The sequence below is a fragment of the Hesperophylax consimilis genome, chromosome 8 (assembly GCF_061612785.1).
Source record: "Hesperophylax consimilis isolate HC1 chromosome 8, BYU_Hcon_1.0, whole genome shotgun sequence".
Taxonomy (NCBI): domain Eukaryota; kingdom Metazoa; phylum Arthropoda; class Insecta; order Trichoptera; family Limnephilidae; genus Hesperophylax; species Hesperophylax consimilis.
The window spans coordinates 13,127,428-13,271,606 of record NC_142843.1 but is presented as its reverse complement, the minus strand read 5'-3'; the positions used below and the strand labels follow the sequence as shown (position 1 = coordinate 13,271,606).

Sequence of the window (144,179 nt, the reverse complement as noted above, 5' to 3'; positions counted from 1 at the left end):
TAGAAGCTCGTCCTACTCGGTATACACGGTGACCTGTTAAGATGGATTAAATCTTAAATTAGTAACCGTAATCAGGTAATCTTTATCAACGGTGTCTTCTCAAAATCTATCGAGGTAAAATCTGGTTTCTCCCAAGGGTCCCATCTAGATCCGCTAATGTTCAACATTTATATAAATGACATTGGATCATGTTTTCAAAATTCCAAATATGAATTTTATGCCGATGACATGAAAATATTCAAAGTTATTTGTTCTCTTTCTGACTGAGAAGCGTTACAAAGTGACCTAGATAAGCTTTGCAAAGTTAACTGTCAGATATCAACGTTTCTAAATGTGACTCTATGACATTCACTAGAAATAAACACGTAATTAAGTACTCCTATATACTCAACAATGAACCTGTCATCTCTAAAACGGAATGTAAAGACCTCGGCGTTTACTTTGATAGCAAACTTATATTTCATAAGGACATTGACTCAATCATTAATACGTCGTATAAAATGCTTGTTTTCGTGCTACGTGTAAGTAAAGTATTCAGTAAACCGCGTACAATCGCAATGTTATGTTCGCATTAGTCAGAAGTACACTGGAATTTGCATCGCCAATTTGGAATCCACAGTATAAACATTACATAGATAGTATAGAACGTATCCAAAACAAATTCATAAAATATATTAATTACAAATTCAACAATAACTTTGAATGTATTTTTGAAACTTTGCAGCAAAGACGAGTAGTAACTGACTCAAAATTTATACATAGAATTTTAAACAATAAAATCGACTGTACCGAACTTCTGTCCCTTATTAATTTTAACAACCTTTGAGACGTATAAGACACACAGTGCTATTCCACACGCTAAATTATAAAACAAATGCAGCATCAGCTAACATTGACATTTCTTGGAATCACTGCCCAAATTCAAACGTGGCATCATGTCAATAACATAAACTGTTCAATGCGCATACAGACACAAACACACACACACACAAACACTCACACATACATTACACACATACCCACATACTACACACATCACGTGGTAACACACCATAGACATTACAAGGAAACATATCATAGGTACCCAATATGAAGTATCTAATTCCTGTATATTGTTTCATCACTGTAAATCATGTACTGTTTGTTTCTATAATATAAAATTAAATTAAATAAAAATTAAATAGATTTCCACAATTAACATTTGAACATTAATTTTAAGTACTCAAAACATAAAACAGATGGAATAAGAATATTTAAAAAAAAAAACTTTTACGTTACTGAAAAAATTAAAAATTGTTTTATTGGAGTGCATTCGGGTGCAAGTAATGTCGCTATATATGAATTTAAAAATAAGGTTTTCTTGCATTTCACACAAAACTCAGTTGGAATCTACTACTCGGATAAACAGAGTAAATGTCTATTTTATTCATTTTTTTAATTATCAAGACACATATAACGTTCTCTTATAAAATTAACTATTTAATTTACTTTTTAAATTTTAGTAACAAAATTGTCCTTAAATAGTAGGTAATAGTAGCTGTTTTAATAATATCCACAACAAAATTTCAATCCACTGCACTGCAAAAAGAAATATATATACTCGTATATTGTGGTTTGAAGCACTAAGCGGATCTAAAAGACAGTCGGAAATTGGAATCTCTCATTACCTTAACTAAAGTGAATTGCTGTTCCTCCTGAGTGACTAATTCTATAATACTTAGAATCTTTCTATCCAACTATCCCTTGAGGTGTTTCAATAATAGATTTGTTAATATTGTGTATGACTTTTTTCGGGCTGGCTTGTTCCACATCGTCTTATGTGCGATGTATATAAGATCTTTCGGAACCCGCCGACCAATCATAGAGCATTTATATCTCTTACAGTTTTAATTATTTTTAAATGACGATATAATTCTACATATATGTTTAATGAAACTTTTATATTCAGATTAAGCATTTGTTGATCTAAATTAATGTATGCCATATATTTTAAGCTTTTATATTTTTCACACAAGTTGCTTGTCGGTAAAATATTCAATTTTAATCTCCCACACTGGTTATAACGTATTTATAATACGCAAAAATACCTTATGGTAGCTTTTCTCATTTTTTAGAAACCTTTTAAAATTCCATATTAGTAAAATACAGCTCTAAGTGGTTTTTATCTGTCGTAAGGGAAGTTTTCCAAGGTAAATAATATATTTCGTGGGAAAGTTTAAGTACGATGTATTTAACATATGGTGTGTTTTTTTATTGGGTCTATCTTTGATACAAAAGTAAATAAATGAAAATTCTGCTAAATGATTATCTTCATATTTTTAATTATAAACTAATGCTTACAAAACAAGGTTTTTATATTTATAGCACAAAGGATGAAAAATTATTTTTAAGCAATAATTATTAGCCTGAAACATCTATAAAATTGAAAAAATTTTCCGAGAAAAAATACATGCCGCCGACGGGAATTGAACCCGCAGCGAATTGGCGAAGCGCAAATTGGTATCGTACCTGACATAATAGAATATCTTAATGTTCAATATTTTGAATTATTGGGATAACTTATTAAGTAAAACCTCAAGTTGTAGATTTAAATGTTAAGAAACTAAAGATAATATTAATAACTAAATGAAAAATGTTAAACGAAAAACCAAAAAATGATTCGGCCTCATCTAGGACCTCCGAGATGCGTTTTCCGATTTTTCGGTTGAGAGTTGCTTCAATGATTAAGGCCCCGTAGTATGCGTTCAAATATAGTTTGAAAGGGAGATATATAAATACGAATGTTAGAGAGAGCGCGCTAATATTAAAAGAAACGATAATAATTAAGCGAAAATGCTGAAAATATTTCATAAAATACGACTCGTTTGTAATAAAGCAAAATTCTATTGACAAATGCTTTAGTTGCATATAAAGTGATTATATGTTATTATATATTATTGATTATATATTATTATATTATATGCTGTGATTTTTTTCATGTCTACTACATATTGATTAACAGAACAAAACGTGGTTTTGATAATTTTCGGGGCTGACTATGCGATTTTTTTCTATCGAGGGAATTTCATATAATTAATGTTTTGGCATAACAAATGTATCTATAATTAACAAAATAACATTTATTTTTTATAGACTTTAAAAACTTGAAGAGTTAACAAGATACTTGTTATAAATCTGTAGAAATCGGGTATGCGGAGGTTTAAATATTTTCATAAATGTTATATCTTTGCTTACTAGCAGATTTCTGTGTGTTGGGAACTCTTGATAAAGTAAAAAGTTCTTTACAATAATTACGTTTATTTACGTTACAATAAATTAAGTCTGGATTTATCTACACTGTTCATTACCCGAGGGTAGGTAATTCTCTGTTTCTAGAAGCTTGATGTCTGACAAGGATACCCCACAGGCAATTGCTACACTCTAGCGACATCTGTCGGACTCTGGAGTAAGCTTTCTGACTAGTGCCATCTATCGCTTGAATACCCAACTTATTACCATACATCACAATAAATCATTTACGTAATAATTCTAATCGACGTCAAACTGGCTGTTAAATACAGAATACACCGACATTCAACACATATCATTAAACACAGAATTTAGGTCTGGATAAAAATAAAAGGTAGGTACAGATTTTTTTCACAACTTAATAACATCAGATTAGACATCATACAATAACATTTATATTAAAGATAATTATAATCTGTTTTTTTCTTACAATATTCTAACTCAGTGTAGAACAAATTATTTTTTTCCGAGGTCTGGATATTTTTACACTAATCCTTTGCGATCCAACAACTTAAATATTTTCGAACGACGTAAAATTTTCATTCCTCTTTTGAAATTCCTAAATCTTTTTGTTTACATATTTTTTAGTTGCTCGTTGAAACTATTTACTATCAGACTAGTGAGATGCGCGCGTTGGAGTGATCGTTTTTTTTATTTATTTAATGAATCATTTCGTAACACTATCTCTAAAAAATTACATCCTCGACACTATTTATCCATTTACATTTTGAAAATGTTTATTTATCATAGTGTCAGGCTCCATTTCTATTTAATAGCGTCAGAATACATACAAGTGGTGTAATTCCGTTTTCACTTTTAAAAAGAATTTTAAATTATTGTGCTAGCCGAGATTTGCCAACATGTCCTTTTAAATTAATGGCATAATATGTTTTATATGAATATTTTTTCAACCTTGTTCTTTTAAAATGTAATTCTTTTTTTTCTTCTCTCTGCTCCTTTTTAAATTAATATTTTATTATGTTTTTTTACACTCAAATTATCAACATATGGTCACCCTACATGTTTACTACATTATAGTGTTATAAATTAGCTGGAATTAGCTTATTATGTACCATGTAGGTACTCCATTTGTGAAAACAATATTGTTCTCTCAATTTATAATATTTGTGTTATTTTTATTATTTTTTAAAATTATATTTCTATTTAATTTAATCTATTTAATAATTATATTTCTAACGTAAAAAAGTTACAACGTAAAGAAACAATAAACTAAGACACCAAACAAATCAGCACTGTTTTTATTTGACCACATAATATTCAGACAACCATAATAATAATCGTTCTAATGAAATCCATTCTATGAAAATTATCCCAAGTATCTGGAAAGCTTTTGGCGTATTAGAGATATCTGTTATCCGGTGTAGGGATTAAATTACACAGGTGTGGATTTCATCCGCCGATATTGCCACAACCAGAATTTCAAACGGACGTAATTATACATGGACGAAATTAAAGATATAAAGAAATATATATTTTTATTTTTTATATTATTTTTTATTTAGGAAGCAAACAGTCGTACAGTAAAAAATTATAACAATAAACATTCATATGTTCTAGACCAATGAAGTTCCATTGAGTTAATATATATACGCATATTTTCTTTTAATTAACTCTCTAGTAGAGTAGATATTTTTTGGTATTTTGAAATCCATATTACCCAACAGTATATTACTACGTAGATACCTACTGAGTTTCACAGTTTATACGTAGATTCGTTCCCCACCGCGGGAAACTCTACAAATATTTGTTCATAGATGTATTAAAATCTCTTTGGCAAGTTTGATGTGACCTATTTTCACGAACAAGCTTCCCGGGAAGGCTATACCTATCGAGCTGTAAGAATACTTCAAAGGTTTCAGCCGTATTTTCATAAATTTGTATATTTCCGGGAATTAATATCAGCTTTGAGCCGACGTACTTGCAACATTTTTTTCTAGGTAGAAATCTCTTTTCCATGGCGGTTTAATTCTAATTTCATCAGAATTTAGACAGTATCATTACAATATGTGAATGATTTATATCGAATACGTGAATACGTCTATGATGTATGACTTATTGATTTCAATCGATAAAAGAGGAATGATTAAGACTAGAAGAATAAATCAAAGGGTTTACTTGATATAAGAACAAATAAACATAAGTACTTTGGTAACACATAATAATGAGCCACAATCAATGGAACAAAAATACTAATTTCCTTACTAATAGACGTCGCAATAACTTTGAAACAGTTACCTAAGAGTTAAATTCTGAAACAAAATTATAAACACTAACTAGCTATTTTTCAGTAAAATACAGTTGTTTTTAAGATTAAAATTTATTATTTTGTCTAAAATGTCAAGCGTTGTAAGAAATAATTATTTAAAAGGAAATAATTTGGAAAAATCATTTCCGGGAAAAATACACAACATGGCGCGCGCGAATGGATGTTGGCTTATGAAAATATTACGCCCAAAATGTTTGCAAAAAATATTTCATATTTTTTTTATTTTTTATTTTTTTATTTATTAACCAATATACATATAATACATAATTAAACAATATATATAATATTAGTGGTAACAATACCTCCCTAATTGAGAAATTCTCATGTTTAGGGAGGGAGCACTATCAAATTGACAGTACTATACATACTTATCAGTTGTTACAATTTGGATGCATGAAGAATTACTTTTTTATATATAATAAAAATATAAGTAGCAAAATCATTAATATTGCTATCATTAATACCCAGCATTGAGCTAGACAAATCAGACGTTTATAAAATATTTTAAAAGGAGAAGGAAATTACAGTAAAGACAACTATTTACGTCGGGGAGATGGTAAAAGATGGATTAATTTTCCATTTTTTGTCAATCAAAGTTTCAAAATTTCATGTTTGTGTTTTGACAGTTTCGGCCATGTATTTCCAGCGATAAATCAATAAGGACATCCCACACGATGAAAAAAACATCAAAGTGCATAGATAACTAGAAATATTTGATGTTTAACAGTAGTAAAATATTTTTTTTGTTAATTAAAGATAATACGATTTACATAATGTTGCAGTAGAAACTTCGTTACCATGTTGTAGTTGTTGAGGAAAAATACATTTTCAAAACAAAGCGTATTTTTCTTAAATCAATAGGATGGGAAAAACAGACACACATATATAATTCGAGTGTAGAATTGTATGTACGAGTATAAGATTCTCACGAGATATTCATCACGTTCGATTTTGTCACATGTCATTTATCTTTCATATTTGCTCTGAATTTTAAATCCGACGTCTTTCAATTTCACCCCGGTTATTTGAATATTTTAATATATTATGCAATGTTTCTCGTTCGGTGGTGCTGTAAGAAATAATTTACAATAATATGTTAAAACTGATAACATAAAACTCATTTTTGAAATAATAACCATCAGAAATCATATTATCATTCTCCTTTCTGAAAATAAATTTTCAATAATCTCTAGTGATAATAATCACATGGGTACTTTAATGAGAGAAAAAACGCTTTTCACCAATTGACTGTGGAGACTTTATGATCATGAAAGTAGATAAATTGTATATAATTTATTCCCGAACCGTCAAAGAGGCTGCATACATCAAATAAAAAGTATTTTCTAAAGCATTATTTAGCACAAGCCGTTATCAATAACAACCCTTACGTAGATGGCGATAAGGTTTAAATTCCCGCTTAACACCATCCGCCTGTTTTGATTTATGCAAGAAAAAAACACGGCCAAAAAGTGCCTTTTATTTTATTTTGTGGATGTTCAGGCATAAATATTTAATTTTTTTTCGATCATTTTATAAATAACTTAATTTTGAACATTATACAATACAATTATAACCTGAAAATGGATTCGTAAGTAGGAGATTTTTAACTTTACAGCAGTTTTTATAGGCCTTTACATTATTTTTTTCTGGGCTTATAAAAAGACTTATCTAAAAAATACTCGATTATTTCAAAGGCCAAGATGTATTCTATTAATATTTTTCAGATGCTTTAATAAGTATTTAATTAAAGCATCTGAAAAATTTCTAGGCGACCAAATTTTCAAACCAAAAACACATGATTTTGCATTACTACGTATGGCATCGCCTTAATCTTCACACAGTTCCTTTGTACAAAAGGGAATCAATTTTTCAAAAATCATCGATTTTTGTATGGGTGAAACTGGTGTTCCAACCACAGTTGACAAGTTAAAAACAAAATTTAAGTACATTTTTTCGAATGTCAACCCACGCATCAACTTTGGCCAACAATAAAATAATATCCAAATTGCTTTTTATAAGCTTTTCGGTACTATTAATATAATACAAGAGAGTTTATAAACGAATTATTGGTTTTGACGTTACGTTGCAGTGAAATATATTTTTGGTTCACCTGACTCTATTAGGAACATGAAAAGAAATCAGTTGCAGGCAGAGATGTCAATAAGGGAATCAACGATTTTGAAAAGAAAATTGAAAATATCAGATACCAATCTGCAAGAGAGCTTTATTAATTTTAGATTTTTCATTAAACAGTACAGTTTATATTTTTAATTGGAATATTAAGTTTGTGATAATTATATCTAAAAATATGTTAATCTAATGTACTCAATTTTTCTGCAGTGTATGTGCATTCATCATAAATTTCATATATATATACAGGGTGTCCGGAAACTCGTAGTACAAGCGGGAAACTGGTGAATCTACATCACATTTGGAGTCGATTTTGTAGTATATTTTTTTTTGATTTGAGCTTTCGTTATCGAGTAAATCGAGTTAGAAGTTGATTTTTTTTTTTTTTTTTTTTAATCAAATTCTTATAAATTATTACTGAATATCAAAGTACCCAACTAATTAAAACTATTTGAAAGTAAAACAAATGAAGAAACTCGGATTTGAAGCATTATTTTGAAATCACCCTTCATTTAACCCGGTGTAATCATAAAATATTTCTGCTCTGCAGGGTTAAAACATCTGTTGTTCAACCCTAAACACCAGAAAAAACTTTAACCCTAAAATAGCCGAAAAATATTTTTTTTTTGTTTTTTTTTTTTTTTTGTGAAAATGCTCAAAAAAAAAATTTTATGTTTTTTTGGGTTCCCCATGTGGTGTAGATTCTCCAGTTTCCCGCTTGTACTACGAGTTTCCGGACACCGTGTATAAACATAAATGTTTATTTTTTTGTCTGCAATAAATGTTCTTATTAGTGTCAGAAGTGTTTAGAGAGTGGTTTGAATAGAAAAAGAAATCGGGGACATTATCTCTGCATTAGAATGAGATACGGAGAAGGATTAAATTCGATATAATGTATTTTTTTAATACTAACACCATCTTTCCCCGTTGCGAATGGTATAGAAAGTCGGTGACGCCCGAGGAAGACATGAATCAAAAAAATTATCTTTAGTTAAATGAGGCGTTAGTAATGAACGAAGAATATGTGTAAAGAGAATACAAATATGACATGGAACTAATGGTTGAAAAGGCGGGAACGCCCAAAGAAGACATGGCAAGATCAATTGAATCAAATTCTTATGTGTGGTAAAATATATCGTTTGCGATGACGAAGAAAGGGGTGTAAGGAGAATGTGTGTTGTGGAAGTGAATGTCAGGAAAAGTTGAGGACGCGCGAGGAATACATGCTAAGACAGGCATTTATTTATTATAATATTCATTACATTTTATGCAAGTAAACTTTTGACTGTCCAACTAGGAAGGTTTCCCATTTTAAGACAGTCAAATTAACAGGTTTCAAATAGTTTAATAATGCTTTCAGAGTGTGAAACAGCGTGTAAAAATAATTACACCGCAGAAGTGGCTTATAAATAAACTGTTTATTTTTGTAAAATTAATAATATTATTATTGAATATATATAAAAGAAATACCAAAAATTAAAATGGAGTTCTTCAAATCTTAAATAAGACATGGTACTTTCAAGTGAAACAAATATTTTTTAGAATACAATAATGCTATTTCTACATTCAAAATGCCCCCAGTTTTCAGGTACCTTAAAATTCACAACCTCAAAACTTTACTCCGAACCATTTATAACCCCGAGCAACGCTGGGTTCACGTCAGCTACTTTCATATATAACCAAAGAGGCCTCAAACAAACTACTTGAATAAAATTTCATTTCTCATCAAATCGAATTACTCCCTGCCCCTCCTCAAACCTCCCTCCCCCCACTCAACCCAACTACTCTATCTACAAGCATCTTATTCCCGCTCTTTTACATAAATCTATGTACATTCAAGCGCTTAAAATAAATTTATTTCTAATGATTTTTTATCAAATCATTTTATTATTTTATTGGTAGATGAGAAATCACATAATACAGGAAAGTAAACTATTTGATTACAAGCTGTGTTTGAAGTTTGATGTGTACTTAGCTCATGAAAATGTGTATGAACAGATCAAAGGAAAAAATTCTTGGAAAATGGCGTCATCAAAAATAACGGAACCGTTGAATTATAGTTAATAATGTGAAATAAAAATATAAAGCCGTGTCACTTGTAATCCTGAATCACTAAAAATATATTTTTTAAAGTGGTTTTACATTATACATTACAACCTTATGATAATTAACAAAAATACCCATAGAATAAAGAAGAACACGAGAAATTCTATGTGGGCGTGTTTCGCTGGGAATTCTCCGCTTAAATTTCATGTGCAAAACTGTGGTTCAACATTATTATTAAATTTAATTTTGGCGTTTTGTCAGTTTTTAAAATGAAATACAAAATTTAAAGATCCACGGCACATAACGTACCGGTTGAAAGTTAAAATATATAAAAAAAAATTAAAAATTGATGGAGTCCAGTCGTGAACAATAATCAATACCTACGTATCGAAATTTGTTTTACAAAAATGAGTGAGTTTAATGGTACGTATAAATTTTCGAACCGTAACGCGAATCGAGTCACGAATTACGGGAAAGGAACGAAGCAACTGTAAGCGGCGTTTCGCGCCATTTGCGGTTTCTTAGTTTCTTTCCCATGAGTTGAGGTTCAGTTCGGCTCGCGTGTGTATACGTAGCATAACATTGAGTAGGTGGGCGTCTACTAATTTTCAATCGTAAAGTGATTAAAAGTTCTCTCTAAAGGTCGTATTAAATGGGACGGAAAACAATCTAGGAAAACTCTAACTCTTTTCTAAGAAAATGCGTCGGAAAAATTATCTCTTTGGTTGTAAAATATTTGCAATCAACAAATCTGGTTAGCAAAATTGACCGCTAGAGGCGCTAATATAACATGTTGAAGTTAACATTATTTTTAATGACGGCAAATTAAATTTATTTAGTTCTTAGTGGCGGTGTTTTGCGCTTTCTAATTTGTATTTTGATCAGTATTGATAAAAAGTATTTTAAATATCCCAAAAAGTAGATCCTGTGTGTACAGTTTACGGATGTAATCATTACAAACAGGGGCGGCCCTATGCAGACGCAATTGGAGTAGTCCGCTCCAGGCGCCGAATTGCCAAGGCGTCAGGCACTGATAATACCAAACACATAGTCCTAACACTATTTTTCATTAAAAAGGCCCTAAAAAAAATACAAATAATCCGAATATTATTGATTACAGTGATCACCTATCTAAGCGTTCACTGGTTTTGACAAGGGGCGCCAAAATTTTAGCCGTTCGGCTCACGGCCTGCCCTGATTTCCTCGTAGGATGCCTAAAACGTTGACAGGTTATATAATATGCGCTCGGTAAATCCTTATTTATTTTATATATTATACATTGATGTTTGATACCACTGAATAAAATATGTAGTTTTATTTATTAAATATACCGAAAAAAAATTATACTAGTATTTTATTACCACTCTAAGCCACCAAAGACAATACAATATTTCACATAAAATCCATTCAATTGTTTGAAAGAAAACCAAGGCGCACAAATCACACCGCTAGAAGGCGCCAGGATAGCTAAGTGCCATGAGAATATATGAGAAAATAAAATGTTTGGAGGTAATATTAAAGGGTATTTGGTATTAATCACAATAAATACCTACCTGGAAGTCCTAGAACCTAGAACCCCGACTGAAATCTTAAAACCAAAGCAATTTATTTTCATTGTGCGTACGTGTTTGACATTTTAAAAGTGGAACAGTTGTACCTATGTGTTGTGTGTTGCGTGCTGTTAAAAATATATCTTTTTTTTAATTCAGAAGATATCTACATATAATATTATTTGAATTTTTTTTTAATTCTGTAGATTCCATTTTTCTCATTTTCATCTTGGCAAATTTTCACAACTTGCTTTTTTAAAATTTTAAAAATACAATTTTTAATTTGACTGATTATGCAGAGATTGTAACCAATTTGCTGGCCCGCATAAATTGGGCATAAGTCTTAAAAATATTCCTTTTAATATGGCGCAAAGAACTTAACTTAATACTCAAATTCGTCTGAACGAAATGTAAACATAATCCAGAGATTTCAAAACCTTAAAAAAAACGGCAAGCAAAATAAATACTCTTGTAAAAAGGTCTTATTTAATTACACCGTTATCAAAACAATCATTATGGCGGAAGAATGATTTTTTTATTGGTGCCTTAGTCATTGAAGATATATTTTTTCAGTGTATTTGGGGTTGGTTTTTCACCCCACGGGTAGGAGTGGTACATCACCCCATTTTTTTATATTATCATTTCAATTTATTCTTACTTACCATCAGATAGAAAATTTTATTTCTCCCTCTCCCTGCTCTCCCTGTAACTCCCACTCCCCACCCCTTCTCACCACAGAGTCTTTACTCAGGGTTTACCAGAGGAACCTTTTAGGAGATTTTGTCTTATCTGCTTTATATTCACATAAAATGTTTATTCAATATTATTATAATTCTGAAGCATGAAAATTCCTGTTTTAATATTTTAAAGATTTCGTAAAAATATATATGAATGATCACCACTAAGATTAACGGGTGAATGAACGTTATTATGGATTCACATATTTCTTCCACTCTACTTTGTGTAAACATAACATAACAGTCCCAACTATCCGCAGAGAGTGGAACTATATCACCAAATAATTGGGGTAAGTTGTGAAGCTGAAGGGCCTGGAGAAGGGGAGGAGATGTGCAAGAGGAAGTTGGGTAGTACCTGGCTAATCAGATCTAGTCACTAAACACGCCTAAAGCCACTAAATTATGTTTTTTTACCTGAGCGATACTAAGAGCATCTGCCACTCAGGAACGTGTGGAAAACATGCTGAACATTATTTTTAATTAATTAAACTTGAAATTGAACATTTTTGTTAAATTTTATTTATTTGCGCACTCGGGGATTCGATTCCGCGACCACTGGATTCATAATCGAAAATCTTTACCACTCGTATGAGCAAAAAAGACAAAAAAATTTCTTCAAAGAAAACTTTAGTTTTTTTTAGGTTTTTATCAATTAGAATGATCATAGAAATTAAAAATTATTCAATCTTTCACGTGAAAGCTTGTACCGCCGTTAATTTTTACATTATATATACATTTCGATACAGTAAGACTCTGAAAGAAAATTAAATACTCAATTTTCTTTCAAGACTTATTACTAGAACACTCAGAGAGATACCAATTTGAATTTAAAACTTTTTCGAATTATTCATAAGAGCGTTTACTTTACGGGAGTGAAGGAGATTTTCATGGTTGTCTCCCTTCCGCCTCTGGCGCTGTCTCTTTCTGTTCCATTCTTAAGGCTGATTTACACGAAAGTTCTTCTTCATTCCTATGACATGAAATGATTCAAATCATCGTTATATTAGAAACATGTTTATAAGCGGTAATATTTTATTTTCAATCCGTTCTCTGTATTTTATTCAGCTGTCTCATAAAGACGTATCAACATTGTATTATGCTGGTAGGTAGGTACATTTATTATAAATTTCAATTTACACTAAGTATCCAAAAACAAACATTTTACGTACAATGTTAAATAAATACTTTTTTTTTTAATTTTTCAACGTTCAATTGAAAAATATCTTTATATCAGGGTTATGGTAATTTGAAAAAAAGTTATAAGTTTTATACTTTTATATATTTTAATTGTTATTTAATAGTAGAATTTTTTTCCGAGCGACATTATGGTACTTAAACTTACGGCGCACAGTTTACACCCGCGCTGTATAAGCGGGTACCCTACAAAGTATCCGACCATCCATGTTATTTAACAATATAACTAATAAAGCTTAAAAGATGCTTGGCTTCCGTTGCAGAACTTTAGTTGATTTTAAGTCCTTAGGATGTATGATGACGCTCTATATTTCATTACTTAGAAGTTTAATATAATTCATATATTTGTTCCCCTTTGTATAAAGTTCACTCAACAATATAGAACGAGTTCAGCACAAATCTTAAGGAAATAAATTTTAAGCTCAAAACTCTAATTATACAGGGTGTATCGGCACGTACCCGACAAACTTTAACCAGCTTTTCCTTAGCACATTTGAAGTAAAAAATGTTATAGGCACTTTGCTGTCCGGTAACATTTTTTTTCAACTAAAAACAAAATATGATAAAAAAATCTACACTCCGTCACTGTCATTGGCATTGTTTCTCGTGTTCAATAGCTGTTATTAGCAAGTGTGTCAAAAAGCGTGTTCGCTCTTTCATACACACTAAAATATATAATTTAAATATATATTTTTATAATAGCTAAAAATGAGACGAATGGTGACATGCCATTTCGTTGTGATCGTAAAAGCGCGCTAATGTAGGTACGTACGTATATTATTCAACGAAACTCGAATAAAATATTGCCAGGTGGGTTTTCAAACTTTGACAAAGGATAAAACAGTGGTGACATGTGGTGAAAAGATGAATAGTAAATTTATAATTTAAAAAAAATGTTACCGGACAGCAAAGTGCCGATAACATTTTTTACTCCAAATGTGCTAAGGAATAGCTGGTTAAAGTTTGTCGGGTACGTGCCGATACACCCTGTATACATTAATTATGTCCGTTTGATGAGTCAATTGCATATAATAACGCTGTCTGACAGGAGTATTATGTCAGACCTAGTCGTCAACTTAATTGATAGCCCTGCCATCATATCCACTATTGATTCCATGTACTGACTAGGAACACAAGACAAAATGTAACATTCTTCTGCAATACACACACAACCAACGGTCAGATACACTCACTAATCAAAAGCACGATCTGGGCAACAAGTTTGGTGGTACACTTGATATATTTACTTCATTTATAGAATTAAGCGGAATCAACCTACAAATTATATTGTCGTTGGTAATGTAGTTTTAGTTATTTGTCTTATACGTAGTATTGTTTCAATTTAATTTTATTTTATGTAACTGTTACATGTTTTACTAATATTATATCATATTTGGTTTATCAATTTAATGTTATTTCATGATTTAAGAACTTGTGTATAATTTTCTATAGCTCACTAGGTAAATTCTGATCTTATAATCCATGTAAAAGCCCAGCTGGGCGTAAAACCAAATAAAAATAAAATAAAAGAATATTTTATAAGGTGTTGTAAAATAATGTGAACCTATAATAGTAATTATCGTAATTAATGCATATTTAAGTTTTTTTTATTTAAGCACTGTATCGAGTGAAAATGTGTACAACGCAATTTATTTATTAATTGTTTCTTTATATTGTATCTTTTTTACGTTAGAATTTTTAATCTCACTAGCTTAAAAATAAAAAATAGCACAAAGATTATATATTAAGAGAACAATATTGTAACATTAACTTTTCTACGAATTAGGTAACTAAATGGTAACTATTAATCTAATTCCAGCCAAACATGTAGGGTGACCACGATTTATATTGATATTTAATTGCAAGAAAAAATATAATAAACTATGATTTTAAAAAGAAGAAAAGAAAGAAAGAAAGAAAAATACTCTAAAAAAGGAAAACGATGAAAAAATATACACACACAAAATATTATGCTACAATTTAAAAGGACAAAGATGAAAGAATACGTTGGAAATCTTCGGATAGCACAAATAATTTAACATTCTTTTTAAATGTAAGCAAGGAATTTGACGACATAATTTGATCTGGAAGGCTATTAAATAGAAGTGGTACAAATAATGTCTTTGCCCAAATAAGGATTTAGGGTGAATTAAGTTCAGACCAGAGCCAATTCTTGTTGTACGAATTAGATGCGTTCTTTTTGCAGAACTAATATTGTTAAAAAAAATCTGCACAGCGTTTTTGTGATAAATATTTGTTTTTAATTCATGATATTACATTCTTTATAAAGTAACTGTGTAGGACAGGGGTCACCAAAAGGCGGACCACAGTCCGTATCCGGACCGCCGACCTATTTTGTGCGGGCCTTGTGTTCAGGTCCGCTCAAAATAGATTCACAGATTTTAAGAAAATTGAGAATGTCGTCGAAATTCTCCGTAACATTTACTCAGTGTATCCCGGTGATAAATGGAGCAATGAAGCTGCAAATATTTTCGGGAGTAATAAAGCTGCTCTCCTGATGGAAATGATCGATTTCCAAGAAAGTGCACTTTTAAAACAACAAAAACAAAGTTTCTTGTCAAGAGTTTTGGATAAAATTTGTTTATGGTAATAAATACCCAGAATTAAAAGAAATAGCCTTGAAACTTCTCACTTTGTTTGAGTCAACCATAGACATATGAATATTAGTAGACCTGCCCTAAGTGATTAAAAGCGTACTATCCCCACTTCCCATACCGGTTCCATTGGAGCCGGCTGTGCTCGCGTATGGCCTCAAGTGAAATTTGAAAACGTGACGTCATCATTCTTGTGCGAACTATGGTCGAGGCATCATCGGTTCATTTTACGAAATAACACGGCAAAATGTTGACTTGTACTATGAAAACTTGTAAAAATAGATTTTAAAAAGAGAATAAACCCAATTGTCGTATTACATTCCATATAAAAGCATTATTTTACTTTATTTTAAGCATATTCACATCGTATAATATAGATCAGTTTTAGAAACATATACTATCACATCGAGAAACGTCTGGACGCGAAACACAAAGCTGGTTGGTTGCTGGGAAGTAAATTATGAATATTTATAAAAGTGTCTTAACTAAATACTTAAACGAAATATTCGACTCTGAAAATATAACCGAATTTTTTTGCCGAATTTGGACTTCGCAAATTTGTTCATAACGTGGCGAGTAATTTGCGCTCCCATGTAAAAATGTCTATTCATTCAAGAGCAGATTTTACTTTTAAGAAGTAAATGGTGATATTATAATGCGAGATGCCTATTTACTGTCAGATTGATTTATTGACGAATCACAGTCAGCCTTACTCCCTTCGTTCTTCAACAGTTGATTTTACCCCTCGCCATTATCTTCTCGTCTATTAATTCCTATGTCTGTGGAGTCAACGTATTCCAAAATGAACTTCATTAAAAATTAATTCCGGAGCAGACTTACCGATGAACATCTCCAAGATTTAATGACAATAGCCTGCACAAACTTCAGACGGATAGTCCAAAGCAAAAAATGTCATTTTTCTCAATAAACTTATTTTTACTCATAACATTTGTTTATTATTTAATTAAATAATGTTCCGGAACCCATTTGTTTTATTCGTTCATTGATATTGTATCTACACATATTTAAATAGTGCACTTTATTATTTCAATTGCTAAGCGGGGGGGGAGTTGTTAGGCTTTTTCCTTTTCGGATCGCGACGGTCATGTATTTCTAAAAAACGGACCCCTAATTAAAGTAATTGGTGACCCCTGGTTTGGGATATCTAAATTTTTCTTGTACACAACTTCGAGAATCAGTTTTGTAAAACGTTAATTACCGTAGCAGCATTATATTATTATTAGCTAATGGAGTAATGAAACAAATGACACTATAAATTACAAAATAGAGCTGCAAGAATTATATTGAAAACATGTTGAAGCAGTTAAATATCTTGTCATTTTAACAAATTATTACTTTACTTTTACCAGAAAAAATAAACTTTGTAGAAATAAGAAGAAAGAACATTTTTATCTTAAATTAAGAAAATATGAGTTTTATTTATAGTAAAAAATAATTGTACATTTAAGAATTGTATTAGGACATATGTAACTATGTTCCCGTTTAAAAAAAACAACAACAAGACTTGTCCATTTTAGAGATGACCGATGAGGCCCAACTGCTCTCTACTAATCGGTAAGGCTGGCCCTGCTTAGGTGTAATTGGAGTAGTCCACCCTGGGCGCTGACTTGCCAAGTTTATATACATTTAAAAAAACTTGTAAAACTTAGATCTTAATATATTATATGATAGTATTTATCAACACTGTTTGTTATTACCTAATTTGTAACAATTAAGTCTAAAAATATATTTACAAAAAAAGTTTTAAAAAAATAAATTTAAAAAAATAAGGGGAGATCTGTAGAGTAAATTATATTTAGTTTACATCTCCCGAAATGAGAGTAATGTTTACCATTCCCTACATTCACGTGCGACTGGTATCATTATAAACCGGCGTGAAGCCAACGCGAGGTTACAAGTTACCCTACAGAGTCAAGGCGCTGGTATACCTAACAACTGGCACAGCGATCTTGCGATTTTTACTAACGCCAGACGCCGTTTGGATCAGGGCCGACCCAGCTAACCGGAGCCATTGAGACTAAGGCTTTCCCAATGGGGTATATTGTGAGGCTGAAAGGTATGGGGAGGGGAAGGAGATTGAAAATTGGAAGATGGGGAGTACCTGGCCATTCAGATCTGGTCTCTATTGGTTACTTCTGGTCCTTTTCGTACAGAATTTCGCTGTTTTTCAACAGGGCGATACTGAGAGAATATACTTCTCTAAGGAATGTGCAGCAAACATACTTAAATAATATTATAAATGAATTTAGTAAGGTATTATTAATTGAGAGCGGTGTGATTCGTCCTTTATATCCGCCCCCCTTCCAGCCAGTTTCGTTACTCCCTCCGCCCAAAGCCACCCGTTTCATTTCATTTTCATCCCATTTTAGTTTGCTTTTATCTTTTAAAGTAGACTTTTATCATTTCCTCTTTTTTATTTATCTTTCTTGTCATTTATTTGGGGTTTTATCTGCCGACTTTTCTTGGCAATTTCTCCATACTACGCCATCCGTCTCACTCGCTCCACTCCCCGTCTCATCAAACGGAATAAACTGATTCGGAATCATATTTCGTTAACGATGTTAGGGGTTTTATTGTTTTCTTTCCGGAAAGAAAAAAAATACTCATAATGTTGTGAACACTAGCAAAATATATTTTAGGTGTGGTGTCCGGAAACTAGAAGTGGTAATAGAGGAATACAGATCACATTCGGAGTCGATTTTGTGGTATAACCTTTTTTTATTTGAGCTTTCGTTTTCGAGTAAATCGATTTCGAAATTGAATTTTTTTTAATGCAAAATTTGAAAAAAAAAAATCGTTTGTTGCAGAGTAAATTTTATTCGATTTTTTTTTATTTTTTTTTTATTTATTTATTAAATTTAATATAGTTACATTTTATACAATATCAGATATGGGTAGTCCCACAAAGCTGTGACAATCAGCTTGTCTGTAGGTTCTACCATTTAATGTTATAACATAATACACATTAGCTTAAGTTTAAATATAAATACCAAATATAATGTTTAGGATAGATAAACGTTTTGTTCATTTATTAACCACTTTTTTGTCAGTTTAGGGCAAGGTTCCTCATTATTTTTCAAGTTAAAGTTTTCGTTAAATTTGTTATAAATCACAGGTATCAAATAGTCAAGTGTTCTGCTACCATACTTATTTGATATTAGTGGAATTTTTAGGCCTTTTTTTTCAGTAAATCTTGTTTTGTGACTATGCACCAATGGCTTTTTGTACGTATTTTCTCCCGCATTATCCATAATTATAATAAACCAGAGAAGCCCTTTAATTGGGAGTAGGCCCTCAGAGCCATACAGTAATTTTAAGTTGTTTCTTTGTTTGTAAATGCTAGGTTTAACAATTTTTTTAATTATAGCAGTTTGTAGATTTTGAATGTATTTAATATTAATATTACTCGAGTGTCCCCAAGTTCGAATTCCATATCTAAGTATTGATTCGACCATAGAATGATATATAAGTTTGAGAGTACATCGAGGCAATACAAATATTAATTTATAAAAATTACTCGCCAAACATCGGAGCTGGTTACAAATTTTGATCACACTTTTGTCCCATTTAAAGTTATTGTCTACGATTATGCCAAGGTAAGTATATTCGTTTGCAAAATCAATTTTTTCACAGCAGCAAATATTATCCATTTTTTTATGTATACAATCAAAATTATGTGCAGTTATTTTAGGTAAGTTCCACATTTTCAAGCTCGGTGATCTTATATACATGCATTTAGTTTTTTTGACATTAATAATTAATCCTACATCATGAGATCATTTAAGTAGCTCGTTAAAGTCAATTTGTAATTCTTGAATAGCTATTTCAGGGTTTTCATTAGAGACAACTAGTGCAGTATCATCAGCAAAAATAAATCTACGGGCTATTTTAAAAAGTTTAGACATGGCAATTACATATATAATGTATAATTTTGGTCCTAAAATTGACCCTTGTGGCACCCCTGATTTAATAAATCTAAAATTACTCATTACATTCAAAATCTTTACATACATTTTTCTATTTGTTAAATAGTTTTTGAAAAATGATAGGAGTTTACCACGGATTCCTATGATTTCGAGTACCTTGATTAATTGTGTATGGCTGAGTGTATCGAAAGCTTTTGAGAAATCAATAAATAATACTAGTACATGTTTTTTTGAGTTAAGCTCTGAATTTATATAATTGGAAAATTTTTCGAGCAGTTTATCACAGCTTTTTTGTTTTTGGAAGCCATACTGACATTCATCAATAATGCCCAAATTATTTAAATATTTATCCAAATTTATAGATATATATTTTTCTAATATTTTTTCTAATGCGGGTAATAAGGAAATAGGCCTATAATTATTTATTACGGTGTGATCTCCATTTTTAAAAATGGGCCTTATGATGCTGCATTTTAGTTCAGCTGGAATGTGACTTGTGTCAATAATTCTGTTAATTAGGTGAGTAATTATAGGACTAAATAATTTAACATGTTTTTTTAGATCATACATGCGAATTAGATCGACGCCCGGTGTCTTTGAAATTTTCATTCTTCCGATAATGCATTCAGTTTGTTCTGTATTAGCTCTTGGTAGGTACATTGAATGTTGCAAATGTTCTTGCTTCAACTCAGACGCTCGAACATTGCATTCGTGCAATAACTGATTTACACCTTCGTCAAAGAATTTTGCAAAGTTTTCTGCCACCACATCCGCAGTTTGGGAATTTAAGAAATATTTAGATATTACTTCATCACAATCGGATTTATTTTTCCTACCCAATACTTGATTTACTTCATTCCATGTTTTTTTTAATGTTCTTGAAACAATGTTTAAATTTGTTATTATAGTATATTTTTTTTGTGTTTAATATTTTTTTATTTAGTTTATTTCTGTATTTCTTGAATTCGATTTCATATATTTTATTGTTAGGCGTGTTTTTCCATTTCCTCCATAATGTGTCACGTAGTTGTATATTTTCAATGAGATTATAATTTATCCAGCCCTTTTGGTTATTACGCTGTTTATTTGTATTTGATTTTGTTTCAGTACTTTTTTCGTAAATATATTTGAATTTCGATTTAATTTCTTCATAAATTAAGTAAGGTTCCGTTATGTTTAGTATTTCATTCCAATCAGTGATTTCAATAAGTAGGTCGACTTTTTTTTCCGATATTACAGTATATTTTGTATGGTGCGATTTATTTGTGGTACCTGCCTCATAGGTAGAGAAACGCATCGTTGTTGCAATAAGGTAGTGATCCGCTATTATAGTTTCACATACACATGAGCTGATTTCATTTGTCTCTCTCTCTCTTACATAGATATGGTCTAGACATGTAGCCGTTACATAGTTAGTCAGTATGGCTTCACGGGTCACGTCATTAATACATTTTAAAAATCCAAATTTAGCCATAATGTTTTCATATTGCATTACAATTGGTTCCTGATAATTTAATAAGTTTATGTTCGTATCCCCAAGTACCATAACGGATTCTTTAATTTCAATATTTCCCAATATTACATCTAGCTCTTCGAGAAATATTTTTTTATTTGAATTAGGTGGTCTGTATATTGCCAATATATGTAGACGTTTATGTTTTTTGACCGAAATAGTTCCGTAGACACATTCAAATTTAGTTGGCATTATGTTAATTTGTTCAAACGTTAGGTGATCTTTCACATATAAAATAATCCCGCCTCCCGATTTGTTTTTTCGACAAAAGTAATGAGAAGTAAAACCCAATATTTTGTATAGATGTATATTATTTTCATTAATCGACGTTTCACAAAGCGTGATTATATCAATATTAGTTAGAGAGCTAGAGATAACGACAAGAAACGTATCCCAATATTTTGATAAGGATCGAATGTTTAAGTTGATTGCAGTTAAATTATTATTTCCCGAAACATGTTTTTTGATAATCCAGTTCTCAAAACATTGTGTGCGTTCATAAGCGATTTCAGAGGTGTCAAAATCTACGTTCAAATCACCTATATTGAATAATATTTTAATAGGCGGCAATAGTATATAAACAAGTGTGAAGATTTATCAAGGCAAATAAATTGTATAAATATTTTTACGGAAGTAAACATTACCAATATATTCCTAGTTAGATTTTTGCTTTGTTCAGAAAGTTTTTGGTTAAATAATTGACAACAATAAATATTTTTTCTACATGTATGAGTATACCTAGGATAAACTAACATCAATATACATTTCAATACTCCCGTGTTAACACTATAGATACCGGACAATAAATTAGAATATAATATATTTAAAGAAGAAAAAAATATCAAAGATATGAGATACTCATATTTCGGAAGTAAAAGATATACATTATTGTGCTTATCAGAAGAAGATGTTAAGTATTTAAATAAAGTTTTGGTTAGAAGCATTGATTTTTTAGAATAATAATACATATAAACATACCTAATCATAGTCTATGCGACTTTGCGCGATATGCATCATCTTTTTAAAGTAAGTGCAGTTTGTGTTGTTTGCTTTATGATTAGTGTTAAGGGTCATCTTAAAAGTATTGTTTTGGTAAATACAGTTGCTACATGTTTCTTCCGAGTTTTTGTTTGGGCATTCCTTCCATTCGTGATCCTTAGCACAATGTAAGCAGGTCGCGCTTTTGTCTTTGCTCAAACATTTCAGTGCAGTGTGTCCAAATTTCAAGCAGTGGTAGCACTGCGTCAGGGGGTTTGCATCTTCCACTCGTACTCTGCTGAATCCTATATTGATTTTTTCCTTTTCAATGAGGTAGGACCTCAGTGCTCCGCTGGTTTCTAGTATATAGTTCGTGAGTCCATTTTGTACTTTAGGTTTAAACATTTTTATTAGTTTTACAGTGTTTTTTGTATCATTTTCCATTATATCTTTGATACCTTCATTTTGGGTTTTTAAAGCCTCGATTATATCTTCTTCTGTGAGATCTGCCTGTAGATTTGTTATGAAAATTTTTGGGTTTTTCTTTTTTAGTTCTTCCGCAACCATATTTTTTTTGAGCGTTTTGTTAATTTCATCCGTCAATTTTTCTGCGTGGACTTTAGTAGGGCAAGATATTATCAGTTTATTTTGGGCGGCTTTACGAACTCCATTTACTGCAATGCCTAAATTTGCTATTTTTATTTTTTTGACAATTTGTTCTTTTATTGCGTCTGATGTCATATTTGAATTTTCACTTTTAATAATCAATGAATATTTCGATTCCGGGATTTCTTTTAGTCGACTTGCATAGGTTTTTTTTCCATATAACTTGAATTTTCAATTTTTTTTTCTAATTTTTCTATAAGTTTGGTTTGCAGAGAAACAATCTCGTTTTGAAATGAAGTTTTTTCGTGCATCCATTTTTCTTCTAGAAGTTTGATGTTTGTTTCCAGATTAGTTTTGGCCTTGGAGTCCTGTTTGGTAGAAATATTTGAGATTTCTAGTTTAATATGTTCAATTATTTGTAGCACATCCATAATGGGTTAGGTTTAGTGACCGCAGTCACCTCACTCGCGGCAAAATACTAGTAACGGTGTAACAATACTCTAATATTGTAAAGACGAAAGTATTTACGTATACGTCCACACACCGCCGCTGTGGCGAGTGTAATGAAAATGCGAGTGTAATGTAATGATTAATCTGTATTATATCACAATTTACTAATTTAATAATATATAGTATATAGCAGCTATATTTTAATGTGAGAAAAACCATTTAAAATAACCTTAAAAGTAATACTTCGTAACATTGATGGCGTCAGTGGTCGAGGGGTAAAGCTCTCGATTAGCAATCTGGAGGTAGCGTGTTCAAATCCCCGCGTGCGCAATAAATTTCATTAGATTAATTTGAATTATTTCACAATTTACTTTAAGATACTCTCAGTATCGCCCCGGTGTAAGACCACCATTCAGAATTGAAATGTTGCTTAACCGTGTTTGGTGACCAGATCTGAATAGCCAGGTACTCCCACACCTTCCTCTGCCTATCTCCTTCCCCTCCCCAGTTCCCAACACCTTCAGCCTCACAACGTACACCCCCAATCGGAGATACCATAGTCTCATTGGCTCTAGACGGTAGCAGTTAGTACTCTTGTGAGGCATTCACATTAGTTGGTGGGGAAGAATATAAGGAAGGGGAAGGTGGGAAAATACCTGGCTATTCAGCAATTGTAAACATACAAACTAAGTTTATTTTAACTATGTTTGATTGTTGAACTAATTGTTTGCTGGGGTATCTTAAAAAGAAAAGCTATGACTGCTTTGAAAATATTTATTGCGAAGAACGGAATTTTTTCATCGTTTTAAAATTAAGTTTGATGTCCGACAGTTGAGTTCTTGCGCGCCGATTACTCGTGCTACGGGTATCGAATGGATAAGCGCCCGTCGGTTGCCTGGTTTCTGCAACAAGCTCCTAACCCTTAGGAACAACTGCTTTAGTGTAGTTTCTTAGTTTTTTCGTTTCTTATTTTCGTAGTTTCACCAATTTCTCGCTTGTGACACTAGTTTCCGGACACCGTGTATGTGTATTATTATTGTGACACCTACAGTTTGTTAATAAACTGTGGAAATTTAATAAAGCGGGTCTAACTCTATTTTAATAACCTTGACAATACCGAGCAACACTGACTTTGTTACATTATTACCTTGACAATTATGAGCAACACTAACTTTGTTACATTATTACCTTGACAATACCGAGCAACACTGACTTTGTTACATTATTACCTTGCCAATTATGAGCAACACTAACTTTGTTACATTATTACTCTGACGATACCGAGCAACACTGACTGTGTTACATTATTATCTTGACAATACTGAGCAATACTGACTTTGTTACATTATTACCTTGACTATACCGAGTAACACTGACTTTGTTACATTATTACCTTGACAATACTGCGCAACACTGAAGTTACATTATTACCCTGACGATACCGAGCAACACTGACTGTGTTACATTATTACCTTGACAATACCGAGCAACACTGACTTTGTTACATTATGTAGTAGATGCATGCGTAATTCAGAATCGAGACATTGCTTGATTTGTCTTTAGCCGTGTTTGATGACCAAATCTGAAAACCCGGGTACTTCCCAACCCTGCTCTTACCCATCTCCTTCACTTTCCCACACCTTTCCGCCTGGGAACATACCTAACTTTATTGGAGTTGCCGTAGTCCTACTGATTCCGGACTGTTGGGAGCAGTTGGGACTGTTATGCGATATTCAGATAAATAAAAACATTATTTAAAATGTGAATTTGAAAATGGAAGTAAGAGTAGAGATGCGAAGTTCCCGGCTGTTCAGGTATTATAGTCACTAAATCCAGAAAGGGCTATTATTTCTAACGACTTAATAACATGTGTGATCAAGCAAATCGAGAAAATTAAGAAACCATTTGTCGATAAGACTTGCCGCTCTTTATAAAAATTCGGCTAATAAAATTGCTTCATAATCGGTTTTGTGTTGAATAATTTAATAAGTATTATTTTTAATACACCTTTTGAGTTGAATAATGTCCCTTTGCGGTGAATAAATTTAAATTAAGATTAAAGAATAGCCATTTGAATTATTAAAGTTGACGGCGAACGCTTTTTTTCCATAATCACTAAACACAATAAAAAAATATGACAAGATCTATCTTGTCAATGATTTCTTGAGATTTTAGGTAAGATGTTGACAACACAGGATGTCCGGAGATAAAGTGCGCTAACTTCGGGGAGATGATTCTATATGATAGATAGTATAAGTAAAAAAGAAGAAAAAAAATTGAGTTAAAGTTTTGAGGTAGTTTTTAAGGTTAAAAAGTTGAAATTTTTGTATGGGAAAATAAATATTCGTCAGTAAAAAAATATTTTTAAGGGAAAATAAATAGTGGAATTTCGTAAAAAACTTTTCCTGAAGTTAGCGCACTTTACCCCCGGACGCGTATTTCCCTTTGTTCAACACGGGTTTGGAAAGAAAATTAGCGTAAGAAACCCGTGCGTGTTTCAAGGCAGTATTGTCTCCCATTAAAACAAAACCTCATATCTAGGAGGAAATACGCCCCCCGGATTTCCTGCATAATATATTATGTTAAATTAATATCAGTGTATGTAATATTATAATACTATAAGATATTCAAAATATAAATGTTTGTAGATATGTTTTTTTTTGTGTCTTATAATAATAATATTGACAATATCAGAAAAGGATTCTTGGAATTCCAAGCCAGATTTATTAAATTTATTACAATATTTATGGTAATAAATTTAAGTTTCAGCCTCAATTACTTACAAAAATAAGATTTGCGTAATTTTGTTACATCAATGCCATCTAGAGCGTTTTCTACGCACTAAAATGATTTGGGTTGGTAATCATTTTTAAATCTTCAAAAGAACTCTACATGAAGCTTCGCTTTGTTGCAAATAGATGGCGCTATAATTTCGACACTTTCCTAAATGATCCCTCAGAGTAACAAAGTTTTATCTGACACTGTAATGTTATGCGATAATATGCTTCAATGAGAAGACTTAAAAGTTTATTATCGCACAGCATTTTCTAAGGGGTCGAAGTGACAGTTTCCTGTAGTCGCTTTGCTTGTCGTCTTCTGTCTTCTATCGTCTATGGTTATTTTCATTTTGTGATTTTGCGTTGTTGGACTGTCAAACGAGCGAAAATACCTTTAAAATTCAGTTTATTTTGATAATCGACTAAGGTAATAAACTTATAATCTCTTATTATCGCAATCCCTTTCAACCTACGAATATTAGTATGAATTTATTTTTTCATTTATCGTGCTTGTGGTAACTAATGTCAAATTCACATAAAATATTTACAATGCTTTATCAAGCAAACAACTGCTAATATTTATAAGATTCTGTTGAAATTAATATCGTATTGCCAGCATTTATAAACTGAATCCTTGTTGATCTCCAATTATCTGTTTAATTATGTTAATTAGTTTTTATTTTTTCCCCTTATAGGTCAGCAATGGCAGGTTCTGCATTGCGTCGCCTCATGGCGGAATACAAACAACTGACCCTGAATCCTCCAGAAGGCATCCTCGCCGGTCCAACAAACGAAGAGAACTTCTTTGAATGGGAGGCGTTGATTACCGGACCTGAAGACACCTGCTTTGAAGGAGGAGTGTTTCCGGCAAAACTCGTTTTACCTCCAGATTATCCTCTAAGCCCTCCCAAGATGCAGTTCCTCTGTGAAATGTTCCACCCAAACATTTACTCTGATGGGAGAGTTTGTATATCCATTCTTCACGCACCAGGAGATGACCCAATGGGCTATGAAAGCAGTGAAGAGAGATGGTCTCCTGTACAGAGTATAGAAAAAATCCTTCTGTCAGTTGTGAGTATGCTTGCTGAACCAAATGATGAAAGCAGTGCCAATGTGGATGCAGCTAAGATGTGGAGAGAAGACCGGGAACAGTTCAATAGAAGAGCCCAGAATACTGTGAGGAAAACATTGGGGTTGCCGTTGGAATAAAATTCAAGTTACTCGTTCTTTTATTTTCGGCCACTTTTGGTTCGACCATTCCAAGGTGATACTATTTCAAATAACTATTAGATCTATATGTTAGTTTTTCTAATGGTGAAATGATAATATAATGTTTATTTTTTATTTTTGGAATAACTTAATGATATAACCTCGAATTGTAATATTTTAATCATTGAAAACAATGTTAGTGAAAACACTCAGGACTGGTTGTTTCGGAGAATTTGAACAATTCATCAAATTTCAACGTTCATTTACGGGTTCTGTAAAAGTCCTATTCGAAGTCTGTTATTATATCTTTATAGGCTAGTTGCTTGACAGAACTGAAATAAAAACAGAACTTAAAGATATCTTTCACAGAACTTGGAAATTAACTTTGAAATTTGAAGAATTGTTCAAGTTCTCCGAAACAACCCGTCCTTAGATGTAACTGAATCTGTTATGTTTCAAATTTTTGTATGAGAGTCACTGATAGTGTCTTCAATGATGAAAATACTATTAGATATGATTTGAGGTTTTCACGGCCAAAAGAAATAAAGTGATTTATTTTTGGATGCTGCAGCGTTGCGCTACCTCCTTTTTTAGCCAACGTTTCAGACAGCATTACAGTGGCCATCTTCATGGACATACTATTAGTTTTCTGTGTCTTACTTTGAATGTTATATCTAGATATAGATTGCGCTTGCAGGACCAAGACCGGCTATGTGAGTTTTGCCAAATTTTACAGGAGAAGCAAAAAAAACTTACCAGTTTTTTATTCAAATGTGTCAACAAACAAACAACGTCTGAATGAGTATTGTACAATAACAGTTAAACTAATGCACATAGCTGAGATGGGGCAAGATTGCTTGATTTTTGAAGTAAATTTTTGTTTAAAAAAATGTTTTGGTGAAATCTGGCATGTAGACATTTTTGAAAGCGAAACAACGGTACATTAAATAGATAACATACCAGAAATACTGTCACCGTATAGATTTGAATGGAAACCAACGTCACCACTGACTTAGTACCTTTTGGTTCTATACCAGCACCCACTCTGTATTGCTAACCCTTGCAAATGAAAATTTCATAATAATATTTTTTATTTTACTATAATATGATGTTGAAATACTAATTTGAAATCTAAGCAAAGAAGGTCACACGTTTGGATCGTGAAACACGTCCATATTCCATTTCTTATGTTCTTTATTCTATGATAATATACCATTGAAGTTTTAGGCAATGCTTGTAGTATTCTTACCTGATGTGTTGAACAGTACGGAAGGAACGAAGCAACTGCAAGCGACGTTTCGCGGCATTTGCTGTTGCTTCGTTCCTTGGTCAGAAATTCATTACACAGCGTTAAATCTTTTTTTTTACCTATGACTGCATCATTTGTTATAGATATTCATGTAGTATATTCCTAACAAATTGATATTCTAGTTTTGCACATTCATAAATTGTAAATATTGTACAATTTATCACATAACCGTGAAAGTTTTCTACTGTAAAGTATCAGATTTGTGTATAGTAGATACTTTGTAAAGACTAGTGTTGAAATAAGTAGTTTTTTGCTGATATTTTGGTTTTATTTCTAAACAGTACCTTGCCGTTAATGTGATGCTGGATAAGAATTTTTAGTAGGATCAAGAATCGTAAGACATTTTTGAGTTAATTACATAAAGTCGCCATACTAGAAAGGAAAAACTAGATGTGTAAAATTTAAATATTACAATGTATTGGGTTATTCGGTTCAGCATCAAATATACCGCCAGACATACTGGTTGAGTGTATTAATATTGTTCTAGAACTAATTTAGACTTGATTCCATCTTCTATTCGTACACAGAATGGGGCCTTATGTGAATACATAATATTATGTTCTCTGCCTTCAATTTCTCAATATTACACATTTTAAGTAAGGCATGTTAACCCATTGTGTGCGGACGTCACATCAGTTGGGTTGCGAGCGAACGTGCACCGTACGTAGATGTCACAACAGCTGTCTTGCAAACAGATAACAATGAAAAAGGGACGCGTACAGGGGCACCTAGCTTCGAAATGTCACGCGTTAAATGACGCACTTGATATTAAAATTTTCTAATATCACTTGATAGTACAATATACTACATCTTATATTGATTGACCGTTGAACGCTATCCAATCATAATAATACCTTTATTAGACTAAATTTACATAGTGAAATAAATATTAATTTAATTATGGTAAGCTACAATGTGACTCGTCACTTTTTGTGCTTTGCAATAAGATTCATTGCTGTTGTAATCTGATCCAGATTATCATTGCTGTCGTGAATGTGACCCATCTGCGGCTATCTGCGGATTTTGCGTATGCGATCCATCTGCGACTATCTGCGGATTTTGCATATGTGATCCATCTGCGGAATTTGCATATGTGATCCATCTGCAGATATCTGCGGATTTTACATATATGATCCTTCTGCGGATATCTGCAGATTTTGCATATGTGATCCATCTGCGGATTTTGCATATGTGATCCATCTGCGGCTGTCTGCGGATTTTGCATATGTGATCTATCTGTGGATTTTGCATACGTGATCTATAAAGTTTCACTAAACCACATACACTATATCAATTGTTTTCAGTTTGTATAAGAATATAATATTGCAGTTTCAGAAATGATTCCATGGTACCGTTATCTTTATCCGAAATTCATGATTTATGTGCCCTATAAAATATATTTTTACCATAGATCAAATACATAATTCGATTTGTTGTTAGTAATTACAATTACAACTACATTATACTATCATTAATTTCTTGTTGTTATTTGGTATTGTTAAATTAAATTATTCAATCTTTTATGTGTCTGCATTATTTCTGCGATAAATCCTTCCACGTATTCAATTTTATTTCTATGAGGAGACCGATGTGGAATTTATAATACTAATTATGAAAAAGACAATTAACACACTTTGATCGGGTTATTTTTTCGCCGGCTGACCGCTGAAAACGGGCGAAAATAAAGGTCCCGCGCGAATTTGTTTAATTTGTTTTAAATCGCTATATCTTCGTAAATAATGGAAATATTTCAATAAAATTTTCTACATACTAACTCAGCATACCCAAGCTATATAATTTGTAGCTGAAAACCAAGTATTATTTCTAATGCAACATAATAAATCGAAAACAAAGTCATTGTTGAGTCATTAGTGTTCAATTTTTTAAGTATAAACTAGGTTTCAATTTTATAAAATTACAAATCATTATATTTCCACCAAGCCCAAATCATTATAAAAACAAAAACAATTGCCACTTCTCAAGTATCGTCAGAGTAACACATTATTACTCATTGAAATACCACGTGTGCAATTGCCTCTCGCACGATACAGCGGACCAAAACCATCGGAACGTGCTAATAATATTGGTTATTTTTTCAAATGAAATTTAAAATAATCACTTAGCGTAGAATGCTTCTCGTATTGCTCACATAATATTGTTTATTTTTTTCACCATACACTATTAGGTTTAAGTTTTTAATCACCTTTATATAATCAGTTACAGTTTACGTCTAAAAATTGTTCATCTAATATTTCCTTGTTCTTCCTCCATATCACTTTCTTCAGAATCACTGAACTGTAATGGCATCACTGACATTCTTTTCCTACAAGGAATTTCTTCACTTCCACTAGATTCTTCTCTTTCACTATGGAATTCAGGCAAATAATTACTAGAACAGGCAGATAAATTATCTGCGACGATTTCGTTATCACTTTCGTAATTTTCAGAATCCATTTTGAAAGGTTTGAAAAAGCAAATATAAATATTATCTCCTCGGAACACAACCGTAGGACAATTTGCTTTTTAAAAACTGGCACGCACTTATAAATATTTATTATGGTCCGCCTAACTGTGTTTGCCGATACCTGCTGTTTTTAAATGCTCGACACTCTCCTCTCGCTCGCACCTAGAAGTTGAGTGGGTGCGGAACAGAGATAGAAAGATTTGTTTCGGGTTTCATGGTCATAAAAACCCTGGTTCCAGGAATTGAATTATTAGAATAACAGAATATGTTATCTAAATTACTTATTTCGTTGATCTTCAAACGCAATACCTATCAAGTGTCAGGTGTTCATTAATAATGGCCATTTTAGTTGAAATATCGATGTACACAAAAGACTCCAAGATAAATTCAAAAAAAAGACTTGCATTGCAATTTGATAATTATGTACACATAGTTGGGACCTTTATAAAGAGATTGGTATATAATGTTCATATAAAAACATCAGATAATTTCTTCTTTTCTGCCATTGAAATGAGGCGGGCGCAGAAGGTAGAACTACCCTTCCCAACGTTAAGCATCAATCGACCGAACGGGTAGAACTACTCTTCCCGATTAAAGTGTGTTAAAAGAATTTTCTGTTAATTGTTATAATATAGGTAGGTTCCTACTCTATCACTTGTCTGAATAATTATTCTGCATACAAAGCAGTTCTAATTTTGAAAATGACCCTTAAATTCAAAGCAAATTTGAGATAATTTCACATTTCAAGCATCGACAGCTGAAATTAGTAAGTTTGATGCTTTCGCACAAGAGTTTCAAATGCCTAGATTCAGTGAAAGCGTGGAAAGTTGTGAGGCTGGAGGTAGCGGGGAGGGAAAGGTGAGAATGGTAACAGGATGGTTGGGAAGTCCTGGCTTAATATGTAAACTTATTATGTATAATAAGTTTAAATTATAAATAATAATTATATTTTCATTAAACATGAAATTCTTTCTTATAATTTGAAAAAACATTATGCACAATTAATTGTTGCGCACATGGGTTAAAAATCTTCAATGCATGCGAGTTGTAACTGTTTTTTCTGTTACATGCACCGTTAATAAGAAAGAGGCTATCAATGGTACATCCCTTTAATGTTGAAACTTGCTCAGATCAAGTCTGATCAAATCATATCTTGGACTCAGTAACTGTATAACATATTACATTTTCCATAGTTTTATTTGGTTCTATAGAAATCCACGATTCGTAAGATCTGGGGGTTAGTGTGTCAGTGAGGGACGGACATATGATTCCATCACTCTCACTGCGATGCGAGGCGTTGGATCGAGAGAGTTCAGCTGGAGAAGTTAAAGGATCTCCCTCGGGAAGGCACATTCGCCGCAGAGGCCAGGACACACCTCACCCCATGAACCCAGGCACCCCGGCTAAGTCACCAATAGCAGAGGTGTAGGTTATCCAATAAATGGTTCCTGGGACTGCGGTACTCGTCCCAAATAGTATGCGTATTTGGCAAATGCGGGCAAAGTCCTCTCAATCATTGGTTTTATAATATAACTAGTTTTCTTTGAGGTTTGTATTGCAAAGTAGGGAACAATGAATACAGTGTCAAGCGTTACCACTGGACTATGACGGCCGGCATAGTCCAGTGGTAACGCATTGGACTGCCATTCCGAAGGTCGCGGGTTCGAACCCGGCGTGCGCAAATAAATTTTATTTGATTAAGTTGTGTTATTTTACAATTAATTAATTAAAATATTATATAGTATATTTGCGGCACGTTCCAGAGTGGAAGATACTACCAGTATCGCCCTGGTGTAAGACCACCATTCAGAATTGAAACGTTGCTCCAAATGGCTTTAGCCGTGTTTAGAGACTAGATCTGAATAGCCAGGTACTTCCCCACCTTCCTCTTTCCCTTCCCCACTTACCTTCAGCATCACAACATCCCCCAATTGGGGATGCCATAGTCTCACTGGCTCCAGACGGGAGCAGTTGGGACTCTTGTGAGGTATTCACTATAAAAATAAAGTATTTTTTGTTATAGTCGTTTCAATGATCCATAGCAAATTATTGAAATACTGTTTCAAGCTGTATATAATTGTGTACTCCTAAAATCTCTACGCAGAAGAAGCGATGCAAACTTCACAAAGTCAATCAAGAATGTTTACTTTTTCAGACAAACATCTCTGCGATATAGCCGGTGAAATTGTGCTGTCTTGGAATCAGGTGAATTGGTACCTACGTAATCATTTACAAACTTCACGAAGAAAATTGAGAATGTTTTCTTTTTCAGACAAACAACTCTGTTTTATAGCCGTTGAAATTGTGCTGTGTTCAAGTCAGGTGGATTGGTACCCACTAACAAGTTGTTGAATTATTTGTTGATTATAACCGTTACATAAACAGTTATATTTTGGTGAATAATAAATAAAATGACAGGTTTTATTTTATTGTTTTCCATAAAAAGATGTTTATTTATCAGATGTATAAAAAAAGGACACTTCATGTGATATCCTATGTATTTTATTATTTATTTTTACTAAAAGATATATATTTATTTATAATATGTAATAACTCGTTTACATGGCGTCTTGCCTTCCACTGGCTAACAGTTAACTGACTGGCATATATGTGAAAAATTGACATATTGTGTATTACTAAGTATTAAGTTTCATTAATGATTGAATCACAATTTGTGCATTTATGTATAATATCTTAATACAGATCTAGAATGTATAAAATTTACGAAAATGCAAAATGGTTTGTGAATTTAGATAATTTCAAATTCTTCTCTACTTATTTGATATATTTGTAATAATTTGAATACAAAAGTGACCAATGTTTTACTGTATGTATATTTATGTAGTTTCTTTAATATAATATAAATACTACAAGATCTAACTAGAATTATTTTACTTATAGTAAAACTAGATTCTTACAACTATTCATTAAATATTGTTCTCGGTTTGGTCGCACAACCCGGGTTATTGATTTCAAATGTTTGATGACTTTAAAAACCTTTATTTTGAATCGTCCAAATGTTCAAGAAGCAGAAATCAAGAATAATTTTTTTTAATGATTTAAATATTGAAATTCAGAATTATTTATAGAAACACGATAAAAACAATAATTATATGTGCAAATTTTTTTGTGAGGATTTCTGCGAATCGAACAATTCGGACTTATTTGGTTGTACGACCGTCAAGTTGCTTACAATATGTTTAAAATAAAAAATTGGCAAATTCACATAACATGCGTCTGAATAAACTAAAATAGAAAATTATAAAATTTTGTATATTTAATATTACAATTAAAATTAAAAGTAATGACTCTCAGTCAAAGAGAATAACCTTTTTGATCAGCATTTCGAGACACACGCAGCGGTGGAGTGTCCTGACATGCTATCAATACTGTCGACTATGTCCCAAAGGGTACATTGGTGTTTCATACGTCATGTCGTGTCATAGGAGTGTTCCACTCACATAGTGAAGCCACAACAAGTGTAGTACAACTGTGATATTTCTCATCAACTCAGAGTCTGGCAGTACATCACTAAATCAAAACTAATGTGCAGCTTTGTTTGGTGCAAACATAAGGATGTAGTTACGAGTAGAATGCATCCACATACACACACACACACACACACGCTCACACTCACACACACACTAGGACATCCTAGACTCGGGTTCATTGTCCATTCCTTCCCCCATCCTAATCCTCGGGAGAGGACTTTGTATCAGTTCTTGTATACTTCTTATGGACAGTCACTCATATCTAGATTATAATTTAGGTAAATTAATGGATAAAAACAATTTATAAAAAGGACTAAGGAGCACAATTGACCTGGTCGTTATAGACAAGAACTATCGGCGATATACACGAAGCGGTAAGCCAAGTAAGTAAGGAAAAGTCTCCGATTCTACACGTCTAGTTGATATAAAAACAAAGTCTCCTTGCTTCCCTCCACTTAAAATTACAATACATAAAAAAACTGAATTTTTCAATGTTTGGCACCCATGTATCAAAGAAATAAAATAAACACTAATGCAAACTGCAGTTGGCAGTTCTGGGTTGAGTTATGAACTGACTGTTCCTTTTGAGCAATAGTTCCATTGTAAAGCAATTTATCGCAAATTAAAATAAATGCCAACACAACCCATTTTTTTCTTTAAAGCACAAATTTATATATCATCTGAAAAATAAATTGTTTTCGTTCCTATATACATATGTATAGATTAAAGTTAAGATGTGAAATGAACAAATGCTGGAAGAAACGAATTGGCTGTGGTTCCGTTCACAGCATTTGTTTATTGCACACGGTTCTTGTTTCTCGCTGAATTTATTCAAAATCAGACTAAAATTGTGCTCTCGTTCTGATGTCTGGCTGTTTCTTCATCGCACCTTCCAACACTTTAACAAAACACTACAATTATTCTTCTTTAATTTCGTATCTTTTTTCTCCTTTTCACATCATTATTATAACATTGTCATTTTTTTGTCTTTTACACACACTCAAGATCACAGTTGGGCTGTGGGCTGATCGGATTTCTCCATATCAGCTCACCTTCTCCTCGATGTGGCGGCCACTGCGATCATTTGTCTCAACATGGGCTCCGGCGTACACACCTTGGGGTCGCATTTCATCTGACCATCGCTTCCGCATCTGAAACAATTTACACCATTAGAATCAATCACGTGGGTAAAGACATTCTAAAATTATATTGTAGGTACATATTATATTCAAACCGGATCTAGAAATTCTTTTTAGATATGAGAGATACTTACATGCAATGTAAGCATGGTCCAGATGTTTGTTTGATGGTTTCTCCGACCTGGTACGATTGTCCCTTAATCTGGCAACCTCTTCGTTGAGCTGCTCCCTTGTATGCATGGGATAGGAAGTGAGGTGGCAAAGTTGTTGTGGTGGTGGTTGTGGTTGTAGTTACATTCATAACTGTAGCCATCGACACGGGACATTCGTATCTTGGACAACAGAATCCTTGGATTGGCTCCTCGTGGCAGTGCTGAATTGGTGGTGGACAACTCTGTTGCAAGCAAATGATATCACTTCTGAAGCAGAAGCAGAAATCGCATGGGTCGTCTCTTGGTATTTGTTGGGCAGATACGTAAACCTTTCCTCCATATCTGCAGGTACCAGGTCCGAATGCTTGGTCTTCTCCTTCATAATCTGGTTCCTCGTTTCCGGAAGATCCGTAAGAAGGAGGGAAGTTAGGTAACTGTGGCACTTGGTGATCTTCATCTTCGTCAGGGTTAGGAATTGAAGAAATTTCAGCTTGGTCGAGTCCAGGGTCAACTGCAGTATCGGGATATTTACTAGATGACTGATATGATATTTCGGTTGTAACTTCTGCTGCAATTGGCATTTTGGAGGTTATGTAATCGTGGACTGTAACTGTGGACATGAAAGGATATTCTGAAGATTTATTAAAAGGTGTTGATTCATCTGAAGCGGTAGTCGCTTCTGTGTCAGGTTGCTTTTCAGATATCTGTGGTGTATGTTCGTCCTTCTCATCTTCTACGGATTCTTCTGATGGCTTCCGAGTCTCATCACTCTCTGAGCTTGTAGTTGCTTCCACTTCTTCTTTGTCAGTTTGTTCTGTTGGCTTTTTGACTTCATCACTGTCAGAAATGATTGTTGTATGGTCTTGATCGAAAGCTGGTTTATCTGTTGGCTTCTTTCCTTCATCACTCTCCACGCCGACTGAAGTATGGACTGAATTTTCTGGATGTTCTGTGGACCTGTTTGATTCATCAATTTCTGACCTGACTGTAGTGTGTGCCTCTTCTTCAACATGTGGCTTCTTGACATCATGTTTGTCTGTTTTGATTGTGGTATGGGCGTAATCTACTCCAGGTTTTTCTGTTGATTTGTTTTCGTCATCAGAACTAACCGTTGCGTACTTATCATCTTCGAAATATTCTGTTGGCTTTGTGTCTTCTATAACCGAGCTGACAGTTGTTTGATCTGCATCTTTGTCGGTTTGTTCTTTTACTTCATCTCTCTCTGAAGTGATTGTAGAATGATCTGCATCATGCTCTGGTTGATCTGTTGGCCTCTTTCCTTCATCACTCTCCACGTCAACTGTTGAATGAACTGATTCTTCAGGATGTTCTGTGGATCTGTTTGATTCATCAATTACTGACCTGACTGTTGTATATGCCTCTTCTTCGACATATTCTGTAGGCTTCTTGACATCATATTTGTCCGCACTGATTGTGGTATGAGCGTCATCTGCTCCGGGTTTTTCTGTTGATTTGTTGTCGTCATTGGAACTAACTGTTGTGTGTTTATCATCTTCGGAATGTTCTGTTGGCCTCTTCATTTCATCTCTTTCTGAGCTGACAGTTGTTTGAACTACATCTTTGTCGGTTTTTTCTGTTGGCTGTTTGACTTCATCACTATCTGAGGTGATTGTTGTGTGATCTACATTATCCTCTGGTTTATCAGTCTCTAATGTTACTGTTGTCTGTTCTGAATCTTCATGATGTACTGTTGGCGTATCTTGATCGTATTTGTCTGAGTCTACTGTGGTAGGAATATCATCCTTTGATTTTTCTGTTGAGCTCTTTGTTGCATCTCCCTCTGAAGGAACTATTATGTGCGCTTCATCACCAGGGTGTTCCGTTGTCCCCTTGACCTCATACTGGTCGGCGCTAACTGTGGTACGATATTCGTAATCCTCTGGTTTTTCTGTTGGTTTCCTTGCTTCATCATCCTCAGAACTGACTGTGGTGTGTTTTTCTTCTTCGAATTGTTCTGTTGGTCTCTTTGATTCACCACTCTCTGAGCTTACAGTTGTTGGCACCACTTCCTTGTCGGTTTGTTCTTCTGGCTTCTTAGTTTCATCACTTTCTAAACTAACTGTTGTATGTTTATCTTCTGTGGAATGTTCTGTTGGCGTCTTTATTTCATCACTCTCTGAGCTGAGAGTTGTTTGTATTACATCCTTGTCGGTTTGTTCTGTTGGCTTCTTGTTTTCATCACTTTCTGAACTGACTGTTGTGTGATCTTCTTCGTATGCTGGTTTATCAGTTGGTCCATTTGTTTCATCACCACCTGGGATAACTGTTGTACGCAGATTACCTTCTTCAAGTTGTTCGGATGGTGTCTTGACTTTGTTTTTTTCTGTTGCCTGATATACTTCTTGGTCAAGTTGTTCGGTTGTCTTCTCCACTTCATCACTATCGAATACGATGGTTGTGTGTGCAATATCTTCCTCGGGTTTTCCGGTTGGTTTCTCACTTTCATCTCTCTCTGGACTAGTAACGGTGTGAGCTTCCTCAGGTTGATGAACTGGAATTTTCGCTGTCGTGACATGCTCCCCACTAATAGTTGTTATTTGTTCTTCCGTTGGTTTCCTTATATCAACATTTTCACCAACAGAAGTAGTAGTCTCGGGTTGTTCGCCATCTCCACTGACTGCTGGGTAAATACCTTCGTCAGATGGTCCCTGTACTTTAATTTGGTCTACACTTGTGGTAGTGTGATCCATGTCTTCCTCTCCAAAGTCAATTGTTTGATCAATATCTTGTCCCTTAGTGAAATCGGTTTCATGAGGAACTTTTTCAAGTTTGGTAACCTCTTCATCGACAGGAATACGTGTTGTCGGATGTTGTTCTAGCGTCTGCTCTCCCTTTTCTTTTTCGGGTACCTCCGTAGATTTTGGTATATCTGCACTCACGGTTGTGATTTCTGTATCTTCTTCGGACTGTTTCTCAATATCTGCTTTATGTGTCACTGCTTCCTCATCTTCTGCCATGGGAACTGTTGTATATTTCTCAGTCCCGCTCTCATGTAATTTGGTGATCTGCGAAATTTTATCTTTTTCAGTTGATTCTGTCGGCTCTGCCTCCTCATCCTTTTCAGATTTTTGAGTTTGATGTTCAATTTCAGCTTGTGTTACAGATTCTGTAACCTTTTCAGCGTCGTGCTCACCATGGGATGTTGTATGAGCAGTTTCTCCTTCTTTGCTTGGTTCAGCTGTCTTCTGATCTTCTTCATACTTAGATGGTATAGTAGTTTTATCCCGGACTTCGATTGGCAACACAGTTGTGGGTGTAAATTCAATGTCAGCGTCTAATTTTGTGATGTGCTTGTCCTCTGATATAGGGATTAATGTAGTTTGGCCAATATCTTCAGTGTTAATTGTTGGCTCGGTTGCTTTATTTGAATCATCGACTGAGGTGGTTTCAGCATGCTTCATGTCTTCAATTGGGATTACTGGTTTCTTTACATCATCATCATGTGAACTCAAAGTTGTGTGCATTGTTTCAGTTTCAATTTCTTGTTTTATGGGGGTGCTGTTATCATCATCCGTATAGACTGCCGTTGTGTGAACAACATCACTATCTTCAATATAAATAGTTGGTTTGGGTGTTTCAGATTGTGTCAACTCTTGTTCAATTTCTTGTTCTATAGGGGTATTGTTGTCATAATCCGTATAGAGTGCCGTTGTGTGGACAACATCACTATCTTCAATATAAATAGTTGGTTTGGCTGTTTCAGATGCTGTAAAATCAATTGCAGATGTTGTATGTGTATCTTTGAGTTCAGTTTTAACAATTCCTCCATCTTCAGTCTGATCAACTCGTGCTGTTACATCTTCTTCGTGAGCTGTTTCAAAGGCAGGAGTTTTGTTTTCTTGAGCATGTGTAGTAGGCTTGGTGATTTCACTTTCTGTAACTGTTGTTCGTATTGAGTAGTCTTCCTCGGATTTGTCGGTTGATATCTCGTCAGAAATATCTTTGTCTTTATTTAATCCGATTGCTACTGTTGTATGTGAAATTTCGTCAGTTATAGGATTTTCAATTTTATCTACAAGGGGTTTATCTGTTGTTTTTTCATCTTCTTGTGTACTTACTGTTGTTGGAATAAGTTTTTCATAATTAACTTGATCAATATCCAATTTATCTTCTTTGTTTTCATCAAAGAGTGTAGAATGTTCGACTCCTGCCTCTGTAGCAAAATCATTATCAACATCAGCATCGGTCAAAGGTTTAACATCTTTAACCTTTATTTTGTCTGTTACTGGTCTAACTGTTGTTTGTTCTTTGTCCGAACTATGTTCAGTAGTTTCTTTTTCCTCAGTTTTATCGATTGATGTTGTGGCATCAATACTTTCAGGATATCCTGTAGTATTTTGATCTTCGAAGGCTGTTGTAACATGCACATCAGGTCTTCCTGTGAGCGCTGGCTCAGATGATTGTTCTGATACTTGAGTAGAATCATCTCCCTTTGTGATTTGATTATCTTTCTCGTCTACTTCATGGTGATCAACAAGCTTATGTGAATCAGTAACATGTTCAGAATCAGTTACAGCGAAGTCGTGTTCACCGACTGATTGTGTCACCGATGGTGTGGTAAAGGTTTTGGTGTCTGATACAATGGTTGTCTTTGTCGTTTGGTTCTTAGTGTGATCCAGTTCTTCAATATGTTGGTCATCTTCACTTGAAACATCGGCATCCACGGGTTTTTTGGTTTTTTCAATTTCATTTGCCTGTGTTATATGCTCTTCAAAGATTTCTGTTGTCACAGTAATTGAAGATTCATTTTCGTCAACGCCGACTGCTTTCACGGTTGTTGAATCCGTCTTAACAGTATGAGATTGTGGGGACAATGTTTCTTGTTGTTCCATTGCATATACTGTAGTTTGATGGATTTCAGTTGAGCTCTCAGTTGTCGACTTGTCAACTGTTTTATCTGTACTCTTCTCTTCTACAGTTGGTCTTAGTGTAATTTTATCGTCACCCAAATCACCAGCTTCTGTTGTTTCCCGTGTTGGAACTTCAGTGCCCTGGGGCTCTTTTTCAGATGAAAGGTCTGGTTTACTTGTAATTCCATGACCGTCGAGTTTTTGCTCTTCATCAATTTGTGAGTCTTCCAATGACGGTTTTGTTCCTGTTTCCAACTCAGAATTCGTTGAACAACTTTCCCCAGTGCATTTTTCTTCACCAATTGGCAATTCGGCTTCATCACAGCTATCTCCAGTGCATTTTTCTTCTCCAAATGGCAAGTTGGCTTCCTTACAATTATCTCCGGAGCATTTTTCTTCTCCAATTGGCAGCCTGGTTTCCTCACAGTTATCTCCAGCGCATTTGTTATCTCCGCTAGGCAATTTGGCTTGTTCGCAGTTTTCTCCGGAGCATTTTTCTTCGCTAGTTGGTATCTTGGATGTTATCGGTGACTCAGTTGAGCCACTTGGTTTTTCCAAACAAGATGGTGAGCTGCAGCCATCGCGATATGTTGTAGATTGTTCTGGCTCTACTGTTTGAGAATCTTTATCTTCATGTGTAGTTGTATCAAGTACATCTTCACCATCATTAGTTTTAACTGGAACGTTGATGGGTTTATCAGCGCATCCCGTTCCACTGCATTGATCTGGTGTTACGGTAGTTTCTTTGTGTGCTTCACTATCGTGGTGGTCAGGTATCTCTTCCTTTCCTGTACACAATCCGTTTTCACAGTCTACTTTAGCTTCTGTTGAAGATTCTTCTGACGGTTTTGAAGATGATGGCGCTGTTGTTTGTGTTTCTCCTACATGGATTTCAGTTGTCGAATCGATCTTATCGTGTTTTGTGCCATAGTCACATCCATTAGGACCACATACTGGTTTATCCAGATCATCATCAATAGCATTTTGTTCGTCATCTTCGCAACCGTTTTCTCCGCAGTCAGATTCTTTGGGTTTTTCTGAAGATTTAGTTTTATCCAGGCAGTCACCAGATTGACAGTCTCCCGATACTGGAGCAACTGTAGTTATATCAATAGGAAGACGTGTGTATTGTGCTTCAACTTGACACCCAGCATGTCCGCAGTCACCTACAACAGAGGAGTCTGGTTTTTTGGGTGAGATTTCTTCTACAGAGTCTGTTGGAAGAACTGAAACACCAATTCTATTAACATCGTCAGATGAGACAGTTGTGTAATCAATTACAGGGACGTATGTTATTTGCTCTGTTGATACTTTTGTAGTAGATTCTTGGGATTTATTATCGTCTTCATCACTAACATCAGTTGGTGTTAAAGTTGTTTCAACACGATCAAAGATTTTTTGTGTGTGATCGGGTGCGTACGTCGCAGCGGTTTTTTCTGTGTGATCATCTTCAAATATCTTATTTTCATCAATCGAGGGTGATAATGTTTCACTTTTTACGATATTTGGTGTTGAACTAATTTCATTGTCCTCGGATTTGTGGCTGTCATCTACATAGGTGTCAGGTTTCTTAGTAGTTTCTGCATTCAATGATTGTTCAGTTTTGTCGTAAGTATCTAGTTCAGTTGTTTGCACTTTTTCTTCCGAATCCGTATCAATATCACCTTTGTTATTTTCACTATGCCCCAATTGATGTGTATCAGGTATTTTCTCCTTCTCAGATGTAGTTGTTGTTAATTCTGTATCTGTTTGAGTCTGTTCGGAATGATCCTGTTCATGATCAGCTATTTTAAGTGTTTCTGTAGATGATTCTTTTTCAATTGCTGCTGTGGTTACAGAAATGTATTCGGGAGTAGCTGTCGCGATTTCAACCCTGACATTATCTTCTGTGCTTTCTTTAAGAGCATCATCTGTTGATTCATCTTGGTTATCAGACACTTGGGAAGGAATCACAACAGTTGTCTTTTGAATGTCGTATTCGTTAGTACTTTTCTCCGTTTGTTGATATTCTGTTTCTTTTTCGGGTTCAGAAACTAACGTTGTTTGATCCTGCACACTTGGTCTTTCAGTTTCTAAATCACTGGAAACTGGTCTCAATGTTTGTGAATCAACATCCTGTTGCTTGGTATCAGTGATAGTATGAAGAGTAGTATATTCCCCGGAAGTGACATGGATTTTAGTTGTTTCATCATATCTTTCTGTGAATATTTCACTAGGAATTTTGCACCCTGCAGTTCCGCAGTCAGGTACATAAATAGAAGGAATAATTGTTTTTTCCTCTACTGGCAACCGAGTTGTTCCCTTTTCATTACCACTTGTAAAGTCTTTAGTTGGTTTGTAAGTAACAGCAATTTGTTCAGTCACACCATCCTCATGAATCTTATCTTCTTCTTCGGGACTTTCTGTGATATGTTTAATTGATTGGTCTACTGACGTTGTTGAGTGTTCAGACATTTGGTTATCTGACTCGATCGTAACAGATTCATGCTCGCATGTATACATTGGGCAGCATGTATCTTTTCCGTGATAAACTGGTTGGCAGTTAACCATATTTGAAGGAGGCGGAGAACACACAACATGTTCGCATTTAATAATGCTGTTCACGCACTGGCAAGCTGTCTGACATTTATTTGCTGTGGGTATCAAAGCCTTGTTTTTATAAGATTTGCCGTCAACTAAACAGTCTCCTTCGCCTGGAATTCGGGGCTCATCAATAGGTTGCTTATGGTGATCCTCGCCGATTTCGTTTTCTTGTATATCTATAACTGTAGTTGGTGTTTCTGTTGTGATTTGTTCAGGGACCTTCGCAGAGTCAGATTCTTGAGAAGATACCGTTGTGGTTCCATGTTTTATTTCATCTTCCGAAACGCTGTGTTCCTCTGAATGACTTTCTTCTGCTTTTACGGAAGATAACCGTAAAGTGGTAACTTCAATTTTTTCTACAGAAGCTTCAGTTGTCACTTCAACTGGTAAAGATGTTTTCTCATCTGGTGAATATGTGTGATCGTCGTGGGGTATAATAGTTACTTCTTTGTCATCATCCTTGTTTTCATCAATATCCTCGGGATTTGTTACATGCGGAATTTCAGAGTAAGAATCATATTCGTCTGATGAAATTGTTGTAATATCATGCTCAACAAAATGTATTTTATCTTCAGTATCAATCTTTTCTGTATGATCCAGTTCATGTTCAACTGGTAATTTAGTTGTTGCACTTGTTTCTTCGTTGATGGAGTGTAATGGCTTTTGAGTGATCTCGGGTTGAATAGTTTGTGAATCGGTTACATCCTTTACTCTGGGTGTTGTCACATGTAAGTCCTTGATGTCTGATTCTCGTTCTGGTAGGAGTGTGGTTTTTTGTTGGAAATCATGGTCTTCTATTTTCTGTTGTTCACTATCCGAAAAATCTGTGCTATCTAGGGTGGTATGTTCATAACCTTCTTCAGGTGCCAAATAACCTTTCTCGGGCGCTTTTTGGCTTATTTCGGTAATAGTATCTCTGTCATCTGGTTTAGCGATACTTGTTTTTTCAACTTCGGGCTTCTTTATCTCCTTTTCTAATTCTGGTTCAGAAATTTCAGGTAATCTTGTTTCCTGGTCTAATTCATGACTTTCAGTTGTCTTGTCAATCGAATCATATTTGCCGGTTATGTCTTCTGCAGCGGCGTGGCCATCGTCAGTTAAAGGTGTTACATGTTCTTCTCCTGATGATTCGACATCTTTCTCGGATTCTTTACTATCAGTATCATGTAAATTAGTTGTACTTTCAAAAACTTCTTCATCTGGTTCTTTCTCGGATGTCGGTTTATCAGTTTTGAATTTCGAAACCGAATGTGTAGTCGTAAATTCTTGATCGGATTCAGATGAAATCTTGACAGGAATATTTGTTTTGTGTTCAACACCTGTTGTTATGGATGCCGTCGTTACGTCAAGGTCTGAGTGTAATGCGATATCAGCTTCCTTATCTCCGTCGGTGGTTGTGATCTCGTCATCAATAAGATGATCTGTAGATATCTCCTGACTGGCATCTTGTTCCGATGAATCATTTTCAGCGGAATGCTCATCAATAACACTTGGAATATGCGTCACCTTTTCAACAGACTGTGTAGTTATTTCTGTTTCATTTTGTGCCTTTGCTATTTCTGGAGTGGGTTTTTTAGTTTCATATTCCACATCTTTGTCGCCAATGTGAACTTCAGAATCGAGACTTTCAACAGTTGTAGATTCACCGGATCCAACTTCATCAACCAAATTACCATCTCCACTGCTCTCCTCATCAATATGCTCATCAAATACGGGTGTAACATGTTTTTCCAAATCATCAGTTTTATCTTTTACAATTTCGGAAACAGGCAAAGAGGCACTAGTCTTGTCGGCATCTTCTTCACTTGTATATCTTGTATTCAAATTATCAGATAAAGTAGATCCACTGATTTCAGAAGCTTCTGTGTGTGCAAATACATCATTAAAGTCGTCGGTTGGTTCACTTGATGTTTTGTACGGATGATCAAAGTAATCGGGATGTTTCGTAGTTTCAATATCTGTTTCATTTGTTATGGATTGACCTGATATTAAAGAAGATGTTGTTATCTCTATTTCACTCAAATCAGATACTGTGTGATCTTCTTTTTTAACTGATGGTATTTTTTCTTTCCCTTGTCCTGCAATTCCCTGCTGGGTAATTTCTTCCTCTTCATCGGTTTTGTCTTCAGTTTCTGTCGGAGGAGTGTGAGAATCAGCATCTGTTTTATCCTTGATAAGTGACGTTGTCATAAGATGCCCATCTGTAGCAGAATCAGGTTCAACATAATCGTGCTCTGTAGTCGGCTTTCCTGTAAATTCATCCACTTTTTCAGGAACAGCATTATCCGTTTTCTGGTCATAACTAATATGGTCTGATCCATAACCCTCTGTTGACGGTACCAATAGTATATCTTTCAGGGAAGTTTGGTTATCCTGTTGTTTTTCGGTAGAATCGATTTCTCCTATTGAACTTTCAGTTATCTTATCTGTGTGTTCGGAAATCTCATTTCCGGAAACATTTTCTTCCGGTTCTTCGTTTTCCCCCTTGTTGTCCTTGTTGTCTCTAAATACAACCGTGGTTTTAGAAATATCTTCATTTGCAACTAAACTCAGAGTGGTTTGGGTCAAAATTCTTTCGGTGACAGTTGTCTCTTCTTCGGTAGATTGGATTGGGACATTATCTGGTTTAAGTACATCCAAATTTTGTTCAATCTTAATAACCTGTGTTGTGGAGTCATTTTCACCATCAGGAACGACAGTAGTTATACCTCCAAATGGCGCGCTTTCTTCTGTTTCTGGTACATGTTTAATACCCTGTGTTGTCGCATATTTAACACTTTCCGGCAGAATAGTAGTAACATCCAAGTCTGATTTAGTCACCTCTATTTCAAACTCATGTTTGATACTCTCTGTTGCGTCATCTCTGTTAACATAGAAAGGTTTAGATGTGGCATCCGATTCTGATTTAGATGCTTCTACTTCGGGTATGTGTGTGAAACCCTCTGTAGTTGCAGGTTTGTCAGTTTCGGTATCTACAGTAGTTGCATCTGAATCTGGTTTATACGTTTCTGTTTCTGGTATATGCTTGAAGTCTTCAGTTGTTGCAGATTTTTCAGTTTCGGAATCTACACTAGTTGCATTTGAAACTGGTTTAGATGTTTCTGTTTCGTGTACATGTTTAAATCCCTCGGTTGTTATATCTTTGTCAGATTCGGAAATTACGGTAGTAGCATAAAACTCTGGTTCAAACGTTTCTAATTCTGGTTTATGTTTGATAACCTGCGTTGTGGCATCATGGTCAGCATACGGATGCAAAGTAGTTACATCTTGTTCGGGCTTTGTTGCCTTTATTTCATGTTCATGTTTAAAACCCTCTGTTGTTAGATCCTTATCAGTTTCTGAAAGTAAGGTGGTAGCATCAAGCTCTGATTTAGATGTTTCTAATTCTGGTTCTTGTTTGATACCCTGTGTTATGGCATACGGATACAAAGTGGTCACATCTTGTTCAGGCTTGGTTACCTTTAATTCGTGTTCATGTTTGAAACCCTCTGTTGTGGCATCTTTGTCAATATCGGAAAGAATAGTAGTAGCATCAAACTCTGGTCCTGATGTTTCTAATTCTGGTTTGTGCTTGATACCCTGCGTTGTGGCATCTTGATCTACATAAGGATGTACAGTTGTGACAACTTGTTCTGGTTTAGATATATCTAATTCCTCTTGATGTTTGGAACCCTCTGTCGTGGCATCTTTGTCAGTTTCGGAAAGTATAGTAGTTGGATCAAATTCTGGTTTAGATGTTTCTAATTCTGGTTTGTGTTTGATACCTTGAGTTGTGGAATCTTGATCTTCATAAGGATGTACAGTTGTGGCAACTTGTTCTGGTTTAGATAAATCTAATTCCTCTTGCTGTTTGAAACCCTCTGTAGTGGCATCTTTGTCAGTTTCGGAAAGTATAGTAGTTGGATCAAATTCTGGTTTAGATGTTTCTAATTCTGGTTTGTGTTTGATACCTTGAGTTGTGGAATCTTGATCTTCATAAGGATGTACAGTTGTGGCAACTTGTTCTGGTTTAGATAAATCTAATTCCTCTTGCTGTTTGAAACCCTCTGTAGTGGAATCTTTTTCAGTATCGGAAAGTAGAGTGGAAACATCGAAACCTGGTTTAATTGTTTCTAATTCGTGTTTTATACCCTGGGTTACTGTTTCCTGATCCTCATATGGATATTCAGTTATGGCCTCTTGTTCTGGGTTAGATGTATCTATTTCCTGTTCAAGCTTGAAACCCTCTGTCGTGGTATCTTTTTTAGATTCGGAAAGAATAGTAGTAAAATCAATTTCAGGTTTAGTGTCCTCTATTTCTGGAGTTGCGTCAGCTTTGTCAGGGTGCTCAGTAGTTGCATCTAATTCTGGTACGTGTTTGAAACCCTCGGTTGTGGCCGCTTTGTTAGTTTCGAAATCTGCAATAGTTTTATCTGCTTCTTTTTCTATTTCTGGAACATGCTTCAAACCCTCTGTTGTTGCTTCTTTGTCAGATTCGGAAATAATAGTAGTGGCATCATACTCTGGTTTGGATGTTTTGACTTCAGATGTATGTTCGATAACCTGTGTGGTGGCATCTTTGTCAACATGCGGATTTGTAGTTACATGTTTTTCAGATTTAGTTGCACTTAATTCTTGTTCGTGGATGAAACCTTCTGTTGTGGCGACTTTGTCAATATCGAAATCTGCAATAGTTGTCTCCAAATCTGTTTCTAATTCCGGTGCGTGCTTCAAACTCTCCGTTGTTGCATCTTTTTCAGATTCCGAAAACACGATAGTAGCATCCAAATCTGGTTTAGGTGTTTCTATTTCCGGTTTTTGTTTGACGCCCTCGCTTGTTGCGTGTTTGTCGCTATCTGAATTTGCATGACTAGCGTCTACCGCTGGTTTAGAGGTCTCTAGGTCTTGTTCAATAATTTTAATATCTTCAGTTGTGCTATCTCTTTCGCTTTCGGAAAGCACAGTAGTCGGAGCTTCTTCTCCTTCGCAAACAAAGTTATCTGGACAGCATTGTCCTTCTTTTGGTGCGATTGCAGTACAATTTTTGCCTTCGTTTTCCATTGGAGTTCCACACTCTTGAACAGCGCATACAATGTCTCCCTTCATGCAATAGCAATGCTCACAAGCTTTATCGGTAGCAATCATGGCTCCATCAGCAAATACTTCATCGTGATGTGTGCATTCCATGGTGTATCCGGGGGTAAGCGTGGTGGTCAAGATGAATCCCGGCGTTGGTCTGACTGTTGTCGTTGTCATGTCGTCAATCATCAATGGTCCATCTTCTTCTGGGTGATCTGAAATAGAACACATAACATGAAATAGGCAATGCAATTAAACATTATTGTAATCTTACTAGAATTTATTGATCTGTATTAAAATCTTAATAATGTGTAATTTGTAAAAGTAGTGTACTATATAGGACTTACCACACGAGTACCTCACAGGACAGCATACTCCTCTCTGGTAAACGGGTGTGCATCCTTCTACGTGCAAGGTACACTCTTGCATGACGCAGGCAGTCATATTCCTGATGCAGTAGCAGAGTTCGCAAGGCTTATTTGGCTTGGATGGGACTTGGGCGCCATCTGTGTAGAAACGGCCGTCGATCGAGCATCCGTAGGTATCATGGTGACCAACTTCAGTCGAAGCCACTGTGCCAACAGTTGTTGAATCCACGAGATCAACTGGAACTGCGAAAAAGGAAAATTTATTAACAAAGGAAAATTTTGAAAAAGGGTTTAGTACCAGGATATCGATTTTCCGATCCAGGCAGATCGCAATCGCTGTCGAATACATACATTGGTCGACGATCTTATTCTTGAGTCTCGACGAATTTTCATACTTAAGTGGGATCAACGAGTTGGTGGAACCACTCGTTATTCGAATGGAATGACTTCGTCGAGAATCAAGGCCCTGGTCTTTTAAATTTAGTAGCGCAAAGCGAAAAAAAGTTAATTAAAAATAATGGGCATTGGTCATTTTTAGTGGTGATCTTACCATCTGGACAGGTAATGATGGGGCAACACTGGTCTCCCCTCTTCTCCACGGTACAGTCCTGGCCGATGGGTTTCGTGAATGGACACACCCTTAGGTAGCACATGAGCATTCTATTGTGGCAGGTACAGTTAAGGCAAGGTTCGTTCGTCATTATTCTATCTCCCTCTCCGTAATGCTGGAAGTTGTAGTAACATCCTGCTTCTGGAAGATAAAAATATAAAAACGTTATTAGTAACAGAAAGCTTTCTATAAGTTGAAAAATGTGGTTTTTCAAATTTTTATATACCGCAAATATTTTCATCGCAACATCTTCCTCTTACGCATGTAACGGATAGAGAAGTAACAACTGGGCTCTCAGCGTGTTATGTCATTATGTCGATTGTTATTGTAAGAAAATTGAACAGGGATACAAGAGGACTATATAAATTCGTTAAAGAAACGAGATGACAAAAGGATAAAGAAAAATTCTATATTCACTAAATCTCATCTTTATTATCAACTCTTCACAACAGCCTGGACGAGATACGATCTTTGTATGGAAGACAACTTCTGGGACCTTCTTCTGCGCGCTGAAGTGTATCGCGACTCCATTGTTCCATCCGTGTGATTACACCAAGTTCACGGGCGCCTTTTCGTGTTTACCAATGGCTAGTATCTTAGCAGTGTGATCTTATTATTGATTGCCGCGTTTCAGGAAGACAGTAAGTGCAACAATGATGTAATTGAGCAGGAAAACAAATGGTCTCTTTATCTGATTTTGTTATTTTTCACTTTGCAGAATCTTTAACCACCATAAATTTTCCTCAGATTTCATAAATATGATTTATTATTATTCTTTTTCTAGCCCTCCTTTGTTGTGTCCAGGTTTACCACTATGCGGCTCTCATCCAATCTAAGCCTGGTCCCCTCCTCTCATCTGTCGGCGACCTCTGCTACACTTTTCCGTATTATATTTCATCCGAATTTTATAAACTGTTCGAAGGTACGAGTAGCTCATAAATTTACTAACATTGTTCCCGTTTCTAAAACTCTATAAAATAGCAACTACGTTGATTCAAATTTGTTAAGTATTCCTAACTAAAGTAGACACTACTGGAAGTCCAATGAAAAAACTAACTTTAATTAAGTAAAAATCTTCAATCACAGCGAGAATTATGTAAATTCCAAAAAAAGCTAAAATAGAACTAGAACAAATCAGTTTTGGAGCAGATTTCTTGTGATTTTTTATACCGACAAGAATGACAAGTTATGAAGTGATATCAACGATAGCAAATTGTTCTAATTGAAGGTTGTTATTTTCCCGGAAACATCAGTATATCCCGACAGCAAATATTTCATAATGAAATCTGAATGAATACGAATATAGATTGACAATTAATACCCGAGAGATACGTTATAATCTTTTGAAATTCTATTATTTTAAGACAACACCCTAAAATAAAGTCAGAATCTTAACGACGTAAGTGAAGCAGCCGTGTACAAAAATATGCGACGCGCGGCTCTGGTATATTGGACAGACCTGCGGTTCAATTTGCCCTATCATATCTCTAAAATAAGGTGGGAATCTTAACCGACATAAGTAATGAAGTCATGAAAACACAATATTCGGCGAGTGGCCCGGCGTAATGGACGAACCTAAAATCGACTTTTCCCTAACAGATCTAGAAAATCAATCTTTCCGTGGGGGATTCCTCGGGAAGTTACTAGTTCATCGTCTAGAAAATTGAAATCTGGTGCTCAGCGCTAATTTTATAGTTAAAATATTCAAACCTTTTTACATAAAATATTTTAATACCTACATATAAAACTTCAATATAAATAACTTACATCTGTTGGGATCCCTCTAGAAACGTTTGAGATTTTAGTAATACGTTCATCAGAAATAATTAAAATGTGAGCGTCGAGCAAACCCCCGTTATTAGTCTTATTTAACAACTCTCCAGTTACACAATTTTTATATACCTACCGAAAACTTTTGTTTCATTCCGTATCCACTAGTGCTAAAAGGTCAGCGCCATTGTTTGTTATATTATTTCGCTAAAATTAACTTTATAGGTCGTAATAAAATACCATCACGTTATAAGTTCCATTTTCAATCCATTAGTGCGGGTTTTTTCCGCTAGGCTGCATCTTTTCTGCATTTGCATACCGAGCGATATAACAATGAAACAATGAACTGCCTATAATATTCATACACGTAATCAACTAAATTATTACTTCATTTCAAGTATGATTTTGAAAACAGTTATGGCTAGATGCGCTATAAGTATTGCTCTCCGTGGGAAACGTTTCATTTATATGTAAGCACGTTAAAATTAATGTTATCACTAAATAATATATAGAGCGAAGATCCGTTGATTTTGATGAATTACGTCGCGTTGGCGTACCGCGATGCTTCGCTCTCCAATTACTGGTAAACGTAATCTGCAACAAATTATGATTCAATCGAGGATTTATTATGAGTCGCAAAAAATGTAAAATGCAGTTGAACTACCTTAACAAAAATACACCTTATATGAATTTTCATATTCTAATTGTAATTTGTAGTATAATTGAATACAAAGAAATAATTAACCAATAATTATTATAAGCAGTAATTATTCGCCTGAAATAACACAATACAAATTGAAAAATTTTCCAGAGAAATAATAAATGCCGCACACGGAATTGGAACCCGCAGCCTTCTAATTGCCGGTCAGTTGCTCTAACCATTAAGCTACGTCGGCTTATTCCAAACCCGCTTAAGAAGAAGCTACAAGCCAAAAATGTGTATATTCTTGGTATACCTTATATTGTAGGTAATAGGCATTACAATCGCTTGACAAACGGAGTCTAGAAACGTTCGATTTCAAGCTAAAAACTGGTTTTTATTTATTTTGTAAATAATTTTATAAGAAAGCAAAAAAGTTAATCAAGTGAAACTTTCACAGATAATCTTAGCTATAATATTGTATTTTTTAAAGTTGTTTCCTTTATGCGTTCATACATTTCTATTGAAAATTTTGTTTTTTAGTAGTTTGAATTTATATTTTTTATTGAGTAATTTATTATTTTTTTCTATTCTACTCAAGCGAAGCGATAGGAAAACCTTCAATTTATCTAAAGCATATTTTTTGGTATTCATAATATACACCAATTTGTTGTAAAGATTAATCAAAATAGTGATTTGGCATTAAGCATCGCCTTAATAATTTAATATGTACTACTATTTTTCATTCAACAATTATTGCTTATTACATTTTTCCACGTTGCAACCAACCAACTTTATTTTTGTAGGAAGTGTTAGTGTTTGTTGTTAGTGTTGAATCTCCCACTAAATTGTTACAGAAGCTGACGGGCAATCAAAATGCTGCGGGTTTAATTCCCGTAGTCGGCATTTAAACTTTCTCGGGAGTTTTTTTTTTAAATTTGTGTGGGTATTTCAGGCGAATAATTATTGCTTACAATAATTTGTCATCCTTTATGCTATGCATAAAAACCTTGTCTTATAAACATTAGTTTATCATTAAAAATAACATTTTTTTAACCAATACAAATCTTTCAAAATTCCGGTGCCTATCAAACATAAACAAACTTAACTAAAAAGTAGGTATGAACGCGCAATATACAATTTTATGCCCATTTTTATTGAGTTCTTTATCTTATTAAGTACCTCAATCATTAAGTCATTTCATCAACATTGTCTTGTTCGGCAGCGTCGTGGCGTTTAATGTATTTTAATTGACTTACGGAAGTGAATCTTCAGGCATTCACAGCAGGTAAATAAGGTGAACAGATCTTAGACTGATGACGTAACAATCCGATGAATAAAATCGTGACGCGGGAAGGTCGCGAGGAGTCATCAAATGTCGGACAAAAAATCATCAAGGTCAATGGTAATATTGTATTATTATATTATTGAACACATTGTCGAAACACTTGCTCGAGGTATTTTGTTGTTGTTTAAACTGTTTTGTAGTGATGTTAGAGAATCGATAATTCGGTTTAATTGAACGAATCTGTGAAATACTCAATCTATTTTTTTTATTTTATCGAATAAATAATTGATACACTTTCACGAGGACTCTATGTATATTTTTTTAATTTTAGACATTTCGTAATGATGTTCGATTTTATCTGTGAAATACTCGAGTGAAAAACGATCTATGAGGTATATCACCATCATCTCGATAAGCTGTCAAAATAACCATCCATTATAATAAATAAATACTGGCAATAGGTAAAAAAACTAGACTAACTTATTCGATACAAAGCCACTATTCATAGGTTCCAGCTCCGAATAATAAATCCGGAAAACCTTAAATCGAAAATATACGTTATCCTATAAATAGTGCTTTTGACAACTATCAAGAGGATTATGAAACAATTTTTAATATCGATACGACTATAATACCTTTTGTTATTTTTTATGTTGCCTTGCTCCATTGCTTTCTTTCTATCCCCCTAATTATATTATTAATTTCCAATTATTGTAGGCCTCCTTATTTTTTTTAAATCAACCCTGCATCAGTACTGCGGTATTTCTGGTTATATTTTCCTTTCATTTTACAATCACCCCTTAATTAAGCGAGTGCATGTTTATATTTTTATAATTTCTTGTGTTTGTATGACTTGTTGCATAGCTTTTATCAAATGTAATTTTATTCTTATTTTTTATGTTTGAAAGTATTTGTCAAATTAAAATTATACTACCAACCATGTAAAAGCCCTCTGGGCGTTAAATAAATAAATAAATAAATAAAATATGGTTTAACCAATTACCTCTAAATGGAAGATTATAAAAAAATTACGTTAAATTCAAAAACACTATTAAAAATATAATTCAGTAGAATTTCTTCATTTATTACACTTTTAAAATAATATCACAGTTCTCTTAGATAATATTAGATATACTTTTTTCTGCTTTCTTCTTTTTTTATCTCCTCCTTTTTTCTATTATTTTTTCACGCGTTTGCTAAAATAAAGGTGTTGTACGAAACTGTTTCCGATATTTATAAAAACAAAACAAAAAATTGTAAGATGTATAAATTGTTATTGTACATACCAATAAAGGAATAAAAAATCTAACGAAGAACAGTTTTTTTACTGAAATCAGTTAATGAATAAATTAATCATGGAGATTCGTTCAAATGACTAAATTGATTCGAGTTATCGATTTATTAAAAAAAACATCGAACTTCACACCACGAATAGTTTAGTTGTTTTGTTTGTTGTCTTTTTACTATAATTATTATTTCCTTAGTTTGTTGATTGAACTCACCCTAAGTTCACCGAGAACTTAATGATGTATTTTATTAGGAAATTATGTTGTTTAACAATTTATCTTTATTATTTATTAGTTGTTTTTCAGATAAATAACTATCGATTAACAGCTGGAACTATAGAAAAGTTATATCTTCTATGTCTACTCTCAATTGTAATTTAGTTTTTGATGTACTATACCACAAATAAGGCTAGTTAATTGAATTAAAATAGCTGATTTCGAGAAACTTACCTTCGTCATAAGACTCGATCTCAGTCGAATCACTCAAAGGAGCTGAAACAAAAAAGAAAATAATCATTAGTAAGGCACAAATAATTCACATAATAAACAATTCATATTTTATTTTTTTGGTAAAAAAAATGTCTTTTGACACAAATTATAGGAACTTACTTAAAGATTACGACAATGAGCAAATGGTTCTTTAAACCAGTGATTACAATAACCGGAGGCAACTGTTTTCCAATGTTAAATGGTTTCAAGTTGAGATGTTTAATAAAAAACTGACAATTATTTTGTAAAAACTTGGGTTTGAATTATGTCATTTTATAAGTGTAACAATAATTTATTACTGTCACACAATTATTATTGTAATAATGGTACATAACTGTGGGAAGACCAGAAAGGTGTAATCACCAATACCGTATTGTACTAAAAATAAAATAAATCGCTCCGTTAGTGAATCATTATTTAATTCCCAGCACATTACGTTCCGCTATATATATGATACAGTGACAATACTGACAATACTAATTTGTTTGTTTCGTGCTAAAGTATGTTTTTATTATTTGCTGAGTTATTCGCATTGTCGTTGGCTGCAGTGTAAGTAAGCCATGTTTACACGATGTTCTGGTTTGCAGATTGCAGAAGCCAATTATATATTGTACAGGTTGACCGCTCTCAATTCACACGAAATAACGCAAATTATAAATAGCACAGACTTTGAAACAACATGGTAACAAAATACCTACACACTCAATTAGAACTATTTTTTGTTTGTTTTTTTTTTACTAGCAAACAAAATCATAAAGCGTTTTAACCTTCGAGTGTAATGAATAAATATATTTTAATACTTGTGTTTAAATTTTGAACACTTCGCACCATTTCGTTATGTTTTGAGCTTCCGCGAATTATCAACAGATGTCGCGCTTCGCCCTTTCCGAAGCAAGGTTTCATTGACTGCGGAAAAGTCGTAAACTTATAGTAATTCATTCAATGTTGAAATGCATTAATTCTTATTCAAGTATGGTGATCTGTCTGAATAAATTAAAGGTTTTTTTTTATAATGAGTTCTTACGCTAAAAGAATATTTTCAGAGTCGCTCAGTATTACTCAAAACGACGTATAAAAAAAATGCACACTTGTCCGTTTTGCCGATGACTCATTGCCATTTATAGACTGGTTTTACTATCAGTAAAAAGTCGACTATAAATAATAATTTTGTTTTTTCATTGTCCGCTTAATTAATGATCTTTGTATTAAATAGAGATTAATGATTTTTAAACCGTCGAAAAACAGGAAATTTTCGTTGTTGTTTATGTATCAAAATTTTGCTGTAAATAAATTTTAAAGAACCGATAGCAAAAATTATATTTTGTTAATTTATAAAACTAAATCGGTGCCAAATTTAGATAGCCAATAAATTCTCCACTGAAAGAATTACTGCCTACATTTATTATGTATTTAAATTATTAATGTATTCATAAAGTTGCTTTTTATATGTTAACATAGAACACCATTGATTCATGATGTTTATATTGATAAACTTTAATTCATTATACTTGATTATTTAAAAAAAAGTGTTACTAGAGAGTTTACAACTATACTTTGAGAATTTAGTATAGTTTGTATAAATCTATTGAGAATATTTCAATCAGTTTTGTAAATTATAAATATAAAGATATCGAATTAAATACATTATTTAGTTGGAATGAAGTATTCATATGTTTCAAAAGATATGTGACTTTGTGAAACAATTTTTCAGCTAAGTAAATGTCAAAAAGGACTTAAATAAATTCTTGACAAATATTATGATTTCATTCTGAGTTTGAATGTAACATTATTTTTTTTTAAATAATGCCAAGATTTTTCGAATCCTCTCAAAGCGCGCATTTACAGAAACCTTTTCAATTTGTGAATTTATCAGTATTGAAGGGTTCGATTCTGTCCCTTGCGGTATGCCGTTTACATGTGTGACTTCCGTAACTCGCGTCACCTAGTCACCTACGTCACTCTGCGTCACGCCCATCTCATGGGACAATGGGACGGGGGCTGACAGTCTAACAGAATCTGACAACTGTGATAACCAGCACCCAGGGAACCTTCAGTTAGGCGGCAAACGGAATTCAAATGTGATTCGATCAACAGCACTATAGATTCAATCTAAATACAACTGTATATTTCACAATCTATTGTGTGGGTAGCTGGCTATACCTATAAAATTAATAGTCTCATCTTTAAACTAGGGTCGTAAAATAAGAAATATATAAAAATCAAGCGTGTGACGTGAAGCATCAATATAATAAATTTAAATATCCCACACTCGATCAAAATGCCATCAAAAGAACACCTCTGTTACACGAGTAATAACAATTATCGACCAAAATTTCCACATCATTTGACCAAACTCCGATACAACGGTATTAAATACACGGGTAATACGCTATTACATAGTGGATACTTCGCTATTCGACTCGTGAGATAGAAATTCATGTTTTGTATAACTAATCAGTGCCCAATTTCGGGCATTGCCTGAATTCCTCTGCATTACAAATTACAGCATGTCAATTACCGATTACTATTCAATTCTAGCAAATCGTGGCCGTATTCCACACCCAAAATGATCTGAGCTAACAGTAAACGGATACATTTTGACTTCGCCTATATGTTTCAAGGATTTGATGGCGGTTTTTCAGAAGGAAAAATCAATTTGTTATCATCGTTCGTCACCAATTATGTTTCGACATATTTAGCAATTGAGGACACCGTCTGAAAATGTGTAGAATTTTGTGGCTCATTGTCAGATTTAGGACATGATCAGAATTTTTATTATATTAAATTTGCTGACGACAAACTGAGCTCATTTGAAAAGTGTTAATTTTAGGATGGTGAAATCTGGGTGGTTTTAGTTTATTAGTCAACTCAACAGGGTTTAATTAGATGACTGCATAACAATTAGAAAAAATACAGTACAATATTTTTCTATGACTTATTCCGTTTCAGTCTTTTAAGGTCAAGTTTATCACTGATTATAAATTAATGTATGAGAGTGAGGTACTGTCGTGTGAAGTAATTGAAACATTAAAGGCCAGGAGCTTTCTATATGAAATGTGAATGCTAAGCGTCAAGTGGACAAGAGGCATTGCGGCTGACAGTCATTATGTCAGCGGCGAATTACAACACAGTATGGGATCTATCGCTTTCTCGGACAATGGCTTTCTGGTCACGTTGTCCAGATTTTTTGGCGCAGTACGAGGCGACATGACGCTCGCAGCAGGAATAGGTAATTCCGCTATCGGGAACATGAGAACCAGGAACCGAGAATAGACGAAAAATTAGACCCGCGGTGTGGTGTATATTAATTGGACTAACTGACCAACAACTTGAACTTTGGTTAAAGATCAACGGAGCTTGAAAAACAATAAGATAATTTCAACCTATTGACCTGATCCGGGTTTTGTTTTTCTCACTTGGTCAGTGATGGACTAAAGTGAAGTCATCCTCGTTTTGCATGTTTTGTGGAAGTTCGTTGATATTCAAGAGTCGCACAGAAAGCGCATGTAAATGGTTGATATCAGTGACATTACTGCAGTTTTTGTTAGTCAGCATGAGCAACTCTTCAAAGCTAGTTTAAGTAAACGTACGACATTACGTCTGCTTTATTTAAATTTAATAAAATTCCATGACAAAACGCTTGCTTCTAACGGCTAAGCGTTAACGGTGTTTAAGATTTCCTCTTTATTATGTTGTAATATAATCCATATATTATATTCTCCCGTCCATCTTTTATCTCTCGTGCTCACATAAAATGCACGGTATTTCAAAGTGGGCGTTAATGCAGAATTTAGAATTTACCGTTAAGCACGCGATGACCTGATGCGACAATATATATTATTTGGTCAATTTTATGGCAAAAATCATCTCGCCGAAAACGAAACCAGTTCTTACGGTCACTGCTCCAATGGCCTATGGTGACGTAATCTGTACAACGGCTGAAGGAAACATCCTTTAGCGGTTTAGCCTATAATTATCTCATGAAAACACTTGTCAAATTAGCAAACCCGTTTTCTGATTGAATCACTATTTGATTGGCGCTCCAAGTCATAAACTACGTAAGTGAAGCCAATTAACAAAGAGTTTATCTAAAATTTATTCGTGAAGAATGAGCATCTTAACTTGAGATAATCTAACACACTTTAGATCAATAGAACGATGTATTTATTTGCTTGTTAATTAAGGTCCATTATGAAGGACCAGCCGATGTAATTTTGGTTGAGGCGATTGAAATAATGTAGTAAAAAACTGTAACTTTTTTGTACAAGTTGCACGAATGTTGTTTTTGAAACGGTTTGTTGATCTTCGAAATAAATTTGATTGTTTTAAATGGAGTCGTTAATAAAAAATGCTGATATCAGATGTAATCAAGGAGTAAGATATAAAGCCTTATTTGGAAATTCCTTTATTCCTTGTACCTGCGTGCTATTTATGGAAGCCGAGGTATCATTAAACTTAACATCGTCAACATTTGTGATTACTTCACGGAGCAACGGAAGATAGCATTCCTCGATTATTATGTAAAGTTACCTAGATTTGCAGATAAACCTTAAGGCTTTAATTCCAGTTTGCTAATGAATAACGGATTCTCCAAGATGGTGGCGGATAAAACCAGATCCCTACACCAGAAGCTGATAAAGGGACTGAAAAGTGGACGTATCATTTACTCCGTGTCCTTAAAATCTGACCAGAAGAAAGAAGGCTTTTGTTAAAGGGAAGGCTCCGCACGATACATATCAACAGGCTCTCCTCGGGAAGAAACCAGTTTGCTGATGACGAAAACGTTACTTAACTAACTTCCTTTGCGGAACGAATACATATCATATCATTAACTCCACGGTCAAAGGAAATCGTTGAAAATATTTCGCATTATTGCGCTTTTACTGCATTGCATAATATTCATTATGCTATCATATGTTTGTGCGTAACGTCCGAGACATCAACCATTTCTGGCTAAATGGCATAAAGGAATGTTTCATTGGACATTTCATTTTATTGGAAAGTCATTCCCATCTTGAATATGGGAGCTTTGAACTCTGCAATGGAAATCTGCGTCGTTATCTTTTATACATATCATCCATTCTACTGCAGAAACCTTACTGCGAATGCATTGGACTAAAGTATAGATAAGCTTTTTTGTTGCTCCAAAGAAAACCTCTAACAACTTCATCGTCAGTTATTTTAATATTAAAACATCGACAAGTCAAGAAAGATCTGTGCAGACACTTTACTTAATTCTGGGATGTCATCAAAGCCCGTTACGATAACTTGTCTCTGACTGTGTTCCGATCCTGATAAGGAGTCGTATATTTATGACCCGGCCTCTGAGCAGGATTCCTCATGGTACTCTTCACTATCCCACGAGAGCCATCGATATACAAGCAATACTGCCATCGTATCTGCTATGAGAGGAATGCTCAACTTTTACTAACTGCGGAGAGCAGAGAGAGTGGATATAATAAATTCTTCTAAAATGGGCATATACATTATATTAACTATCTTCCTTGCTTATGATTTCTTCAGCACTGTTAAATTTTTATAGCTCAGAAGTATGTTAATATATAGATATTGTTTTTTTTTCGTGATGTATTTACCACGCCCACGACGTTTCCCATAGCGCTAAAAAATCGATCTAATGAACCAATTCTTGCGTCCCACGTTGTACCAATATATTCTCTCATGGTCAAGGCAAACAGCCCAGATATATGAGCTCCGTTAGGCCTCTCAAACATGTCACAATTTTTTTATTTGTTATAAGTATCAAAGCCTCTTATTCCCACTGTGCAAGCCTTGAAGGAGCCCGTCACACGGTGGTCAGAAAGACCTGTCTAGCAATAACTGTTAAAAGTCGAATTCAAACGTATGAAAAACTTGTACCTCGAATTCTTATGGGTCGAGTAACGAGTGGGTGGCACTTGGCACACATCTTATGCTAATTGTTTCACAGGTCCATAAATGTGACGCTAAGATGACATTGCATCAGATAAGCTTGAGCAAGTTCAAGGTGCAAGATAAAACAGCTTCTCTACGAGATCAACGACATGGAAATATTTTAAATAAACATAATCAATTTGTACTCGACTGCTTTGGTATGACGTATTTATCTTAATATTATTTATTCAAATTGATTATTCTTAAGTTTATACGCATGCTTAAAAACTTATAGTAAATATGCTATCACCCTGCTTCCTTGGTCGCAGTGTAAGCTCACCGGTTTTACAACATTAAGAATTATTAACTTTTTTTATATTTTAAATATTATGATTTATAGCACAAGTTTTTTACAATGCATAGCGCACCATGACGATGTTTAAATATAGAAACAGCATTAAAAAAAAACTAGATAAGATAGATAGATAAGATAAGATAGATAAGGTTATTGAACGCGAGAACGTCTAAAGCTGTCGAGTTAACCCATGGATCAGCCGTAAATAGCTAATTCTTGCAGCTTTTTATAGAGATCTCAATTGAGGCTGTGCGTGCTTTTTTATGTTGGTGGCCTGTTTTTATTGGAAATCTCTATGTTCTAAACCCCGTCTTTTGAACATTTTACTGTTGTGGTTCTGGAATATGAATAATTTGGTAGTAAATTACGAATTAACTAGAATTGAGAAGCCCAATGTGTGAACTTGTAAGAGAGAGTACCATTTAGCTAGTCGGTAACAGTTACGCTATTTGAAGATATATCATTTATGATCCTGTACTAAAAGTGAATACGCAGAAACATTGTAAGACACGAACAGCTAACCGTTGCCCGTTTCATTACTTGTTTAGTTACCATTCAATATAATATCCACATAGCCAAGAGATCCCACAATGGGGCAATAAATACATGCGTCGCTTGTTTTCTCCTAGAGATCATATTTTACGGGCCTTATCGGCGCACAACGGGGATATTGATATTTCTGGAGAGAATAATGTGAACTTATATGCGTAGTCACTGAACTTGCCCACTAGTCAAATCAATTCCGCGAGCTTTAAGCTTTAGGACTTCCTTGATTTGATGTCAAGAATCCAACATACTCAGAATTCCTACAATAACTTGTAAATGCAAATTTAAGTGCTGAATGCTAAATTAATGTTGATAAATTACGCACTCTGTTCAATGACAAAGAAGCGTTTTCTAAACAAACGAATATATTTCATGATTCATTAAAGTAATTAACGTAATATACTCAGTATTTAGTACCTACGATATTTTGATCCATTTCATTGCAGTGGGATGTGTTATAGAATATGCTAGTCTGTTACACCACTACATATCTCTTCTTAATTATATAAAAACATGGTTTTATAATGAACAACTGTTGTTATCGTGACTTAATATTACTTTAACTTTAACCCAGTTCTCTTTCTGATTGCGAATCCTGTTCTTGCAAACATTTTACTCAAAAGTTACCATGCAAACGCTTGTTTGCCGATGCAACCGCGACTTCTATTACCCTGCTAATAAACTTCAAGCGGAATCGAGGGGGATCAATTTATTATTTGTGAATCATAGCCGACGTCTGGATTTCCTCAGAATCCCCAAAACACCCTTAACTCCTAAATACCCCGTCCTCCTATACACCCCCCTGTCTCTGAAACACCCCGAGGTCTTTGTGAGACGGAATAATTGGATTTTATATCCATTTATATACTATTCCACTAATGGAGGCGTGGGTGTTTTCAGAAATGGAGGAATTATACAAAAGTAATGGAAATTGGAGAACAGAGGGATTATAGAAATTTCTCTTACTCCACGGTTATATTGCAAATGAATTGAAATACTCATTACCGAATATTCAATACGGTCTGGTGTAAGTAAACGTGGTAAAGTACCACAATTCATTGTTTAGTATTTTCATTGTGCCGAGGTTTATTATTTAGTACTGAAGAGGGTATTGCTTTTTGGAAGTATTTAATTTCTGAACAACTAATTGTAAACGAATATAATGTGATTAAAAACAAGTAAATTACTTTCCTCTTGTTGCCGTATCTTTGAAATGGTAAATTATTTAATTAAGATTCAGGAGTAAATAACGTTAGATAACAAAGACTTATATTAAAAAGATATTGTTTTCATAAAAAAATAGATATAAATGCTTGGTTCTATAGATATTATTGTAAAATAATGCAGACTCGACATTAATAATCATGGGATATTATAGTTGTAAATTGTAAATCTGTGAATCTAAAAGATGATGCGAAAAACCTATCACAAGGTTATTTTGCATTGCACTTTTTTAAAATACATTAATTCTTCAGACTTTCGGGTATTTCATCATACATTTTTATTCCAGCAGAATGATCAAGAAAAAAAAATCATTCAAATATACTAATTTGTGAAAAAGTACTGAATAGCTTTTCTGAATTCTTCAAACAATCAGTGCCAATTTTGAATACGACACTTAAATTTAAAGCAAACCCGAGTTCCAGTGTTCATCGAACCATAGTTAAACAAACATATATTCGAGGCACATATGATGGAATATTAGGTTAAGCAAGTGACAACTTGTAAAATCAAGTGTTCAAGAATTAAGTCCGAATTAATAGTTAATAGATTTAAACCAAACAAAGAGTATGATGGGAATCATTCTTGAAACAACAACAATGTATAAAATATGATTTGTCCCTCATCAGAATGCATGATTCGTAAAAATCAACGAAGCAAATTTATGTTGCTGCAAAACCACCACAGCCCAAACATTTTATAAATATAATGGAGTGAAATGGTTTAACGAATTACCTCTAGATGTAAGATTACAAAAAAGTCTGTTGAAATTCAAATTCACAATTTAAAATATAATTCAGCAGTATTTTTTTAATTATTACACTTTTGAAATAATATCATAATTCTCTAAAATAATATTAGATATCGTTTTTTCTGCTTTCTTCTTTTTTTCTCTCCTCCTTTTTTTATTATTTTTTTACAACAATTGTCTGTAAACTGTATTGTATTTTTCTTTGTTTAAAATAGTAATTAATTACGTTTCCCCACCTTTTTAACACAAGCGTTTGCTCAAAGAAAAGGTGTGTTACTTTGCTTGTTATTTTACTCTTTCTGATATTTAAAAAAAACAACTTTGTAATAAGTATACATTATAACTGTACCTATTAAACCAATAAACCAAAAAAATAAAAATATTTTGATTAAAACATTACGCGTAAAACTAGACAATAATGAATACAACATGAGTAGACTCGCTGAAGATGCAAAAGTTACAAAGTTATTCTTGGCGGGTTCAGAGTTAGGTTAGATCCTGGATAAGTTCGCCCATCGCCGGCAGATGCATCTTGATGCAGGAAAGCTGCATTGGAATTGCGAAAAGCCAGCCGGAGATACGCTGCATCCTTAATTAATGTCTCGGACTAACATGTTCGAAAAGGCGGAATACCCCGATCAGAGATGCTTCTACTTAAATACGAAAGCACGTTTTATGCTAATCTGATATGACTTCTAAATTATAATATTCTTACATACGTTCAGGCCATCAACAGACTTACTGAGCCAGCCATACTAAATCCGATGCTGGATGAATGTCTATTACGGCGGTTTAATCTATCCTATAAATTACAGCAAGAAAAATGTGTATGAAGGTCACGAGACCGACAAGTCGACGGTACTGGCGATAACCTCAGTACCGTCTGTAGTAATGGACAGTTTGGTGTTCACCACTATCACAATAGTTCACCCCATGGTTTTATAACTAACTAACTAACCATCACGCCGTTTCTTTAGGCAGAGAGGGCGGACGGCCAAGCAACTTGGTCTTGGCACACACTCCTTCGTACATCGTCTCATACATACTCTATCATTCTTACTCTTGACATGGCCTGACTCGATTATCTGATTCATTTGATCGTGCCACGTCTTCCTCGGGCGTCTCCGACTTCTGCTACCATTCGTATTAGATATTCTCCTTACACTCCTTTCTTCACTCATCCGCTCTACATTCCCAAACCATCTAAGGGTCCCTTTCTTAATCCTACTCATTACTGTTTTTAAATAAATCCATTAGAATTTCATTGTTGGAAAATAACCCACTTCCCGACATCCGATTCAGCTGAAATTCGGCAGATAGACTCGTTATCGATGACAATGCATGGCGACAGGTGGCAATCAAGCATCACACGCCGACATATAGGCATTTTAGACTCCAGTACCAGGAGATAAAGGTTCATTCCTCATTCAAACAATTATAATTTTTTTTTGATAAACAATAGATTTATTAAGCCTGTGACATACCACGTCATGCTCAAATATCATATGCTGAAATAGGCTACGCCATGATGCGTGTAGCGTAATGTGCGTTATGTGCCTTATAGAAAAAATACTTTGCTTTTACCTGGTTGATTTACAAAAAACTTAAATTTAAATTTTTTCAAATAGCCAAAATTTAAGCTGCTCCATAAGCCATTTAATTAAAGGTAAATTAAAAATTATTCATAGATGGCACTAATTTAATTATTTTAGGAAAAATGAAACATTTTGAGGGTCATACTTTAAAAAATGAAGATGAATTTTTTGTTTATATATATAAACAATATGATAAGATAAGAATAAATAGTTTTGTCCGCTTAAAACTCAATCCTTTCAAGAAAGGCATACAAATACATTACCTTTCTTGAAAGAATTAAGTTTTTTATGAGAACAAAACTATTTATTCATATTCATATTGCATACAGGTGAAAACAAACAATTCATCTTAATATTTTCTGACTATTATTTTATGATCCAAAGTTGGGTTTTTTTAAAGAATCTGTGAAAGGTTCACTGATAATCCATAGTATGAGATGTTATCCCTTTTTATGTGAATATTTACCGCACTTGTCCCAACTGCCCAGAGAAAGTGCTACTATGATATCATCATTGCTGTGAAAGAAGTGACGATCAGGAAGGTGGGGAATTACCTGGTTATTCAAATCTGGTTGTTACCAAACATGGCTAAAGCTAGTTCAAGCAACTTTTAGATTCTAAAAGGGGATCTTTTACCAGGGCGATACAAAGAGTACATCTACCGCTCACCACTGTCCTCACACTAATCTCCTTACATTATTGTGAATGAATTTGCATAATATGAACAATGCAGGTTTGAACTTTGTTATTCAACATACAAATAATAATGATCGCGGTTTTGAACACAACTTTGCATTGCGTCAATGATACAAATTATTTATGGTCGACTAGAATGTTTCGCATCAGATTAGAACAGTATCCACTTCCCTATCTAGAATCAATAGCTGCCCAACCAGGACCTTTCCCGTTACCCTTTATTCCCTTGAGCGAATTAATAATGCATAATTCATAAGGTGAGATTAATAACTGCAGAACCTGTGAAAATAATTCAATATTTAACAGTTGGAGAAAGAGTTTCGTGTTGGTACGCGAACGCGTTGATATTTTTAGAAACTTACGAATTCAAAGCAACAACACAATGAAAATGGCTTGGCATTCACGTACTTTGATTTAAAAAACAATAAATATGATACGAAAGTAAATTGAAAAATACGCAAAAACTAACTATATAACCAGCAATAGCGAGATGATAGACTGCCACACAGTTCTGTTTTGGCACACTACTCCTTGCTTTACTAGCATGAATACATCATGGTATAAATACTTGTCTGCTATTCTGTTGACTCTTGACATAACCTGCCTGTCGACATTTTTACAGTAACCTTTTTATAACGCCAGAAAAACTGAAATAATGATTATGTCGATGATATTATAATATATGTTAATTTTTTTGTAATAACTTTTGAAGGTTATACCGATCAATACAATATTTATTAATTGAAGAATAAGATACTATTATTAATAAGTATAAACGAAATGAAACGGGACAAGACACAAAAAAGAAAAGCTTAACGGTTAGAGCGTTGTCCCGGTAAGTCAGAGGTCCCGGGTTCGATCCCTAGTTGCGACCATTTCCTTTTTTATTTTCCATCATGTTATGTTTCATTCAGCATTATTTACTATAGTATCTTCTTCTTCAATGATGATATCTTTACACCTCGATTCAATCATGTTGTTTTATTTGAGAAAGAGAGAAGATTGTTTTATTTTCGTAATAATGTACTCGCAGCATACAAGACGAGGGCGGAGAATCTCTCCTATACATAATAAATGGCGAAATCATCCTCAAAAGAATCCTAAGCCGATTACTAGTGGCGTAAAGGACTTACAAAGCACAGTTCAGGTATGGAGGGGTCAAAGCTTCCAACTAGGTGTACCTACATAAAGCTTACATAAAGCTTTGCCATACATAATGCATGAAGCGTGTACTACAAACAAAGGGCACAGCGCCGACTTGTTGTTAATAGATGATAAACCACCCCTATTTTGGGATTTACTCCATGAATCATAAACTTGGTCACATGTCACATCTCAAATACGAAGTGTTCAAAACAAACAACTTACCCTACTTTCAAACCAAAATAGCACGCATTTTATTTTTTACAAGCCCTTCAAAATTGTTTTTATGGACGAAGATACCCTCCACTACTCTAATAATTCCAGTGATTTAGTTTTTAATCTACCAATTTGTGTCATCATCGAGATTTATGTTTGGTATATTATGTCGTGTTACTCTTTCTCCTTCTTTAGCCAAAGTTTTACGTTTCGGACAGCGTCACAGGGCAGATGTGTGGATTGTGGTGAAGTATGTTTTGTGTACGCAGAAATGATACCTTGATAATTATTAAAATTTATATGGTTTTCGGATTTTAGTTTTAGTGAAGCCGTGAAGTTCTGGATACCAAGAGCTATTACGCTTGCCCAGTCCTCTTAACTCAACTTTGTTTTTTTTTTAAATTTCAATTGCGTTCGTAATTAGAGGCGTGCCCGATGCGTTTTATCTACTAATTTTTCATTAATTACAATGTATACAGTAGATAAATAATAAATTAAGTGTAGAAAATAGCTTTTGAAAGACGATTTAACTTTCATATACCTTTTAAAACCGTAAAAAGCATCTCATATGCACTAATTGGTTAACAAACGAATTTATTCTAACAATACGTGTTATTCAATACCGCCTTGGCATCCTTGAAAAATTTACCATTTTGCATGCATATTTCTATAGAAATATAAATTAAACAGTGGATTAAAAATATTTGATTACCTTTATTGTAGTATCTAATTATACAACACCTTCAAGTATCTAATTATTTTTTCATTGTAGTGCTGAAATTTAAGATTTTCAATCGTGATAAGTTACTGACAATCTGCATTTTTACAAAGCCTAGTTCGCACTTTTCGATTAACAAAAGTTTTATGTTGAACGCAATTTTTTGATAGTTTGAATTATTTGTTAAAAAAGTTATATTGTAATTCATGTGTACTTGAATCGTGCAGCAGTGAAATAATTTATTTACTGACATAATTCTCGGCATTCGGAATAATGCATCGAATTGCTTTAGAATAATTAGCTGATCCAGTTAGTGTTTCCGCGACGTGCCGCCCATGTGCTACCGTTAGACGTTATACAGACTGACCCGCAGTGTGCTATATTTATCTTGCAGTACAGGTGAAAGCAGTAGCGGATTGGGAACAATTACTGTTAAATTGTTATTGATTATAATAAAATTATAATACTATTTAAATTTTTTTACAATTCGTTCCAATAAAGCTTCAGTCTATAAAAGTAATCTTGCAAATGATATAAAGGAAACAAACAGATTTTAACGTTTTTTGTTTCAACCGATATGCCTGATAAAATCTTATTTGTTCTTTTTAGTACCAGGAGTGTTTAGAGAGTGTTTTTAATGGTGGAAGAAGTCGGGGACGCCCGAGGAATACTTAACGCAATATCTCTGCACTGGAATGAGATACGGAGTCAAATAAACGTCGATGTAATGTAGTTTTTAACAGTAACATTGTGATATACAGTAGTGAATTGTGAAAGAAGTCGGAGATGCCAGAGAGAGACATTAGCAATAGCGAAACATTGCGGGTACATGAGTATACAATAAATATTTGATCAGCCCGATAACCTGTCATAACCAAGATTCGATACTGCTTATTGTATGGGTTGGGTACTACAATGTTAACCACTTGTAAAAATAGAATTTGGAAATGCAATTTAGATACTCCCTCCCGCATATTTAAACAACACCGTTATTACAATTAACTTAAACACTGGTCAGAAGGTTTCCGAGAAAATGTTTACTATTCAACGCCCGGCCCATCGGCACTCGATGAAAAAATGCGCTAATATTGTAGTGTTGGAATTTAGGCAACTTGCAAAAGTTATTTAACCTAAGTTTTTTTTTCATTTTGGAGGTTAGTATTAATCAGTCTAAGTTACGTAATAACTAGCTGTATGATTTTAATTGAATTCTACTATATGTCCATGTAGTTTATTTGAGAGAGCTTTCTTTTCTGCGATTAATCGCAGAAAAAATCATCACTTTTAGAAGTGATGATTTTAAATCACTTGTTTTTTCAGTGAATTTTCTGTGAGCAGTAACTACGAGTAATACATCCGTAGTGGTAGTTTTTTATAGGGCTTTCTGTGAGTTTCTACTCACAGAATGACTAGCCTCTGCTTTATATGTGAATACCAATACGGCATTCTCAATTATTGGGGTCTGTTGTGAGTCTCAATAGAGTAAGAAGAAGAATATTGGGAAATACCTGACTTTTCAATGTCTAGCAAGGTTTCCTTTATGATTGGCGGTTTTTAACCGGGGCGATAGTGAGAGAATCAACAACTCTATTATGTGCATACTTTTCTCTATTCTTTGCAAAAAATAAAATAAAATATTCATCCTAGACCTTCAGAAAAGTCCATCGAATTCGCATATTAAAATAAAAATAGTGTTCATTTATCAAATACACTATCTAGATTGCATTTAGTTCGAGTTGAATTTTACGATCATACAATAGATAGCATCTAATAAAAATACGAGTTAAGAAAATGGAGATAATGTTGGTAGTTCTTATTCGAAGTATGATTAGCGCAGTTGGTAGAGCATAAGGCAAAACGAAGGTCCTGAGTTGGAAAGTCAGATGTGAAAGTATTTTTTTCAGATTTTTCTGTTTCAAATTTTCGTTTGAGATTCGCTAATATTTTCTTCAATAATTAAATATTACAATTTGAGATTTCACTAATTAAGTTTTTCGAGAAAATAAAAATAAATATCTGTGATTACAACCTATTTTCAAGCAACTGAGTGTCAAATGATAATTTGTTATTTTTTTATTAGGCTTTTCCCATGAGTAGCTAAAATAGCCCTAGTAGAAACTGCAAATTTGCATCAAATTATGGTTTCTTCACTTGAAATTATTTGAATGTCTTACACCATAAAATCTATAGTAACTACACCTTACATCAACGCCCAATTTCATCAAATAAAACCAATAAATCTTTTTTTTATATTTAATTAAAAAGCACAGCGCTGACTGCAAACCGCAGTTTATGCAATCAAAAAGATACCTGTTCTACCTCTCCGCGGTCAATGGCAATAATTGTAGGTTACCTGCATTTCAAGTTGCTGTCGCACTAGACCTTATATATATGTATATTATTATACCTGTACGGTGTTCGCCCGCAACCAGTTTAGCGTGCACTTGAACATGAGAGCGAGTACGGTGGAGTGGTCACTCGCCTCTGATGTAACTCTGCAAACATCACCGCGAGCGAGTCGAGAGGTTGCATGCAATACTTGCGCAATACTTTCAACACTTTAAGGCCGTTCGTAAAAAAATAATTTTAGAAAAAAAAAAAAATTTTTACCGGGACTGAATGTTTTTTTTGTTGTTCTATTTGACAAATGAAGTGTTTAGGGTTGATTTTGAATAATTTAGTAGAGGCAAATGTTGAATTTTCCTGAATTCTTTTCCTTTTACTTAATTTGTTATCTTTCTCATTTTCTTGACAGTTAATTGGAGATTTTAAAGTAGTTTTAACTCCTGGTGGAAATGACTTGCTTTCTAAAATAGTTGCTTCGTATTATTATAGCGAAATAACTGTGCAAATTTCATGACGCCTGAGCTTGCTGTTATGAGGTTTGGGTGTTTTTTGTAAGATACGTTATAAGTTTATCTGTTTCATGCTTTGATTTTATATTTGTACATAATTTTTAAATATCTACCTTAAAAATATGAGTAAATTTTTAAGTACAATGTTAACGGCCTAAGCTCTTAAAATTCGATTTGTTCAATAAATTATTTCACGGAGTATTGGAAGATGTATGCGACGTCCGCCCACAAAAACTGATACTGCATTAAAATAACTGCCCGTTATGGGTAAAGTCAATATTGACCATAAACACTCAGGGCCCATAGAGTCTGGGCCGTGGGCTCTTTCAACATGCACAGTACTATAATATGTCCCAAACACTCAAATACTGCGCGTGTTGCAATACTTTTTACCAAAATGTGAATGATGAGAAAAAAAGCATTTCTCAGTCACTGGAGAACTTTTTTCAGCAACTGTGTTTTACTGTAAAATAAAATTATATTTTTTTAACTATGAAAAGAGAAAGGAAGGAATTTATATAAATTAATCATGGACTTGTAAAAGCTCGAGGATACTGCTGCTGTAAATTTAAGTCAAATTTGAAGCTCAATGCCAAATCACTATTTTGATTAATCTTTATAACGAATTGGTGTACATTATGAAAACCCAAAAATATGCTTTAGATAAATTGAAGATTTTCATATCGCTTCGCTTGAGTAGAATACAAATAAAATAAAAAATTACTCAATAAAAAATATAAATGCAAACTACTACAAAAAATATTAATTCAATAGAAATTTATGAACGCTTAAAGGAAAGAACTTTTTAAAAATATCGTTTTATAGCTAAGATTATCTGTGACAGTTTCACTTAATTTACTTTTTTGCTTTCTTATAAAATTATTTACAAAATAAATTAAAATCAGTTTTTTGCTTGAAATCGAACGTTTCTAGACTCCGTTTGTCAAGCGATCTTAATGCCTATTACCTACGATATAAGGTATACCAAGAATATACACATGTTTGGCTTATAGCTTTTTCTTAATGCAGCATTCAACAACGAAATTCCCATAATTTGTTACAAGCACATAATAATAATTTGTAAAAAAAAAACCACGTGAGACCATAAATATTAATAATAATAATTTTTAAGTGATCATCTTATGGCGTGCTGTGATCATTTATTGATCGAATTGAAGATTTATAGTTATTGAGTTAATTTGATTCGATGCTCGATCACGTATATAATGTATGTGTTGAAGCATATCGGAATTTCGTGGGTGTCTTGTGAATGATTTTTATTTATTTTTAAGACAAACAAACTAATGAAATGCATATTCAAAACATTTTCAATGAATGATCAATGACCGCTTAAGGAATAACTGAACAAGTATTTTTTCGAAAAAAATGCATAATATATGGCTTTAAATGAATACTCATTTTCCTGGTGTAATTTTTCAATTTTACTAATTTCACGCCATCAATTTGGCCGATAAGTCAAAAACCTTATCACCATTATGTTGAAGTATTGAAAAATGCGTAATTAATTTTTGCTTACACGTTGAAAAGTTTTAGTATTTATAACAGTCTATATGGAGTCAATGTTAATTAAGTGGACCGTGCTACTCAATACCTGCTGCCAGTGGCAGGACGTGTTTCGATCGGTAAAGGTTTATTTTAGTCTTGGGCTGGTTTATTTTCATTGCCTAAGGCTCGTATGGGAAGCATCATACTTTATATTCCTCTTTTTTTGCTGTTTCTTTTTGTTTTGACCATCAAAAGATTCTCCGGTGCATTGCTGCCAGGGACTTTGAACCAAATAACAGAATAAAAACTTATATAAAGGTGCACTATTTTTTTGTCTGTTATGCACTCCTGGTGTAAATAAAAAATATCGTTCGAAATGTATAAATAAAATATATCATTTTATATTTTATTTCGAACGATATTTAATATATTTAAACTATATTAATATCTTCGACAATGTATTTCGTTCGGTCGTTAAGTTTGTCTCTGATTAAGAAACAAAGTGACTGTATTCATTTTGTGTTTATTTTGGTGGAAGGCAATCAATTCGGCATTTGAAATTGTTTTCAATTCTTCGAATCGAATTAAAGTAATCAAATAACGCAAATGTTTTGTCAAATCTAATAATAAACACGATAAAACGGTACTATCTCATATGAAATTAGATTTGAATATAAGTTTATTCTGAGGCCGCCTAATATGCATCACTAATAAATATAAAACCTCACAAGAGTCCCAATTGCTCCCAACCGTCTTGAGCCAGTGAGAGTATGGCATCCCCAATTTGAGGTATGTGAGGTATGTTGTGAGGCTAAATGTAATGGAGAGGGACAAGAGATGGGGAAGAGGTAAATGGGGAAATACCTGGCTGTTTCAAGCAAACGTTTCAATTCTAAATGGTGGTCTTACACGAGGGCGGTAATGGGAGTATCTTATAGTAAATTGTGAAATAATACAAATTAATCAAATAAAATTTATTGCGCACGCCGGGATTCGAACCCGCCACCTTTAGATTGCTAGTCGAGAGCCTTACCCCTCGATCACGGATGCCGCCAATGTTACAAAGTATTACTTTTCAGGCTATTTTAAATGGTTTTTCTCACATTAAAATATAGCTGCTCTGCAAATTCATGTAAACGTGATATTTTTTTTGCATTCTCCGTTGCAGGCGAGCGTTGTGCAATACATGATATCCTGACTCCTTTTTTCTCGTTTCCTTTAAACGGCCGGTCCATCGCCTCATCTTTGCGCATAATAAGCTGGGGATACACTGGCGAGGCATCCCGGGGACCACTGAACTCTCTGGGAGATACCAGTATGAAGGATTACTCAGCGGTTAGCATGTATCACTTACATCTACCATCGACGGGTTTTACTACAATCACGCTAAAGTGTATTAAACTTTCCTTGCAATTATATGGGAGCTACAGCACAACTTTGTAACTGCATTAATGATGCCTTTGAAAAGTGTGTCTATTTATAGCTTATTCTTATTACAGGGTTGTTCATCGAGTAACATTTATTTTATAATTTTCAGATTTCGCAATACGTATCAATGGATAAAGTTATTAAACAGTTATTTGTTATTGTTATTTATTATTGAGTAGGTATTGCAAATTTATTGAGAATGACTTTAAATTATTTGGTAATCTGATATCAAATATATCCGATATAAATCCGATAAACTTTTAGTAAATTCTTAATATATCGGAATAAGTTTTCATGTTCCGACTTCTTGATAATATATTCGTATATATATTTGTATTTGCTAAAAGTTTATCAGGAAACCTATAAATTCATTTATTATTATCATTTATCCTGTTTTAACCGGATTACTAATAATTTGAAGAGATTCTTAGTAAAATAGCAATATTATTATTTCTCCGTACGGGTAAAATTGATTTTTCTCCATGTACACAACACAATATCAACAAAAAATTGTTACAATTTTAGAATTTTTGAAATATGAGTTTGAGATTTAGAATTAAGGAAACGATTTGGGTTTTTTATTTTAATATGTTTTTCTTTAGGTTTCTAGATAAAAACAACTGAGCTTTCAGGAATTTGGTAATGAAATAATAAACAATAGACACATTTAGGTCCATGACTGTTTAATTTAATTCCGATTTAGGCAACATTCGTAAACACTTGTTCCGTATAGATATTTGCAACTGAACATCGTGTCTCTATAAACCTAAGCGAACAAGGAGCGGTCTGGCCATCCACTTCTGGTCATTGGCGCTCTGAATACAAGATGAGCCGGATGAAACTACGGGGAACTGATGTATCTGCATTGCACTGCTAACTGCATGGAACTGCATTCCGGATTGCTCTTTAGTTACAGCAAAGCGGTCTATAAATAAATTCACTCCTTATATTGGGCCTGGCTTTGTTACACGAAAAAAAATGAATTGAAATTTCTCGAAATACTTGGTGGGATCCTTGGGCAATTCATATGATTGTTTGAATATTTTTTTAAAAAATTAGTAATTTTTAAAAAATATATCTTTTAGCTGTAAGGGAGAATGACAACATTTACTGATTATTTAGACAATAAATGTATTTTAAATATACAGATAACTTTGATTTTCTTATTATTTCAATGGGTAGATTATATATTATATTTGAAAATGCAAATCACTTGATTGCGCGGCAACAATAATTACTTGGAATAGAAAACTTCTCAGTACCGAAAATGTTTAATGAAACTTCGTGGGAGCAAACCACTCTGTACAGACCAATTATTACAAGTTGCACAATGGCTTCAATAAATACTAAACTGTAGCGGGCGGCCCGTGATTCGGGCATAAATAAATAATTTCTTCAGCGTTGACGCCGCAGATCAGTTATCAGTTGTTACCTACGATTACAGCTAGATTAATAATAGATATTTTGGTTAAGTTGCGGTTAACCAGAATGTGGTTACAAGTCACAATTCGTGTTTCGGAATCAATTTTATTATTGGTCCGTGATTGTTTGAGCTCGCGGGTCGTGCGATCGGCGAGCGGAATAAATCCCAGGCCAAGAATTCAGATATCATTGGAACTGTTGCTATGAATGCAATAACTACAACTTGAACTCTGTGTGAAACAGAAGCGGAGATGGGTACGGATGTGTGTGAGACAAACTGCCGGAAACTGCCTGATTTGATCGCGTTATGGTACTGTAAAAAGAAGATATTTCGACACAGTTGACGATACGGAATTTCCTTGGGAAAGAATATTGATAACGCAGCGAAGTTCAATCTTCATTAGTTCATCTTAAATTAACTAAATTTTTCGCATTATCATATGAAATATTTTGCTATGAATTTGATTTACGAAATTAAACAATGATCTTTTAAGAAGGATTTTCATAATAGGAACTTTAAATAAGCACATTTATAATGTACCTTTATTTCGATAACTATGTTTTACGATCTTGTGCCATTTTACTACATTTGAAAAACAATTTATGCTTATTAAAAAGGTTTGTACTATATTGTACTTCGGTTTATAGCTTCTTTTGGAAAAAGTTAAGTACCTACTCAAATAATGTGATTATAGCAATTTAAAATGATTTGAGACTTGATTCCAAAGAGATAAACTACGTTTAAAGAATTACAACATTAATTGAATAAATATTTATTCTCCCAAGACGTGAGCTGCGAGTCCCTGATTACAGGTTAAGGTAACGCGCCTGCGTATATAGAAGATAGATTACACCCGTACTAACCTACTGTGGATACATTACTCTGCGCTTAGTATGTAATTTCAAATCTGGTGTAATTTAAAAATTATTACGCAACATCGGCCCCCGGAAGGGAGATCATCTCGGGATGGTTCAACTTGGATGCTTGCTCCATCATTGCCAGATATGGTACCTACCAGATACCTAGCAAATACCTACCAGATACCAGCCAAGTACCAATTGGTATCTATCTACGCATGCAGATGGTACTAGATAGCCCATCAGTAACTGTACACCAAGCCTTGGGCAGAACGCAAGTGTGGAAATGTTAAATGACTACACGATCGTAATGAATATTTAAATATTGTCGAATATGGAAGATAGTTAAGAAATTTAAAAGTGATTTATACACTAGAGAATGCAATCAAAATCACGCGGAAAGGGCGTCTAACCATGATGCAAGTAGTGATCATCCATCTAAATTTAAAACCGTTTTCTAATGGCATGGGAAGTTAACGTTTTCTTGATATAATATCTGTATTCAACATAACATCGTTAGGTGTAAGTGATAGCATTACTGAACACCTAACAATGTTCACTTTTTGTTCTCCTTCAAAAAATGTACCACATCACTAGCATAATGTCAGGAACTTCTACGTTCTTGGATATTGGGGAACTTTATTAACAGGCTCGAGTTAAGGAAGCACAATGGAAAACTTTTAAAGGAAAATTATGTTAGTAAATTAGTTGTGAAACTTACCGGCTGTAGTTAGTGGCGCTATAATCGCCAAAAGCAGCGCCAACGCAAATGCGTTGCGCCGCACATCCCCCACACTCATGCTTTCTGTAGTCGAACAATCTGAAACAAAGAATACAAAATTAATACAAATAACATACATTTTTTTAAATTTTGAACTTGGATGGTAACGATAAATTTCGATTCAAATGTAGAACATTATTATTAGACGAGAACAATAAATTTCACTCCAAATTCATCAGATGAGGATAATATATTTCTATTTAAAATTAGAACATTTTTTTAAGATGAGAACAATATATGTATGTATATTTTTTATTATTTTTTTTTTATTACAAATAATACATTACAAAATGATAACAAAGTAGTAATGTATTATTCCCAGTGAGTTTTCCCAGAGAATTTCAATACAGTATTTTTTTAAAGTTAGAATCATTTCAAACATAAGGAACATGTGAACTTTATAAGCCTTTAGAACTTTTGCGTGTTAATTTTCATTGATTTATTTAAAAGCTCCTCCGTTTGAGGATCTTATTAATTTAGTTAGTGAATGGCCTTGTGTCAAAATAGCTTTCCTGGTGTAAGCAATTGCCTGGTCCATAAAAATAAATGAAAAAATGTTTACGACTAACAAAACAGTGGACAAATTATTCTAGGAGAAAGTGGAAATGATAAGAAAATTCAGTTTATTTGCGAAATTTATAGGTCCTCTGTTCGCTATCAAAAGGACGTATTTTTCGGAAGTATGTCAAAGTTCTCAGTAGGTAGTAAAATGATTCTGCTTATCTCGTTTTTGCAAAAGTAGGTAATTTAAAAGTATATAATTAAATAATCATTAAAATTGTTATAAATATACAGACTTTTGAGATTTTTTGAGTTCTGAGAAAAAAAATGAGCTCTGGCATTATGAAATTTGGGCAGTATTTTCCTGATGCAGTTTTGATTAACGCTATTATTGTTGTATCGCAACATTATTTCCACTACGAGGAGCTTCAAAGTATCCATTTTAATTTAAATATAAGGTTGAGCGCCATATTGTTCGATCAAAAACTGTAAATCATAGTCTTGGGCGAAGTCGGGTAGTACCTAAAGTTAGTCATAATTAATTATAAAGATGAAAAATATAAATGAAGTGATTTATGTTATGAATAAAACAATTTAATAGCCACGTTATATTAGGAGTATTATTTCAAAGGTGATAAATCAAATCGTTTAAATTATTTTAACTATTACTTGTAGTAAAGTCCCACAGGCGGGTGTATCATTATCGTGGATTATAGTTGTAATCTTTGTAAGCCTTGTAATAGGGATAGTTAGACCACCCAAAACAATGTTTTTAATAAAATATAACGATCAAAAGGGGATACATTTCATAAAGGTTTATGTAAATTTACCTTGATAGTTTTATCAAACCTATCTCTTTGTAAGATACTTGCGACCTGTAAATCCTTCTGACTTAATTGGATATCTTTTACATGCATCTTAACCAGAATTTTTTAACGAAGATAATACTGTAGTATACTTTTTTGATCTTAGTTTAAAAAAATTAACAAAAAATGTTACAAAATAATATGTTGAATAATAATAATATTCAAAGTTATTATAATTTTCTGATGCTACGCTTTCGAAAAATAATATTAAAACGAAAGCGTTTCTTTTCCTACTAACTTCAGGAGGCTTCTGACATATCAATTTTAACTTTAAATTACGTCTGCCGATTTTATTATGATTAAAAAATCCTGCGGCAAAGAAGCAACAAACAAGAATTTCATTTCAGGCCGTATTTTTTCAAAGAACTTGTTTATTTCCCGAGCGGAAACACTTGAGTCTAATAAAACTTTTCCTCAGGTAGCAGGTAATCGTATCTACTTTATCCAGGGAAGAATTAAGTGGAAAAATAATATTTCCTCAAGCGTTCAGTTCGCTTTATAAATATTCAGGTCAAAATTCCAATGTATGTGCCACTTATAATTTTCATCGCATTTTTATTGGTATGAATTTTCATTCATAACCATATATTATGAATTTATTCAAACATACTTTTAAAGTTATAACATTTTAGCAACAAAATTAGTTGTTCTATCCAAATCTGGAAAACTCTAGCATCTTGACATTTCTACAGCAGCTTTTTTCTCTGAAGTTTCAGCTGAATGCTACCATGTTTAGTTTTTTTCTCTGAAACATCGGCTGAATGCTGCAGTTGATATAATCTAAGTTTCTAAGTTATGAAGCTTACAATTTTTATAAATATGAGGAGATAAAGAGAGTGTAGCGCCCTTGAGGTGATTTTTCACAAAAACGGCGCTCTACAAATTATCCAATTATTATTATTATTATTATTATTATTAAAAAGTATTTAACCTGAATTTCTTTCTAAACAAAAAATATATTGCTCACGTGCTCAAAGAAGTTAAGTTCAATAGGTGTTCCGTTGAAATAAGAGGATGTTGATATATTTTCCGAAAGCAAACCCTCTCGGGACCACTTGGGTAGATTTATTCGTTAAAGTTTCCTCCCTGGTAACAGGTGGAGTAGGGGGAGGTTTGTACCCACTTCACGTTTATCTTATTCAAAACACCAAAAACTTCGACAGGTTTGTAATTTAAATCGAGTTTGAGGGTTTTTCTTGCGTATTTTTTTTAGCGTCTGCATTAAATTAGTTTTAAAAGGAGCGTCAGGTGGATATATGATGTGGGTAAGTGGGTGAATGCAGAACTAGGGGACGCTTTAGAAATGTATAACACAATGAAGTGAATCATATACAATAATTTGCGATACAACAAGTGTGTACTAAGACAGATGAGTACGGCATTCCATCCTACATGCCTACCTCTCATCGATATTGATCGATTCTACCCTTGTGTGTTTAGGTTAGGTTGGGTTGAAGATATGACCCGATCTAAAGTAATCGAATCGGGTCAGGTCATGTTCCATCGTATCTGCCTACCCCTGCGAAAAATAGCCTCATAGTTATTAGAAACGAAGTATTTCACGGTCTTTTGCTATTTTGCCTGTACTATATATATATTATATTATTTTAGCGGTTTACTTAGACATTCCTGTCACAAAGTCTAACTGTACGAGCTTTTGTTTGTTTAGCAATATGTTACATTCACACACACCTCGCACATCGTACGGGCTCTGTTTATTCACAAGAGTGTGCTATATGGACAGGACACATGGCAGTAGATACCAATATACGATATCACAACCCGCTCAGCTATTTTTCAAGTAAATACTCCATTTCTTTCACCAAATACGTTAAGAAATCTACTTAACCACCTGAACCGATTATCTTATATCGCGCATCCTGACAGGTCACTAAGACATTGAGAGTTCAATATTAGCCTTTTTATACCTAACATCCTTTTATATAAATGCAAGATTTCTCTTCTTATTATATTATCATCTATTAATAATGTAACTAGCTTCCTAATGATATGAATTTTGATGTTTAATTCTGTTATCAGTTTTAGTTCATTCCACCTAAAAATTTGTGATGAAATTGTACAATATTTCATATAAAAATTAATTCATTATGAAATCCTAAATCCGAATATCTAACTGAGGTATTTAGGATCGGGTACTAAAATTCACATTATTTTTTTCACTCTCGGGGAATTTTTGCGTAATAAAGGAAGTCAGTTACCATTATTTATACTATTAAATACGGGAACATTAAGAGTTCTGAGAAAAAATAACTGAACCCTTTTAAGAATCATCATTATATTGCGTTAATAATCGATTAATTCTTATTAAAAACCTTCCTGAAAGTATGCGTGTTCATATTGAACTCTTGATCTAATCGATGCGGCCATCGAATTAATGAGAAATTTTATACTAATTCGTTACGAGAAATACTAATATATTATAATTTCTACATGCTAAGTTGTTCGTTAAGCTCAATATTTCACCCTCGGAAGACGCAGTTAATTTTATGGTGGAATATTAGTTTCACTTTGCGATTTTAATTAAGAATCTTGCCTGGAGTGTTAAAAATGTCTGGAGGTAGGGACGCCTAAAGTATATTAACCTCTTGAGGGTGGAAGTACAGCATATTTAATAATTAGCGAGAAATTTTGAAATTAATAAGAAACATTTTGAAAACCGTGAGAAGATTTATTAATACATACACTCGGAACGCGCTTAAAATTTCAATATTAATTATTGATTAACATTTTAACGATTTTTAATTAGCATTAAGCCCTGAACCTTTTTATAAACAGAGAAATCTGTAAATACGAACGTACGTGTATATGATAGTTTTGGCTATGCAATGTAGATCTTTTGAAGCGAGTTTGATCACCTTTACGGTGATACCAAGTAATTTTAATTTTTTTTTAATTAAATGCTTTATAAATGTACAATCCCCTTGAATCCTAGTATTTACTTGAGAAGTATTTGTGCTTGGTTTGGTAATAAATGTAAAACTTTACTTTATCTCCTTGAAGATGTTCATTTAAATTCTTAAAGGTTTTATTTTCCATATTATTAATTAAATATTGCATGCGTTGTATGTAAATACAACACGAATGATCGTGCCTTGTACAACAACTATCAAATATTTCGAACATGTAGTAAAGATACGAAGAAATAGTTGTTTGGTTATATAAAAATTGAAGCAAAATAATCGTAAATTAAGCTTTTAATATGCCTGTAACTTTAAGCTTGAAAATCATCATAGTTATAAATAATATATGTAGATACACATAACGGAATGCACAACAGATTTCTGCATTTCTGCCAATAAAGGATGTTTAAGGCAGGATTTAAACTAATTATTATTGTTCCTTGAGAACAGTTCATTTGTAGCGGCTTTCTTCAGTGAAAGAACGATTACTAAACATCAAGGAATACATTTGAACATTAAATAATGAAGACAAACCTGAACTCAAAACATAGACATCCGTTCATTGATATTTGCAATTTATCAACAAACTCCATAGTACCGTAATCATATTCGCTAGCAATTGGCAACATATTTCTTCTGCAAACAGGACGTGTTGGAAGAAGTACAAACAGATTAGAAGGTTATATATTAATTGCCTGCTGAGTATGTGCAAACTAATTTATGAAGTAATTCCAAACAGGACACTAATAAGAGGAATCATTAGTTTTACGCAAATACTTATCTTATTAATTTATGTGTTTCGGATGTATTCATTTATAAGGTTTCTAAATTATTTTAACAAGATGTCCAATGCTTTATATACAACTGTCGAATTTGAAACAACATCTTAGAATTACTTTCAGAACCAGTTAAACAGATAACTATAACAGAACTGTATCTGTAAGAGAACTATGTTTTTAAAACATTTCTTGTTTAGAGCGACTTTTGTTTCAGTGGGGTTGAAATACTTCAGAACATTTGAAAGTATGTTCTTCAGTTTGATAAAAATGAATCGTTTTTTTGCTATATTAATTATTGTCATAGAAAACTATACAATCTCTAAAAAAGTTTTATAAATTAAATAAGTTCGGATGGGGAAAGGTTAACTTGTAGACCTTTTTGACATGGCTAAGCAAATAAAAGTTTAAATTTCATTGAACCGTATTAGCTTTAGTAGCAGATATTGTTTGCGTTACATTGCAACGTTTTCAGCCATAAATCAACGAAGATGCTTAGGATATTGACTGCTGCGACTTTGTAGCTCGCATACAAACAATTGAATGTAACAAACCTCGGTACAGTATTGCATATCGTGAACACCCGGCGCAACCACTTAATTTAATCACCTCGGTCAAAGAAAAGCATCTCTGTTACCGTATAGCATGCAGAGTACAGTGCGCACCTCCATGTCTTCTGTGCAGTTCTCATCCTGCAATAAGTCTGAGCAATAAACAGGACTTTTGTGGAAGTCGGTTGCCCACCCCACCCACAAGAGACGTCCTCCAGGATATTTATGCGTCTGGCAACTTCAAATATATCTCGGGAACACTATAGCAATTTATTCTGGCAACGCTAAGGCTTCAACAATTTATCCCGGGGACGTTATGGCTCTATCTATTTATCCCGGGACGTTACGGGTTCAAGTATTTATCCCGAGGGCGTTATAAGTTTAGTTGAGAATCGGTCCTGGAACTTTGGGACTTTATAGATTTCGGGAACAAAGTTGGGATTCGAATTGAACCGTTATTTAGTTCATAAATTAAAGTTTTATATATTTTAAAATTATATATTAAATTATATATTATATATTAAAGTTTTATATATTTTAAATGGTTTTGTAGATTTCAGTTCAAAAAGTTAAATGTGTACCGTCAGTCTATATATGATTTTTAAAGCAGAATTTTACTCTAAATATAAGGGAACGATTGTCAAATTTAATTCAAACTATGCATCTATGGAGGGACCGAGGACAAAGGTGCATTTTTGTGCCAGACAGCCTTAATAAACCATATTAAAGGGGATTTATTAGGATATGATACATGTGGATTTTTTAAGGCGGTCAAGTACTTAGATACCTACCTAGTTCTTTTTTATATGGAGTTGAAAAAGATATGAGGCCGACAATGCAAAAAGTTTTCATTCTTAATCGGATTGTAATCATATTATCTAGTGGTTCGTTACAAAAACTTTTCTATAGGCGCCAGCGGCCGTTGTGATTTGTATTCCCACATAAGTCCGAGGTAATCGACGGCAGATGATAGCTAATTACACGTATGGACGGTTAATTCTCGCCTTATATGAAACAATAATTAAAACAACATCTCTGAAGATTGCTCTCAAATAGCGACAGTGATTGAGGCTAACGGTCCACAGGAAGTACGTCTGCATCAGATCGTCAATTTAACATTATGAATATATTAAACTATGCTACTAGTACCACATTTTCCGCATCATTTGAATTAATAACTAGGCAATATTGTAATAACATTACAATTCAATATTATGCAACACATTTTACATAAGATTTTGAGTCAAAGAATGATTGGTGAATTTCTTTGTACATAATATTCAATCATCATCGTCTTGTAAAGAACACACTGGTTTGCCATTGATTATGTAACCGAATTATCTTTTTAAGTTATCTCAAATTTGCAAAATGACTGATTCATAATAAATTAATTAATTATCTTACAGAGTAGTAGATGTTGCATTCAGCATTGCTTATCTGAAAGTCCGGAAAAGAATTGTGATAAAAGCATCTTTAAATTGAATGATTTTATTAATAAGAAAAAAAAATTCATGGTTCAGTTAATTTGAGTAGTAGATTTTTTTTTACAACAGGGAATAATGTAAAGGAGTAATGCTTTATGATCCTGAAAGCTTTACGTATTCCCACGGGGTATTCACACACAAACAAAGGAGATGATAAATATTGATGTTTGTTCAGAACGATATACAGGATCACTACAAAACTTAAAAATCAACATCATACTTCTTTTTTTATCTACAAATTTAAAAGTTAATTGAAATAAAAATTTAAAATGCAGATTTTATGTGTGATTCAATCTCAAATTCAATCATAATAAATCGGGGAGTGTAGATATTGTATTCAATTAAATATTTAGTTGTATAAAAAAAGTTACGTGTTTTTTTACATACAGACAATTAATAAAACCATGTTATATTTGTAACTATTAAAAGCTGTGATGTTAAAGAACTAAAAATAAACGTAATATAATTTAACGCGCAGTTTATAAGCAAACACAATTAATTCAATTTAAATTAATTTATTCATGAATAATCCTCTGGTAGTTCTTACAGTAAATTTCGAAATTTGTTTGATTTCAGCGGTCAACACCGATTCCTTGATTTGTTGACTTTGTCCGCGTGGTCAGCAAACAAGTTTCGTCCCGTTTTCAGTACATTCTCTTGTGGGATTAACGGGGATACTTTGCGGCAGGACCAACAAAAATACTACATTTAAAGTCCTGGACCGATGTTTGTGTTTCTCGAAAGTGGATAAACTAACAGAAGACAACAGGATAATTCTTTAACTTTTCGGTTTCAACCTAGGTTTTATTCATTCAGGAGATTATGAATTAGTAAATTACTTTTTATTTAAATATAGTACCAAGCGATGGCAATATTGAGATTGAAAAGTGAAAAGCTTACTGGTATATTATTTATTGGGGAGAGGCATTATGTGCTGTCTTAGTGTTACTTTTTTACCTTTGGTGGTATAAACACTCATCATTTTTTAACCAATTTTTATTAGATTTAAAATAGAGATATCAATGGTCTGCGTTTAAGATTTTATCAAAAGGCAAACTACAAGCTCGTCTATGTGAGGTTATTACATGAGTAGTATACAGGCATAAAATAATAAATAAAAATGCGATTTGGGTTCCGACTTGTTGCCCATGCGATATTATAACTAAGTCATCTGTGTGTAAATGTCTCAACTGTGATAATACGCTTTTTAAGGCTTGAATATATTTTGCAGTACGCTTCTGAGAACGTTGAATCATTTATTTTAATATCGGTAGGTACTAGAAATTCGCGGGGACATGATCACGGACGCTAACGAGACTCGGCCGATTAGCATTTCTGGTTAATTAGAATAGAATGAAGATTTAATAACGGTGCTCCGGGGGTAACACCTTCGAAGCCTTAAGCGCTTAAGCCTCTCACGCTCCGGGGACTCTGTCTGAAGAATTCACGAATGTTAAATAAGGCTCCTGCGCGAGTACACTCAACTTCCGGCGGGTTCAAACCCGAATTCAACGGGCGCAAGTGACCGGAACTGCTACTTTTATTTTATTTTTAAATTCATTTCTTCTGTTTTAATAGTGTCGTTAAGTTGTAAGGACTTGAGTGCGAATTTAATTTATTATGTATTCAACGCTAACTATTGTTCTACGTTGTAACGAACAATAACTAAATAACTATATTTCGCGGAGCTCTGAAAGACCTGGCTGTGGTTAAAGATCCTTTTTTTGTTATTCTTAGTAGGTAGATAGATGTTCTATTTTAATATTTAGTAGATAGTAATAGTAATATTTGGATGATTTGTAAAGCGCCGTTTGTTTGAAAAATCACCTCAAGGGCGATGTACAAATATATACATAATACATTTCTACAATGATCTTTATTATTACTAACTATAGACTAGTCAAACTATTATCAATGTATGTCTAGCAAATTGCATCCACCGGTTCTTCGATCACTAATACAAAGCTATGTAACTAATTTATTTATATTTTGTACACTCATATGATGACTTTTAAGTTCCATTCTGAATTATTTTTAGGGCCTTATAAACAGAAATCACCTTTTCCAAACTTTGCATCTGTCTGCATTTTGGTTCTTTCAAATTCCTGATAGTTTGAGATGAAAATATTTATAATATTACCAAGATATAATAAAAAATAACGATATACCTAAGTGATTTATCAGAAAAACCAAAAGTAAGAACATTAGGAGCTTTTAAATTAATTCCGATGATCTCTAGTATTTTATTTAAATCATTTCCAACTGCAAAGCAAGTAATGCCATTATGCAAATACTGTCACTTAATTCGAATGAATGAACTCAGAAACCAACACGGATTATAATGTTAACTGTAACATTCTACTTAAGGCAGTTGTGCTCATACGAACCGAGGGAAATTATCTAATAACATCTTACTTTGTACATAATGTCATACTTCGGATCGAATAATTTGTTGGGATTGCTAATTATCGTGTGATATTTACAAAGATTAAGAATGTGGGCCGGATTTTGATCAGACTTTGTGATGGTCTCAATCAATACATACTATTATTATTAATTAATCTATTGAGTAGTAATAAGACTACACGTCAATCGACCGCTTCCCGTCAACTGTACAACATTCAATAATTTATATATAAATGCCGTCACGTTAAGAGCTTTAAACAAAGTTTCGGCGGCTGACAAATTCAAGTATCTCTAATCGTTGTAGAACATAAGACATATTTAACGTTCATTACTTATTGGATTATTAGTATTTAAAGTTATTAACAATTTACCGTTTGAATTATTATATCTTTTTGACTTGGAAATCAGAGAAGATACTGAAAGAGAATGATTATGCTAAGTAACTGAATCATTTATACTACACTTAAATACACTCTTGCGCGAGTCCGTTACTCTTGAGTTAAATAAGAAATAAACTTATCAATAACTGGTTGCTGCTGCTCAGAAGTTGTGCCCACATATTTATTAAATGCAGATCAACTTTCAACGTTAAGAGTAGATTATCGACTTTATTGTAAACTGTTATCATGATTTACTGCAATTTTATTGAATTGCTTCCATTCCGCGTACTCTTAGAAAGAAGGTTTATGTTAATTTTGTTATATAGTGGGCACCCTATGTCAAAGAGAGTAATATATGGACGAATTGTGTAACATTTGTTATTAAATAGCCGAAGAGTATATATATATAGTCTCCCCGTCAAAAGGTTTTTCGTACGAAGCTGACATCGATATCCAAAATTGAAAGCCACCCACTGTATTTAAATCTGCTACGAAGGCGTTGATACTATGACAAGAAAATAATATGATGTTCGTAACGTATCAAAAAGATTTATAAATAGAATGTGTGTGTGTGTGCCAGAGGGGCTCAGAGTGTTTTATTATTATGAATGTATGCCATTGGAAAAGTGTGTGCCATGTTCTTTAAGAAACGCGAACCAATTAGGCATCTGAAGACATCAATGTATCATTATTCTTACAGACATTCTTACATTGATTTGCACCTCTGCCAATTCTTCATTCTTCTATCCATTTTGACTCGATACAATCCACTCAATAACAATATTGTTATTGTTATCTGTACCGTTTCTAGGTCTCACTCCCAATTTTTTTTCAATATATCGAAACGATATACAAATCCGGCGACTATTTCGTCGGTAATTGGTTCTGACACCTGCCGAACAGTTATGTTAGAAGTTAATTTGAAATGAATCGCATATTTCTTTATAAGTAGAAGAAAATGGGCTAGGGAGACAGAATGGTCGCAGAAGTGACCGAAAATGAACCTTTTGTGATAACGCCGTCCAGATGAAAAACCGAACAATAAGAGTTCCGTTTCGTCGCTGTGAAAATAAACCGACTGAACACAAGTTTAGTTTGTCTCTTGAGGTAAATGACTCCCAAGCCAGAATTCTGACTTGAAAAAAATATTTAAAAAATGTGTTACGCTCCGTGAACTTAACGTTTGATAACTGGATTCATATAAAATTCTTAAAAACGTAAACATTTAAAAATATCCTCAAGTTAAAATACTATCCCAAAATTACATGAATTGGAAGTATCAGCTTATTTTAAGAAGCACAAAAGACTGTTTTAGCAGTCAAAACTCTTGAACCATGAGCTCTAGCGTTATCAAATTTACACAGTTTTTCTCTTAGGAAATTTAATCAATCTAGGCATTTACTTTTAGATTTCTGCGTCATTCACAGTGAACTATGGAGACTATCATCCAGCAGAATTTGTTTTTTAAATTAAATATTAATACTTAACATAAAAAAATAGTAAGAATGATTTTGGGACCTTGATAAAACCGAACAAACGTTATACAATCAATAAGAACATTGAGAAACGAGAAAAGTGTTGAATGATCTGTTTTAGCAAGAAAATTGAATTTATTTTTTTAAAATTATTTATGACTTATTACTTATAACTTTTTCTCTGTTTCAGTAATAAATAAGTGCTTACGTTGAATATCATATTGTCCTCGGGAAAAAAAAAAAAAACAAAAAAAAAAACAAAAAATAACTTTAAGTTATTAAAAATTTGCATGTGTGACTTTCTTCTATTGTTCTAACCGACACGTGTGTGGTAGTTAATTGTGTAAAAAATGTTCTTTCCACATTTCATTACCATTTCCCAAGGGCGTCAGTCTTCCCGCTTCAGCGATTTTCTTCATGCACTAATGATCTTCTCGGGCCTAGGAGTGAGGAGAGGAATCTTCAGAGCCACTGGTGCATCACGCATTTCATTATGTGACGAAACAGCCGACAGCCTTCTACCCATATGATCTGGCAGATGATGCAACGAGATATTATTATTAATTTGGAGGCGAGGAAAGCATTTACGGAAATGGTGATCATTTATTACATGAAAAAATAATCTGATGAGAAATTCACTAGTGTTTTTAGTATTTGGATGTTTGTGAAAAAACTAGAGCTAAGCTCAATAGTTCTTGGTATCCGGTAATTGACGGCTACACCAGAGAAAAAGAAGAAAACCACTTTAAAAATTATACGTTATTGTTAGCTTAGAGGGTTGGAGCTGGCAATACGGTATCACATCCTCATACATAAGCTCACATTTCACCACAACCTCAAATAACACATCTGCCCTTATGATGGACACTGCAATGCTGTTCGAAACATTTGCTAAAGAAGGAGTTAGCGCAACGCGGCATAACACCCCAAAAACAAATAGTAAAAATACTTTTGGCCGTGAAAATCTTAAATCATATATATTTCTTATGTCAGATATCACTTCGATAAAATAGATCCTTATTATAGATGTATACCTATGTATTTCTTATGTCAGATATAGCTTCGATAAGGTAGATCCTTACTCTAGATATATATGTATTTTAAAATGATACGTAATTTATATATTCCCACTTTTAAGCTTGGTTTGTCAATATCACGCAAAAAACCAAAAATTATTCTAACCGTCTATCTGACGTACAATTTCTCCTCGGGGATAGGTAGAAAGGATTTAATGTCATACAGCTATGCCTAGGCACGCATTCTTTCTGTAATTCACAAAAAAAGATTAAAAATGTTTTTTTGATGTTCAGATTCCCGACAATTGTGGACATGACCCGATTCAAATAATTGATGTAATGTAATCCTATGACGCCCCGACCCGACTTTTTCTACAATGCTTGTTTCTCCTAATATAATAATAAACACAAAGGAAAAAAAAAATGAACGTCAATTCAAGACAAATTTGTATAAATCGAAATTTAATGTTTTAAAGTCTGTATTTTGTTACTGACATCCATGGATAATGCTTTTTTCCACCATCGTAGGAGGGTGAATTGATTTTTTTTATATTTGCGAGATAAACCGCCAAATAAACCGCCGTAGTTTTTGACAGTGATTGTTGATGCAAAAACAATGTTGTAGCGTGAAAGATACATCGTAATACCACCAGATGGCATTGTTGCTTAAATTTGGGATTTTAACTGACGTTCCTTGTTGTTCCCCTGTGGTCTTCATAATATGTTCTCCTAAGACCCCTTTCTTTCCAAAATTAATATTAATTTGTTACACACTTAAATTGTTTAATTCAATGAAATACATTCTGTTTGATCTAATTTTGCGTTTAGAGTAGAGTGAAGAGTGACCGACTATAGCCACGCTCGCCCGATTAATCTAAAACCACTTAGACGGCGGTCTACGGTCACGGTGGATTAAGCCCCGTTAAGGTTTGCGTTTACTATAAATGTTTCCCGTACAGCCTTCTACGTGCTCATACGGCGAATCACTTGAATATGTCAATGTCATTTAGTTTGTTTGACGAGTTTTGTTTTTTAAGTTAATCGCATTTAAATCGGCGTGAACTCAATGAGATGTGCAAGTATACTGGAAGCCACTTTCATGTTCTACTTTTTAATGGAAAAAAATTAAGACAGGATTTAAAAGACGCGATTGTGTTTGGTATTAACAATGTTTGTTCACTACTTCGAAAGCCCCATTTGTAAGAATATATTTTACAGTTTTAATCAAATGAAGAGTTTTATTGACCTCATTGGTTCCTTAAAAATCTAATTAAGAGTTATTTATGATAGAAAAAAACTTATTAGAAATATTGTACTATTTCACATCTAATAATTAACAAAATTTCATGTAATTTGTATTACATTGTTGATCTAAAAGACGTGTTGTAACCACCAATTATTATAATTTGTTTGTAAAAATCGTTGTAAAAATTCGTGGTCTCAAATAAGTATTTTTTTATATGATTATTTTGTTAAATGCGTAGTTTTCTTGGGGTAACCTTTCATAAAGATATTAAAGTACCCACCTAATAGAGATTCCTCACTCTCATCACCCTCTTCTCTTCTCATTTTGAAAATCATTGACCGTGGAAACGCAATCTTAAATTACTATAGTTGAATGGTTTTGTAATCAAAACGCCCTTATTGTAATTACCAAGAAAATCCGAAACGTATTTTCCACTTTCAGCAAGCTATTTCCTGGTTTAACTGTTACGGATACATTACAGTAGGTGCTCAAACGATCATTTGCAACAGCCAGATTCGTTACGTACTTAAAAGGTACAAAAGGTACCCGATAACGAGGTATGTACATCTTAAATTCGCCAGTCATTATATTGATCCAAATATATAGTTGCATGTTTGTTGGAAGAAGTTCAGAGGACGCCGGCGTATGTTCCACTTTTTTACTTGTAAAGAACACCAAATGTTAACGGGAAGCAACGGTGGTTGTAACAGACAATACGTCTGGACGCTGACACGAATCCAATCAGATCTAATAAGGTTTTTTTCTCGTCTCGCGAAGTAACAAGTAACATACGGGGTAATTACGACCACACTGCCAAACTATTATTGACAAGTCGGGTCGGATTTGATGGGACCGTAACACTTATTAATGCATGTCCCGTCGGATCGCAAGCACCTCGCTGACGCCTCTCCATTTACTATTTAATCAGTCTGGCAACTTTGAAAAAAGAAGCTACTAAACAGATGTAAAAAACAAGAATGCAATGTAGGTCTATTACCACGAGATGCAGTACGTGAAGACTGAAAACTGGTGGCGCCAAAAACATCTGCGAAGCGGAACGTGATTTTCAAGAACTTTTTCAACGTTCAGAGCTTTGAAAAAATCGAACCAACCAGATTTTTTTTAAATGGATTTGCAATTTTTTTCTTTTGCATGTCTGAAACTGTATTCCATTACTATTGAAAAATTTCGTAGAATTTCCAAACTTTTTTTAAGAATTCAAGTTTTTAGCATGGAATAAATAACAGTTTATTATGTAAATACAAACATGTTTTACCACTGTAAAACGATGAACAACTAAAATATAACATCGTAAAAAGTCATTCAGCTACAATATTGCAAGTTAAAAAATCAAAAGAACCTAATGAACTTGAGCTATTGAATTGTCAAATATTGTTTTATGTTATGTTTTCTTAATATAATCTAGTCGCCAGAGAACATCCGTGAAACGAAATACATACTTAATAACTTCCTTTGAAGAGACGATCATCTCTTATGTGTTTGAAGTACTGCTATGAACAGTTATAGTCGTTATTTGATTTGAAATTACAAATAAGAAAAAATATGTGTGTCATGTAAAGGCAAACAATCTGTGAACAAGACACATACTGTTAAATTACGCTGTTTGGTTTAGGTATCTTTATACAGTTGCTATGGTCTCAAATTAACTCATAGAATACCGCTGCATCGGATATGTTATATTTATAAATAAAAACTTGGGATATAACTTTTAGAATAGTACTCATTGATAAAATATTTACGAATATGTTTTCATACACGATTCATTGACCATTATGCACTTTTACTACCGATCAATGAATACAACCTTTATAAGTGTCATGGTAATGTATATAACCTCTACAAGTGTCATGGCAATGTATATAATCTTTATAAGTTTCATGGTAATATAACAGGTTGCAATCGATTAAATATATTTTTAAAATATATTTAATCGATTGTAAATATATTAATTTAAATATTAAATATTTAAATTAATGTAAATATTTATTTATTAATTAATTTTTTTAAATTTTAAATATTTATTTATTAATTTAAAATATATTAATTTAAACTAAACAGCTTGGGTCTCACCCGAGCGTCGCGTGTTCGATTCCTCGACTGGCTAAGTCCTCCATCACAACACAAGCAACATTTTCGGCTTTCTGTGGTGGTAGTAGGAGATTTTCAAACATTGTTGGGTTATTTGTAACCCGGGAATGTTTTTCTTTCTTTTTAAAAAAAAAAAAAAAAAAAATAATACTTCGTTACTTCATTGATTTCAAGAATTAGCATTGATTAAAATAATCAATTGATTTTTTACCACTTTTTTAAATTCAAGCAATCTAAATAAAACTGTTCCTCATATGTCCAAAACAGTTAGTCTGATTCACCCAAAAGCTTAAAATGTTTGCAATTCGATATCTTTGTAATTAAAACAGCGTCTTTAGTCTGTGTCGGGACTAAATGCAAAACCAAACAAAATGCTTTCAAAAAGAAAAACATCGATTCTGAGAAACATTTATTTGACATGTCCCCACTGCAAGGCAATTCGCATTTGTAAGGTTACCAACCCTTATACAAAGAGTAACAATTTTGGTACTAGCAGCTGTAGAAAGCTAGGTAGATATAACTTATTGATTTGCATATTCTATTTAGCTTGTTTATAATGATGTTTACATTTTAAGTGAGCGCGGCGAAACTAGTTTTGTTATTAAGAGATTTTATGGACTTGTCTGAAGTTAATTACCCCCCCACACTACACCTCCTGTCTTGTGCAAACTTTGTTAGAAGTCTCCCGCTAATTTTCAATCAGCCTCTTTAATTGAAAACAGGAGTCGGTTTAGCACTGCCAAAGCAAATAAGGCTTCTTATTTCAATGCAAGGCTGTGCTTCGGAAATGGTGATTCAAGCGTGTTACATTTGCGACGTTGATTGGGGTTCATTAGAAAGCAAAAAAAGGTGGATATATGCGATAAATTGGTTAGCGTGTTTAGCATTATGAATATTTATCAATGGTTATATGTTCTTAATTTTTTCAACAAATCTTCTTTGTTATAATAATAATAATATTTGGGTAATTTAGATAGCGTCGTTTTCGTGAAAAATCACCTCAAGGGCGCTGTAAAAATATATTTATTAAATAATTAATACAGAACTACTGATTTAAAAATAGTGACGTATATCTAAGACTTATACCTACTGTCTTACGACTAAGGCCTATAACTACTATCTTAATGACATATATATTTATATACGTAGAAACATACAACTAACATTAAAATTAACAATCTAATTTTCAGAATTTTTTATATTAGATAGATATGCAAAAATTTGCATACCTTTCGACATCTAGACATCTAATGTAATGTTTTTTGAATTTTTTTAAACAAAAAAACAATCTAACTAGAAATAAGGAAAACACGAACACGCCCATAACGTATTTCTGGTGGATTTTTCTTATTTGCGTTTAAAAAACCTGTCAAATGCAGATCAAACAAAGTGCCGCATTTCTTTAAATTTAGATTTTCACAAATCGAACACGTGTTCATTAGCGATTGGCGCCATTATTTGGGTTCAATCCGTGCGGAATCGGTTGTTGGGGATACGGCTCCGGTTGGCTCCGGTTCGGGTTACCAAAGTTCCGCTTTGGACCATGCACCACATGGGCGGGCGGTTCCCAAGACCCGTGAGTCGGGGCCTTTGCGTACCGGCGCGGAACCTTTCATCCCGGCTTGGAATAGGGAGGGTTCCATCTCACGTCTCATGTTGCACTGACTGACTTATTAACGCACTGACTGTATGTTTGTTCTCTGTGTCTAGACTTGAATTGGAAACTGCCGCAGAAGGTGGACCTTGACCCCGCATTAATTCATTTCATCTTGTGGTTAAGACGAATTAAATAAACAAGCTAAAATTTAATGTGGAGTGGTCAGAATGTTTAAATAACAAGTTTGTATAAGCAAATCCATTGGGCCTGTTTGCTTTCTTAGCTATTTCTTATTCAAATAAAAATTTAATTTTATAAAAAAAAACGATAGCACTGAATAGATAAATCGATAGAAATGAAATATATGCATGTGCGTGAGTCCAAAGGCACAATTTTTCCTTACTTCTGGTGAAATTGAGCAACCCATAATCAATTTCATTGACTCACCTGGGGTCTAGGAGTCAAAATATCTTGCTGGACGATAGGTGCCTAATAAGAATAATGCAAGAAAACATCAATTTGTACGGAGCTTTATAGAAAATTTTTATGGAACTTTACTATGTATGTGTTCGCTAAATGTTTTTTTTTTCGTGTTAAATTTTGTGCAACTCTATTTTTGTAAAAAGTTTTTTCATACTTAATAATTAATTTAATAATAATAATAGTATTTATATATTAAAAAAATTTAACAGTTTATTTATAAACAAGTTTTGCTCTTTAAATTGAATTCCTCCTAGCAGCTGTTTCGCTTTCCGAAGGCAAAACTTGTTTACAAATATTTAAAAATATGTAACCCTAATAATAATAAACAAACACCTAAACGGAAGCACTAAAAATTAAGTATCAAATAAAATCATTAGAGCAGTCGCAAAAATGTAACCATAAACCAATAATTAAAACATGTCCTAGATTATCATCTCCTATGGTCCACTGCAGCCTCCTAATGAGTTTTGGGTGGGACATTTAGAGATTTATCTCATTGGGGTGACATTTGTATCGCCCAACGGATGAATGGAAGTAATGAATATTATTAGGACACTAGGTAAATCATTAAAGGCATTGACATGCATGTATATTTATAACTTCAAATGGAGCATTTAGGAGACCTTTAAAAGTCATTGTAACTGATACTCTCACATTGGTTCCTGTTTTTTAACTCCTACTATGAACATTCTTATGGATCATCGTGATATTTATGCTCTTTGAAAATACGTGCATTTGTATTTTTTTCTTCAATTAATATCAAATCTAAACCTTTTATAATGCCATGCCGTAGTTATGTATGAATTATTTTAATACTAGATTTTTTTTGTTTAGTCTACGGAAACAGAAAATAACAGTTTTTTAAAAATAATCAAATCTTTTTGTGGTGCTTTGGCATCACGAATTGGGGTATGTTGTGAGGCTGAAGGTAGTGTGGAGGGGAAGGAAATGGGGAAAAGGAAAGTAGAAAAATAGGTACCTGGATATTCAGATCTGCTCACTAAACATGGCCAAAGTCTCAAGCAATGTTTCGATTCTGAATGGTGTTCTTTCAACTGGGCGATACTGAAAGTATCTATCAATCTAAAAATAGCTAAGAATATGCTTTGATTCCTTAAGTACCTACTTAAATATAGTGTAGATAGAAAAACATAGTAAGTAATATCACGTTATGATTGATTAGCTTAATAATTTATTCTATGGACATTTTGATTAATTTTAATATAATACTATTTAAAATAGGTAATCAAAAGTGGCAACATTTTAACGCCACGATTAGCGTCACAATTAATAATTATTAAATCAAAAATCATTTGAAATAACTTTTTATTATATCAATGGACATCAATGAATGTTATTCCATTAACAGAAATATTCAAATTTTACCCCCAATAAAGGTGCTACAAAGCAATAAACGTGATCAAAACTCGGCCTTCGATCGATAAATCTCTTCAGAGAAAATTTATTTAAGACATTTGTTTGACAGGAGCTAATACTTTGAATTTATTGGTACATGCCGTAATAAATCCATATTAATTTGAATAATTAACTGTCTTGTTGTTGCGTGTGCAGTTATTAATTTTTAAAGGTTTATGTTGTTTTTTTATAGAGATTAAATTTAAAAAATGAAACGCACAGTATAATTATCCCATAGAAGATCAGGTCTAGATAATTTAGAGAATTATTAATAATAAATTAATTTAAAAAATTCTGCGATATAAATACTTTATGTCACAGCAAAAAAGCTTAATTATTGAGAAATACCACCACAAATTTTGAATTACGAGTGTTATAAATGGACGCTTATTGGTACCCATCTTATTAAATGTTTGGAATGTTCTCACGTAGGCAGGAATATTCCAATAAACAGCGTGTACAGTTATCAAGTTAATAAGTGAATAGGGCACCTACTTACGATAGGCTATACTATAATAATGATGTTGGTTTTTTAGATGCCGTCTTAATCGAAAAGAATATTCTTCCAATCACAGTTCTTGTATTGATAATAGCCCCCTACGGCGAAATCAAATACTGTACTGTAATAAATATAATATGTACCTATTGCGGATAATACTATTCTATAGGCTGGTAGGAACTTGAGGACGAAAAATATTAGGAAACATTTCATTTTAGGATCAGAAGACTATTTTTAGCTACCTGAAATCACCGACGTGGCCCGGGCTTTACAGAGAGTTTTTGGGAATCGATATAGACAGAAATTTTCCTCTTATTTTGAACGTCAAGTACCTATGCAAAATTCCATAAAGAAGTATCAAAATTCTGCTTGAAGGCGTGGGAAGTTAAGAAAAGGGGGTGAGGATGGTTTTTCTGATGTCCTATTTTGACTGTAAAATATCCAAAATATCATCAATCTCGTAATAAAACTGTAGATTTGTTTAAAAAACAAACACCACGCCGCGCCAGGACACTCTTCTTGATACAATATAAATAAATAGATTACTAGAACTTTTGTAAAAAAAAATAGTTGGTCTCAGGATTTTTGACCACTTTTAAATTAAAAGACTATCATTAGCTCTTTAATTATTTGCTAAAATAAATGCCAATTTAAAATTTCATTGTTCATTTAATGAATATCAGAATCGAAAGAAACACTGTTATTGCCCTTTTCGTTGTGGTATTTATATTAGTACTAAAGTCTGGTCTGTAACGATTAACTGACTTAACTGACATTGGCCGTGGAATGTGCGGTTATAAGTTTATTATAAGTAATATCGTTACCGTTCATTTAAAACGGCCGTTAAATAAAACCTATTACTGAGGTCTTTTAAAATCACGGTCAGTTCTGGCACACGGCATGGTTACACTATTAAACCAATAAATGGAACGATTTAGGAGATATCGAGGAACTATTTAACTTTGTGACTGGTAGTTTTTTCATGCCCTAGAGATTTATATTTTTAAACTGTTATTATATTTTTGAAGAAGAAGATACTACTAATAAATCTAAACGGAACGTGATACAGTACAAGACACAGAAAAATTTTAAAAAAAGATAACGGAATCGAACGCAGGATCTCTTGTTTAATCTATTTTATCTCTTAATTCTGAATTTTAAATATGACGTTTAATAAATAGATCCCAATGGTCAAGAGATCCTGGGTTCGATTCCTAGTTGTGACCGTTACCTTTTATAAGTTGTAAATATTTATAAGCAAAAATTAGTCGCCTGAAATATCAATACAAATTGAAAATATCTCCCGAGTAAAAATAAATGCCGCCAACGGGAATTGAACCCGTACCTTCTGATGTCCGGTCAGGTGCTCTGAACCACTGAGCTAAGTCGGCTTATTTCCACCCCGCCAAATAATTCAATATGTACTAGTACCTCAATCAACAATTGCTGCTTATTACATTTTTTCCATCTGTAAACAACCAACATTATTTTTTTTTTGATATTTCAGGCGACTAATTATTGCTTATAATTATTTGTTATCCTTTATCCTATGCATAAAACCTTGTCTTATAAACATTAGTTTACCATTAAAAAAAATAAGAATAAGTTTTTTATTTTTTATTAATATCAATAGCAAAATTTGTACATTATGTAGGTTTAAAGTATAATATAAGTATATTTTTTGTATTTTTTTTCACAGTCCTCCTCACTAGGGTTTCCTGTTCTGAGGCGGCCTGTAGTTTTTCTTAAATTTTTGTATTTAGTTTTGAATTGTCTTTACATTGTCTTCATAATGTTTGTAAGTTGATTATTACTTTGATCTTTAAGCCATGTTTTGACTTTTGTTTTAAATATACTCATTTCGTTTATTTTTTTGGTTAGTTATGATTATAGTTTTTGAAATGAAGAAACGTTTACAAATTCTTGACTTGAGCTTTAGGTATGAATAAAATATTAACTTTTGCCTTCATGATTTATTGAAAAGTACGTTGATGGTTCAAAGCAATTTAGGAAATAACAGAGTTAATTGTATTGTACTCAGCAAGAGCTATAATTATGTAAATAAGTAATTGAGTGCATGCCTGCATATATTATGCATAGTATACTATATACCCGCATTCAGCTCGCCTCTTTTGTAGCAAAAATTAGGCGACCTGCTTATTTACTATCTTCCAACCTACTTCAAATGTTTAAGGCACTTTGTAAGAGATTGAAAGATTTCCCCGTTTTCACGTAAAAATGTTGTCAAGTAATCTCTTCAGATTTCACAAACTAGTGTTGATACAGACGCGACCGAAGAGATTTCGAAAGGATTGCCACTTTACCGTTACCTTCTTCTTGGACGCTTCATAACACTGCGAGTGCAATAAGGTATTCAAAGAAGCGATGGTCAAGCACCCTGACTCCGGCCAAACTATTTCTCAATTAATCTTCGCTTTTTTCCCATCCTCTTGAGTTTATCTTGAATAAAATGATAAAAAAAATAAAGCAAGTTCTGCCACAGAATCACAACCTGCAGCGGAGCAAAAAACGAATAAGAATGGCATACACGATAAAGCAATTTTCCCGCTCTTTGTGGACGACAAATTAAGTTTCGTTACGTTATTGCGGCGACAATGGATACTCCGTCCTTTGCGCGTGTATTACTATAAAAAATCGAAACCAATTGCGGTGTAGAGGTGAAGCCACTACCTTCATACTTGCAAATAAATGGCATAAAGGGAACCGACCTCAAATATTCCAAATGTTTACCTGAAAAAAATGCCGTTTTAATTTCGTAACATAACTTACAGATAGGGCAAATTCCTTTATAAAATTTACTTAATTTGTAGCCTCATAAACTGACTATTGAAGTATACCAAAATTCGATTACTTGTAAATTGTACGAGAAAGAAGGATATAATTTTATTTCAACAGTATTCTCACCAATTCTCACACTAGGCATACTTATGTTCCATTCTCTTTTCTAATTTATATGAATACAAAATACAACCTTTCTATATTATACTCTCTTCTGATGGATAACAATGGCACATCTCAAATTGAAATTATACTATAAAAATGCACCAATCAGTAAACTAAAAATGTAATCATTAGTGATTTTCAATTCTCTATTATTTTATAAATATCGGAGAACCAAAATGCTTACATTTCCATTGTATGGACATATCACTTTCCTATCAACAAAAATCTACGTTAATTCCGCTGCATTTAGCTAATGCTAATAATGATAAAATATAAACTGAAATTTAAAATTTGCAATATATTGTTTTATATTGTTATATATAATATATATTTTTACTGAGGATTTATTTCTCTCCGATACAGCGTTGTGCGTTGAATAACTCTTTTATATCCAAAGTGATAAATATGTTAATTGCGTTCAAAGGTCCGCGAGCATCGTAAACTGTCCAAACCATCGCATCATTAGTCACAATATTGGTCCCGCTTGTATAAGTATAAAATATGAACTAAGAGCGTTCTTTGATCGCAACTAACAATGCCAAAAAACTGTCGCAAAAAATGTGTTAACGCCTCCAGTTTTTGCCGATGTTATATTGAAACTACTCAGATAACGTCCATTGTGTTTGAGAAAGGTGAGGAGTACACGACGAGTACTTGCCTGTTTCCTCACTCTCATCTTTCTAATTTGGTCAACTTTGCTCTGATATATTTAATGTTAGACACCTCGCAAGGTGTATCTTATCTTCTACATGTCTCTCTCACCTTTCTTCTTGATACTTTGCTCTTATAAATTTGTGTTTGTTGACACCTCACAAGGTTCCTCCCTGTAAACTGTTTATAAACGGGGGAACCATATTGTTGCTGTTAAACAGATTAAGGAAAATGGTATAACAATTGATTTGTCATCAGTTTTTTTAAAGAGTTGAGGATTGAACAAAGGAGAAAAGAGAGATAATAGCAGCTCTATTGCATTTACGCAAGGATTGAATTATTTATTTTTCATTGCAGAGCTTGGTTCTCATTATCTGCTATCTGTAGTTAGTATTCTTTTCATTTCAGAGCTTGGTTCTCATTACCTGCTATCTATAGTTAGTATTATTTTCATTGCAGAGCTTAGTTCTCATTATCTGCTGTCTATAGTTAGTATTCTTTTCATTGCAGAGCTTGGTTCTCATTATATGCTATCTGTAGTTATTATTTCATTTCATTTCAGAGCTTGATTCTCATTACCTGCTATCTATAGTTAGTATTATTTTCATTGCAGAGCTTAGTTCTCATTATCTGCTATTCGTAGTTAATATTATGTTCATACAATATTGAACAGGTTTGTTATTTTACTGGCTAGTATGCTAATAACTAACAATCAAGGATAAATTTAACAGCACGTGTTTATCGTGTTTATCATTGCTTATTTAACATGTTTACTTACAAGAGTACTTCAATTATTGATGAGTAAATAAGTAATGTCTTACCGAGCTGCCAAATTTATTGGTAATGCGGAAAATGCGACGTGTGAAGAGTTTTCTAGTGCTTACCTGCAAAGACAGAGAAAAACATGATTAGTTGAATTCAAGTACCAATAATTAAGCACTAAACAATAAATTTGATGTCTCAAGGATGAATATTGGATTATTATTCTGTTTATCACCAACAATGTATAAAAAATGACCGATGATAAATCATGAGATTGATTTTTTTGGATTCTCAATCGGCTGCCTGATCGGATCATCTTAGGTAGAAAAAAGCTGCAAAAAATGCTCATTAAATTCAATGATGAGCAATGAACAAAAATGTTATGTCTCAATTTTATTTCGTGTAACATCTATCTACCTATCGTAAAACCATTTAGGTATCTTCTGATTTTCAACTGCTTAGCTTTAAAAACTACATTACCGTTGCAAATACCAAGAAGGTACCATAAACGATTGACGGTGACAATGGCCTTGATATTGACGCAATTACGAATCAAATTTTCCTGAATGTGATTATATGACCCGTCACTAATCGTTGTTCTTGCCAAACGCCTGAGTTCCGGTGAGTACATCTGGTCTGGAGCCCATCATAAATACCCGAATAACACTCTTGCAAAAATGGCCCGCCCGCTTCATAGAATTTCCTATCAATTTAAAGAACACAGATATCATCTTGGAATACTTCGTCGGTTCTACCGGCTTTTTTAAATGGATGATGCTCCGGAGAACGCATCGTGGCTATACTAGTCCCAGCGAGAGAACGTACGCGACATCCTCATTTTAGTATCTTCTATCTTATTTGTATTAAAACAAGATGCGTGAGAAGGAAGAGGACGAACGTCGATGACGTCCGTACGAGCTTTCGCTGGGACTGGTTTATCCCTTAATCACCGGTTGCATAATCAGGAGTCGGTAAATCTTCGTGGTCAACATTTGCTCACTGTTTTTTGGGCGTTTTACCCTCTTAGAAATGTGTGAAGTATAATGTTAAAAACATGAATATTTATCCTATTGTGGTATTTTTAAAGTGTTTTGTCAAAAAAAAATGCGACATTAACGAATACATTTTCTTTAAGAATCTAAAATGTGTAATTTTAGATTTGTCACCAAAACGCATGTTAGTTTTGGTTCGCGGTTATGACGTTGTTGACGTCAGGCCAACCAACATGAACTATAAATTTTCCAGTCATTTTTAACGGTATCCATAGTTTATGTTAATACCCTATTAAAGAGTTTATAGCATGGGAAACGCCTGTCGGAAGACATCTAAATGATCTCATTATTAGTTGCATGGAATCTCCCACCATGGCAAGAAGATCGGTATTAGAAAATCAGCAAACCTGTTCCTGTTCCTGTAGGGTCAGGGAACCCTTTGAACGCTAAAATTAATCCCTCATTATGCATTCAGTTCATATCGTTTGCGGCGTTTGGTTCGTTCCGCTGCCTAGGTCCGCTGCTACTTTTACTTGTAGAGATTTTAAGAAGGAAAAATCCGATGAAAAGAACGTAATTTTACTGTAGAAGAACTTTAGATGATGTGTATCATCGGTTACTGGTTTTGTAATTTATAATGTTTAGAAAGTATTTTAGTGATGTTGCAACATACATCCTAACAATCTAATGATACCAATTAACTATACACAATTTGATGTTTGTAATATGAGTTTCTTGCCAGTATATTAATATATCATTGGTGGCAAGCGAGTTACAAAGTGTTTAACTAGTTTACGTGCTTACTAGGTTAAACGTTCTCCGGTAATTTTACTACTTTTCAGGCATTATCTCTAGACTCGAGTCTCAAATGGGACTCTGATGTAAGTTAAAAGTCGCCCAGAGATCGGATAGATCTAAAAATAACTTTCGACTTTGGATAGATTAAGCTGTCGCTAAAAAGCATAATAATAAACACATTAGAGGGAGACTAAAATCCTAAATTGGACGACGAAAAGAGTTATAAGGAAGACATTTTTGATATGATAATTAATAATTTTTAAAAAATCGCGTTTTATCTGTCATTCTCAATTTTGAAGAGAATCCTCCTTCGCAATTTTATCTTAGAAATAACAACAATAACATTATCATGGCGCCAACCTAGCGTGGATAATTTTGCGCATACGTGGGAAATTTTCTTCATTCTGTTACATCACCGGCCAAGTTCACGGTAATATGGTGAAACATAGGAGAGCAAGATGATATAACATGTCGTAATGTAATTAATCCAGGTAAGGGGAACAATTAGACTTCATTATTGTTGTAGAAACTGCCGGAAACTGATTGCGGAAGCACGGAAGGAAGAAGAGAGCTCCTGTCATTGAACTTTAATGTAAAACACTTCTTGACTGCTTACAATTCCTTAGACCAACAATTTCGGATCTTGTTGATTTTGCGCCTGGGTAAAACAGTGTTGGCACAACGCATAGCAAAAATCTATATTGTTCTTTTAATGGTATTATCTTTGATGAACGTTTATACGTATATCTTCTTCTTAATATGGTGGAAGAAAATAAAATAGAGAGGAATTTAGTCAGTCGACGACATCGGGAGTCACTTGATTTAGCACAGATATGCCTGCAGGAAAATTCGTTTATGGTGTGTTCTATAGTTAGTACCTATTCAAATACACGCAGAAGCCCCATTTGTGCATTATATATAAGCGATAATACGTTATTCACTATACAACTATATTACCTTAGAAAGATGGACTCCTGTCCAAGTGCGAGCGGTGTTTAGGAAAAAATGTTTTTCGAATACACATATACAAGGAATACTTTTTTTGAGGGTTGGAATAAAGTTTAATTTAATCAGCTGATGTTCATAGCAACCGATTTGATGGATTATTTCAATAATTGTTTACTAAAACTTGATGTATATTTTCTTTTAATGTCCCGAGTTCAAACTAGATACAAACTAGTGTTTCAGATATTACGTAAATCTCCAAAGGGGATTATAGATTATACAACAAAAGTATAAGAAAAGTTGGCTTAATTTAAAAGCAAAAATACAGGTTATGTAGCCGCTAATAGCGGAAATGTATATTTTAAAGCCGTGTGAGCGTCCGTTTTTTCCTGTACCTGCCAGTGTTAATTATGTATTATAGAATAACACGGTAAAGGTTTTACTGTGACAACCTACCATCCTTTGAGAAGTTAACTTGTTTTTGAATAATTATTGTAACAGGGAACAAAACACTGCGTGGGATAAAGTTTACTGTGGTCAGCTTATTATAATTGAACTCGACAATTGAACTCTTTTGGACTGCGAAAGCGTTGGCGGTTGTGCGAAATGTGATAAATGTAATTTGTTTAAATTTGCACCCAAATTTTGTTTAGTCTCAGTGCAATCATGTTCAGAGTATGAATGGGACATTACTTAATACAATCACCAATTGTAAAGCAATATAATTAAACGTTATCAATAATACTATGTTAATCTGTAGAAAGAATGGTGCTTACTAAAAATATTAATTAAGCATTTGAATAATCCTCAGCTATCTTGTACCACGGTATATTCAGTATCACAAATGATTACCTATAATATAATAACTACTTTAAATGATATTACTGCGGTGATATAATGAAATAATTTCTAAGGGCATACTCAATGCTTAAAAAGTGGCAGTAGATAGTTTACAATAAAATTATTCGTTTATTGTCCGAGTGATCCAAGGCGTCGGGTTCCCCCGAGTGTCGCGGATTCAATGCTATATTCTTGTTCTGCATAATTGTACCAGCAACATTTATTTATTTATTTTTATTTTAGGGAATTCAACAGTTAACAACGTGGTTGATTTATACATGTTCAATTCACTTAACTGAGAAACCAATTATAGATTTCCTCATTATACTTTATTTATAACAATTAACGTATTGTTTATTTATAAAAATTAACAGGAAATGTGTATATATATATATATATTATTATAACTCAAATTTGCTTTGAATTTAAGAGTCATTTTCAAAATTGAAACTTATTGTTCAGAAAAGCGATTAAGTAGGAAGGTACCTACCTACCTGTAATTAGATAATTATTTAATTTTTATTTATTAACTAGCGCAGACCCATCACAGAACAGTCTTAATTATTGACAAATAATCAGTTCCAATTTTTAAAATTAACATAATTTTTAAAATTCTGCACAATAAACAATATTATATGTTGGTACTTTATCGGTTAATCTAAATTCTTCAAACACTTTAATTCATAGAAAATCCGAGCTGTAGAGTCCATTGATTTAGACAAAAACACCACCGAAATTAGTATTTTTTATAATTCTATAAAAATTAGGAAGAAGAAAGAATTCTGAATATTTCGTCTCTATTAACGAGTATAGCTCGATGAAGTTGTGTAACATCTGGGGTTTATTGAAAAACTATCTCTATGGAGTATAGACTTTCTGGAATTACTTAATTACTACTAATCCTTATAATTTTTCTAACTTTAAAAACGCAAATGAACTTACTCTACAACGGACTACGTATTTTATCAGATTTTCATTAACAATCATTCCAACCCTTTATACACATAGGACTCCTAAGTACTCCTGTTCTCCTATGATAGGAGTACAGTTGTTGGAAGCAAGAATGTAGAAGAAACGCAAAGAAAATAGATAGATATATTCTCCATTAACATTATTTGAGAACACGAACGAGGGTTAGAACTATCGTGATTCCAATAAATAAACAACGTTACTTGTATTCGAAGATCGCGTAATTGGCCTAAAATCATTGACCCAAGGCTGAGGCTTTCGTTTGGTATGTAATTATGAACAATATTGTATTTCAATTGTTTAAATAATATCATATTGCCCTGAAATTATGGTAATGGAATGGGTACTTAACGTAATAATTGCTATTAGCAGATGATAGTTCACCGAACTGGCACTAACAGAATTATTATTTGAATAATATTTCGTTTTTTTATCGAAGAACTTTTGAACAAGACTTCTTATGTATGTCGTTAATACTCAAGAAGTCGATAACATCGGGCTACTTGGCATTGGAATTAGGTACCATTTCAATAGGAAGGGAACTAACATAGTGAATAACGATTTAATGAACATAAGTCATACAAATTTAAACAATACATTATCATATCAATCAATCAATCATATCACAGATCACTGTTTACCATATATTTTTGACAGATATTATGTTGAAACTTAATTGAAACAATTATTCTGCACAAACATTGTGTAAATCTATTAAACCGATGTAAATCTATTAAGAACCATATTATATTATAAACTAAGAGTTTATCCAAGTCAGTAATACTAAGTTGTCAATCATGTGAATGATTTCCCGGAATAAAATAATACTTTTCATTTTACGGCCAATAAAACTGTTTGAAATATTCCCTGGTACCATTGAACGCTGAACTTTACTTTCGCTTTCAAAGTATTGCTACGTGAATGTAAGATAAAATTAACAAACGTAAATATACGTTATCGTAAAATGAATGCACATATTTTACGATTCATGCGACTAGAACATAAAATCGGCAGTAAACACGACGTGCAGACAGAACCCTCGCTTGGTTGACATTGTGTTGTCAATTATACTGCGCTAAACCGACTTTACAGTGACCATAGACAATAACAACTTGGCATGCACAGAACCGCAGGAGACAGGTTGAACCCAGCGCAGATCTAATGCTCACGAGAAATAACTCTTTCCTTTTCTGTACGATTCTAAAATACGTGATCAATGACATGAGATGCCATTGACTGCGTGCTTTAGAAGGTTGGTCGGGTATGACTTTATATGATACTAAATGAATATTGATTTAAATAGCTACCTATGCTTCTTAGAGGAATTCTTTTTTTCTTTACGCAGTATGTGGATTTGATTAGGTATTTCATTTGTATTACGAAGTCACAATTTTCCTTAAGTACCCGTATGCGATTATGTCAGCACGGTTCTATTGCAACCACCTGATTTACATTGTTGCAAGAATACTTATTGATTATTGACTAGAGATCGTAATAATAATACTCCTAAGCAGGAGCGCGCAATGCACCGTGCCCTTATGCCGAGAACGTAGCGTGCAATACAATGCAGGCATAACTCAATGCAAAACAATATGCTCTTCTAAAAACGGGTACATTCTTGAATTCAAAATCGGATCCCTTACATTGAAAAGCAGGCAGGCTTCGCCGTATCATGCAGCAGATCGGTATAGGGACTCCAGAATCCAGAACTGACCTCTGCTTTGAAGCGTGTGCAATGTGCAATGTGTGCATCGCACGGAAATACTTATGCACAAATAAGACTAAATTGACAATTGTGCACAGTAGGGAACTAAACCTGTTCATATTGTATGGCTGAAGTCACAGCTCGGATGTGGTGGTGGTTTCTACGACTAAAGCCCGAAGCAAGCTAGCCTCTGTAATATCTCCGTGTTTAGAGATTCTACGAATGCAAAATTCCTATACCGTGATGGTAATTTGATTCCTTAAGCCATTATTGATACATACTTGTACATGCACTGCATTTAAAATTCACTATGCTGCCTAAATTTATGCAAAAAAATAGATCGGAATGTTTACTGTCGTTATTGATTTGGTAGCTTGATGAAGATAAAATAGAACAAAGGGCAGACGGTTAAACTTAATTTAATGATCAGAATAAAATCGGATTAAAGGCTGTAATCAAAAGGTGCGCAATAATCTTTCGCTGTGTTTCACCAAACCATCTTCACAGGGAGCGTACATCCGATTCTCATCAAAAGCTTTAATTAAAACATTGTAAAATTTATTACGCAGTCAAAGTAAATTCACCGTTTAATTTGTTTACTGGAAAAATTACATGTAAGACTTCTTCAGCGGAGATTAATTATTGTAAATTCAATACGAGATTTTATTACAACGTGCGAGAGGAATAAGACGTATTAAATTGAACAACCTTTTACACATTTATCTGCGAATAAATAACAAAATATTAATGATTAAACCTACCTTTTTTACCTTCACGAACGTTCCATTATTATAAAACAATATTGCATTAAGACGACCCAAGACTCTAATAACGGGGGTTTGCACGAGACTCACATTTTAATTAATTCCGACGAATACGTAATAATATGTTTTTTTAGAGCGATCCCCACATTGTAAGTTATTTATATTTAAGATTAATAAAAAAACAGTAACTTACCATTCAAATATAGTAAAACGGTTTGAAAATTTTATAAGATTTTAGATTATATTTTTCTAGACGATGAATTAGTAACTTCCCGAGGGATTCCTCTAGAAACATTTGAGATTTTCTAGACGATGAATTAGTAACTTCCCGAGGGATTCCTCTAGAAACATTTGAGATTTTCTAGACGATGAATTAGTAACTTCCCGAGGGATTCCTCTAGAAACATTTGAGATTTTGGTAATACCTTCATCAGTAATTTTAGGGTATTGTTTTGAAATAAATGAAACTGTGCAGGTAAAATACGAACCAGAATAAATACAATCGATTACACGTCAGAAATAAGGTCAATAAATGAGTGTTTTTTTAGGTGAGGGAAAGCAAAATAGAATTAATTTCAGATTTGTTTCAATGACAACTGTGCTAAGTTTAAGTACGTGATTCCATATTAATATTCAGTGGTTCATTTGGCACCTTATGACCATATTGCTGGCTTGTTCCTGTCTCGCTACTACGCCTTATTAAGGTTACATTATTCAGTGCACGACTTTATGCATTGTCCATTTTCTGATTACTGGACGAAGCAAATAAATTCAGAGAAAGTACTATTATTATTTTCTGACTATCTCTTCCGAAGAACTTATAATATTTTAACGGGTTTTGAATTCTTTCTCTTCGAAAAAATAAACGTGCGTCCCAACTGCTTACGACTTTTGGAGCCAGTGGAACTATGGCATCTCCAACAGGGTATGGAACTATGGTATCTCCAACAGGGTATGGAACTATGGTATCTCCAACAGGATATGGAACTATGGTATCTCCAACAGGGTATGGAACTATGGTATCTCCAACAGGGTATGGAACTATGGTATCTCCAACAGGGTATGGAACTATGGTATCTCCAACAGGGTATGGAACTATGGCATCTCCGACAGGGTATGGAACTATGGTATCTCCAACAGGGTATGGAACTATGGTATCTCCAACAGGGTATGGAACTATGGTATCTCCAACAGGGTATGGAACTATGGTATCTCCAACAGGGTATGGAACTATGGTATCTCCAACAGGGTATGGAACTATGGTATCTCCAACAGGGTATGGAACTATGGTATCTCCAACAGGGTATGGAAATATGGTATCTCCAACAGGGTATGCCGTGGGTCTGAGTGGGAAAGGGATAGATATGGAAAAAAGGAAGGTTAAGAAGAATCTGGATACTTCAGATCTGGTCACCAAACACGGTTAAAGTCATTTTAAAGTTTCGTTTCTGAATGTTATTCTTTCTCCAGGGCGTTTTTGAGTGTGTCTACCGCTTTATTAATAGAGTTTTGTGTACTAATAAACAGTATAAAGTAGGTATTTCATAAAGCCAGTGGAGCGCATTTTGGACCGAAACAAAAGGAATGCTGACCGCATTTTGCTCTTTTTCTCCAGATCAGGAATCACAGATGATTTGTTGTAAGAGAAAAAAAAATCTGAACGATTTCAGATTGCCGTGAAAGACGTAGATTCCGCCATAAAAATTGAACGCTCGATAAAAAATGGATGATGAGTCAACGGCTGTTGGGCGGATTGAAAAATATAATAGAAATAAAAGTCAACAAATTCATCCGACGAAATACCATTGACATCATTCGAACTCCCGAAAAAAGCCGATCCGCCGGTAACGTCTCATCATCATCGCGTTTTTTACACCTGTAAAATCTTTACATAGCTCCACAAGGTCGATGACGCAATCGAACTTGAAAACTAGGAGCCTCATTAGTACTTGACTTTTGCACAAGAAATATTTCAGTACCTACATTTGTCGGCGAGCCTAGAACTTTTTTACGTCTCGGGAATCTAACAATTATTAACAGTAAGGTATTCCACTATAACTAGCTAGGACTGAATCTGAATCTGTATTACATTAGTTAGAATATTTAAGGAGAGAGTAAATTTACAAAAATATTCAACAGAATCAGGAAAATTGAAGATTATTATTTATGATTGACGTAGAAAAAATCTATTTGTCGAAATAGAGATGAATTATAAGCCTTGCATCGTGCTTGAAGGCATATTTCTGCAAACCAATCTAATGCATTTTCTTTTTGACACAAATGGAAAAAATGTCTCGAATACTGTCTGAAAGACGGTTTCAAATGTTGAACAGATGTAATCCCTAGAATATAGTTTGTTAAAAGTTACGGATTTTAATAAATAAACCCCTTAGACCTCCAGGCTCCTAAACCAGGCCGATGAATTTTTTAATCTGCTCCAAAAATAATTTCAATACATATTCATCAATTTCAGCATTTTTTTACTTAGTTTAGGCACATGTACACGCCCAAAACCCAATTGTATCGGTTTATCTTTTCATTCGTGTGAAATATTTTATAAATGTATTCATTGTAAACTTTAATCACACCAAGGGTGCTTTGTATATCTGAAAGATTGTATAGGAATGCATGATGTATGATGTATGTAGAACTTGTGTATGTTTGTTGAGCAGTCTGGGGTCTCTGATTTCACCCTGGTGGAGGTCGAGGGCGCCAACGGCCGCCTGACCTCGTGTGTCAAGCCGGTAACCCGAAGATGTTCCTGGTGTTGAAAAAGTGCGCGCTCTTATACCTATGGATTATGGAAGATGCTTCCTTCAAGGTCTCCTCCGGCACGATACGCAGACCACATGATCCTATCTACGTATATAACCACTCGTGTGGTTCAAGAACTTATGGCTGAATACCACACGTAAATAGATGTTATGTAATTCTATATTAATTTTTCGAAGAATAGTTCTTCTAATGGTTCGTTTTTACTTTGATGACATAATGAATGCACAAATGTCAATTTTTTTTTTTTTCACCACTGTATTAGATTATATTATACTTATACTGTACTTGGAATTGAACTTACACTATATTATGTTTCGATAACTGTATCCTCTTCACCGGATGAGTCCCATACTAACGTTTAATATAAATTGATTTTGGGAGAGCTGTTAGGCAAACCCAAATCGGCAGAAGAATGGATGAAGGAGCTGAAGGGGTAGAAGTAAGTGGTGTTAGTTATGAAATTAAATGGAAAGGGGAAAATTACATTTTTAATTTTAGGCCCCCGACGTGCTATGAAATTGATGAATTACTGGGGACGATTAAATTTTTTTAATTTTTGTCTTCAAAAGTAAGGAGAAATTGAGCTTGCTTTGGGAGCTTGGACACACCCACAATAACGTTATATTGGTTTAGGTATGTTTTCTGTGTAATTTACCAATGAACGGCTATTCGTAAAGATTCGCCGCTAAATGTTGTATTTGAAAGAATTATTTTAATAAGGTATTTATAAATAATTCTCATACAATATAAATAAAATAACAATAATATGATTATGTCATTATTTATATTCAAAGAACACTGAATTAATCCCAGCTAAGGTTGAAGAAAAAAAAACCACTTTACAGAGGAAATTGTTTGAATTTTTTTTTCGAAACGTTCGGCGAGACGTGAAGGAATGATCGAATCAATCAATTATTCGGTGAAATATGATTATTTTATTGCCTTACAGGTTGTTAAATTAGTGCCCAAGGACGACGAATGATTTGTTATCCGAAATTACGTAATACGAACCGCAAATTAAAGATGAGTGTACACTTTTTATTATAGTCGCAAAAAAGAGGCAACCCGTCAATGACCGATTTCCTGAAGAAATAAAATTGTATGTAGCGTGAATAAATCTTTATTGCGCATCTTATAATATTTTTTTAATTCTATGTAAAACCGACAGGAATAAAACATTTAAACGAAGATCATCCCCATTCCTTACATTTTGCTTGTGACTCCAATTATTAATAATTGTTCCAGTTCGCGAATCCTTTGTTTGCAAGAATACATATTAAATTTAAGGACGTATTACCTATAAACAGCTATAAACAACTAGTAACTAAGCCTTTGCATGCAGCAGTTTGACCGCAGTGACGTTATTTATAGAAAACTAGATAAACTGCATTGCTCTTATAATTTTCCAATGTCGTCCATTAAAAAGGGCTTGATAATAAACATCATCAACTTACAAGTAATGTTAATGAGCTTTTATTAATTTTTCCTGTTTTTCCGAGGCTGAACTGTGTAATATGTGCGTTCGTGAATCAAAACAATAAAATCTTTAGAATTATGCTTCCAATGTCGTTGAAATGGTTCATAAATTGTTAAAATCCTTTTTGCTTTTCCGAAGCTAGACATCGCGTGCAAATGTCTGCACACAGCTTCCCGGGACCCAAGATATTTAAAATTATGTGTCTGGCATATCATCGATGTTTGATCTTTTTCATATTGGGCATTGGGTATAAGTGCTCCTTCTTGCCATTTATTTGCATTATTTTTCATTTTACTAGAATAAATTTCGCGTATTAAACTCTACCATTAATTATTTTTAGTCGGCTGATTCGATGTTATGGTATTTTTAGCTCTTATTGAATTAATAAGGTTATGAGCAATCCGCTTCATTCTTTAACCATTTCGTGGTGTTTCAATATTTAATTTCGTGTACCTTAGAAGTTCTTTTGACAAAGGGTGGATTATAAGAAAAAATATTTGTTTTAAAATGTGTTTTGTTGCTCTTGGTTTCGTGGTTACATATGTAACGTATTAAGACACAATACGTAACTTACTCGATAAAACAGATACCTTTATTTACAACCTTGAGACTAATATATATTTGTGAACTACAACAGTTCACGGGTTGTTTCCTTTTGGACGAATAAAAAAGCCTATTATCCTGATAAAAAAAGTAAATAAGTAAGAAGGTGAGTAGTAATTCAACTCAACACTTAACAATAATTTAAATGAATAGCTCGTGGAATGGGCACACAAAAGATGGCACTGCAATAAAATGATGTAATTGGACTAATTCTAATTAGCTTCTAAATCTTCTTCGTAATTTGTAAATGTATGTTTTATATAAAATTCAGGCACGATAATTGTATTCGCTGGATCAATTAGTTAATAGATGAACTCGTAAAGACTTATTTTCTAGCTTACTAAGACTATTTGAGGTGACATTTCATAATAATGTCCCAACGAGGAACTGTCGTAAGTTTCCAGGAGCGTATTAAACAATTCGTAGCATATTGAGTTCTTGTACCGTGGAAAAGCTCTCGAATCCCGAGATGTTAAAGTTATCATGCGATGGATTGATTCACTCCCTGCAGAATGTCCAGTATCCAGGAATGCCTGCGCAGTGAGTGTCAAGTACCCACGCCTTGAGCCTAGACGAGTGGGCTTAGAGTTTCAATTCTCCCGTGTGGAGTGTTGCGACTCGGAGCTTCGGGCGGGCGGTATTTGCATGCGGGCACGGGTATTGGCACACAGGCGGAGACAGGCAGGTACCTGGTGCCTGGACTGCCTGGACTGCCTGGACTGCCTGGCAGGGATAGGCAGAGGCAGACGGTGACCACCTGCGGCTGGAGCACGCGCGGGCGTGGGGAGATTATCACGGGACGAAGTGCAGGACCGGTCATGCCTTCGTGACGGGGAAAGTTAAGGGCAGATTCTTTGAGGTGTACTTTTTAATGTTGCACTTTGGCCGTTGTTGCCATGCGCTCAATGTTTCAGATTATTAAAGCAACTAAACCTGGATTAGACAGAGATTGAAACGCAACACAATTGTTGATTCAGCCACAATATATACTCAATTCCTTTGACATGTTCCGAACCAAGTATTTGACATGCCATTTATTTTGCTTACGTGTCGTATGTAAATCTACCTTCAAACAGATCTTCTAATTCGTAATACGATAGTTCATGTTTTTATCACATACGAACATGTATGTCAATTCTATTACTTATTTCAATCAGTCTACTGTTACACTTCATCTGCCAGTTAGATACATCACTGTCCCAAATCAGGGTTGATTTCAAAACTCCATTGTAAACTGCTAGCTTCATAATCTTTAGATAGTTAAATTGAAACGACTAAAGTTTTTAAATATGATTTTATTATTGTAAAAACCAACGCAAGTGACGTTTACCACGAAATGTTTTGTAAATTTTAGATATTTCTTATAACCTACAATAAATGTATATTTCTATGGTGCTATGTAATTAAAACGTGACTCTTTTATGACTTCACTAAGTAACTTTATCGATTACGACATTTCCGCTTTTTTTTAATATTGATTTCACTACTATTTTAGAAAATATCATCTCATGACTAACAAAAGGAACCTTAATTACGAATTTGTTTACAGCGTGTTATCTAGAAAAGTTGATAACGCGCAATTAGAAAATAATTAAAATTGCCCTTGCTCAAGAATTTTATTAAAAACATATTAATATGATCATTTAAAATGATTCTAATATATATGTACTTAACTCGTTGTAAGTTTATTCAACTGATCTTTCTGGATCTTCGTAAGTTAAAAGGAAAAAGCAAGCAATAAATAATAACGCTTGTACGCAAATCGCTTCCTGTGTAATTTTTATTACCAATTAATTAAAAATAGTTTTTACGCAGTTGTTATCCGTACTTAAAGGTTAATTTATAATAGGCAACGTTTTATTTTCAAAAACATATTTTCTAGTAAAGGGTCAGTCTTATGTTGTAATTCCTATTTATAGACAGATCATTAGCTTTACTACCCGGTTTCGCCCGAGTTCCAACAGTTTTTTCTTCTTATTAAATGATTGAAAATAAGAAACTTTAATATGACGCAATTTCATAATTCCTGACAATCAAATGGTAGTTTCATAGCTCCTCAGATCATGATGGAAAAAAACAAGACGTTACGACCAGAAAGTAACACATTGATTTTTATTATTAAACAATTGAAAATGTGAAACAAAGAGGCTTGTCTAATTGTTTTTAGTTAATTTTATAGCTCCATACTCAAGATGGAAATATCGTTGCGAGTTGAAAATAGCAAAGTAATTTTTAAAAAGCAATTTTATATTCATTTGGTATTTTCACGAGGCAATCTGCCTAGTTGGGAACTAAGACATTTTAACAGTTGTACGCATTTCATTAAATTTAAATAAAACGCTATGATATTCAAATTGGTGCTTTGAATTTAAAAAAAAAGATTAATATGAAACTATTTCTGTGTATGGCATCACATTTATGGGGGCTGGCCTACACTGTAACTAGAATTATGAAACATTTATTTCATCAAAACCATGTTCAGAAATCATAATATTACTGATGGGTGTTTTTGTGCAATCTGTCATTTGCTTCATTCAGGTGTAGCTAATTTAGATAGTTACCTAACATTATCTTCGTTCATTTCAACTGTTTTTTCAGTTCGTATTATATGGTTTGTACTCTGTTATTATTGTATAATGGTCTGTAAATAAGTGAAATAAATAAAATAATTAATAATCAGCAATTTTCCCACCCTGCAATTACTGCATAATGCGTACAGTGTCGGCTGTTGGTACACATTCTTTGAGTCATTCCATCCGAGTGCAATAAGTAAAAACTATATATTATGTGTATATGAACAAGACACACAGCAATATAATTAAAACATTTCTTAATAAATACGAAACCTACACCCTACACATATTATGATAGGGAACTTACCTGCTTAATTAATAACAAGGACAAGGTAAAATAAATAAAAATGCAAGCTATTACAAGCATTATAATGGTGGCATGTGCAGGAAGATTATGTATTTAAAATATGTTTTAATATCAAGTAAGTGATGAGTTGTTTTCTTTATTGCATCAAATAACTTGTATGAAATTTTAATCATTTCATATCAACGTAAGATAATAATAATAATAATAATATTTGGCTAATTTATATAGCGCCGTTTTCGTGAGAAATCACCTCAAGGGCGCTGTACAAATATATTTCTTAAATATTTAATACTAGAACTACTGACTTATCTCTAAGACTTATATCTAGTGACTTACGACTAAGGCCTATAACTACTATCTTAACGACATATACACGAGTATTTACATATTTGGCAACTTAAAACTAAAATTAAAATTAACAATTTAATCTTACTAACGCCAGAAGAAGAAGGAAGTTCTATTATATTAGGGTGGATTTATTGTTAGCTGGATATATTATATGTTAAATGAATTAAATTAATGAATAAAATCAATCAATCGCCAATCTTAAACGCATTTAGAAGATAACTAGGTACACCGTTTAGAAGGCATCCCGCTGATAGATCCATCGTTACTTCTCCAGCGTTCTTATAAGCTGTGCAATCTATGCGTATAAAATAAATATTGGTTATAAGTTGTAACAGAGCTCTCAACCTTGGACGATATGATTTTTAAAAACATCTGTCTGAATTTCTCTTTTGTTTTCGGTAATGAATAAATCCAAATCTTGGAAGTGGAAATCAACCCACTTCCCGACATCCGATCGAGATGAGCCTCGACAGATAGACTCGTTGTCGATGACTGTACATTCTATCAACTGGTGGCAATCACGTACATTAAACTGACGATCTTTTACCAGGGCGATACTGAGAGTATCTGCCACTCTGAAGTTATATGATGTTTAATATTTTGTCATACTTCATATTTTGATCTTAATAATAATAATGATTGGATTATTTATATAGCGCCGCTTTCGTGAGAAAATCACCTCAAGGGGAACTTACATTTAAACTTTCGATCAGTCAACCGAATGACAATGGGTGTTAATCTTTATGCAATGGATTTAATCATATAGTATGAAACAAGTTTGCTTTAATGGTTAAATGTGAACAGCCTCCATGAAGAAAATACCAAAGGGATGTAAAGGTGAAATTAATGTACAATAAATTTGCCTGCAGATGCATAGATAACTACACGTCTTCGCAATCTATGTATCTGCACCAAGAAACACAGCTAGATATGCGAAATTGCAAATATTTTTGCCAGAACTCTATGGGGTCTATGAAAAGTCGTTAAAACAACACCGTTACCGAGCTTTTGTCCAGGTGGAAGAAAACATGGCCGTATCTATCCGAGTTGTACGCAGATTCAGCAGTCATTCTCTAATATAACTGTAGTCTGTACAAGTGCTGGACCAAAGAAAATCTCAGCTGGAAACAATGAGCTGTTATCGTTCGTGGCCGGTAGTATAAAATACAACAGTTGTTGTTATTATTATTTGTTTGACATATTTCTGAAAGGTTTATGGCATAGCTACGCGAAAAGATTGCAGCGTTTTCACGCTTCTCAGGAAACTTAAATCATGGCGCTTTAGAAGCAGGAAGTTTCTACCAATCTAAAAATATCCAAACTAGAAAATATACAGCATAATCTAATGAACATTTTATCTTTAAAATTCTCAATTTATGTTTTTACCGTGCTAATTCTCTTGTGGAATTTTGTTATAGTGGAATTTTTAAGGCATGGCCATAAGCAAAATTATTATTGTATAGTTTGCCTTTATCCATAAAATGACGCAATGTGCATTTGGGTTAAATAAAATATATCGATTTCGGTGGTCTATGGGTCTGGTTCAATGAACTCAAATTTCTTTCAATTTAAGTGTCATTTTCAAAATTGGAACTTGTTTGAAGAATTTAAACTAGCTACAAAGTATCTGCCCCATAATATAATATTTTAACAATAAATAATTTTAACAGCGCCCTTGAGGTTATTTTGCACAAAAATGGCGAACTACAAGGAACTGATTTGTCAAGAATTCAGACTCTCCCGTGATTTGTAATGGGTCTGCGCTAGTATTGTGATGAAATCGCTGCTTATGAGTAGATTTGCCACAAAATATAACACATTTAAAATACATAAATAAAATGTTTTATTAAATATACGAGTATTTAGGTGGGTAGTTTATCCTCATGTCTGGATTTAAAAATATTATTTTAATAATTTTCATCAGTTTCAATTTTGAAAGAGTCGCAAGTACGCATAAATAATTTTATTTGATTACCTATTTGCCAAGCTGCATTTTGACATCTTTAAAATTATTCCATCCCGTGTTGACGATAGGATATGTTATTGTATGAATTATTTCGCGTTCCTGAACTCTGTATTAAGAAGTAGGGCGTAGGGGTGAGATATGTTGGAACAGAACGAGAAAGTACGAGGAATGCATCAGGAGCACAGACGAGCGAGGTGGTTTGCTAAACCCGACATGGCCATAACATTACTATGAACCGTTGTACGACTAGCGAAGGCAGATCGGTATGTGGTAGGAACTGGGCACCGCTGCATTTACCAGGGGAGGATAATTTAATTATTATGGCGAGGTGTTAGAAAAACGCATACAATACAAACACCACCCGCAAAGTCTGTAACCCGGATATATAATTAATTAGTTTAATTTTGTAAACATTGTATGATAATTCTTTAAATTTCACTAAATTGACTATTTTTTTTAAATTTTCATTGTAAATTAATTAGAGCTAATAAAAGCGGAAAAGTAAAGTTTTTTTTCATATTTAACACATTTAAAAAAATCATTTTAAAAACCATTAATTTTTCTACTTTGTCCATATTTTAGTATACATATGAAATACTCTCTGTACACATATAATACTCGTTGTAAATCACACATAACAGCATTAAAAGAACAATCTATCAATTTGCTTGAACGAACAAGTCAAAAGATTTAAAACGTATTTTTATAAATATCTAATTTGTATGAGAATTTGATATTTTTCGACAAGCTTTGAGCTTTTACGTGTTTATTTACTGAATCGTCTCAGACCATCTTTCTTATTTATAATTCCACTGGATTACGATTTAAATAACCAGAGGAGATATGAAAATTAATCTATTCATAGTTTTGCATTTGATAAACTACTTTAATTAACTTTTTTTATTGAAATGTTATGAATGCATCATTCGAAGTTAAAATCCAAAATTTCACTCAATTCAGATTCATAGAGGTTAATGCATAAATTTTGCTTGTTTCAATACGTATATTATATTTTATAAAGCATTCACCATTCCCCCTTAGATGAATTCATTGAACGAAGAATGCAATACGTTACTCGCATGCGAGGCTGGGAGGAAAGGAGACCGAGGGGTTACAGGGTCGGAGGCTAATCCCACAGCCAGCCATTGCAGTTATACGAAATGAATTGTACTGTGAGATGAGATCTTTCAATTAACCCGTCGGTGCAAAAGATTACTCTGTCAGGTAAGCAGGTGAGATGCCAGATAAAATTGCCATGTTTATATCGCATTCAAGTGTCTCTGAACTTGAAATATAACCCCACTATTACATAATACGCACTTACTTGGGTTTCATGTTATTTATTAGTGAATATTTCACCAGTGAAACGTCGATGTTTTAAAGTTATTCAATTTGCATTTCATATTATGTTGATTTCATGATAATATGCACTCTATATTATCAGGTTTTGATTCATAGGAAAAGTGATTCTAGGGGTGAATATCTATACGTTTTCTATACTCTCAATGAGAGATCGCCATTCAGCGTAGTAACACATCTTGAAGTAATTTTAGTTCATCCTATTCATATTGCATTTCAATTCCCCACTTAATTTAGCCTCACAAAATTCTCTTTGCCGGCCTACGTGGTCCAGAGGTAAGACTCTCGACTAGCAAGCTGAAGGTCGCTGGTTCGAATCCCGATGTGCGCAAGTTAATTTTTTTTTAATAATTTATGTTATTACGCAAATTAATAATTAAAAATAATACATAATATACTTGCGGCACGTTCCAGAGTGGTAGATACTCTCGGTGTATCGCCCTGGTGTTAAGACCACCATTCATAATTGAAACGTTGCTTGAAATGGCTTTAGCCGTGTTTAGTGACCAGTTCTGAATATTTCATTTAATTTCTTGTGCGGTAATCACATAAAAAAAAAATACCCAAGAGTATGTCATAATTCTACTGTCTCTAGATAGTTGCATACCTTGTAAAGATATTTACTCGGTTAGCAAAAATAAAGTATGAAATTCATAAATATTAGTCATCGATAACATTTTGTAGCTAAAATCTTTAGAATATTTTTGTCAACAATAAAAGAAAACATAGTTGAAAAATGCGTCAGAGAATTGACATATGTGTAAGCGGAGAATGTAATGCCAACAGTGCCCACGTTATAAATGTCGATATAGCAGCAGAGCGCTAAAGCCTCGAGTAACAATATGCCGAGAAAACAATTAAATGCCTTCGGAATGGCCACGCCATGGCACCTAGGTGCTAAAAGAGGGAATGCGCGGAGAACAATGTGACGGGATCATTCCGGGTGCTTTGTATGGCGCAATGATGGATCACCATGAAGCAGCGGCTAAAGCTGGGATCGGCCAATGGACCCAATGGTCTATTATCAACCTGGGCCTGGTCACTGGTCACTGGTCACTCTCACGTCGACTCATAACTGCATGGTGTTACTCCCAAGCTTACAACCACCCTCGATTGCATGCATTCTGTGAACAGTATACTTGCATGGAAAGGCATATTTCTAAATTATTTGATTTGTTAGTAGGTACTTAAGTATCTACCTACTTGGGTAGTTGTAAACCATGTATTCGAGGGTTTTAGATCACAGGGGCCTATCTATAAAAAACATAGTTTTGAGATAAACGCAAATAAAGATTAGAATGCTCGGAATCTGTATCTTTTAAACGCTATATATATTATATTGCATTACCGAAACCAAACTTAACTCAAAACATCAGTTTTTATCGTTAGACCCCTGTGATCCTTATCTCCCATATTTTATGTGACATTTTTTTTTTTCAAATAAGGAATTAAACAATTTTTCCAATGTTTTTAATAATATTTTTACAAATTTTTCTTCAAGCAGGTAGGTACCATAATATTTAAAAAATGCGAATAAGATATTTTAAATATTAAACACTAGGGTTTTACATTTTTGAAAAGAAAACGAAATGCACAAAGAATTACGGAAAGACGAAATGCAATATAGTAGACATAAAACAGGACTTCGCTTCGCTCACAAAATTATTGTTTTTAAAAGAAATTCCTGCAAGTGTTTAACGTCGCCGTAAAAGGAAACCGTTACCTGTACACGAATTCACACGCAGGGAGAGTAATCTCTTGTCTGAATATGGTGAAGGTATGTCGTAAATTCGTAAACTTTTTAATGTTATTAGTAATAAGGTTTTGGGCGGTCAATTAACATATACCTCCAGTATTTACGATATGTCTTTCTTTTTTCCCGACATAATCATGACGTTTTATGAAGTTATAAGGCTCTATATGCCATAGTGTAAACATTTATGGATATTTTTCTACAACCTTTACAGATGAGGTTTAGCAGTAATCCTTATTTATTAGTCAAATAAACAGTGCTCCGAATCAATATGAGGAGCAAAACATGCTACAAGCAATTTCCGAGATTAACAGATACAAATAATGCAATGCAAAATGTTTACAAATATTACTATTGTTGTTTTATTACATATTTCGTTAGCATTACGTTAAGTATTTAGCTTTTGCCGTTGCTAAAAGGTCAAGCAAATAATATAAAAATCCATCCCACGCGAGAGATCTTCGGTCATTGTACGGCTGTAGTCGCATTCATATTGCTATGATGACTGTTTGCTTACTCATTTTATATCATATTATTAGCTTTATTTCTCAGGCTATGCAATTGCATATTGCAATTGATATTTAAAATGTATAAATTACATGAGAAAGCGATTTTTGAAAAGAAAATTTCTTAAAGGTTTGTAAGTTATATACCCCGGCGTGCGCAAGTAAATTTTATTTGATAATTTTGTATTATTTCACAATTTATTAATTTAGTGTACTTGCGTCATGTTTCAGAGTAGAAGATACTCTCAGTATCGACCTGGTGTAAGACCACCATTCAGAATTGAAACTTTGCTTGAAATGGCTTTATCCGTGTTTGGTGACCAGATCTGAATAACCAGGAACTACCCCACCTTCCTCTTCCCACTACCTTTAGCCTCACAACATACCCCAATTGGGGATGTTATGGTCTCCCTTGACATGAAATTTCAATAATAATAACTTTTATTATATACCAAGTTATAATGCATTTATATCATATAAAGTACAAACTTAATCTCATATAAGTGCTTGCATTAATAGTTTCAATTATCCCAAACACAAATCAAAGATTTTAAACTAAATAATGTCACACTATTTAAAATTTAACGACGAAGATATCTTATGTATGAGAAGGTATGAGAAGTAAAAAAAAACATTGTGTTTGACATATTTTAGAACCCATGAAACGAAGATAGTATTCAGTGAAACGCACCAAGCATTGCACATAAACCCGCATTAAACGATGCATTAAATAGAAATGTATTCTTAAAATACTCGTAAAATAAAGAGAGACCGTTCTATATGCGTCTCTCGGGTTGACAAGAAACAAATCAACTATTTCCTGTGCTAGCAGACCCTTTTCCAAGTACTAAATGTAGCGTAAAGTTGAGTTTATCTAATTCATTCCAGTTGTTAATTAAAGGATGGGAAAACTAAATCTATAATTACTTTAAAATGGAAACTGTGCGCCCTTTCATTGCTTATTTTAGTTGAGATTTGTTTGAAGATTTTATTTGTGTCTTACAAAACCCACCCACGGATAGACAAATAAAGGGAAGGCGTATCCATGAATGAATATGACTAATTCTCATGCAAGTATATTAATAAAAACGTTTCTACGTGTCACGCAATTTTAAAGAATTTCACGTGATTTTTTATTTACAAATACATTTAATAATCGGAACGTTTTTGTGTTGAATTCATGTCTCGTTGTTTAAATTAGCACGCAATATTCACAAAATTCACAAAAAACAGCCTTTCGTAAGTTTCCTTAGAATAATAATTAATAAATAACTTAATATTTAATTATTGAAAATAATATAAGCGATTTTTAAACGAAATATTGGAACCGAAAAATCAGGAAAAGATACTGTCACATCTGGGACTCGAACCCAGGACCTTCGTCTTGCCGGGGCGCTGCTCTACCAACTGATGCAACTGAGCTAAGGCAGCGAAGATCCTAGGTTCGAGTCTTAGATGACCGTATTATTTCTGATTTTCAGTTTCAATATTTCGTTTAAAAATTGCTCAAATTATCTTCTATTAAGTTATTGAAATGTATTTATAAGAATATTGACCAATTTTTATAGCGCCGCTTTTGTGAGTTATCACCTCAGAGGCGCTATATATATATACATAAAACTTTACACAGAATTCTTCGAAGTGTGATCTGTAACGACTTGAAAGAAAAACTGATGTCTCTAATTTAGAGGAGGTTTTGACTCAAATCTTATTTGTAAATGTTCAATTTCACTATTTTACATTATTTTTATACATTTAGTGTTAGTAATGCATAGAAAACACGTTAGTAATGTTTTTAAATGCAGCAAGTGATCAAGTACCCAACAATTATTTTGCCGATTGTTTATTTTTATTCCATATTATTAGAAATGTAATTTTTGTTCACCTAAAATATCGTTAAATCTGTTTTTATCTTAAGACGACTTTTCACCTGTAACAACTATTTATGGTTTAAAATCCTAGTTACGCAAATTTTCAATGAATCGAATTAAATCACGGTCGCATCGGGTGAATAATTCACCGAAACAATGGACCGGCAGTCAAGTCAACAGTTTATTTTCTCATAATAACAACGCCCGCCCGCTCCCGCTCGCCACCCACTCCGATCATTCCTTTCACACGGGCTCGCCTGCGGCGCGTTCTCTTATTCAACGATTCACTCTTGAACTTGGTTCAACCAACCGGTCGGTTGTATAACCGTCAACCTACTTTATGACTGGAGGTGAGTTTCAATGCTGAATATATTACGGAATTAGCGATAGGTGCTCGTGAATGGACGATGCAGATTTGTAAATAAATTCTATGCGATTTTGCTTTACGCTTCGCTTGTTTATTTTACTTAAAACCTAAATAACTTTAGTAAATCTGTTATTTATGATCTATAGTTTATATTAAGTACAATGACGTGAGATTAAAATCTTCTATGTAACATGTTAACTGGTTTAATGGATAAATCAATTATTTTGAATTAATTCAATCTCTCTCAATCTCTCTCAATCTTTTAAAGCTATTACAAAGCAAATTATTTAAGATGGTAGAATTATCGCATTGTCCTCTGTATTATTTTTACACAGCCTCCGAAAAAGGTGTATTTGATAATTAAACGTTATTGATGGAGCCTTCAATATACTATCTACAAAACACAACCCTAAAATAACACCCGTGAATATAAAATCTAAATCTCAACGAGAGTAAAAAATGCAACAGTTACAAGTTACTTTGTGTAGTGATCGTAATTTCTTACTCTTATTGCAAATTTTTTAGAAATATTAAACGAAATTCTGTGTAACAAGTAGAACTTTATACCAACTAACAAATGAATCAATCAACTTAATTCTACTAGTATTTCTTTCAAACAGTTTCTCAAGATCCGATGTGAATGAGCCAAAGTATGACGAGGTTGAACATTTAATCAAATTCTGTAATCAAGGGATTTTATTCACCAAACAACAAACTGAATCATAATTAACAAGGTTTTATATTGCATTGAAAAATGTTCACATCAAACTGAAAGGCGGCAAATGCACCAAGCAATTATGCCGTAATAGATTTCCTTACAAATTGTTAGTAATTTTTGTTGCATGAGGAACCTAATTCGGACGCCTTGAAGAATTTTGCCACACTAAACAGTTTATTGAATTCTAATATTTTCGCTATTTAAATAACTATTTACTAGCAATATATTGTGCTTCTAATAGCTTATATATAAGCTAGCAATCCCTGTATGAATCGGTGTCTTTAATGCAAAATTTACGTGATCAACTGTCACGACATCTTTTAATTTAATTAATCAATCATAATGTATTACTTAATTACCTTTCAGCGGCGCAATTGATGCAAAGTTACATTATAGGTTTCAGCCGATCTCTTGGGAAGTGGTAAACTCGGGTTGGTATATTATGCTTATATGTGGAAGAATAAAAAAATACATGATTAGAGATGGTACGGTCTGATGTCATACGTTCGTGAGTACAATAGTTTTTATAAGACGCCATTAAAATGCACTCGGTGTTTTCACGCGAGTGACTTCAACGCTGAAAAACCAGAAAACGCTTCCTTTACTGAGTCAACCTAATGTTACTTAATAAGCTATTATCTGTTTTATTCTAGAAGGAATGCGATGGAACTACTCATTAAAAGAGTCCTGATTTGTCATTTAGTACCCTAAAAAAATCATAACTCAGTTAAGATGCCCATTTCCAACTATATATGTTAAATGTGAAAATATAATTTTCAGTAAAGATATATTAACGTGTAAAAACTGTTTTTTTACTGGGTCGAACGGTGTTTTAAAACATGAAAATATTCACACGTTCTTTAAAAAACTAGAGAACAGCATTAGGCTTTTGCATAACTTAAAAATCTTATAAATAACTAAAGTTACTGAGAAGCCAGAGTTATGTAGCTAAAAATAAACGGATATTTAAGAGAATTCTGACCTCCAGTCCTGCCATCTCTTCTAGGAAAAATAGTTCCAAGCCTGTCATTATCAATTCAGACGATAAGTGCAAATCAATATGTCAAATTGGTATTACATTCACGTTCATCGTTTGATTCACGTGAGACGCGGGAATTCCTATGTCATGACTATAATATAACACGTACGTTCGCGCTGTAATAAGTTATTTTTATATATGTCAACAGAAACGACAGTTTATAAAAGCATAAAACTACATGCATGTTTTTATTATTAAAGTAATTGCTTTAATATGCAATTTTATGCGCCATTCAAAGCAGTGAGACATCTTTTAAACACTCCCTTTTAGTAAATCTATAAGATCTATAGAGGTACGAAACTTCCAAACACGTTGGAATCATATTCAAATTTGAATAAAATTGGAAATACAATAAATTTATCTTTTTTACACTTGTTTTTGGTAAATCGATATAATAAAAAAAGTGCGCCCTACTGTCGAATTTGGCAGCCATCTCTGGTCCGGAGCCCCTAAATACCTGAAAAAAACCCTTGACTCTGTGCAAAAACGGGCGGTCCGTTTGATAGATTCCCCAATCTTAACAAACGGACTGAAATCTTTAGAGCACAGGCGTCAGGTAGGTATGCTGTCCTTGTTCTATCGGTATTACAATGGAAGATGCTCTGAGGAACTAGCGTCATTGATCCCTTCGGCACCGGTGCGTAGTCGGGATACACGCCAAACGCGCGCCCAACATTTGTACACGGTTGACATTTGTCACATGAGAACGGGTCGCTTCTACGATTCGTTCTTAAGTTCAACAGCTCGGCTGTGGAACGAACTGCCGGCCTCTGTGTTTCCTCCCTCCTACAACATGGGACAAGACCCATGTTCACTCCTTCCTCTCCACAAAAAGACCCTCCACACAGCATCCCCAAAGATGACATAGGCCATGAGGGAAATTATTTTCTTCAGGGCCTCCTGTGTGGAGTTAATATAAAAAAAAATATATATATAAAAAATAATAACTCAATACAACCAGAAGAGATGAGGAGAGACAATGTTGTAAAATGATAAATAACTTGAAATTAATTGAAAAATAACTGAATAGAATCGAAGTGACTACTAAACACCTGTGTTTTATGTTGTAAATCGAGGTATCAATATCAACTACTGATTACGGTCGGAAAATACTAAACAAGGTCTTCTCATGTAGAAAACCGACATACTGGGAAAAAAATTCAATTGGAAAATATACCATGAGACAGTTTGTAGACGTTCCAAGAAGTATACTCATGAAAATCTATCGGTTTCCTTTCAAAGCGAAAATTACAAACTAGAATTATATGAAATTCCCTCTATAGATGGACAGCCGATTGTCCAGAGTGTGTTTTGCAATTATTATTGATAGTCTGCTATGTGACATGACATCGCCTTGTGGGGAATATGGACATACAAGATCTGCTACTCCCAAGCCCAATAGCGGTTGTTGTGGTGTAGTCTTGGTGAAGATTCTACTATAGTAGAATACAGGTAAAATGATGAATCTGTTACTGCTGTCAATTATTTATCACTGCGTTCATTTACGAAGACAATTTTTTGCGCTAAGCGCACATGCATTTAAAACAAAAAAAAATCGTTGACATACAAAATATTATTATACTTATAGTTGCGAACTTACTATGCTAAACTTATAACTACAAGTGCGATTTATTTAATTATCGCAATACGTTAATTATTTTTGAAGAAATTGATTGCGTTGATTTAGTCTTGTGGTATTAAGTTGTATTGATAAAATACCCCTTTAATAAGAAATGAGAGCATATCTGCCCTGAGGATTAACAAAGCAACGTGAAATGTTAAACCATGAAGGAGATGGAAGCACCACACTTCCCCGAATCTCAAAAAAATTAATATTTTTGGCCACGAGAGTCCTAGATCAACTCCTTAATAAAGTTATACTTCATTTTACTAACGCTTTGGAGTCATTCCCATAATACTATTTCACTATAAAGTGAAAAGATTAATTATTATTTATGGTATTTCCTCGGTCTGAGAATTGGCCTGGACGTGAAGATGTGCTGAGAATATCCACCGAAGCATCGCCATCATTAGCGAGAGTAAAAAGTTCCACCACGTTGCGCAAGGATGGCACCAGTAATAATGATAAACCTGGCGGAGGATTGAATCACGATGGACGGAGTCATCATTAATACACTGGTGAGTGCACAGCAGTATCCCCAACGTCCACGGACAGTGATGGATCTCATATGAAACCTTTGCAGGCAATTTGCACTTTATAATGATTATCAATTAGGGTCGCCTATTCAGGAGTAATTGCCCTACGAAATCAACAATTTATTAATATTTCAATTGCCAAGACGTCTGTTTATAGTATCTTAAAAGCTCTCCACAAGCGTCTAAAATTCTTACAAAATCAAAATAAAGCTCTGCTCAGATTACCTAACCTAACATAAATATATTTTCTGTCCACCATTTATTACTAATTTTATGTTTACTAAATATAACCCAAACGTAACTTAATTGGCGAGTATAAATTATAAATATATGCAATACTTGGCAACCGATAGAAAAATCTATTTATGTAACAAAGTAAAGGTAAGGGTAACAAAGCTGTATTTTTGATTTTCTTTCAATCTACAGCATAGATCTTCGATTGAATCTTAGATTTCATAAAACTTTAACAAGAATTTTGTTGAAGGTGTGGAGGGTCGTTAAATACACTCCTCTCTTGTTGATTGGAATCCTGATCACGGTAAATTAAGACATCCACTGTTGAGAGGGATATTTTATTGAGTTGATTGATAGTTATATATTTAAGGCATGTTGTTAAGATTTTTTTTTTTTTTAAATGTTCTTTATTCAGTAAAGTTTATACATTACAGTAAACGGGTAAATTTTTTAGCCACCACACTAGGCACATGCCCGTGTTGTAGTGGTCAATTTTATGTTAAGTATAATAATACAAATTAAAAATAAGTTGAATGAAAACAAAATAATATAAAAATAAAATAAAATAATTTATACATCTAAAACAAGTATGAAGTATAAAGGAATTAAAAATAATGCAAAATATCTACATAAGTTTAAGATATATGAATATAAAAAATAGGTGTGGAAAACAGAAAAATTTAAAATAATATAAAAAGTATAATAAGTAGATATTAGACGTGTAAAAGAGACGCCGATTTTATGGACGTTATGATCAAATAATTAAATTTAGCAAAACAGTTTTTTGTTGTTGTTTAATGCTGTTTTTCTTTCTTGGCTTCATGTGTTGTTTGTCATGTGCAATTATTGCTGGTGAATCTATGGGGTATTGTGCTAGTATAAAAAAGGTTATCTCGTACGTATTAATAGGATAATAGGGCAGATGATTTCATCATTTGAAAAACAGATCCGGGAACAACGTTTGTAAGATAATAGAGTTAATATTATGAATTTTAAACGTATCTAAAATTCTACAAGCATGAAAAAATAACATACAACGTGTGGGAAGAGAGAGAATTAGATTTATTTTGTATTGGTTGTATCGATTGAACAAGTTCATTCCCGCGATGATTGTTGATTTCTGCCATGTCAGATACAATTTGATCAAGAAGTCACCGATTCGTTGATCTGAAATAATGCTTGGTAAGAACGATGAGTTGACACTATTAAATGTTCGATATGATTTATTTACTAAATTACGAACAATCTTTGAGGCGTTGCGTGGCAAAATTGATTTGTCAGGGCATTCAAATAAAGTTAGAGAACTATTAAATGAGAAAGAAATACCTTCGTGATATATATTTTTTTAAATTCAAGCATTCCTTGCGATGATACGCTTAATAATTGTTTCTTTTTAATCTTGTGAATTTGTCGCAATCTTTATTATAGTTTTTCGAACTTCTTGGACAAAGTGCAATAAACATAACCAAATGTAGGACTGCAATTTAAATGGATTTATTTTATTCAATGAATAGATGATTACCATGTATTCATTTCCAAATTTTCGTTTCCATAGACAAACAATTTTCGATTATTGATGTTTCGGAAACAGATAATTTAATCGTAAAGATTACCCAACACTACTACAGAGCGATTTAGTTTTGATCTAACATTGATTTTTAAGGAAGATGCAGTGGAAGAAATGGTACTTTTTAACGATAGAGGAATTCCTATAATCGAATATTTTCACAGTGAAATTTAAATTGATTTTAATAACGTAATGAATCAATAAAAGGGAGAATCAGACATTACGGCGTTTTACGACGGAGTAGACTTCCCAACGGCTTCGCTAGATCAAACGAACTTGATATAATGAATAAAGATTGATATCCGTAATAAAAGTGTATAATAAAATAAATTATTTAACACCCTCTCGGGACGGTGTTCGTAATTAGCCCTGTCTTCCATTTCGTATTATTCAAGGATCATTGTCCTGTCGTGTCTTGGGCACTGTACAACCGTAAATTCAAACCCAACAGGTCCAGTTTTACTCCTTTTACGTGTACACAAACCATTGACCCGACCATATTTCTACTTTTTGTTTGTTTTTTATGTGGACATTACAAAACAGTGTCATTGCAAGAAGCGAGAACGACCATGGACACCCCATATGATGTATATATATAACAAGAGATCTAACAACTTATTAAACCTGGTATCAATAATTTCAGTATAGTATTTGGATTTATCTCTCGCCAGCGCGAAATAGAGAATATATTTTACTCAAAATACGAAAAATGGTTTATGGGGAATTGTAGGTATATACTAAAAGGAAAGCGTCGGGTTCTTGCCAAGATGTGGTGGGTTCAATCCTCTACAATTGCACAGTGAACATCCAACAATTTCAGCTTTAAAATATATCAGACGAAAAAAATTTTCAATTTTTTTTTTGAAACCGCACATGAGTCCTAACTGCTCCCAACCATCTGCAGCCAGTGAGACTATGGCATTCCCGTTGGGTTATGTTGTGAAGCTGAAGGTAGTGGGGAGGAGAAGGAGATGTGGAAGCTATGGTTGGGAGTTACCTGGCTATTCAGATCTGGTCACCAGATACGGTCAAAGCTATTTCAAGCAACGTTTCACTTCTGAATGGTGGTCTTACACCAGGGCGATACTGAGAGTATCTTCTACTCTGGAATTTGCCGCTAATATACTATGTATTATTTTAAATGAGTAAATCGTGAAATAACACAAATTTAAAAATAAATTTACTTGCACACCCCGGAATTTGGACCAGCGACTTTCGGCTTGCAAAGTTAAGAATCTAACCCTTGACTGCGGAGGCCGTCAACATTAAATTATTATTTGTTAAAAGTGGTAATCCATTTTATATATATATATATATAGTTTGAAGATGAATCTGTAGGAAACACGCTATGTATACAAGTCTATAACCGACTTATTTTTTATGCTTTCAATTTCAAAAGGTTGTATTTATTATACTTACTGTGTCATATTTATGAATCACAAATCACAATGGGATGCACCCTTCATAATAATACTCCTACATCTTTTGATCAAATTGTTGTTTACTGCTGTGCCCTCAAACCTATGCGATGTGCCCATAGCTATCTTTAATCCGATTCAAGTAGGCAAAGATAAAGGTGTGGGTTCTACTTTCCAATATGTTAAAACAGATGTTTATTTTGCAAGTATATTATTTGTACAGGTGAGAACAATGAAGAAAAAGCTGCCAAAACAATATATTTCGTCACATTATCTGCGCGTTCTGAATTTAAACAGCCAGTTAAAAGCTTCCTAAATCGTTAAGTAGAATTAAACCTCGTGTTATTGTATTATCGAGAGTAACTAAGTTAAATATTTTAAATGATAGCTCACTAGGAAGCACGGTAGGGAGTTTTTTGGAATATAAAATACAAACACAGACTAGAATAAGTACTGAAAAAAGCTAACAAAAAATGCAACACTACAAGTATTTGAACTCATGGGTCGAACAGTTATTGAATGAATTGCAATAATAATATGACACAGTACCCCAGACGAGTAAGATTTATGTCAGGAGAGCAATGGCAATATCACGGCCATTGTCCGCGGCCACAGAGGCAGTCAAAGGCCGTCAAAATCCACACAAAAGGCCACCAAACTGACAGAGAAAGTTGACACTTGACAACGACCATATTTGTAACTAATGATTGAGCTGTCAAAAATAGTTTTTGTCGTGTCAGAGATGGGAGATTTGCCATTTTGGCGATAATGTCTGATAACGAGCTTGTGGGAAGAACGATTAGGAATTTTTTTATGTCATATTGTGGGTTAAATTTATCAATTTTTTTTTGATCTGCTGAAAATATTTTAAAATATCAAATGTATATTGACGGCCTTTAGAGTAATGAAGCCATTTCTACTTTGAATCGGGGGATCAGGAAAGGTCTCTTACCGCTTTTAATATATTATCACGTCCTCTGTAATTCTTGCAAATAAGCATTTTGTTCGTTTCATATTTCTCATATATAACGCATAAATTTCTTCTCATGGGAAGCTGAAATCTGACAGATCTCTCTGCTCTTCCCTCGTGTCCATGCACTGGTTACTTGTTTTCATGGGCAACCTATTTGTATAACTAAGTAAGATAAATTACACCGGAAAACTATTGTTGTATGACCAACCACGAAGGCGATGCTAGCAGATTTTTTTTGACATAACGGTTAGTCTTTGGCATAAAGCCCTTACCAAAAATTGACTGTCGTAAATTAAGCAGATATATGTAAAAATGTAGGGCCCTTGTGCCATGGACTTGTGACCGTCAAATTATTATATAAGATCATCATGCGAAAATGACAACAGATTGCAGGCATATCTGCATATTCAAACAAATGCCATGTTTATAGGAGCTGCCTTTATTTATTTTTTTTATTTTATTTATTTATTTAATTCAAAAAACAGTTTTTACATAAAAAGCATACTCTGCACATCTCACTAGGGCATTCCTGTATCAAGATGTGCAGCTTTACAATAATATCACTTAAAAAAATACATATATGTAAATTTAAAATAATAACAACATTAAATTAAATTTAAACAAAAAAAGAAAAGTTTATGACACGGACGTTTCGAGACCGGTAGACAAAAAAAAACAAAATTTTAGTAACAAATGTATGAAAAAAATAAAAACAAAAAACAAAAAAGTCAACAAAAGAAGCATTATTAAGTAAGTTGGCAACAATAATATTCTTCTGTTAACTAAAATACAAGGTACCTGTGCTGGCTTATCAGACACAAGCATAGGGAAACCATACTGACAATTACAACATGGATAGTATGAATAATAGATTATAAGAAAAAATAAAAAATAACTAAATTCTTATTCCCCGAAGTATTTAAATACGGCAGCACAGTAGCAATGTATGCAAATGACTTTGACTAGACGCGACAAAGAATGTCGCGTTGCACATTTTGCCTACAATGTAGTCAATTCTATTCGGTGTTTTTGTATGCAAGTGTGTCATATACTCGAGGAAGGCGAGTCAAATTCACTTAGTGATTTTTGGCACAACTTAAAGAGGCGATAAACTTTTTTTTTATAGGTTGAAAAAACGCGTTGCATCTATCGAAAATGAGGAGGATACGTGTGCTGAATAGGATATGGTTATCGTTACGAAAAGAAGGCAGACGTTTTTGGTGTTGCAGATGTTGCTATGGGACGGTTAAATTCATATTTATTTATTTTGCTTGTTTGAATACCACATAAGATTCCCACAACCCAATTATTTTGGATCTAGGGCACCCCGATTAGGATTTTTTTTAGACAGGAGGAAAGGAAAGGAAAAAGTATGGTTTGTACAGATCTGTGTGACTATTCAAATCTAATCGGTGGAGGATTAGTTCGAAACTTGGTTGTAGCATATCCAGTATTTCTGTCTGATTTTCTAATCTTAAAAGTGTAAACTAAATCTTTTGTTACTAAATCTTGTCCAAGGATAAATATTTTTATGCTTCCCCTTTAGCCTTTTTGCGACCTTTCTGTTGTGAAACCATATTTTCTCATGAGTTATTGCATATAAGGCCGATATCACAATAACGTTGCAATTTGCATATTACCTACATGAAAGAATTTTAAGGAAAGTTAACGCCGCAGTAGCATAATTCTTACGGACACTGGGAGACTATTAACCCTTGCGGGTCCGGTTGAATCACCAGATCTTGGAAGATTCGTTGAATAGCCTATTGTTGTTTTTGCGGTTGATTTGCTAAATTAGAACTACACGATCTGATTGCCTATTCATTGGGTGTATCCTAATAAAGGTGTTCATTTAATAATTTGAAATGGAAAACAATACCTTATATTTTCTATTCACCGAATTACTTGAAGTTTTGTTTAACTGGGTATAAAACTGTGATTGAAAGATCATTTAATTTGTTCTTCTTTATTCAATGCTTGTAATACCAAATAATTTCATATCTCAACCGAAAACCTTTTTGAGTTTACTTCTTTCAAAGCTGTATTATGCTGTAAGAAAAAATGCACCTACCATTCTTCATGTCAATTCTGAAGAACAGTGTAATTATTGAATATTTTCTGTCTGTGTTGGTCCTCATAAAAATACCAAGAAACCGCAAATGCCTTCGACACAAAAATCCTAAAACACGAGTCAATGGACTCTATTTTTTATATCTCACCACACAAAAATCCCACTGCAAGATCCAGCAGGACTAAGGCACTCCCCAAACTAAGAATTTAATAAAACAAAAAATCTTCACGGAAAATGTATATCTTCAGATATTTTTTTACGCTCAAATTTTTTCAGGGTTACAAAACTAATATAATAAAAAATACTTATATTGAAAGAAGGGATGGAGTAAACTAGTTTTTTTTATTTATCTTTTTTGCTTATCCCCGAAGGATATAATATAATATAATACGATTGAAAGCGTATTGACTCAATTTGGCAGGTCATAAATCGCTTTAACACCTACAAACTCACAATGCCCAATAAATCAAGCAAACAAGTCTTATCTCAACAAATAAATGATCAGTTAGTCAACAACGACGTTAGCTCATCATTGTTGACTGATACACTTCGCATATATTCGCCACAAAGATGGTGGGTACTTGACAGGTTAACAGGTACAACACGGGTGATTATTATCATCATTCACAAACGTCATTATCAGAGTCAGTCACTTCTTAGGGCGATAGGTGCTAATTGGAAAGGTACAAACTTTTTGCTTTCGGTTGATTTTGACACTTTGATGATTGTGGTGCAGCGAGATGGCAATGACCTCCAAGGCGTGACTCGAGATGATTATGCAACCGGATAATAATTCTAACACTTACCTATAATATCGAGATGCTCAAATTGGGTAGGTTTCTGTTTTTAATTGCATTGACCATAAAGATTGCGAATGAAAAGTGAAGATTGACTTAAACATGCTAAAAGCTTGGCTAGATGAATATAAAAGATGTTCGAATGCTTCATAAATATGAGAAAGTTATTTTTTTGGTGATCTATTTGAATATGGAACAGAAAAATTAATACGGTGAGCTCTGGTGTCACAAAATATTTACTGTTTTTAATGTATTTAAATTCCTGTATATGTTCAGCTTTAAACACCATTTCAATTTCGAAATTTTTATTTTTATTTTTATTTTATTTTATATTATAGAAACAAACAGTACATGATTTACAGAGATGAAACAATATATAGGAATAAGATACTTCATGTTGTGTACCTATGATATGTTTCCCTGTAATGTCTGCCAGGTGGTATGTTTATTCCTTAATTACCAGGTGACGTGTGTAGTATATAGGAGTGTGTGTCTTGTATAAGTGAGTGTTTGTGTGCGTGTGTGTATGGGCATTGAACAGTTTAAATTATTCACATGATGCCACGTTTGAATTTGGGCAGTGCATCAATGTCAATGTTAGAGTTTAGACAAATATTATTTAAAGTGTGAAGAGCTCTTTTAATTGGCGAATTAGATGCTACATTTGTTTTGCTACATATAATATTTAAATTAATTTGGCTAAAAATAAAGACAAGTTGCCAAATTGTTTGTTCCATAAAAAAAATAACAAGAAAACAAATAAGATTATTTTTATTATTATTTATATACAGAAGATTGACTGTGGTGGCCGCCGGCGGGTGGACACCGGGCGGGCGACGTTTGTTTGATTTTTATACAAATCTACAGTTTTATTCCGATTGATGAAATTTTTCACCCTCGACCTTCAAAACAAGAAGAAACTCTCTATCCAAGTCCGATTTCTAAACACCCTGTATAAAGCCCGGGTGACGCAGGGACTTCAGCTATTAGATAAGAAATCATTTTAAGCTTTCCGTGTAAGTTCGGATCTATATGTGTAGATTCTTGTACATAGATTATTACGATTTTGTCGAACAACATTTTAATTTTGCGAGATCTTGATAAAATAAATTCATTGCTCATATTCCCCGACTCTATCAGCGATCTAAGCAGGAATTAAAAAAGAAAAAAAGTCATTTTGAATTATTAAAAACGCATTATCATAGTCATATAAACTTTACGTTTGCCCGCAGTCAAATGATCTGATGAGATACTGAATACGTTCACGCTTCGTGGAACACGGAATTAAGTCTATTTTCCTTCATAAACCATACGGGATTTAAAAAATTTACTTCGTTCGCTCACGGGCAGGGATTTTTTGTGGGTCCGAATCTTGTCCGAATTAACGGTGCCAGTAAGTTTATTGACATCTGCTGGCAAGGTATTTATTAGATATCGGTACCCGCTCTCAATGCCGGATTGCGGCTTCATTGATTGCTCCCAATATCGTACATAATAATACAAAGCAAAACGAACGAAATGTGTAACGAATTTTAAGTTAATTTAATTTCATCGAAAAAAATACTTTTTTTTTTCAACTAGTCTACTTCAAGGTGTGACTTTGATTCTTTTTTACAAACCTAAAACATTTTATTTTATCATTAAAAATAGAAAAGAACCGTTGTACTAAAACGTGAGTGTAACAATAAGAATGTTACTACTTTGTTGGTTTTTTATAAGAGCAGGAATTCAACAACCATCACTTAGTATTTTTTGTTGTTGTGTAAAGTATTGTAAATTAATTAAATAAGTAGAGTATTGGCACAAATTGCAAACTATTTCACGTTTTTTATTTCACTCTGGAACGAATTCTTCTATTTATAAAATTGAGAAACTAAATGATGAAAGCGATGAAAAAATTCTAGTTGAATAGATAATTTATTATCTTAAATTAAATTGTCGTATCTTAATTATGTTGACACTTTATTCACGGAAGTTTTCTGGTAATGATGCGATGTATTATTAACAATTTATTATTCATCACAATGACGAATGTGCATTGTACATCCATCAAGAACTAACAAAAAATCTCTCAACGCAGCAAGTGCAGCAAGCATTATTATTTGGTAATGCATTTTTTGTGAGATATTCAATTTACACTCGTTAGAGGTTGTACTTTTGAAGACGTACGCATTCAGCAGAAGAAAGTGAGAGCGGCCATTTACTTCTAATTAGATGTTCCTACAAAACATGCATTTCAAAATCTATAAGTCGATCTTATCTGTGCAGTCAGCGGAATGGACCGTGATCGTTAATCAATACTAAATGGAAAATAAATTGAGAAGATGCAGTTAAATGGATGATGAAATTTTGTAGCTTTCAAAAAAGGCACTGTACTGGCTCTGTGTTATGTGAACTAGTAGTGATGTTATTTTATTTCACTTAATGAAATAACTTCTTTGTCATTATTTGGCATGTTTGTAACAAGAGTATTTGAAAAGTAAGATTTGTAAGCACAATACAAGATTTTCGCTGCCAGGAGATAGCGGGGCTATGACACTCTCAAATGAAAATTTTTGGAGGAGACGTGATATTTGAAAGTGCCTGGCTATTAGGATCTAGTGTAGATTTTTTTTGTAATATGTATATATATTTAAAAAATGGTTGAGATCGATTCAATTTCTAATCTAAATGGTGAACCGTTGCAATACTAAGAGTATATTTCACTATTAAGCGAAGGGCGTAAATACTATTAAAAACCTATTAAAATATAAAATTGTTTGTAAAAACCCATAATCGTTAAATATATTTTAGTTTGGGTCCAGAAATGCGACCTTGGGGTAATCCTAAATAAACAGCATATTGTTCACATAAAATTTAAGTGTTATCCAAAGACATATAGGAATTGATATTGAATTTTTAAACACATTGATGTATGCGTAAACAGATTCCCAGTGTCCGAAGCAGTAAATTGATAAATCTTCTTTATTTCTTTCATCTTCGATCAAAACACGGTTCAAAGAAAAGAAATAACTACGATATTTTGAATATCTCAAGTGGCATTGTCGGACCACATCTACTAACAAGTTTCACTTTCGGTCGAGATTTGTTTATTTTAATTTATTTCTGCCTCCACGCCAGGGACGCAGGAGATCTGAAGATGTCGAAACCGGGTACAATGGATCGATAGGAGAGCTTTGTTGCTCTGCCTATTCAAAGAACTCCATCGGTGTGGAATTGACGGGTTTGCCAATAGAGCTTTTAGAAATGGACAGTACAATCAACTCCCCCCGAAAAATATCAATATAGGTAATTACGCTCCAAAATGGAAGCATTTATAAAAATGTGCGCTTCGAGAATTTAATTGACATTTCCAATAAGTATACTCGTTCCGAAAAGAGAGTGGTTATTTTTAGAGACCACACAAGAGTCCCGAGTGCTAAAAGCCAGTGAATCCATGACACCACAAATTGTGCGTATTGTTACTAAGATAAAGAAGGATATATCCACAAGAACAATTTGATGGAACTTTTTTTATTTTCAAGTCACATATTTTCATAAAATAAGGTAGATAATAACGAATACTATTTGAACGAAACAGTTGGCACGCATACGAGAAATCTTAACAAAGTAAATAAACTTAAGAACTTTAGTTTGAAAATAGTTTGAAACATGAATATTAACTTATTTGGGAAAAAATGATTGATTTATGTTTGTTCCTTCATCTAGATTCAACTCGTTTACGAAATAATACATAGAAATTATGAAGAAAACTGTAGCTTTATTTTTTTGCTTGTTTTATAAAATTTCAATCTAATTGGATATGAGTGATGAACCGACGTATACCAGACTTGTAAAGGGATACAACTTGACTAGTGAAAAGGATTGATGGTTTCAGATTAGAATCTCGCGAGAATCCTAACAGATTGTAGAAATATTCTATTATCTACCAATAGAATATCATCAATATAAATATTTATACCGACTCTTTGAAATATAGACCATTATTTGATAAAAAAGGTAATCTTTTGGATGCTGAGAGTGAATTTGATACCTGAATATTGAATTGGGAATTGTCTCAAAACTTAAAAGCCTGTTTTCCCAAGGCGCTATTTTATCGATTTTATGACTCTGTTCAACTTTTGACCGTGGCCGACATAGTCTGAATGTCATTTAAAGTGGATCTTGAATTTAAAAAAAAATTAAAATATGTTTTGCAAACTAAAAATAACTCTTGGGACTGTTCAGACTTTATCAATGAATGTAAAAGACGCAGTTAAAGTTGGGTTTGATATGATTGATTTATTATACTTAAGTAGAATTTATAGATAAGTCTATTGAGTATACACTTTTAATGATCAGAAAGCTTTTGACGAGTTGGACTTGAAATTTAAAAAAAAATTATTGCTATAATAACTTTACTTTATTTTAAAATAATATTTGATAATGTGGGCCTCAATGGGTGCTATTACTTTTCTTTCAATAAGAATTTAAGGAGTAATTGGTCCCAATATAATATTATAAGAACTAAATGGATCATTTAAAATTTGATGCGAAATTTAATGGAAGTATTCTTTTTTACCTAAAAAACGAGATAGAATGCGTAGAGTAATTTTTTTAAAGTAATAATTAAGTATGTGATACTTCTGTTAGTGTTATTTGTTTTGCTGCCCATTACTGAAAAAGGTTAGAGACCTTTTATTATCGTATAACAATGCTCATGTATGTAGCCAAAAGAATGTGAATAAAATTATTAATTAGGAGGAACACAATTTGTACTTTTTACTGTATAAGGTTACTAACACGACAAGGAGGAAATAATTATTCACGAAGGCAGGTCTACACTTTAATACTTATTATTATTATTATTATAGCAGTTGGTCCGTTTTATGTGGAACCGTCATACAATGGTACGTGGAGCCAGGACGAAACAATCGTACAATATATCAGCAAGTCCGCGTTTCTGCCGTTTTCGCCAGAGGTCAGATATTATATAATGCACCAAGATGCATTTCTTCCACTAAGAATAGAATTTTGCTATCCGTATTATTATTTATCTTCCTATGGTGCACTGGTTGCACTTGTATCTGTATTAGTAGTTAAGCTTATGACTTGCAAGAAAAAAACATGTCCAAAAAGTGCCTTTTATTTTATTTTGTGGATGTTCAGGCACAAACATTAAAATGTTTTTCCATAATTTTATAAATAACTTAATTTTCCACATTATAGAATAAAACCATAACCGAAAATGGGTTCGTAGGTAGGAGATTTTGAACTTTAAAGCAGTTTTCATGGGCCTATACATTATTTTTTTCTGGGCTTATAAAAAGACTTATCTAAAAAATACTCGATTATTTCAAAGGCTAGGATGTATTCTACTCGCAGTATTTAATTAAAGCATCTGAAACATTTCTAGGCGACCAAATTTTCAAACCAAAAACACATGATTTTAAATTACTACGTAGTGCATCGCCTTAAGATAAACGATACTTAATAGTTATTTTAGTTGTAATGCAAAATAAATATCATTATTTTCACCGATAAAAATCTAAAAATAGGTATTTGAAAGACTGGAAAAGAGAACTATTTTATTTTAATATCAATGTAAAGAAAATCACTTTGATATAGCTATAAGATGATAGTGTCTAGAAATGAGGGCTTTAAAACCCTGGTGAACTGAAAATATAAAGGTATTAACTTAAATGGATTATTCAAGTATGGAATTTGAATTAAATAATTTAAGCGAATTTGCACTTATTTCTACAGAGAAAGGAATATCAATTACTAATAAAACCCATGCTTAAGTTGACATTATTGCATATGTTAATCAGACAGCTTTCCTTTACCTATTTCAATGGTGTTGTCACAATGGCTCCTGCAGTTAGACTCTAGTATATTCACACTCTAAAATAAAAATTTGTAGGAGGGCTTAAATCACTATAAAATACGAAAAATATGGAATAAATATTTACAAATACTGTTTACGTTTTTACTGGCAGAAATAAAAATCAATACAAGCACTATCGATTATTAATGAATAATGAGTGGACTTCGGCACCAGCCGCCCAGCCTGGGGATGAAATCGAATCATAATTTCATTTACCATTAATGCACCCCTATTAGTTGGCAATGCAATTTTCCCCGAGTTCGCCAAATTTCGCCCTAAATAGTGGCCGGTTCCACCCAAAGTGTAGGCATATAATAATATATAAAGCGAGTGGGCAGTCTGTACCACCCCTCGGGACTCTGTTAGCTGAACAATGGACGGAGCTAGAACCGCGAGGGTGCAAAGATTTGACGACCATCTACTGTCGTGATCTCAGCTAGGTGGATGCAGGTTTTTCGACAAAATCACTTGTCAAGGTGGCACGTTTAACTCCCACTTTTTTAGATTTTTTTTAACAGTTGATTATTTTTTCAAAGCTCCGTAGCTCACGACGGAAAAAAATTGTGTTAACTTCGAAATTCTGCATTGATATAGTTGTTTAAATTTGATATCGCCAGACCTCACCGTTTTGATGTTTTAAAGTTAAATTTATTGTTTCAACTTATGTACGAATAGGTAATATATTTAAAAATACCTTAAATTTACTAAAAAAACAAAGATTTATTCTAAAAATGAAGATGCATTTTACGCAAAATTACTAGCGATCTTTGGTGACCGCAAAATCATCAGAGAGTTATTATAAAATTATGTAAGTTTTTTTTAAAGATAAAGTAGTATTAATTCAATATTAACATGTTTATAACATTACTTAAATTTCAATATCAAGATTTGATTTCAGGGTCGGTCGCTTTGTTTTTTGTTTTTGATTTGATTAAAATCGTATTCAATAATAATAATAAAAATTATAATTTTAAAGTTGTATTTTAAAATTTTCAGCCGATTAACTCGTGTTTAAAAAATATATCGTACCGCCACGTGTTTTATAAATATTCATGGTATAAAACTAGAAACACTAGAGTACGAACTACTGCGAGCTTTGTATAATTTTTTATTTATATTCACAATGTTTTTAAACATTTTTCCTTTGTACAAATAAATTAATATTTTTAGATTTCAAAGGCAGTATTATTATTTCACAACGATATAAGTTAATTAAGCATGTTGAGAAATTATGACATTTTTCAAAAACTTTTTCGATTTTATTATTATTCTATCAATAAATTGAAATGCATTTTTTTAATATTTTGCAGACTTGTCTTATTAAAACAGATTTTTATAGTGGCACGTATTCGGATATTTATCGTAATGTTAATGGAAAATGAATTTAAATGAGAAAAAACTATTTATTTAATTTGGCTATAGAACAAGTTTATGGTAATATTAGATTATAAAAAAAGCTTTCCTAATAACATTTTCACACAAATTTAAAAAAAATGTTTATTATTATTTAAACGACCGTAAATACAGTTTCAAATGAAGACACAATAATTTGTTAAAATTAACTTGCATAAAATGTTAATTTACAGCGTACAGTACGAATCATTAATAATCTAAGCGGCAAATTTGATTCCCTTGCTAGTGGGAAATGCGTTGAACTTAATATCAGGTCCTTATAATACCAATAAAACAGTCACGCGCTCGATCCGTTCCTCCGTGCATATCAATTATAATTCCACGATAACACAGAGCACATAGTACGCAGAATTATTTCTCTACACGGAACGGCCCAGTCAAACATCTGTTACACGACCCGATCACCCGAAGCGACATTTGCACGTACGATGTCACCATGAGAATGTTCCTGATCGAATTCATTTCATTTCACGATGAAAGCCAGGAAATTACAAAACTTCGTGTAAATCATAACGAATTATAATAATTTACAGCCAACTTTTTCTCAATATTTAAAAACATATATATGAATTTAACGTGTGGCCTTTAGTTTGTTTTTAAAAATATTTTATAATAATTTTAAAAACTTTTTTTTTTGTGAAATATTAAAAATAATTATTTCGAATTTTCAGTAAAAAAATTATCTTAGGTTTCAAGTAAACGTTTTTCATCTTTCAAAGAAAAGTTAAAAAGTATTTTAACGGTTGGTTTTTGAAGATTGGATAAATTCAAAAAAAAAATCCTGAATAACTCAGGAAGCTTAAAATAAAAGTTTTGAATGACTTACCGTTATTTGTAAAAGTCGGAAAATTCGTCGCAGTCCAATCTCCAATCGCTGTGTCGATGTGAACGGATGTGTTGTTGGAGTCTGTTTGTTAGTAGGATACTGGGATCTCCCCCACTAAGCGTCCAATGGTGTCCACGTTCGGGGGACGACTGCCCGGAGTAGCCAGCTTCCTAACCACCACTCAACGAATCACCACCCGACCACTAGCCAGACTAGCGACCGCAAGGCGAACTATCCTGCCGAACAAACCCGACCAAACCCGAACTACCCTGATAGCAGAAGCTGGAGGCAGATCTTCCCGAATGGAACTAGATGGATGCTAGAGTCCTTATCACTTTAACTAGGATCTGATCACGATCAAGGCCACCGCTGCATGGCACGAGATGAGAAAATCGGAAACAGCTTCCGACGCGGGTCGGTGGGCGATCTACGAGAAGTACTGGGAAGCGCACACCATTCTTACTTGTGCGTGCGTTTTTTTTCTCGGTGTTGCCGCGTGTGCGAAACGCTTGAAGATTCGTCCGCGAATGAACTCTTCGCTGGCGATGCACTCTGACTTTAAATACTCGGGGGGGAGGGTGGCAGGGGCGGGGAGGCTCCGTCGGCCCGTCGGCCGGGGGGGCCCGTAGCGCCTTCGCCTCGGGGGTTAGAAGCACCGAAAGTACGCCGATCATACACGCCGATCCCACCGCGCCACCTGATTACTAACAAATCTCTCCCGCACACCCAAAACTCTAATCAAATCTACAGCATCGTCATTTACAACCTGTCCCTTTTTATCGAGTGCCTCTTTGCTCCTATCCGCGCTGCTGCGGCGTGTTCGGTTCCTACTGTAAATTCTGCCTCATCTGCGCTAGTGCCCATCTATACAGAGGGTACTCTCCTCGTGGTGTGCGTGCAGAGGGAAGCTACGGAGGTTTCGCGCGGCCCGCGAACCATTCCGCATTCAGACGCGCGAGGAGGCGCTCACTCGGACCCTTCCTCTCGGTCTGATCTTGTTCACAACTCGTCTTCTTCACTTACGTAGAAACATCGATGAGATTATTGGACACTCTCGTGTCGAATTGGATGATATTTAGAACGCGGTTACCTGGGAGAAGAGTATTACGCAAGTTGATGCCACTTATAGTGTAGAATTGCTATGAAAAGAAACGATTCGTTCAATATTTCAAATATAATTATCTTTTTAAATGAATGCACTTTTGTACTGTAAAGGTACCCGTATGCAGTTGCCATTGACCTTTTTTTAATAGAGGTAGTGTTGGTTACTTA

General features: G+C 33.6%; 2 protein-coding genes across 2 annotated transcripts; one reads left to right on the top strand and one right to left on the bottom strand.

Moving 5' to 3' along the window:
* Positions 1 to 26,410: 26,410 nt before the first annotated feature.
* Positions 26,411 to 30,157, top strand: Ubc7 (ubiquitin conjugating enzyme 7). The gene is made up of 2 exons (XM_089634893.1): positions 26,411 to 26,545; positions 26,814 to 30,157. The coding sequence occupies exon 2, from the start codon at positions 26,821 to 26,823 to the stop codon at positions 27,325 to 27,327; it is 507 nt and encodes a 168-aa protein (XP_089491019.1). The 5' UTR covers positions 26,411 to 26,545; positions 26,814 to 26,820; the 3' UTR covers positions 27,328 to 30,157.
* Positions 30,158 to 32,898: 2,741 nt separating this feature from the next.
* Positions 32,899 to 143,419, bottom strand: tnc (tenectin). Its single transcript, XM_089634892.1, has 7 exons — positions 142,908 to 143,419; positions 76,748 to 76,846; positions 54,807 to 54,848; positions 49,313 to 49,513; positions 48,742 to 49,005; positions 35,865 to 48,609; positions 32,899 to 35,742 (listed from the first exon to the last, which is right to left on the bottom strand). Exons 2-7 carry the CDS (start codon positions 76,824 to 76,826, stop codon positions 35,640 to 35,642), a joined length of 13,434 nt encoding a protein of 4,477 aa, XP_089491018.1. The 5' UTR covers positions 76,827 to 76,846; positions 142,908 to 143,419; the 3' UTR covers positions 32,899 to 35,639.
* Positions 143,420 to 144,179: the final 760 nt, after the last annotated feature.

Coding starts and splice junctions, on each gene's coding strand:
- tnc (XM_089634892.1), bottom strand. CDS start 76,826: ATGAGTGTGGGGGATGTGCGGCGCAACGCATTTGCGTTGGCGCTGCTT. Junction 54,849..76,747: donor AGCGCCACTAACTACAGCCG/GTAAGTTTCACA, acceptor TTTTTGTTTCAG/CTCCTTTGAGTGATTCGACT. Junction 48,610..48,741: donor TCCTGTGAGGTACTCGTGTG/GTAAGTCCTATA, acceptor GTTCTATTTCAG/ATCACCCAGAAGAAGATGGA.
- Ubc7 (XM_089634893.1), top strand. CDS start 26,821: ATGGCAGGTTCTGCATTGCGTCGCCTCATGGCGGAATACAAACAACTG.